This window comes from Oryza glaberrima, chromosome 8 (assembly GCF_000147395.1).
Source record: "Oryza glaberrima chromosome 8, OglaRS2, whole genome shotgun sequence".
Lineage (NCBI taxonomy): Eukaryota > Viridiplantae > Streptophyta > Magnoliopsida > Poales > Poaceae > Oryza > Oryza glaberrima.
In genome coordinates this window covers 3,836,763-3,976,159 of record NC_068333.1, presented here as the reverse complement: position 1 = coordinate 3,976,159, position 139,397 = coordinate 3,836,763, and the positions used below count along the sequence as shown (strand labels likewise).

Below are 139,397 nucleotides of genomic sequence, written 5' to 3'. Positions count from 1 at the left end.
TGACTTGGCGGCGGGGACGGCGACGGCGACGGCGACGGCGACTTAGAAAATTTTGGCAGCCTGGCGGCTAGGGTTTCGCGGGCGCCGGGACTTAGAAAATTTTGGCTCCCCGCGCTCCCTATATATAGGCGCAGATCATCGCATGCGGGCGGCTTAAGGGCCCGCATGGAAAAATGATCTTTCCATGCGGGCGACTTAAGCCGGCCGCATGCGAAAATTATCTTTCCATGCGGCCCGTAAAGCCAACCGCATGTGAAAAAGATCTTTCCATTCGGCTGGCTTAAGTCGCCCGCATGGAAAGATCTTTTTACCAAAAAAACTCATATTTTTTCTTTCCTCTAAATAAACTGTACATATATATATATATATATATATATTCCCAATATTTCGCCACAATTAAACACTCCAAATATTTTTGGCACTAAGAAAACTCATGAAAATTGCTCAAAACTCATAACCAAATGTTACATGCCAATGATTACAACATAAGGGGTACTTAAATTCATGCACGCCCATTTGGAACACAATGAGAACTAAAGGTTACAAAATAACTATGACTTAATAACCCTGGCAACACCATCTGCTCGAATGTACGACATATTCGCTTCATCGATTGTTCTCTCAACCTTCTTAATTCGCATCGGAAGATCAGTAAACAATGGTACATCGTCGAACTGGTTATAATCATTGGGGTCTTCGATGTTGTCAATACCGACGATCTGTTGCTTTCCGGATATGACAATAGTTTTTCTTTCATCTGAAGGGTCCTTCACATAAAACACTTGAGCCACACGCTTTGCTAAAACCCATGGATCATCCTTGTGGCCTGTTTTACTGTGATCGACTATCGTTAGCCCGTAGTCATCAACGGAAACCCCTGTTGTGTCTTTAACCCATTCACAACGGAGCACAGGGATCTGGATGTTTAGGCCATAGTCCAGTTCCCATATTTCCTGAATGGTCCCATAATACGACCTCTTTTCTCCACTCGTGTCAATCGCTTCGACACGGATCCCACTGTTTTGTGCGGTGCTTTCCATGTCCTTCGTAGTCGTACTCAAGGTAAATCCATTGATGTCGTAACCTTGCCATGAATTGACAATACTTGAAGGCCCATATGCCAGTCTTTGTAAAGTAAGTTCCTCCACAGAATCACCAACTGGCAGGTTTAGATCTTTGAACCACAGAGGAAAGCGACGCTTGTGCTCTCTTGATACCCAATCATTGGACCGCCCTGGGAAGCAGGCTTTGATTTCTTCTAGGTGTCGCTCAATGAATGGCTCAACGATAGCGAGCTGTTGAAGAACGCTGTTGTGTGCCGCGGACACCTTTTTGTAATCATTATCAAAGAACTGCTTCCTACCAACAGTACCCCTTCCAGACAATCTACCTTCATGTCGATGAACAGGAATCCCAATTGCATTAGCATCCTTTATGTAGTCCATACCACACTCGACTGCCTCTTCAGTTGTGTATCCCTCTATCATTGTTCCTTCCGGGTGAGCGCGATTGCGTACATAGCCTTTGATGATCGACATGTAACGCTCATAGGCCCACATCTGATGTAAGTATAAGAGACCAAGTTCAATAATCTGAGGGACGATGTGAACGATCAAATGCTCCATCATATCTAAAAATGATGGTGGGAAATACATCTCAAGCTGGCATACAGTCTCGACGGCAAATGTCTGAAGCGGACCTAATTCCAGAGGATCAAATACCTTCTGCAAAATTCGATTGAAAAAGTAGCACAACTTTGTTATAACCACCTTTGTATGGACTGGTTTGACTGCCCTTATAGCAATTGGTAGGAATACCGTTAGCAACCTACGACAGTCATGCGCATTGTATCCCGAAATGGTCAAATCCTTCATTGATACTAGCTTCCTGATGTTCGATGCGAAACCAGTAGGCACTCTAACCCCTTGTAAACATTTACAGAAGGCTTTTTTCTCTTCAAGTGTCAATGAGTAACAAGCAGGAGGAATCTCGGTCTTCCCATTTGGCAGCACTACTGGGTGAAGGTCATGCCGTATGGACAAATCTACAAGGTCGTTACGTGACTTCAATCCATCCTTCGTTTTACTCGGGATGTCCAGCAATGTGCCAATGGTGCTATCAAACACGTTCTTCTCGAGGTGCATAACATCAATTGTATGTCGAATCTCTAGGTCATTCCAGTAATCTAAGTATTTGAAGAAAATTGAGTGCTTCTTGAAAGGCGACGCAGTACCGTTGTCACCATCAGCTTTCTTCCTCTTTACTGTCTTCTTCTTTCCCTTTCCATATACAACCTTAATCTTCTTTGTTATCTCATACACGTATGTACCACCTCTTGCTGCTGGGGCAGTGTCATTCTCCACTGTATTATCGAACAATCTAGCCATCTTACAGTACCTATGTCTTTGTGGTAGGAACCGTCGATGCCGCATGTACACTGCATTCAAAGACGACGTCAGGTATTTGTACGAAGTTTTCTCCAGACATATCAGACATCCAGTCTTCCCTTTAATCTGCCCAGATAATGAAAAGTTTGCAGGTAGGTCATTGATGGTAACAAATATGATCGCACGTAGATTGAAGTGCTCCCGCTTAAACTCATCCCATAGTCGTAACCCCTCTTTCCAAAGCTCCTCCATGTCCTCCATCAAAGGCTCAAGGAAAACATCTATGTCGATTCCAGGTTGGTTTGGACCTTGTATGAGGATAGTAAGAAGAATGTACTTTCGTTTCTGACATATCCATGTTGAAAGATTATACATTGTGAGAAGGACTGGCCATGTGCTGTGCGAGCTGCTTAAGTCACCAAACGGGTTCATTCCATTAGTGCTCAACGCAAACCTTACATTCCTAGGATCCTTAGCAAATTCTGGGTGTTTTGCATCAAATGTCTTCCACTGGCGAGCGTCGGCGGGATGTCGAATCATACCATCTATCTTCCGGCTCTCTTGATGCCATCTCATCAACTCAGCATCAGTCGGGTTTGAGTACAGACGCTTCAGGCGGTCCTTAATTGGTAGGTACCACATCACCATTGAGGGAATCTTTCCGCGCTTACCCTTATCAGAATCTGGATCGGTACACTCTGAATCTACGGGCCCATTCCCCGTTTTATACCGACGTGTGCCACACGTTGGGCAACATTCCAAGTCCGCATATTCTTTACGGTATAATATGCAGTGATTCTTACAAGCATGAATCTTTTCTACACCAAGAGATAAAGGACATATGAGTTTCTTCGCTTGATACGTGTTTGATGGTACAAAGTTAGGCTTAGGAAGCAACACACGCAACAAACTCATCAGATCATTAAAACTTGTGTCCGACCATCCATGTTTAGCCTTCAATCTCAGAAGTTCAAGCACTGAACACAAGACTGTGAAATCCTTATCACATCCCTTCGTTTCATCGTAAAGAAGATCCTTCGATGCCTTCTCTAATGCCTGCCAATTCTCCAATCCTCGTGACCTGCCCGCTAGCACCTCTGGTTCAACATGGCGTAGCATATCCTCTAAATCAAAACCACCATCGAAATCATCACTATCGGTGGAAACATCGACATCCATTTTTTCACGCGATATGTCTTCGATTATAAAATTCTCTGCCCCATTCATCTCGAAACTTAACTCTTCATCGTCATCTTCTAGATTGGCGAATTCCCCGTGATAGGTCCAAACCTTGTAGTTGGCGGTGAATCCGTACTCCATTATGTGACCCAATATTTCACCAGGATCTACCAACAATTTCTAATTCTTGCAATGACGGCACAGACAAAAGATCTTTGTCATATTCTCCCGCAAAGCATGCGCCTTAGCCTGATCAATAAATTTAGATGCTTCCTTAATAAATATCGGCTGCGTTCTCCGCATCTTATACATCCATGACGACCGATCCATCTAATTATATAAAGGCAAAAAAGTTACAGATAAAAAAATAGACCGCGGGTATTTCATACAAAAGTTTAAATGCATTTGCCTCCCAAAAAAATTATAACAATACATGTAACTAGTATGTACAAGTGATTACATGCAAAATTTGCCCATCAAAACATATATTTTGAAGCTAGATTTTGCAAAAACTAGTTAGAACAAACCTTGTCAAAATATTAAAAAAACTCCACTTTCCACCAACAAAATATAACAAAAATGGAGCCAAATGAAGGAGGAGAGAGAGTTCTTCACCTTTCGTATAGAGTTCAAGCACAAATTTCGAGTTGAAAACCTCCCCACCTAATTGGTGCTTGCTTTAGGAGAGAGAGAGCTTCGTTTTCAAATGGTCAAGCTCGGGCCTGGAGGAGCATATATGGCCGATCATCGCATGCGGTCCCTTAAGCCAACCGCATGCGAAGATCCATTATCGCATGCGGTCCCTTGAGCCAGCCGCATGCGAAGATCCATTATCGCATGTGGCTGTTCTAAGCAGCCGCATGCGATAATGGGTCTATTTTCGCATGCGGCCGTCTTAATGCGATAATGGATCTTCGCATACGGCTAATCGACTAGCCTCCGGGGGGGGGCGATTTTTGCAGGGGCCGCCACAAGCGGCCACATGGAACCTACCGACCCCTCATACAGAAAAACGATTTTTGTAGTAGTGATCGGTCCATTGTTATTGCGACATATCGGACCGAGAGAAAACCAGATCTCTCGGGTATAGAAATGCTTGAACACCAAAGAAGACGTACATGTGATGTGATCCACCATGTTCTACTACTGCTACCATTAGCGTATCATTCGTTACTGCCTTGGCTGTTTAGGGCAGCTATCTAGCTGTTTCACATAGGCTTTTATCACGTAATTAACGGATTCAATCAGTATAAAAGCCCACAAATTCAATCGTTAACACCAAAATACAGAAGGTACATTGGTTGCTATTGTCGTTAATTAGCGAGCATTCTGGATTTCTGGATAGGTATGATACCAACAGATTATAGTAATTAAGCTACATGTAATCTTATTTTCCTTTAATCCTTAGTCCTCGTGTAGATGTAGTCAGTATAAAATGTCACAATTGTACCGTACAGGTTAGAATGATCTATTGATTATTGTCGTATTTATGATTCATCTATCGTAGATTTGTTAAAAATGGTGAACGAAAAATTCGCTTACTTAATTTTAATGGTATAATTGAGTGGTACTCTCTGTGCACTTAAAAAAAATGAGAAATTATTTTAATCAATAAAGGTTAAGATGGATTTCAATCTCCATGTGACATGATCGATCATGATTTCAAAAACTCATATACAAATAATCGATTTTGTAAATAGTTTTTGTGCTAGTTTTGGCCAGAAGGCAGGCTCATGTACCATCCGCTCTACTGGTGACTTGGGGGCTGTTTAGTTGGTGCTCTGAGCAAGGTGTCTGAGAAAAATATAAGCCTGTCTGGTAGGAAAACTTGTAGTGATACTGATACTTGCCTGGCCAGACATCTTTAGAAATGTGTTGTAAAAAATACAAGCCTGCGTGATAGAAAAACTTGTAGTGATACTTGACTGGCCCAGGGTCGGCCCTGACTTTTTGGTGGTCCAGTGCGGAAAAAAAAATGAAAGCCCCCGTTCACCATAAAAATACAAGATAATATTTAAAAACTCATTGTCATTAACGAATTTCATACTAATAAGTTTAAAATACCAAAAAGAAATATCTCTAGATCATTTAAAACAATATCTTTTAACAGTTCTAGATGCAAAATCAGTAATGATAATGTCAATAACAATCTCATCTAGCAACATCTTCTCAATGCACAAAGTAACCTATCAGGCTTGGTACTATAGTATACATATTTTGGAGGCCCCTAATTTTCCGCACTGCCCCAGGGCCGGCCCTGGACTGGCCAGACATCATTAGAAATGTGTTGTTTGGTTGGTGACTTTGGCCTAAGAAATTGAATCATGTGAAAGCATACAGAGAAAGGATAAAAATATTCAGAACTCAACATATACTACTATTTAGTACAAGCAACCGGTACCACATGTTGACACATGGCATGAATATTCTAATTTCAGCCAACTTTTCCTCTTAACCTAGGCCGTGTTTAGTTACTTTTAAAAAAATTAATGTGACACACTTTTGAAGTATTAAACATAGACTAATAACAAAACAAATTATATATTCCACCTGTAAACTGCGAGACGAATCTATTAAGCCTAATTAATCCGTCATTAGCAAATATTTGCTGTAGCACCATATTATCAAATCATGACGCAATTAGGCTCAAAAGATTTGTTTCGCAATTTACATGCAAACTGTGCAATTGGTTTTTTTCCTTCACATTTAATGCTCTATGTATATGTCCAAATATTTGATGTGACGGAATTTTTGGAAGTTTGAAGGAAACTAAATACAGCCCTAGTTGCCTGACTCAGGCCACCATATTCCTATGCTTGCGCCTGAGCTCACTCGCCTGTGTCAGGCTACTTCTCAGGATGCCAACCAAACAAACGCATTGAGGTGGTGTTTGGATCCAGGGACTTAACTTTAGTCCCTCTATTTAGACACTAATTTAGAGTATTAAATATAGACTACTTACAAAACTAATTACATAAATGAAAGCTAATTCGCGTGACAAATTTTTTAAGCCTAATTAATCCATAATTAGAGAATGTTTACTGTAGCATCACATAGGCTAATCATGTATTAATTAAGCTCAATAGATTCGTATTGTGAATTAGTCCAAGATTATGGATGGGTTTTATTAATAGTCTACGTTTAATATTTATAATTAATTTTCAAACATCCGATGTGATAGGGACTTAAAACTTTTAAGTCCCTATCACATCTAAACAAGGTCTGAGACAGTCCCGCAGGCTTCAGGCCAAACAAGTTTTCTTCAGGGGCAGCAACCAAACAATCTCTTGGCCTCCTCAAGTTTGCCTCACGCAACATTGCACCACACAGCTTCACACGAGTTCACTAGCGACTTAGCAGTAGCCAAATGCAGGGATCCATATTCCCACTTCTCCAACAGTATGTTTACTATGAGATTAGTGCTATTTATTCAAATTGGATTCGTGGCTTTTACGCAGCCACATCAAGGTATAAATAAAAATTAAGTTGAGGCTTCTCGATATCAATTTTGAGAGAGAATAGTTTTGAGAAAAAAATAGGGTTTAACCTAGATTTTGATCTTAGTCAAAAGCTAAGAGGGTGTTATTGTTACATTTTGTAAACATAATTACAAGCAATAAAGTTGATCTATTTCAAAATTCCTCGATTTGTGTTTTTATCTTTATTAGCAATCAAACTGGCCATATCAAGGTGGTCCGACTGACGACTTCATAGTAGTCACCGGTGGCATTTCGGCAGTTGGACCAGCAGTATCAAGCGACGCCGATAGTGAAGTGGTTAGGCTGATGGCATACCGTCGATTAGACCAATGGTATCTAGGCAGTCAGACCTAAACATATACTCCCTCCGTCTAAAAAAAAGGATAAATCCTGGGTTTCCGTGTCCAACATTTGACTGTCCGTCTTATATGAAATTTTTTTTATAATTAGTATTTCCATTGTTGTTAGATGATAAAACATGATTAATACTTTATACGTGATTTATCTTTTTATTTTTTTTTCATAATTTTTTCAAATAAAACGGACGGTCAAACGTTGGACACGGAAACCTAGGATTTGTCTTTTTTGAACGGAGGGAGTACTACACTGGTCATTCTGAACTTGGTTCGCACGTATCAAATAAGGGCCGTGTTTAGATGCAAACTTTTTCTTCAAACTTTCAACTTTTCCATCACATCAAAACTTTCCTACGCACATAAACTTCCAACTTTTCCATCACATCGTTCCAATTTCAACCAAACTTCCAATTTTAGCATGAACTAAACACACCCAAGGCCGAGTTTAGGTCCAAACTTTTTCGTCAAACTTTCAACTTTTCCATCACATCAAAACTTTCCTACACACACAAACTTCCAATTTTTTCGTCACATCGTTCCAATTTCAACCAAACTTCCAATTTTAGCGTGAACTAAACACACCCTAAGTTGGTGCACTGAGTGCACTAAGGGTGTGTTTGGTTGCCTGTATCAACCTTGGCTCGCATCCGTGGATACAACTTTCTCTTATTTGGTTGCCTGCATAACCTTTTCAGCCTGGCCCAACACATGCAAAAAAGACCCCTCAGCCAGGCTAAGTAGAAACGCTCGATTTGAGCTTCGCAACTCAGCCAGGCCAGGTGCCCAGGCGCGTGCAACGCGCTGCACCCGCGCATGCATCGCCTGCATCCGCACGTGCAAGCTGGTCGATGGGGTCACCACCTCTGCCCGATTCCACTCCTCATTCTACTCCTTCATCGCCTTGCTCTCCTTCCACAGTCGTTGCCGCCACACTCCCCTGCTGCCGTCGCCCCATACGGCCATCGTCGCTGCCACCCGCACGGTCGTCGTCCTCGTCACCCGTACAGCCATCGTCGCCTTCGAGGGTAGTTGAGAGGTGGGGGCGAAGGAGCAGCGAGATGGCGGACGATGAGCAGCAAGGCCACAGCCTCACAGCCACTGGATCTGGCGGCGAGGAGCTCGATTCCACCAGGAGGGCGCAGCACCGAGCTCGTTGTTGTCACATCCGGTCATGGCATGTTCTTGTTGTCTTGGAAGAAGGAGAGCTCGAGGAGTCAGATCTGGAAGCCTGAGGGACGCAGCCGCCGCCATCGTCGATGCTGGGAGCCTCCTTCCTTGCATCCTTTCCTTGCCGTCAACGAATCGCGGGGAGCTTCGGTGGCGGTGGAGAATCATGCGGAGCTTCCATGACGGCGGTGAAGGAGCATGGAGCGAGCGGCGGATTGAATAGCGAAGAGGACGACACCCCTTCCTTTTTTTTTCTTCTTTTTCCTTTTCTGTTATTTTCCTACCGAGAGATCCGCTGGACGTCTTTTTTTTTCCTTTTTTCTTTTCTATTATTTTTCCTACCGAGAGATCTGTTGGACATTAATATAACTTTTTACTGTATTTACTGTTTACCACTGTGCAAATTTGTTCCTTTTTATCATTAATATTATATCGATATATATTTTTTCACCGGTTTTTGATCAGTTGAATCTGAACTTCTATTTCATATGAAATTATAGAGGTATCCTCACCCTATTAAATAGAGAGGTAACCCACCTCAAATCCATATAACCAACCAAACAAAATCTCATCCTAGCCAGGCTAAACCAATGCAAGTAACTCGGAGTTATTTCCCAAGGACTTGCTATGGTAAGGGGGAGAAGGGGAAGAAGCACACTTGAAGAGCGCAGTACAACGAAGAGTTGTATGCTGCGTTCGGGAAGGATGAATCACTCCCGAAAAGGAGTCTATTGATTCTCTCCCAATTGGTTAGATCGTAGGGGCTATGATTTACTTCACGGGCGAGGTCTCTGGTTCAAGTCCAGGATGGCCCAGCTGCGCCAGCGAAAAGAATAGAAGCTCTCATGGTACAATCCTCTTCCTGCTGAGCCCCCTTTCTCCTCGGTGGTTCCAATTTGTCCTAAATTTTTCAGTCTGTTATTGGAAATCCTTTCTCTTTTCAATAGAAAGAGAAGGTATTTAAGCAGTGTGTGTTTTGAGATACAATCAATCGAAGAGAATAAAACTGGGTCCAATAAAAAACCGGAATGAATTTCTTCAAAGGGATTGGAAAGGGATAAGTACAAAGGGATTCGACGAAAAAAAAAGGGTTTAGTAATCTCCTCCTACGAACAATAATTAGTAAAATAATGTGGATGAATAAGATTTTTCTCGATTTTAGATCGGATTTGGCGGCATGGCCAAGCGGTAAGGCAGGGGACTGCAAATCCTTTATCCCTAAATCAAATCTGGGTGCCGCCTGATCAATAAAATACTTAGGCTTATAGTACTGATCCAACTTCGAGTTCCCTATACAAAGGAGCTCCATTCCTCCCAGGATTTTCCAGAAAGTACCGCTCCTTCTTGAGTTGAACTACCCCCTCGGCACTGGGAGCTCTTGATAATCCCTTTTTGGAAAGGAACGTGTCCACCGTACTGGCTATTTTCGTTTCGTGTATAACGTATCTATCGGCACGGCGTCGGCCTTCATAAGAGCAACAGGAGCTATAAAAAAGGAACTTATGGACTTGAATCAGAGATTGGGTTGACATCCGAAACAGAGAGGAAAAGAGGAAGCAAACATAGCTAGCTCACGAAAGAAAGCTTGCAACTACGTGTTATATATTTTATTTTCAACTGCGCTAATAAGGGCACATCCGCTTTCTCTGTATGTAGATTAAAAAAATACATACCATATTTTTTTCCCTTGCTTTTCTATTTGAATGCTTACCTCAATGCAAGATCAGGGAAGAGGTTTGATTGCTAATAAAATGAGTGGAAGAAGGCCGTCATGGAAGAGTTTGGGGACCAAAGCCACACCTTCTTTCTCCCATAGGAACAGAGGTCAGGAGCTGTCGGCAGGGCGCTACTTTTAATCTGACTGATGGCTCAAGATAAGTTGGAGACATACTTGAGATAGCCCCAACTACCTTCTTGTTCCCGAGTTCCTCTTTCCTCTAGTTCCCAATAGATTGATTTAGTCTTAATAGTATTAGTGTTGGAAGAGGGCAGTCCCAAATGAAAAAAGCCATTTCTCGATCCCAAGAATCAAGCTTTCATCCTTTTCCGCTATCATCAAGACAAACCTTAAAAACATTCCACCTCGACTATTTCATCCACAGAAGCGTATCTGACAACTATGTCATCATCGTTTTTTTCTTCCGAAAGCTAGAAAGGGCCTACCTTTGGCACGTGTAACTATTCCCCTCCTTGTCTAGGATTTTTGTCTTCAGGAAGGCCCTAATGAGATCTACCAGTGCTTCGTTTTCATTCCCCCAGTTCCCCATAGCACCGAAAAAGCCCATGAGAGAAGTATTAGGATTAAGACTAAAAAGAATACCATTCATACCGAACTATCCTGAATAAGGTGGATTGGCTAAGGAGTAGGAAGTTTCCAGAGAATAGGTCCTTGACACATCAACCACGCCCCTTCCTTTTCTCCGATCATAAATAACCTGATCTCTTTCTTTGTCTTTCATCCCCCCGTCCCCTTCTTTCTAATTCATGAGTGGCTTAAGGCATTGGTTTGCTAAATCGACATACAAGAAGATTGTATCATGGGTTCGAATCCCATTTCCTCCGGCACGGAAGTAGAACGGGCGGGCGAAATTACGTGAGAGAAAGAACCTCAGATTGATGGAGTCCGCCGTCGGACAGAATAGCACTACTTAGTGACTAGGAGCGGAGATTGGCTTTTTGACTCAAGTTAGAGCTTTTCTTTCCTAGCTTTTTCACTCGAGTTGTTTAATTGTTCGCTTGGCTTTAGCTCATTTTTTTTGTCCATTTCTTCTTTTTACAGATCCCCTCAAAGTAGGAAGAAGAATGGCAATGAAAAATAATAGCAATAGTCGTCTCGTAGGTGCAGGTGCTGGTGAAAGAATAGCTTATGGGGCTGGAGTCAAAGGAGCTTTCATAGACATAACTGCATGGGTATCTGCTTGACTAGGCCAAGCTCAGCCCGTATGAGAGAGATGGGCCAGGTTAAGGGGATACGAGCAACCAAACACACCCTAAATAACAAATAAGCAGCTAACAAAGATACAAAATTACTACTCGAACATAACATCATTGAACCGAGCCAAACGGGCTCACGAGCCAGCTCGGGCTAGACTTGTTGCAGAAACAAGCTGGGAAGGAAACCTGATCTCGACTTGTTTGGCTTTCGAGCTGAACCGACCACGAGCCTCAACCATTTTATTCACCCCTAATCGTGTGATACCGTACTGTCTCCACTCGTTTAAAAAAAGTAACTTTTATCTCAAGATATTTTAAAAAATTGACCATGAATCAATAATTTCTTAGATGTGATATCCAATCCAAAAACAATGACTCGAAAAGTATTATCATAAAGCTGTTAAACTTTATAAATTTATTCTAATAATAAATCAATAGTAGGAAATTTAAAAAATTGACTTGTTGATATATGCATGTCAAACATAAAATATCTACTACTGAAAGACTAACGATTGTTTTATCACCTCTGATATCTTCTTCGAGATGGTTCAGCCACACATCGGCTCGGTTAATATCTGGATTATTTAGAATCACAGAATATTCGCGTCCGTGGCTTGTTATTGCACACCAACAAACAGGATCCCCCTGCGTAGCGCCGTATGTTTACCTTGTTTTTGGTGCCGCCAATAAACAGTGTCACCTTTTGGGCGTGGCTAATGGGAAGCGTTCGATCCCCATCCCTTATTTGGAAGAGCTTGTGCCAGCTACAGCTTTTTCCAAAAGCTGTTTCTGCTAGAAGCTGCCCTAAACAGTTCACAGCTTCTGAGAATCTGTAGTTACAGATTCTGAAAAATGAACTAAGAAGCCAAAAGCCGGAGAAGCTAGGTTTCAGAGCTTTTCCAGATTCTCAGAAGCTGGCTACCAAACAGCTGCTTCTCAGAATCTAAAGCTCCCCAAACAGGGCCTTACACTTCTCTCCCCCCTTCTCCCCTTCTTCTCTTCCTAATGCACCATGAATTTTAAAAAAATAAAAAAACAAAGTTGGAAAAATTTCTGTATAGAAATACTATATATAAAAAATATTTGAATTCAAATTCAAATTTGAAACGGGTATGTAAACTTTTGACTTATAAACTTTGGGTCTATAAACTAATATTTGAATTTAAATTCAAATTTGAATCGGGTATGTAAACTTTTGACTTATAAACTTTGGGACTATAAAATTTAGGTGTATAAACTTTAGATGTATAGAAATACTATATATAAAAAATGTTTGAATTTAAATTCAAATTTGAATCGGATATAATTCAAATTCAAATTTGAATCGGGTATGTAAACTTTTGACTCATAAACTTTGGGTGTATAAACTTTAGATGTATAGAAGTACTATATATAAAAATATTTGAATTCAAATTTAAATTTGAATCGGACATAATTCAAATTCAAATTTGAATCGGGTATATAAACTTTTGACTTATATACTTTGGATCTATAAACTTTAGGTGTATAAACTTTAGATGCATAGAAATACTATATATAAAAATATTTGAATTTAAATTTAAATTTGAATCGGATATATAAACTTTTGATTTATAAACTTTGGGTCTCTAAACTTTAGATGTGTAAACTTGAAGTGTACAAACTTTAGGTGTATAAATTTACTAAAATAGGAAAGTAATGTAGTGAAAAAAAGAAATCACGTGAAGGAGTGGGGGGTGACCCGATCGCTTGCGGCAATCGATCGCCCATTAGGAGTTTTGCATGGGAAGCGTGAAGCGGCCAGTTGAACTGCGATACTACCTCCATTTCAAATATATTTGGTACATGCTAATACCTCCTCTCTTTATTTTGTCAGGATGCATGCACACACATTTTTGTTATTCCAGCGCGCGGTACCGAGCGAGTCTCGTGTTATTTCGTGTTAATCCCCCAATTTTTTCCAGCACGGCGGTACCGCAAAACAGCGGCGGTACCTCCTCCCCTCTTTATTCCACGGTTCCAGCGCGCGGTACCGAGCGAGTCTCGTGTTATTCTGTGTTAATCCCTTAATTTTTTCCAACTCATCTTCTTCATTTTCCACGCGCATGTTTTTCAAACTGCTAAACGGTGTTTTTTTTGCAAAAAGTTTCTATATTAAAGTTGCTCAAAAAAAATCATATTAATCCATTTTTTTAAAAAAATAATTAATAATTAATTTATCACGTGCTAATGTAATGCTCTGTCTTCCGTGCGGGATATGTATTGGAAAGGTATTGGAAAGGACGGAGTGGCAGTCCCGCGCATCCGCCATGCGGGAGAGAGGGGCTGGTCCCGCGCGTCCAATATGCGGGAGCGATCCGGTTCATGTGTTATTCCCCTAATTTTTCCAACTCATCTCCTTCCTTTTTCGTGCGCACGCTTTTCAAACTACTAAACGGTGCATTTTTTGCAAAAAAAAAATTTATACGAAAGTTGCTTAAAATAATTATATTGATCTATTTTTTTAAAAAAATAATTAATAATTAATTAATCACGTGCCAATCTACTGCTCCGTTTTCCGTGCGGGACATGTATTCACAATTCAGTAGGAGACGCGTGTGGGAGCCGCGGTCCCGCACATCCAATATATGCGGGAGCGCTCGACATGCAAACCCCCGCGGTGCCGCCTGCCTGTCCTGCGGGACCGGCGCGATACCGCATCCCCAGCCTGCGGGACCGGTCGCTCCCGCGCATCTAATTTGCGGATTGGGTATATTTTTACAAATTAATCTCGGACATGTATATAAATGCAAAATATGAAAAATAAAAATATATTTTCAAATTTTTTTTCGAATACAAAGCACACTGCTTGATAGTAAGAATAGGAAAGAAACAAATTAATCGATTCGATGTGAATAGATTTGAGGAGATGATCGATCTTGACATATATCTATAAAAAAAAAACACATGCACACACGCATTTACCAATCGAAAGTTAATGGATCCCAATAAAAAAGCACCACAACACGCAGACCGAAGAAATCAAGAAAGTGGAAATCAAAGAAATGTAAGAAGCATCAACATCCATCGGACCAAGTTGGAGTTGTTCAGAGTATTGGGGACTTTCAGCAACACCTTGCTCCCGGGCCACTGCTCTTGTCGGAGGGGAAAAACAGAGAGCGAGTCGGGGGAAGAGGAGAGGAAGGCACTCCGTGGTCGTTGGTGGCTGGGACCGCGTGATGCGGCTTCAAGGCGTCGCTCACTTTGGTCGCCTCGGCTTGGATGGCGGACGAGATCTGAGAGGGGAGGAGGTGGAGACCGTGTAATCCTGTGCCTCTGGTTTTATTTGGTTTATATACATGGACCTGCAAACTGGGCCTGCTGAATGGGCTTCGTACCTCTCTATGGGTTGTGGCATTAGAAAAGGATGTGCTCATATACCTAACTACATGGGAAAAAGTACATCGAAGGTCCCTCAACTTGTCATCGAGTTACAAAATCGTCCCACAACCGCAAAATCAGATATAAAACATCCTCAATTTACAAAAACCGTTCACTTTAGGTCCTTCGATAGTTTTGGTCCCGATTTTGTCCTACGTGGCGGCTGAGTCAGCGTGGGACTCACGTGGGCCCTCCTGTCAGCGTGGCCACGTTGGTCTCCTCTCTCTTTCCCCTGTTCTCTCCCTTCCTCCTCCTCTCTCTCTCTCACTCTTCTCTTCTCTCCTGGCAAGCCGGCTGGCGGCTGGGGTGGAGACCACCGGGGCGAGGCGGGAAAGGAAGAGGTGGCGGGCGATGAGGCGGCGACTGCGGCGACAAGGTGAAGGCTGCGATGCGGGAGAAGGCGAGGGCGGCGGCGGCGAAGCAATGATAATGGTGGTGATGCTTGTGCTCGGAGGAGCCCATGGGCGGGGCGTGGTGGTCGGAGTCATGGTCGTCGCTATCGCCGTCGCAGAGCGAGGCGAAGGCCACCCTCGCCTTCTCCCGCATCGCCGCCTCCTCCTCCTCTCCCGCCCCGCCGCCGCAACCGTCGTCTCGTCGCCCATATGGATTTCGCCGTTAACTACTCTTGAAGTCTCGGGCCCTCCTCTCATCTTCCTCACGAGTCACTGGACGAGGTCGCCGGCGGCTACCCCCACCGTTGCCGTCGGCCACCGGCTCGTCGCCCCTGCTTCCTTCGCTCGCTGCCCACCTCATCACGGGCTTCCTCCCCCTTGCCGAATCCTAGGGATTTCTCCGCGTCGAATCCACACACCACCTGGACGACGCCGCCGCGATGCAGGGGTACGGGCTGCAGCTTCGCACGAAGCCGGCGTCATCCTCGTCACGGGCGCCGCCGCCGGCCCGCCCCGGCGAAGAGAAGAGAAGAGTGAGGGAGAGAGAGAGAAGAGGAAGGGAGAGAATGGAAAAGAGAGAGGAGGCCAGCGTGGCCACGCTGACAGGTGGGGCCCACGTGGGTCCCACATTGACTCGGCCGCTACGTAGGACAAAACCAGGATTAAAACCACCGAAGGACCTAAAGTGAACGGTTTTTGTAAATTGAGGGATGTTCTATATCTAGTTTTGCGGTTGGGTGACGATTTTGTAACTCGATGACAAGTTGAGGGACCTTCGGTGTACTTTTCCAACTACATGGCCCCCCATGGGGATTCGGGTGAGAACATTCCCACCCCCGTTTCACTTTAGCCGAGAAGAGCCTCATGGAGAATGGTATGACCTCATCTACAACCACTAATAGAGTTTTTCCCCGGATGGTATCGTGGTTCAGGTCCCCATTTTCATCCCTAAATTAAACTATGTTGCACATTTTAAGCTTTGCGCTACAATGGATTTTTTTTAAAAAATTTTGTCGCATGTAGTATTATTTAGATATTTCAACAGGTATTTTTTTTTATGTTATATTGGTTCATTTGTAAATGTTACATGTCATATATTTTTAATGTTATAGTAAGCATTTTCACAATGTTTCAATAGTTACAACGATGTGTTTAAATAGTTTAGAAGAAACGGTAGTTTAAAGTTTGCTTACCACTTAGATATAGGAGGAATATAACAATGCATGTACTTTGTCATAATGTCAGTGCATGCATATGGTAGAAGAGAGAAAAATAGTACTAGCCAATACTTTGATTGCATGTGCTTTTGCTTGGTATTGGAGAGAAACATAACAAAGTCAGGCGTCCGATTTTCTGTCATCCATCCTACGTTCGAAGTATATATAGTGGTCTCCCAAAATATAATTATTATCATTCTAATTAATATAATGCATACAATCAATAGAATTAATAAAATTAAAAATCTTAAAGGTGAAGGATTTAAATAATAATAATTTAGTGATGAGGAGATACTAGTTAATTACATGCGTACGTATATATTTTATACTCTCTTCGTCCCTAAATATTTGACGCCGTTGACTTTCTTAAACATGTTTAACCGTTCGTACGTCTTAATAAAAAATTTAAGTAATTATTAATTCTTTTCCTATCATTGTTAAATAGTTATATACACACACATATAGTTTTACATATTTCACAATAGTTTTTGAATAAGACGAATGGTCAAACATGTTTAAAAAATCAACGGCGTTAAATATTTAGGTACATACTCCCTCCGTCCCAAAATATAAGAACTTTTGAACTTCGACATGGTCTTTGAGATGCTAATTTGACCAATGATATCTATATAAAAAAAGATGTTTTAAATAAAAAGAGTTGCATATTGTGATAATTTGTTTAATGATAAATTTAGCAACATCAATTTTACATGATTGATCTTTTTTTTTGCTATTAATAGTTAAAGTTACAAATATTTGACTTGACACTATGCTAAAAATGCTTATATTTTAGAACAGAAAGAGTAATATCTAGAAAAGATAGTTGTTGTGGCATGTATTATTATGGAATCAAAAAAAGTATTATTTGGACGTACTCCCTCCGTCCAAAAAATATGAATCTATGAGACACATTCTAGTACAACGAATCTAGACAGAGATATATCTAGATTTATAGTACTAGAATGTATCACATCTAGTATTAGGGGTGTGTTTAGTTCACGTTAAAATTAAAAATTCGATTAAAATTGAAACAATGCGACAAAAAATTTAGAAGTTTGAAGACGAGCGAGTACGTGCGTGGGAAAGAGGTTCGGGTCGCCCGTGCGTGGGCACCATCGTGCACGACTGCAGGTGGTAGCGCAATTAATGCGTTGATGCCAATGGATTTGGAGTAGTTGGCCTGGTCACATGCGTGGGACACGTGGCAGCAGCACGTGCAAGCAACGGAGTCACATACGTACAGTACGTCGGGAGGGAAGGAGCATGTTTGACAGGTTATCGACGCGACGATAAAGTACGTACTCCACTAGTTGGGCCGTAAAAGGAAGCGAACCCGCAAGTTGATAACCATCGGGCGTCAGCATCGTACGAGCAGTTTCCACGAACCTTCCGAGGCTCCATTTTTCCATTTCCAATTGTCAAAATGTCCAGCACAGTAAGATCTTATTTCATTTCGAAATGTGCCACGGGCTATGACAGCCTGTCAATCTTTTTCCATTTTTGGCCCAATTCGGCTGCACTTATTTTAACTGTAGTGCAGCCAATTCGAACAGTAATATGTGTCTGTGGCTGCAGCAGTAAGGGCTGCATTGTTGGGCAGCCGAACAGAGCCTTTGAACCTGTTTGGGGGAGTTTAAAATTCTGAGAAATTAGCTGGTGAGAATCTGGAGAAGTTGAGAAATCCAGCTTCTGGCTTCTAGTTCATTTTCTAGATTCTACAACTACAAATTCTCAGAATCTAGATAAAAAACTGAACTGTTTGGGAGAGCTTCAGGCAGGCCCTTTGTCTTTCATCAAGATAGGAAACGGAATGGAAGAGCTCCCGCTCCCAGACGCAGCCTATAAATAAATCCTTAGGATTCCGTACATATCGAACCCAAAGTAAACCACCGCCTTCTTTCATTCCCAATCTTTGCCAATCTAAATAAATCAACAAGCTCTCTCCAACAATAGCCTTAGGATGATAGTGGAAAGAAAACTGAACCGTCAGATCATTTGGATTGTACACCAATCAACTATCAGGATAGTTCCAGATGAAAGGTCATATAACTACAAGTGCTAGTCAATACAGCTTAAAGCAAGATCAATAATATAGTTAACTGCTGGCCAAATTCATCATCACCTTATTTTACAGCTAATACTAGAGTCAACTAGTGGAATTGAGTGTAACTAGGAAGTGAAAGAGATTGGATGAACTCAATCAAAGCCACATAGAAATTTTCTATAGGCTGCTAGGATATCGATAGTATGATCACATTATCCAAACCATAGAATCACTGTTGGGTTTGAGACTTAAACCCACAGTGATATGACTTAAACAGGCAGTAGTATTGAGAACTAACACTACAGTTCACAATGGTTTGGTTGGGAAATCATTCTGAACCAAAAGTGATAGATTGGTTCTAACGAGTGTTTTTTTAGTAGTGCCACAATTTTGGTCGTCATACGTCGTGTCTAAAATGTAATTTTTGACGGCCAATTTACATTAAATTAAATTTATAAGACTCAATAAAGACGAAGGTCATTGAACAATTGTTGAGAAAAATCTACACACGAGTATGTCCAACTCAAATGTTTACAGTGTATGTTCGTAGTTGAAGTTAGATTTTTTCCTTAAAGGGAAAGTGTGTTTTCAAATTTTAGACCTCACTCCTTTCGTTTCAAAAATATAGAGTGTATTTTGTTTTTCTAGGACAAGCTTTTGACCAATGATTACTCTATTATGACACAAAGTTAAATGGATATATTCATATTCAAAATTACTATTATAATTATATCTTTTGTCATATAAATAATATTTTAAGCTATTTGTTAGCCAAAGTCTCGTCCTGAAACAAATTACGCCTTATTTTTTGAAAACACGAGTATATCCTTAAATATTTCTCTATCCAATATAAAAGGTCAATCTTTTAAAATTCCGATCATCAATAATTTCTCAAATAATTACTTTGAAATAAAAAACATACGCAAATTTTCCTCATCATAATATCCAATAAACTTACTCAAATTTATAAACTTATTTCAATTCAAAAAATGATCATTAATTTTTTTAAAAAAATAACTAAATCTTATCGTAAACGTCAAATATATTTTTGAGAGTAGGGCGATAATACCATAAAATTAACAACAGAAGAGATATGATACTACTACTTTAATCCTAAGAGCAGGTACAATAGCAGGCTATAAGCCAGCTACAAACATATTTTAAATAGATAAATGAGGAGAGAGAAGGGCAGCGAACTACAGATTTACAGCCAGCTGTAGCACGGACTCCAAGACATAGTGTGTGTTTGATAGGTGGAACCAGATATTAGTAGTGTAGTTTGTAACTATTGTATGAATGAGCTATTAGATTGGCTATAAATAAATTAGAGCTAGTAGTTGACTTATACTATTAAACTTGCTCTAATACGTACTTTGACGCCTGATGCATAACGCCAGCCATATGAGAGGGAGACAACAGTTGAGACAACAGTTGGTCAGTTGCTGTCTCGCTCGTGGTCGTTGGTTTTATCGCTCCAGAAACCACAACTCCATCAGAAGAAAAAAAAAAGATTAATCCAGTCTGCACTGCAAACTCTAACGCGTAAACCGTGAAGTACTATATATAGCCAACTGGTCTTCTCGCAATCCGCACACCCCTTCTTGCCCCTCGTCTTCTCCCCCTTCCTGCCTGTCTAGTTCGATCTTGAAATAATCCCCCCCCCCCCCCCCCCCCCCCCCAAAAAAAAAAAAAAGGTGCCAATTCGATCGTTTTCAAGCACATCGCTCTTTGCCAGCAGGGAGGTCACGATGATGATGAGAGGGGTGGGTATTGTCGCGACTGCAGTCGCAGCGGCAACCACCGTCTTCACCCCCACCGGCGAGCCGGATCAGGGGAGGACTTGCGCCGTGCTGCTTCTTTGCGCCGCGTTCCACCTAGGCATGGCGCTCATCATCCGCGGCGTCCGACGACGAGGGTGACATCGCCGTCGACGTCCACCCCGGCGACCGGTGCGCTCTAGTCACCACCCGTCCCGGCGCCATCCGTGACTAGGCCTAAGCGGGAGCCTGGCTCCTCTGCATTCACGGTCCAGAATCCATGGGGGAAAAAGAACAACTCTCTTCCCTAAATTTCTCTACTCCCTCTCTTTTTTTCCTTGGATTCGTACGGTGAAAGCAGGGGAAGCAGGCATCTCACTTAGGCAGACCATGTTCTTCCAGTGTTTGGGATCAAGCCACCAAGTGGAGTTCTTTTGGATCATCTGTCTAACTGCTGTTGTTGTCTCAATTTGATCATTAATGGTAGTGAGACGGATGATCTTGAAATAATTCCACTCGCTGGATTAATCCGAAAACACTAGCAGAGCATGGTCTGCCCAAGTGTGAGCCGATGGTCTATTTCTTCCGCTAGATTTGGGGTTCCTTTTTCAACAATTATTTTTGTGTTTTTTTTTTTTGTCCTTGTGTGCTTTGGTGAGAGCCTGATAGTCATTTTTTTCCTCGTATTTTTGGGGTTTCTTTTTGTCCTCGTGTGCTTGTATGCTTGGTTTGGTGAGTTCGGTGTCTATTTGTTTTTTATTTTCTTTCTTTATGGAGAGAATGAGAATAAATGTAACTTTCCCCTCTAACGAAAAGGAAATAAATACTCCTTCTTTCCCTAAATGTTTGATACCGTTGACTTTTTTAAACATGTTTGACCGTTCTTTTTATTAAAAAAATTTTGTGATATGTGTAAAACTATATGTATACATAAAAGTATATTTAACAATAAATTAAATGATAGAAAAAGAATTAACAATTACTTAAATTTTTTGAATAAGACGAACGGTCAAACATTTTTAAAAAAGTCAACGGCGTCAAACATTTTAGGATGGCGGTAGTATTATTATTTATTACATAGTCAATGACAACACAATTCCATTTGTCGGCTGCCATCTGAGATAATCATCATCCTACTGCCTCTTTTCTCGACTCAAAGTCAAATTCAGCGCTGAATCATTTTTGCAGTTAGTAGTAGGTAGTATCAAACTGAACTCGTCCAAAATGTAAACGTAGACTTCAGCATGGTCTATGATTTGAGGTGGAATTGCATTTCTCTCAATGATGCGTAGATTTCATCATGGCAAATATGTTCCAACCGATATCAGGGAGGACCATACATAGATATCAGCCCCAAGGGCGGCACAAAGTTATGCAGCAAAACCCCTCCGAGAAAATTAAAGAACCATAATAGTGACTCAATGGCACTCTCCCATTCACATCTGCGTCACAGCCTAAATCCTGATACAATAAATAACGTTGTACGATACATATGAACACCCAGAAGTGGGATTCCATGACAAATGGGTGAACAACTAGTGCTATACACATTTGGAGAAGAATTGCAGAAAAATTGAGACATACTATCAGCTGCAAGATGTCTAATACAGTAAGCCAGATGAGCAGTAAACTCTTTCCAACAGTGTCCTAGATTCCTAGGTTAGAAGTACCATGAGTATGTACTTTGTGAAAATCTTCAGCAGCAAGATGTCTTGTACAGCATGCAGCCTGCAAAATTGTTGACAGGAACGTCTAATGTTAGAACATTACAGAGATAAAAAGAGAGCAATTCGCAAAATTGTTGACAGGAACGTCTAATGTTAGAACATTACAGAGATAAAAAGAGAGCAATACGCAAAATTGTTGACAGGAACGTCTAATGTTAGAACATTACAGAGATAAAAAGAGAGCATTTCGATGAGCTGAGCAGTATTTGAGTATAGCAGAATGATTTTATTCGATCCAACCTAGAAGCAAAGTTGTGATCCAAGCATGTCTACATACAACATAAGCTAACAGTATGCCAACTGATTACTGGTCAAATCCATCAGTTTACAACATATCTATCCACCACTACATTGGTTTGAACTTTGAAGTACCTACCTACTACGAGATGATGCTGTCACAAACTATTTATAGTACCTACCATTCTAATTTTGCATTCCTAAAAGATGTTTGTCAAATTCTTTCTCGAGAAGTAAGAAGCAAAAGTAAAGTACAAACCATGAAGCAAACACATGCTTATTTAAACAAACTCACATGAGCAGCTAAGGAAAATAAACAGAACTCAGGACTGCAGAATTTACCATTCTATCTAATCCAATCCTGGGTACACACAAGCGCCTCAATTGTCTTGATGTTCAAAGTGCTCCATTGCCTATGAATTACTGGCCCCTCACTGCTGAAGGCGGCCTTGCAATGAAGAGCAGATGATGGCATTGCCAAGACATCCTGTGCCATAACTGAAAGAGTTGGATACTTTGTAGAATGAATCATCCACCAGTTCAGAATATCAAAATCATCTTTCCTTGGAACAAGGCCATCCTCGAGATAATTGTCAAGCTCTGACAACCGTTGACTCCTTGATTGTGCACTAAGATGCTGATCCCAATCCTCCAATGAATCACTGTCAAATCCATCCATTTCAACATCACGAGCTTCATTGTTTGACGTGTGAACACCTTTATCCACAGGGCCGCAATATTCATGAAACAGCTCCCTGATTATTTCACGTACAGCAGCTACATACTTTGCTGCTTCAGCACCGAAAGCTCGTTTAAGACGGAACTCAATAAAAGTAATTTTGAATCTGGGATCAAGAACTATAGGTATTGACAGCCATAGGTATGAATTTTCCCAATATTCATGGAATGCTTCCTGCATCTCCCTCACCATGCTAGCAACTTCAGTGTGATCAGTAGATGCTTCTTCTTGCAAAGTTGTTCTAACTTTCCATAATTCATTGAAGTACACATTTGCTGTTGGGCAAACAGGACCAGAGATTACTTCAATAGCATGATAAAAAGCCCTCAGAATCTTGCAGATAGATTCAACGACCTTATAGTCTTCTGCTGGTAACAACTCTTCAGATGGAAATGCCTTCTTGCAATGCAGAACAACTTCAAGCCTGAAGTAAATTTTGTGCCACCATTTTGCGTCTTCCTGGGGACACTTCAAACCCATGTTTGTAACAGCTTCAAAAAGTTGCTGTTGAGTTAACGATGAGTACGCATGTGCCAGCATAAATCTTTCTAGTATATTATCAACAAGGTGAAGCATTGATTGCCCTTTTGAAACAATGTTGTTAAGCACGTCATCCACACAGGCAATATTGTATAGCTCACCTCTAATAGGAAGACTATTTTTTTGTATGAGCATGTCCTTAAGCTTTGTGGTGCCTTCATGGTTTCTAATTTCACTGACAGATATCAAGCTAAAAAGATTATTATCAAGATTCCAATCACTTATAGCTTCTGCTATGACATTATATGGCCCACTTTCAGAGTCTAATACACAAGCCTCCTTATGAAGTATCATTCTTTCCAAATCAGTAGGCAACGACCAAAACACACCAAACTTGATTATTTTCCTTTGAAGCCTCCATTCTGCATCAATAAAGTGCGCTGTCAAACAGATGTACTTCACAGTAGGCTCAGCTCCATGAGGAGCCCAAATGCTTGCTGATAAGGAAATCCGTCGGGATGAAAGTGCAGCAATTTTCTCCTTAAGGTCAGCCTTTTCTTTCTGATATAAAAGAGTTGAATACTCTTCCACATCTATGCTTGATGCCATGTTAAACAAAGGGTTGAGGCTTTTTGCAAATCTTTTCATTTCTTCATGTTCCACGATTGACAAGGGATAGCCATGCAAAACTACCATTCTAATTAGCTCTTGATAAGATGTTTCCTGATCAAATTTACTGGTGCTTACATCTGGAGCAGCATGAGTAGATGAGGCATTTTGTTCCTTGGTCATGTTGTCTCGTGCTGGCAAAGCTAGAATGTGCTGGCTCTGGGGAGTTTTGTCAACTGAGCTATTAACCTTGAGAAGTTTGCTAGCATACTCTGCAATCTGAACTTTACCGTTTGTCAAGGCAGGTGAAAGCTCATCCTGAACCCCAGATTTAAAACTTGGTGCACTGGAGGGAGAAAACGGGCCCTTATGATTTATTCCAGTTTCTCCTCGTGCCGGACAAGTCTGAGTATGCCGGTTCAAATGGCTTCTACCTTTATCTGCACTAAGTCGCTTGTGGCAATGGAGACATTCAGCACCCTGGATTCTCCCCTCAACATATACAGGCGTAAACTCCTCCCACACCTTTGATCTGAACCTGCTGTTGTCACTGTGACTTGCCAATTTTATATCATCAAGTGAATCTGGATGAATTTGATCCACCGGATTAATATCATTCATCACTATTATGTATAAAGCATGGATAGTTTAGTCAGAATACACATAAAAATGAAAGACATGCAACTTGCCCAGAAAAAAAAAACAAAAGGATGCTTCCACCATAATTACAGCCGCAGACAGATAAAATAATATACAGCAGAGAAGTTCAAAAATTCCCATGGCATTGACAGAAGAAGAAAAATACTAGAAATTTCCACAGGGGGACCATCTAATCCTCAAATAAACCAAGTAACTTGCAGCCTTTTATCTCATTAGAGCGAATTTTCAACCACCTTGTTAGCAGCCATTCTACTCTTACTAAACTAAATGGGCAATCGTATCACTCATCTTGCCAGAAAAAGAGTTATTCTATGAGCAATGCAGATCAGCGGGGTGACGGAGATGAAAAAATTTAAGGTTTTGAGATAAATTAGTAAATTATTTGTAACTTATAGCTTACTCTGATGCTCTTGCTATTGTGAAGGTATAGTTTAGATTTAAAATTTTCAACACACTATTTTTTGCAAACAATGCCCCTGGTCAGGGTTGCTGGTATACCACCAGTTACCAGCAGTTTCCAGTAAGGACCTGAACCCTGACTAACATATCTATATAATTCCTTATGTGATCTTAATCGTGGAAAATCATCAGGTAAAGCCTAGCCCATTCTGTCAGCTCCTCTGATAGGGGATCAAAATATTAATAAAATGTTGTCATTGTTTTAAGAAATAAAAAAATCTATACCACCTAAGTGGGAATGCCCTATAAATCCTATCACTGATTTAACCAACAAGCTAATATACAGCACCTAAAAGGCAATGCCCTCAACTATTGTCATTGTTAAAATGTCCCTAATCATTATCATCATGGCCTTAAGTAGGTTAAACTTTGAATGCTTTATTATACAAGGGTACCATAATAAGTTGATGATCATCCAAACTTTTTCTCAACGGCTATAAAACAGTACAAAATTTACACACTGCTAAATCAACTAATACACCGATGCAGATGCCAATTAAACTGAACATGATCCCTATGGGAAACAAAGCAAGCATACCATATGGGAAGCCAGTATCATGTAACTGAGCCAGATCCAAGTCCTCTTTCGCTCGGCAAATTTTCTGATGCCGCCACAAATGACTCGTTCCATTGGAATGTCCATCAGAACCTTTGCAACTCATCAGAATATGGCAGTAGCGGCATTCCGCGCTTTGAACCACTCCGTTTACATAGATAGGCTTGTACTCATCCCACACCTTGGACCTTTTCTTAGTTCTTGCTCTGAAGGCAACATGAGCATCATCTGATGCCACCCCTGACGGCAACTCGTCACTGTCATGCTCATCCATGGGATCCATAACTGCCTACAAAGATACACCACAATCATATTATTTTTGCAGCATGTGGTTAAACAAAAGACAGAAAAAGTACAACAAAGCTAAGATAAGATCATACGTAAATGGTAAAGAAGCATGCATCAAGCTTAACACAGCAGGCAACCTCAGCTACAGTCTACAGAGAGAAGTCCCAACAAGAGATGATACGAGTACGATTTTGTACAAATTAGCAGTGCCTAAATTAGCAGTGCCTGCGAGCTTCAACTGAACGTCTGAACCCAAATTCTTTTTGGAAACAACCTGCTCTTAGTACTGCACCACTCATCAACGAATTCCCGATGAAACTGGATGGTCTAATTGGAGGGGAAGAGATGAATCCAAATCCTGACAGATCTACAGTCTACGCCACACACACACACACCGCTCACGAAGCGCTACTGCCGCCGAAGAGGAGGAGGATGGAGGAGCTACGAGAGAAGAACGAATACCTCCAATTCGAGCCGAACCGAGACGGAGGCCGGTGGAGCGAGGCCGGCCGCGTCGTCGGGCGCGCCTCCCTCCTTCCACCTACCTACTCGCCGGCCGCGCGTGGTCCTTCCGGCGAGTAAAGGAAGGCCGGTCCAACGCCGCCGCGCACACGGAGCTCTTCGCCCGGCGGGCGGGGGGCGCTTGCGAGGCGGCGAGGCGGCGGGGAGATGACCGGCGGCGCGTCCGCCGGAAGCAGAGGAGAGAGAGAGGGATGGAGACTGGAGAGAAGCGGAGGCGGGTTGAGATACCCTCCAGTGCTTAGCTTCACTGCAATTTGATCGGTCGTAATCACTGCCGTTGGATGGAAAATGAGCGGTGTAGATCGTCCAAGAACACTTGGCCGAGCTGCTGTAGCATAATTAGTACTTCCTCCATTTTACAATGTAAGACTCGTAAATGTTAATGAATTTAGATACATATAAAAAATATATATATTAATAAATGGATAAATCTAGGTAAGTCCAAAAAATCTAACAACATGAAACGGAGGGAGTAGAACGCTATTAGCCAAAGTCTCAACGGTTCATGATCTTGACCAATTCTGATCATCTAGAGCTGTGGGTCAATGTGCATCTCGTTCAAAATTTGTCAAAATTCATTCGAAATTATGTGTTGAAATTAGTTCAAAATCGGTGAAAAATCAACATCTCACTAGGCAATTGGGATTGTAAACCCGGGTCTCAACCATTCAAATTCCAATTCTTTTTTCTCTAGGAAATTAAATTACATTCTTTCTTCTTTTTTTTGCGAGGAATTCAACAATTTGGAGGGAGAGTTATACAAAAAGGCTAATTACAGTGTAGTGAGGGTGAAACAAACTAGGACAGATATTGAGAAGTATCCATTGTCATGGACAATAGAATGAGGAGCTAACCGCATTATGTTTTGTTCATGATAATATGTTATACTATAGCATAAACTGAAGCTCCAAAAACCTGCTTGAGCATTCGACTTCAGTCAAGTTGCATACATAGCTCATTTCAGCACAGCAGATCAGCAGCAGTTCTAAAACGTATGGAGTAACTGAACCCAGAGTACCAGATATCATTGATTGGAGACAATAAAACCAGTCCCGAGTCCCGAACGATGTAAGATGAAATTTAAGAATGGAAGGAACAATTTTGTTGAAATCAACTAGAACGTGTAAACTGAAATTATCGAGAGTAACCATGAAAACATTATGAAGAGAAGTCATAGGAAGGGCTGGCTTTTGATTGCAGTGAACTGTTACTTTTCGACATGACAATGCCAAACTGTTTTCTTTTCTTCACAGGGCTAGAGTAAACTGTATCACCTTCGGAATGTTCTGATACCCTTACAACTATACCAAAAGAGAGTGACAATATTAACACAGGCTGCACAGTGAATGCAATTAGACAGAAATATGTGTGGACAATTGCAGTATCAAATATCGATGTCTCGATGTATCTGAGAACGAGACTGTAAAAGAACTATATCAGGGTGCAAGTAACTTCTATCCACAACTGTTCAAGTTCCTTCCACTAAGCCCAAGAATTTGCTAGTCTAGTTGATGTTGGACACCTGGTACAGTAAACATAGATAATCAGCCAAGTAAAAGAAGCAAAGCACCGCAAGGCAGTCTGATGATGCATATACGTACTGTAATAACAAGATGAAGCAATTGGTGCATTGAGCAATACTAGAAAAAGAAACTTTGTTGATACTACATGTGCTGCAAATAGAGGAACCGGGGAAATATATTGTCTACGCTTTGCTAGCAATCAGTCCTTCTCGGTCAATAAATCTACGCCCACCAAAAGAAACTTCTATAATGCTTTTTCATTAATGTGGGGTTAATGTTATAACACATGAATTGTAGATACCTCCGTCCCTCCAGGCAATTTAATATTGAAGTACCAGTAAGCACAATTAAAATCTTCGATAGTTCAAGACTCAGGATAAGGTTTCAAGATCAGGACAACAAGTAGCTTAATACAGTTTTTCTACTCTTTACAATGTCAGGTAAGTTCTCAGTCAACCACCATCAGCAGTATGACAAAAACAGTCTTCTGGTTTATGTTTTTCATGAAAAACTACTAGTTTTTGAATTAAGACCACAGGCTTAAGGATAACTGTGTAAAGCATTTGGAAGATAAACGAAATGTAGCATCCACAACATTTTTAATGTGTACATGGATGAGTGATCATCACCTCAGGTTGAACAAATGCTTATTCACAAATGAGAAACAAAATTGCCCATGCTACACAGTGCAGTTAGAAGCCATTCTCAAACAAGAGTGGTCCCCTACCAAATAACACCAAAGCTGTTTTGCAGAAGTGATAATGTAGGCGTGTAGCATGCATCAGGCATACATGGTGATGCCATGTTCCATGCATTGTAATTCCTATCACCAAAACTACAAGGTTTGGGAACTCACGGTGTCCTACTTTCATCAAGCAGATAAACACAACAACGAAATGGTGACACTATCCTTAAAGGGATGATTACACACTAGGTATGATATATAGACAAAATCATTGGTGCCATGTGTACACCAGTACTCAACAGTCGTGCAGAAACATCAGTGCACAAAAGATACAGAGTATCATAATCAATCCATGATTTCCATGTCCAGATATGCTTACCTAGTCACATAGGTCACAGCCAGAACTGCAAACTAAGCTGCTTTAGCTGGGATGTTGTAGCGGCTGCGCAATCCATCAATAGTTCTGTCCGCCGACTTCGCCATCTCAGGGATAGTCACCTTGCACACTGACCATCACCGGAAAGTTAGAGCACAACACATGAACACAATGATTTAGTGACTTGAGCAGCATGTGGATCTGAACTAAAATCAAGCGAACATAGCAATGTATCTTCTCCACGCCGTACCACGAGATGTAGAAGCCTGCACCTCCGCCACAAACTTCTTGTACGAGGCCTGGGGTTCACAGGAAGCATCAGAAATTCAGAATGTTAACCGAAGTGTGGTCAAATTGGATGCAAACCGTAGAGAACATAGTGATCTAGGGTACCTTCACTCCCTCAGCATGCTCGGAGATCTTGTCGGCCATCTTCCTGTGCTCCTTCTCCGCCTCATCCGCCAGCTGCAGGCAGCTCTGAGTCTGCATCTGTACAGAGATCATACGCGAAATCACGACATCACTCGGTGCGATCGGCGATCGGCGATCATCGGAAGGGAGCGGAGAAGGGTCACCTTGAAGCGCTTGGAGATGCGGGAGTGGGAGGCCTCGAGGTCCCGGGCGGAGTCGCCGTGGAGCGTGTCGAGCCGGCGCTTGAGGGAGTCGAGGTGGGACGCGGCGAGGATCCTCAGGTCCGCGACGGTGGAGACGGAGACGGAGGCGGAGGCGGGGGAGGCGTAGGGGGAGATGGGGGAGGAGGCCGGGGCGGCGAGCGGTGACCTCGGCTTGGGCTTCACCACCGGCGAGGAGGGCGAGAGGAAGCTGAGGTCGTCGGCCGCGTCGCCGGACGCCGGCGAAGAGCCGCCGGAGAGGAGGGAGGCGGGGCTGGGCTTCGTCTTGGGCTTGGGCTTGGGCTTGGCCCTAGCCGTGGCCCTCGGCTTGGGCTTGGACGCCGCGGCGGTTGCTCTCGCCTTCCTCATCGCTGACCGCCGCCGCCGACTGCGCGCGCCCTCTGCGAAAGGAGAAGAAAGGGATAGGGAGAAGAGAAGAGGAGAGGAGGGTGGTTTTGGGATTTTTTTTTTTTCCCCTTTTTGAATTTTGAATGAGAGACGTCTTTCTATACAAGGGACGTACAATATGACTTTCCGCTTTCTCGCTTAGGATACGGGAAGTTTAACTGCACGAGTTCATTGGTTTGTAGGGCTTGGAGATCGTGGGGTCCACATGCCAGCTACTTCTGCTCTTTGAATTTCCAAAATTTTGATCATTTTCAGTTCAAAGGCCTTGTTTAGATCTAAAAAGTTTTGACAAAAATGTCACATCAAATGTTTAAACACATGAATGGGGCATTAAATGTGGGGAAAAAAACAATTGCACAGTTTGCATGTAAATTGCGAGACGAATCTTTTGAGCCTAATTACGCCATGATTTAACAATGTGATAGTACAGCAAACATTTACTAATGATGGATTTAGACTTAATAAATTTTACAGGTGAAATATGTAATTTATTTCTACGTTTAATACTTTAAATGTGTGTTTGTATACTTCAAAAACTTTAGGCCCAATGAACTAAACTAAACACTCTTGAAGATCCAACTGAAAGCTTTCTCGATCAAGCGTTTCAAGGCAATGTCAGGCTGTCAGCGAGAGAAGAGAGGAAGAGAGAATACCAGAAAATGGAAGGGGTGGGCGCATCACTGACAGGTGGGACCCACATGTCGTACGAACAGCAATACCCACAAGCCAGCGTATGCCCACTCACATGCAATAAGTAGTGACAGAATACTCTTCGAATATTAAGTTATATGTTACACAGAACAACATTATATGGCACATATATATACACCACCAGATGGATCTCTTGATAAAACAGGGAGCAATGGCAGAATTCTCCTACAAGCTGGGGTCAAATATTCAACACAGGCTAGCGACTAAGCCTACTACATTTCGTCTAGCAAATCAGAGCATGACAAAACTGGAGCTGCTGCGAGCCATGGAAGGACACAAATCCGCAGTACCTCGCACCAAAATACTCAGCAGCGGTACACAGCTGTTGGAGTTGCATCTAGGCAAAGATCACAGGCTACTATACAATGTCATTGTATCGCAGAGATCACGGGTGCTTCCAATCAAATCCTAAATAGATACTTCAGATCATCCACGGTGAGCCGAGTCGCGTGGCCACCCGATTTGTCTTCGCCAAAAGCAGAGCTAACCATGGCTCTCTTTTCCTCCTGTAAAGAAGCGGAAACATCATTGGACGAGCATACCCCCAAATTATCAGGGATGTTGGTTGTGTCAAGATAATTCATATCTACATGAGATTATGCCATCAAAATTGTTGTCTTAACCCCCATGATCGATAAAAAAAAGTATTAAATCAACCTCGGTAAAGTTGTTTAGTTATCGGTACACAACTAACACCCCCTAAAATAACAATAACAAGAATATTACAACTTGCACTATCAGCTGCCCTGTTCATTTTCCAACCATCACATTAAAGTTTTGAAAAGCTGAGCTTGAATTTCAAGCACCTACGACATATTCAAGTACAAGCATCGAATGAACGCTGACATGATTTGAGAATATCAATGCTACTAGTATAACTCATCCCTCAAAAAAAAAAAAAAAGAGGCGTATGTTATAGTTATCTAAGTAGGAAAAAGACAAGTTTATGAAAGCACAGTGCAAATGAAAGACAAGCTATTACCTGCAGAGCTAAAATGCGATCTTCCACCGTATCTTTAATGGTTAAACGGGAGACAGTAACAGGACGAGTCTGACCAATTCTGTGTGCTCTATCAATTGCCTGGTCCTCAGCATAAGGATTCCACCAAAGATCAAGGAGAATTACATGGCAAGCAGCAACCATATTGAGACCAAGATTACCTGCTTTCAGTGACATGATCATAACCCTGACCTGAGGATACAAAAGGATTCCTTTCAGAATAACTGCTGAATGAATGGCTGAAAGTAATAAGAGAAACAAGGTAGTAAAAAAGAGTGGAAACAGAAAATAGGGACCTCTGGGTCTGTGTTAAAATCTTTCACTGCTTTATCTCTTGAATTGAGGGACATTGTTCCATCTAGTCTCCTGTACTGTATGAGATTGCTATTCAATGAAAGCTCCAGCAAATCCAGCATGCCAGTCCACTGGGAGAACACAATGGCTTTCACTGGGGCCACTCGGCTAGGATTTGATTCGACGGTATCACTGTCGGTAAGGGCATAGGTGTTAATGATCGAATTCAGTATATCGATTGCCGCCTGTATCTTTGAGGATATGTAACTAGTTTGACTAATAGAAGATGACTCGTCATCTAATGATGAACTCCCTGATGCATGAGAACTGGATACACCAGACATGCAAATCCTTAACGCTCCTGACGAAAATACTGAATCGGTACTTAATGTGTTTCCACAATTAGGGGAGGGACACATATTCTCATCAGTAGTTATCCGCTCGTATATACATTGATAGCAGAAGACATGGCCACACATCGTCACGACGGCATCCTCAGGTACATCCTGCCGTAAAAGAAGTCCAAAGATTGCAAAAGAAGATTGAATTACACCAGTAATTAGATTGTCCAAAGATATAGAAACAAGAAGGGCAAGGATATTTGCAAAAACATATAGTCTGACAGCTTGGCATTGCGGCATTGTAGCTCTGGATGCAATAACCCCAAGGTGTTTTCTCGTTAAATATGAACAATTGGGCTGATTCAGGTTATCAGATATTCTATCATTGTTATCATTTAATTAGCATCCACTGCCCCTCCACAATGCATATTATGATTTTATTCCAAGGACATGAAATAACAGAGGATATAGGTAGGACAAATTTATGTTTCAGTCTGACTACACAATTTTTCATATGTTGCATGGAGGTTGTGCGCCCACACATACACACACAGCCCCAGACAATAACAACAATAATACTGGTGATTACGTGTATTATCATTTCAACATAATGGAGAGAGAATAGGTCAGATTCAACATAATGGAGAGAGATTAGATTGCTTACACTGCATACAGAACAAAACTCTCCAACTTCCAGCTTTGCAAGCAAATTTATTATCATTTCTTTAGGAAGTTGCTTTGCCATTTCTATAGAACCATCGCCTTTATACTCTGACTGATGCCCCTTCACAAGAAGAGGATGATCACAGGCCTGCCTAAGGCGCAACAGCATTAGAAGAATGTTGGCATAGTTCTGTTTGAGTGTACCAGCAGCAGCGTATGCCTGAAATGGATCACAATATATCAGCATTCAGAAACTACACTTGCGAAATCTCCAGTAATCAGAAGGGAACACAAATTAACATCCACTTTATAACATTTGATATGAGACAATGGTTCAATGGAAGCATGAGGAAACTTTGTTGGATCATAACAACAATATTCTACACATACTTGCTCCAGCCTCCAGGACAAAAGGAAATTCAGTAATGTTGAAGATTTAACATCACTTCTCCTGGTCACATCAATGTCATTTTGGACATCTACGTGGTGTTCAAAAATGCAAATTTGACCACTAACTTTTATAATATTTGTAAACCTCAATAAAATTATGATATTATGAGAAGTGCCTTCACATGACAAATCTCCATGGGTGTCTATCATGTATACAATCCAAATATAAATTTTCAAAGTTTTGAAAGTTTAGTCGATGCATGACCAAAATGGCATTTCATGACTAGAATTCGGAATACCAGATGCAACACAAATCTACACTATACGGAGGCCGTCCACAGAAAAGTTTGACTTTAAAATTTAACCAACCTTGAACTGTTGCCGCGAGCGTTCTTCCAGAGTCAAATAGAAAGCTCGCTCCTCTTTTGTAAAATCTACTTTATCCAGATTAATTGTCTTTGGAGGTAGCTTTATGATTGGCTCTCCATCAATCAGAGTTTCTACATAAAACAAGGTAACATGTGATCAGCGACAGATAATTTAATCAAAGGAAAAACTAGAGTAACATACTAGCATTAATATGCTATTAAAAATCTTGCAACAATAATGTAACCATATCAAATTTCTTTGAAAAAGAGAAAGGAGGTATAGCATACTGAGTAGAAACAAGTAGCTGAGGAATGAGGACTTGTAGTAAAATGGCAACTGGCAAGCAATTGTAATGCAGTGTCCTTTATATTGACGAAAAAAAAGGAAATACCATAACTTTCCACTCTGCTCATCAATTAAGGTAAATTGATCGAACCTGTCTACCTAATGTTTGTATGGCATATATCAATTTAATACAAAGCCACCACAATAGCAAATACAGACCCTAGTACATGTTTAACCACATGCAGAGTGTTAAGCGTGTTTCTGTAATCTGTAGCAACAAAGAATGCTATGTGTTGTGGTTGAAATTGCTTCCTTACAATGAAATATCCTAAGCTGGTATATAGGCAAAAAAGGAACAGCAGAAAACATATGGAATAAAAAAAGTTTTTATCACCTTTTGTGCGGCGCAGGAGAACTATCCTCAACACAGTCTGAAGTTTCTTATACCCATGAACTGCATTTCTAGCAATCGGGTGCTTTATCATTGTACAAAATGAATTATAAGTAGAATATGGATCGTATTTCAAGAAACGGAAATAGCTGTAGAGCTCATCAATTGCATTTTGTATAGGTGTTCCTGATAAGCACCATCTTCTTTTTGCACGTAATCCACAACAGGCTTTAGCCACTTGAGTTCGAAAGTTCTTTATTGTCTGAGCTTCATCAAGGACAACCCTAAACCATCGCACTCTTGCAACTGGGCCACTGGCAAGGTAAATGTCTGAATCCTTAAGTTTCTTTTTCTTTTTCTTCGACTTGCTCTGTGCTTTGGGTGGTTGTTTTCTCTTATTACCAGCAGAAGATTCTTCACCATTCTTCTGATCAGTGTCATCATCGGCATTCTGTTTAGGCACTTCATTGGCCACAATTGTGTATGTAGTGATAACAACATCATATTTTGCCAACTCGTTTGGATCTTTGGTCCTTGAGCCACCATGATAGACCAAAACAGACAATTTAGCACTTTCACCAACCTTGTCAGTCAATTCGTTCGCCCATTGCTTAAGAACACTAGCTGGGCATACCACTAGAGTACCTGCAGCAGGCCTTGTCATGGATTGCATAGTAGATGATGTGCTTGCCTTACTCTTCTTCTTACGTTCAACATTTCTTTCAACCATCTTATCTGGAGCAGTATTCATTAGGCTAGCACATGTTTCAACGTCACCAGTACCAGCTGCTGTTGATGACGAACCAGCTCCTAGATCCTTCCTGGGTTCATCATTCTTAGTCTGCTCCCCCTTATTATCCGCAACAGGCGCTGCCTCATCGTCATCATCAAGGTTTAGCGCTTCAGCTTTTAAACGATCTGAATCAACAGACATAAACTTAGACTGCTGGATCCTCTGTTTCTGTATAAGGGCAATTGTAGACACTGTTTTGCCAAGACCCTGTTAAAAGAAAACTGCTCGACTTTAAGGATGGTAACACAATAAGAAATTGATCTTTGTCAAGAAGTTGTGAAATCAGAAGTAACCTGATCATCTGCAAGAATTCCACCTGCACAATGAGAGCTATTCTCCTTCGAAACCATCCAAGCCAATGCCATTTTCTTTCAAAAAGAAAAGGTATGTAATGAACATGGAATACACTATCAATCATAAAGTAAGCCAATAAATAATTAATATTATGTGAGAAATATTTACCTGGTGCCTAAGCAGAGGTACTGACAGAACACCCTCAGGCAGATCATCTTCCCTTTTATCCTGACTAATATTCTGTATAACATAGTATAAAAAGAAATATCACAAAGCAGACTCAAAATAAAGACCAACATATACCTCGATCACTAAAGTACATAACTTCTACCTGGAAAATGTATCCTAGACTGGATAAAAACTTGTCATGGACAAGATAAACATACAAATGAGAAATTTATATGCCTCATTCAAAAAACAAAAATACAACTTTCATGATTGCAATATAATTCAACAAAAAAAAATCAAAACAAAATATGAAACAGGTTTGAAGTAAAATTAGAAGTATGTATAATCATCTTCAAAGAACTTCTATCTTTCTACTTGAAGAATGGAGAATAAATAGTATGATTTTTTCAAGGACAAAACAGGTCAAAAAAATTGAGGGCAGCTATAGTATGTTCAAAGGTCAGAAAACCAAATAATTTGAGGAGCAAACTGAGGAACCCAGGAGATTGATAATGAGCAAATCTAAACAAATTTGCAAATTTAAACAACTTAACACCAAACTAGCTATCTGTGGTTCTCTTCACGTCACAAGAGTATCCTTTTGATTATTGATGAACTAGGAAAAAAACATTATGGTGCCAACTGTTTATATTATCTATCAAATCAACTCTCCAATTTGATTCAGAAAACATAGAAGAAAAACAACTCAATCATACAAAATTGCCTCAATAACTAGGAACAAAGGAACACATGCCTGTAGTGCTTCCTGGTACACCGCTCTCTCGTCAGAATCTATAATCCTATTTTCCAGGTTCAGACGACCTTGCATATCAATGCCATTAGCAAATTCGCTGTGATTAGCAGAACTATTGCGACCAAAAGATGGAGGAAGAACCCTATGTGAACTGGAGCTTCCATATACATAGACATCCTCTGGCAAACACAAGAAGGGGAAACATTAGTTTTTCAGAGAAAACCTGGACAGATTTCAAGCAACTGTAAGAATGAATTACAATCATTTGAGACTAGGTATACAAACCATTGTCACTGTCTGTGATGACCTTCTTGTTGTCAGTACCAAAAGAACTTCGGCTCGGAAACCTTGACGATGAAGGCTCCCCAATTCCATTGGCAACATTTTTTCCCATCCTATTTTCAGCCAATCTTTGTGAATTTCCATTGGTAAAAGATGGTGGGAATTTGCGTGTCTCACTTGCAACCACTGGATGCATAGCATTTGTTGTGCGGCCATTTGAAAAGGATGAGGGAAGAATCCTCTTGCCATTATCATTTTCATCCGATGCAAAACCATTGTGCTTCTTGACTACAATATCAGTTCTGTTGGAAGCAGGAGTTGCCCTTGCAGAATCATTTGGTGACCCCCTATAAGAACTTGAATGCGGATAAGATCTGTCACCTGAACCTAACGCATGACGAGCGTTATCAACATGTCTACCATTTGTAAAAGAAGGTGGCAGAGTTCTATATTGACCATTTATATTTTCAGTAGGCCTAGAAGAAGATGAAGCTAGCTCCTGGTCCAAACCACCAACTGAATCATCTGAGTCGAAGTCAAAATCTATATCACTGTCTGAACTCAAGTCAATATAGTTATCGTTGTTCATATTGCCAGCAAGCATGCGCACAGCATCTGTATAGTCAGAACTCCAATTGTGCTTAGCAGTACAAACTGTGCATAAACATGATCAGATCACAATGTGCCAACTACTAGTTTGACCCCAAATATTTCCAAAGCAAACCCACTTCCTGGTTTATGCAGATGATTGGGAAGCCAAACACACAAAGCAAACCACAGAGGTCACAACAGTAGACGGAGTTATTCGCTATGCTGACTTAACCTGCAAGGTGGATCAAATAATGGTGTAGATGAGTAAATATTGAACTGTGAGAAAACACTAAAGAAAAAAAAAACAGCAACGCTAAACATTTTTTAGGAATTTATTTGCCCTTCTCAAAGTCGTTATCAAGCATTATCCATGAGGGGAAACAAATACTAGCATAGGTACCAAGTCATTTCTTCCCTAAAAATTAGTCACATTAATTAGGAATGGAAGTTAGTAACCGCACAGTTCATACGACAGCAGTATTCACATGGTACACTCCCGACCAGTTCAAATCTAGGAAGCAATCACACATGGATAAACTAAAGCCTAATCTGATCCAGACAGAGAGCTACACCCTACGAACTGGATTGAATTAATCAGGTCATTTCAAAAAAAAAAACAGAAATGCGCAACGGGACCAAATCTCGCCGCGGGACACCCCTAATCGACGGGATCAACCAATCTCCCATCCCAACCACACCCCCCAAACCTCGCTAACCTCCCAGCTATCCCCCATAACCCGATCCAACACCGCCAAAAATTACACGCGAGGAAAAAAAAAAAACTCCCACACCTTCCCCCACACGGCACGCCCAAACAAACATCGGGGCCTCAAACCTCAAACCCCCCCGACCAACCAACCAACCAACCAACCAACCCCCTCGAAAGGAGCCGCTACGTGGGGGGGGAGGAGCCATCATACGAGGATACCTCGATGAAGCCGTCGAATCCGCGGAGATCGATCCCGGCGGCGGGAGGACACGGGCGGCGGCGAGGGAATCGGCGGGTCCGGAGGGATCCTCCCGGATTGGGAGGCGGCGCCGGAGGCTGCGGCTGCGGCGGCGGCGGCGGCGGCGGTGGGGGAGGTCGCCGCCACGGAGTTTCCTGGGAGGGGGAGGGGGAGGCGAGACAGGTGGAGGAGGCGCCCCGAGAAGCGAGCGAGAGAGAGAGAGAGAGCGCACGAGGAGGAGGACGCGGAGCGGGGGGTGGCTCGGAGGGGGGCTGTGTCGGATGTTGTAAATGCGATGCGCCTGCGGTTTGTTTTTCTACTGAACCTACTGCTGTGGGAGTAGAGTAGGTGGGTCACCTTGTCAGTGTCACAGTGGCAAAAGAAGGTGTTCATTTTCTTTTCTTTTATTTAAGATGCAAAAGGTGTTCATGGCTGCCGCTCTTTAGGTTTTGCTATTATACCATCTTTAAAATGAGTTTTGAAAAAAATATCAATCTCAAGCCCGCGCCGGATTTTGTCATTTTCTCATTTTCACTAATTTCCGAAATCTTTTTGTCTCTTTTTTTTTTGGTGATCATACGAAATGTTTTTCGCTCTTCTTCGACGAGATGAGTGCTGCCAGCGTAACCGCCTCGCCTCACCTCGTTCCATCTTCCACCAAACACCCTCCTCGCCAAGCCCTCCTCTCCGCCGCACCGGAGCCCTCCCATCCTCGTCGCTGCCGGCCACCATAGCCAGTCCAGTCCGCCTGTGCGATGCCGTCGACCTAGCCTGGTGTCGGACGGCATCCGCTACACGGCAAACGGTGATGATGGTCGCATCCGCTGGTAGGGGATGATCTTTGAGGGCGCTTGTCCAAGTGCTCGGGCCACGGGGGGAGCAAGAGGGGGTTTGGGTTCCTGATCGCATACGGACCTATGCTAGACATGGAGTTGTAGATGGCCATAAGGCCAAGGCCCAACGGCCCAACCCAAGCACGGCACGGCCCGATAGTTCGGCCATGCCTGAGCCGAGCCCTTGGCACAATGGGCCGGCCCGACACGACACGATCAAAGAAAATAGTAGAGGGATCCAAATAGACTTAATCAACAGCAAGGCCCAAAGAGAAGAGGAATACAAAATAGACTTATTTCTAGCCATATAAGACATAGCCCAAAGAGTTGAGGAACGAAAAATAGATTTATTCTATGGAGAAGCACGATGGGCTGTTGTGCCTTTGGGCTGTCCCGGCACGGCCGCACGGTCCGAGTCTTATTAGGTCGTGCCTGTGTAGTCCATGGGCTGGCACGGCACGGCCCGACGTGTAGGTCGGGCCAAGCCAGCCCGACTGACCTCAGCCTAGGCATGGTCGTGCCAGGCTGGGCGGCCCATTTGGCCATCTATACATGGAGTGCGTGCGCCGACAGCACGCTCTCCCCGTCCTGCAGCACGGCTACGTCCCCCACGAGCTGTCCAGTGAGCCGCTGCCGCTGGGCATCTACATGTCGAAGGCACCATCGCCCCGCACGGTCAGATTCAAAGTTGTCCTCCTGATGCAAGGGCCCGCCGTCGCCACCGACACCTAGTGGGAGGTTTCGCATCTCGAGGAGGCCGCCACTGGTCGGGAGGATGGCCAGCTCAACCCGACCACCCTGGCGCCATGTACATCGGTTCATCAGTGACTCTATGCGTGACATTCCACATACTTCATCAAATTAGGCAATTTTTGCTGCAGGATATCCAAATTTTGTGTAATTTATTTATAGACTAAAAACGTGTCACGACTTAAAATATATCTAAAAAAATGATAAAATATGCTAGAAAACACTTTCAACTCAATCGTAAAGATAAATCCTTAATAAAGACAAGAATGCCCCTAGGACAACATGCTTCAAACGTGGTGTTAGAGTATAAATTAAAAATTATGCAACTTTAAATTTATCATCACCCCAAGTACATCATTCATATACATCATATTTCATCTCCTCTCCAATCTCAGCTCAAAAACTTTTAACTGTAGAGGCATTCTCGTTTTTCTAAAGAATTTCTTTCTCCAATTGAACCGAAAGTATCCTCTAGCAAATTACCGATTTTTTAGTATCATTTTTCTTTTTAGTATCATTTTTCCTTGATAGTTTTTTCGATGTTTACTAGCAAATTACACATTTTTAAAATGTCCTGTAGCAAATTTTGCCATCTGGTCTAGCAAGATAATTGTGCATTTATAAAAGTTCTCTTTATCTACCTATCTGGCCAAATATCTAAAACTTAACATTACATATCAGACATTTGTGAAACTTATGCAATTCCAGTTTGGCTAGGGAGAGTGGTGAATGACGCAATAACAGCATGCATGTGTATCAAGCAAGTAATTTGGACCCAGAAATTGCACTAAGAAATCGCCGAATCAACCAGCTAATTAAAATAAATTGCGCCGGCACCCACCCAGCTTCTTCTTCCCCTCCCCTTGCCCATGAGTGAAGCAGCACATTATCTAAATAAAATGAGTGAAGCAGCAACGATTACGAACATAGAGAGGAACTTAAACCTACCGTTTGTCCTGGCCGACGACATCAGCAGCGACGACGGCCTGCTCCGGGCGGCGGCGCAGGTAGCTGAGATACCTTGTCCCATCCATGGAGACAAACTTTAACCGAGAGAGAAAAAAAAACAACCGATTTTGTACGGATTTCTGGAGGCTCGTGATCAGCTTAAGGCCATATTTTAGTTCATGAAAAGAAAATTTTTTAGTGTCACATTGGATATTTGACCGGATGTCGGAAGGGGTTTTCGGACGTGAATGAAAAAACTAATTTTATAACTCGCCTATAAACCGCGAGACGAATCTTTTGAGCCTAATTAAGCCGTCATTAGCATATGTAGAGCACTTATGACTAATTAGGTTCAAAAGATTTGTCTCGCGATTTTTCATGCAAACTGTCCAATTAGTCCTTGTTTTTATCTATATCTAATACTTCATGCATGTGTCCAAAGATCAGGGCCAGCCTTGAGGAGGGGCGAGCGGTGCGGCCGCTCTGGCCCCTGACTCAGAGGGGCCCCATCCCCACCCTGCAGGCCTGCGCCGAGCGTGGCCCAAAATGTTACAGGCAAAGCATCAACATCGAACATATCACAAACCAGAAACCGACGCGTCCGCGTCGCTAGTCAGCGAGATTGCGCCGCCGCCCACGTCTCCTCTAAGAGCAGGTACAATAGTAGGCTATAAGCCAGCTATAAACATATTTTATTATTTTATAAAGAGATAAAGGAAGAGAGAGAAGAGTAGCAAGCTACAGATCTGTAGCCAGCTGCAGCACGACAGGTGGGATTAGGTATTAATATTATAGTAAGCAACTATTGTATGAATTACATATCGTGCATCGGACACAAGAGTAAAGTTTTAAGAAATTCCATTAGCATTTGATTTGACCATGTTATCACATAAACAAACTAGTAGTATGTGTGATTGATAGGTATAGGAGACATGCCAATTTTGGTTCTGGATTCAGCCCTGCTGGACTGCATCAGCTCCTGCTCCCAAGCTGGGATTATGGACAGTTGTTTATAAGAATAGATTAACCATTATGAATAGGGTTTAGAAAAAGAAGTATTGTGTAGAAACATCACAAGCCTCTCAGATTTGTGGGGTGCTAGTGGTACTATTCACCCTTGGAAGCAAAGGCCTAATTAATCAGCTGCCTTGACGCCCTTCACCATAGTCGATACTGGGTCAGCATTTACACGACATTACTCCTCATGGCTCCAAAAAGAGACATTACTCATGGCTCCAAAAGAGTTGCAGCAGGCAGTTCATTCAAGGACCAGCTTCCAGCAGTCAGCAGAGTGTACATATGGGTGCATTATTGATTTATTGTCCACCCAAAAGGAGAAAAGAGGCTCAAGGAATCCCATTCTGACATTCATGTATTAAGCCACCAACACACACAAAAAAAATGTCATGAACTGAACATGATAGTTAAAACAGAAAGCAGCTGCTACCCATTTGCCTGCACATCTATCCTAACTGCACAAGCTCAAGGTGAAGCATATGTTTTCTCCTCTCATGCGAAACTTTCACCCAGCATTCATTATCACAGACCACTTCTGTATCACTCCTGCAAAAAACTACTTCCTGAAACTTTTATTAGGTCAAACAGCTCGAAACTGAGCAACAGAAATGCAACGTCCACTTCCTACAATCTGTAACATATCACTGGAATTTAAGATTGCTACTGTTTTGCATTTACACATGAATATCCACATTGCACATTGGGAGGTGACAATTCTACGCGACGGGGCAAAGGCGCTACATTAAATCAATGATGGATCTATCAGTTAATAATGGAACACATCTCTACAAGGTAAGGGGAGGAGGGGGCTGTACAAATGGGGAAGGTGAGAGACACTGTTGTTACCCTGCCATCTAAAAGCTAAATCCCCATGATTAGGTAGGAAAGGTGTGAGTAGGAAGAAAAAAGAATGGTGTCTGACTAAAATCTCCAAAGGAAAAAAACCAATACCCTCTGCCTACAATTCCTTGGCTAGCCTAGGAAGACGTTGGATCTTGTCTTGAGCCAATGCACCATCTCCTTGTCAAGGGGGGAATTATTCAATACGGCATCCATCATTGGAGTACCAAAGAATCTTGGGTCACTCTTGAAAACCCATATCCGGTCCTTGGGCCATGGCCTTTGTGCCTGGTTCTCCTGTAATAAAACCACGCAGTTTCATTGAGAAAGATGGGAGTCAGGGAAAGAAACTGTAATATATTGCATATATGAAGAGAAATACTCAATCCAACAGAAGATGATTTAATATTGTCTAGAACAAATATTCTCTTTTGTTTTCCACACTGAACGAGTTCCAAGAACAAAATTTGGAATATTTTAGCCACAATGACATATAAAAGGTAAGCACTTACCATGCGCGCTAACATGAATCTCACAGTTCTGCTGCCATAGACTCGCTCTTGTGTTGGTTTTACTGACTTCACATAGAAGGAGGATACATCTGGCAATGACATACAACCCTTTCTAGCTCTTGTCAATCTAGATTCAGGCTCCACATTCTGGCTATACCAATAAATGAGTTGACCTAAGCAATAATTTTCTGGGTATGTCTTACAGTACTCCTGGAAGCCTGGTCCCAGTTTATCTGCATATTTGGGACCTAAATCAAGAGGACTGATAAGAACCGGTGGAGATTTTACCGTCTTGTAATCCTGCATGTGGTGATCCTTGAGTCAGTCCTTTGGTACAGAGAAAAATCACAAACATTTGTTGCAAAATTAAGAGGAAGTTTTCACTTACTCGGACTCTGAAAAAACACTTTGTGTAAGCATACATGTGAATCAAATCAGCAGCAGCATCATGCCGACACTTGTATGTGCATGAAAGAGTTCTCAGCTCATCACGCAACCTGAAGAAAAGGGCGGTCAGATTCCAGATACAGGTGACTGGAGGGAAGAGTCAGATTAATGGTCAAACAAAACAAGAATATATTCTAAACTCACCATAAAAGAGAACTTCGGATTTCTCCCTCAATGTCCTCGGAACCAGATGGATCATGAGCACGAATTTTGGCTTTGAGGTCAGTAAGTACATCTTCCTCAACATGAGGTTCCATTGACTCAAGAAGTTCATCAACTAACGAGCCTTCCCCTTTCCAGATGGCAGAAACTAGACTTCTCCCAGTTAGCCTCACCAGTGGAGGAGGAGCATTCTTGGGATCCCCAAATATGCATCTCATGACATATCTTACCTGAACATAACAATGATCCATAAAAATGCATCAGAAGAGACTTCTTTTGGGTTGTTAGTGCATAGTGCATGTTTTTTGTTCACTTATACTAAATAACTTCAAGCTAGGGGGCATAAAATGCGCACCTTGTCAAGTGTATGAGTCAAATTCTGTAATCTTGAATTCAGAACTCCCTCGGCCTGAGTAGTGATGACAGAATTAGATCGATTTTATGTAAATTACGTTGCAACTTGTAGCCGTTCGAAGACCCACCTGAACCTCGGCATCATTCTTCTCGGAATCCATGTTTATATCTGTGAAAAACTGGCGCTTCTCGTCCACATTGTGTTTAAAGATCTCATGAGGAAGTTTCTGTCTCTCAAAGAATATAAACCGCACCTTTGTTTACAGGAAAAATAGCCATGAGGGATCACGATACTGATTACTGTATCAAGAAAAAAGAAGCTTTAAGAAAATGGCAACTACAATTACCAGGTGAGCAGTGTAAGCAACAAGCCATCCAGGCAAACCAGCAAGCAAACAGGTACCAAGACCAGCTCTCCCCAAGTCAATTAAGTCTTGTTGAGAAACAGAGTTTGCTTCACAAGCCTGTAACAGAAGACTATGTCGATCGAGCACACCATGGAATTCCATCAAGACCTGTTCCAAATGATATTAGTAGATGAGAGGAAATAATGCAGTATAAAATTCAGTGTATGACAATTTGATAAACTGCAAGAGTCAGTTCCTAAATTACTGTAAACAAGAATGAAGTTTACCTTTTCAAAAGCTCCTTCCCCAGAAAAATTTAAATAGCTGCCCCTGCATATTTGACTTCCACAGAGACAAACTGACGCTTCGTGCTCTTCTTTACTCTGGCATAATTAGAATGTATTCATAAGATAAAGCAATTTACGTTAGAACTTATACAGAAACTAGAAATGGCAATCACCTCAGTAACAGAGTTGTAATCAAAAGTGATTTCCTCGCCTTCTGCAATTGGTCGAACAGTGTAAATTCCAATCTGATAATGACCATCCACAGCCGTTACTCTGGAAATATATTTTAATAATCGTGAGTTATTATTACAGGTATAACATGTAATCTTATGAGTGCATTTTACTAATTTATAAATTTGACTAGCATGGAAAGTGGGCTTTGTGGAAACCAATATGGGGCCAGTTCTCCTTCAATCTTAAGAGTCCTTCAATATTAGGTACAGGTGTACAGAAAATGCTTAAACTATAAATGTGCAGTTCAGTTTTTATAAATTGTTAGCCATCCATTGATTGCTGCCCCCTTCCCTGTTTGTTCTCAATTTCTGAATTTCACTACTGGAACAACAAAAACAGGCCATCAGGGACTTTGTTCAGAAAAAAATATAACAGCGCATGGTGAACCAAATAGAATGAAGTAGACATGCAGGAAGAGTGAAATCGCATTCCCCCACTACAGTTCAAAGCATAGGATGGATCTACCACAGAATACAACAACAATGAAGTCACAAAGGCCTTTCAAAATATGAAAAAGACAATAGAAGGTAGTTGCGTAAATGATAGGGCCAAGCATATATTACGTGCAAACTGCAACACCACATATATAAATTTAGTTAACAGAGTAAACCCCTTCCACAAATACAGTCCAAAAGTACAGGTCAACACTAAAAAGGTACTCCCTCTGTTTCAAAACAAAGGGCATATTTTGTTTCGTTAGGACGACTTTGACCAACAATCGCTCTATTAGAATATCATTTGTGATACAAAAGTATAATCATAAGTACTTCTGGATATGAATCTAATAAATTTATGTGTCGTAAAAATTATATCATAATAGAGTAATCGTTGGCCAAACTCTTGTCCTAACGAAACAAAATGCACACTATATTTTGAAACAGAGGAAGTACTATAGGAGGAGTGATAAGGCAGTACACATACACCACACAAGGTACTAATCTGAAGATTAAGAAGCTTACTTTGCTTCACAGTTAGGGTTGCAGGAGTGACAAATTCTGCTCGCATAGTTAGCCTTATGCATTGCATCAACGAAAACCAAGTCATACCCATCACGGTCTCCCTTTTTATCATAACAAAGGTAAAACGATCAGTTATATGTACCTTGACCTGGAATAACATAAGTCACATGCAAGGTCACATTAAAAAATTTGAGATTGCACTAATACCTTTGGCCGTTCTAGCATAATGTTGTAAAACTCAGGAGCTTGATCGTCGCTATTGTTTTGTATATGCTTAATGCCATCTTGTTTTTCATACCATCTCCAAGAAGGGTATACCTGCAGATATTGCAATTTCACAAATATTATACCATTGTTATATCCCTTTGCATGTCATCTAGGAAGATTTGTTGATCGTAAAAATCACATACCTCCCCAAAGAACTCGATGACAAAGTCGTCTACACCAAATCCACCCGTTTTGTTACAAACAACTCCAAGACCCTGAAAGAAAATGCAGAGAAAAAGTTAAAAAGACTGAAGTTAGTTAAGATGGTATGCAGGGATTAGTTATCACGAAATGCATGCCTTCCTATAGGCGACATAGTTATATTCTGGGTGGTTCCTCATGGCCTTCAGCATTCCAAGGCACATCTTTGAAGTCCGTCTGTCACCACTCTCCTCTGCAGACTTTTGGATTTCTTCAATTACAGGTTTAAGGGGGTAAACCATGGGAGTATTTCCAGAACCAGTGAACTGCCTCACTTGCTTATTCAAGGTGTTCAGAAGCAACTGCAGTGAAAAAAAAAATAGTACAAGTGCAAAGAATTAGGCCTGCATGTAAACTAAAAACGAAATTAAAATGGCTATTCACCAGGACAAACCTCTTCAACAAAGGTATGTTTGTCAGAGGATGGCCAATCAAGTTCAGTAGGCATCATTTCAAGTAGGAGATTATGTGTATATGGATCTATTCCATACACTTCTTGCTCAAGAACTTCATCCCCAGGTACTTTTCTAGGTTGATAATCCTTAACCTCTGGTAGTTCCAAATTTTCAGTGCCGTTCTTCTGCGAGAGCAGTTTCTCTGAATAGTCATCAGGTAAAGCGACCCGCATCTTTCTCAGTACTTCCTCCTCATCTGCTACAATTAGGTACTTCTCAATAACCTCATACTTCCTAGTCACTGGGGGAACAAGGCTTGCTTTTGTCATGCGAGCACCCCATCCACGATCATCCGTCAAAGACTCGCTTGATTCAAATAACTTCATACCATTTCCCTTTAAATCCCATGCTCCCGAATTTACATCAAGATCACTCTCTGTATCAGAAACAGTAGTTTCACTCTCAGTCTCATCACCTTCAGAGTAGCCATCATCATCATCAGATGTTTCACTACCAGAATCGATATCCCTTTTCTTTAATTTAGAAAGACTTCTTTTGATTTCACGGTCAAATGCACGAGATGACGGATCAGCTCCAGCAGTAGTCCAGTTTGCTCCCCTTCTTTCTGACGTAGTTTTACTCTGTTTCTTTTTGAGTTTCAGATCTGAAGAATACTGACTCGTGTCAGAACTGTCCTTCTGAACTGCTGTCCCATCTCTATCAGAAATCAACCTTGGGTTCTCAAGTTTCTTTGCTAGCTGGATGAAGGCCACGACAATCTGTTTCATATCTCCCAAGTCACTTCGACCTTTATATCTGTAATGGCATATCAAATGTCAGATAGTACATTATCACATAAAATTCAACTACTTTGCAAGCCTTCATTTCATTTAGACCCACTTTACCTTAATGCATCTCGGCACATAGAACGGATGTCATTCTTGATATAACTAAAGCCATGGCGAGCATAGTATCCATTTTTCAACCTAACTTCAATTTTCGCAACCTGGAATAGAAAATAAAGTACCGTGAACTATTATTAGGGTCAACCAAAACATCAAGGTTCAGAAAATTGTATTAAAGGATTTCGATAGTACCTTTGGAACAAAAAAATCAAATCTACTGCTCTTCATGATTTCTTTTAGTTTGTTGATGACAAACTCTTCCATCTTCCGGTAGCTATTCTCGGCCTTCCGCTGCATCAAACGCCTCATCTGTGCATCCCTTGACAAAACCGCAGACGACTTTCTAATATCAAGCCACTTTGATCGTTTATAGAACCCTTGTCCAAAGGAAAGGGTGGAACTCTCTCTATTTGAAATATCAGCAAAATAGCCATCAAGCTCATCAGAACCACCCATCTGACTGGTCAAGATCCTTCCAGCTTTGGATGTGCTGTTGCTCCCATCATCTATCTGCTTCAAGCTTCTAATTTTCTGGTATGATGCATCTGGATTCAAAGAGCTCTTAATCCATTTTACATGCTGAAATTTGTTTTTAAGATCCCTTAGCTGACTGCAACCTTGAATGTGCACATATGATATGTGCGGAAAACGCTTAAGTACTTCCGCAAGGGCAAGAGAACTAAGATTTGAACACCCTGTTAAAACAAGTGTTCTAATATTTTGCATATCATAACCAGCCTGAAAGGAAGATACATGATTTTGAGCCCAAAGTTAGAAGATGACAAAGGAAACATCTTGAAGTTAGAAAGATGAGCGAACATACCATGATGTCGTGGAAAACATTATCAGTGCACTGAGGGCCCAAAGAAGACAAATCAATGAATCTACAAACACTCCTGTAATACTTGGCTGCAGTGTTCCACCAGCTACAGGTAGCTGCAGAAGAAATAAGTGACTTCACGTCTGCCCTCAGAAAATGGAAAATTCTTGCTAACACATGTTCATTTAATAAACCCCAGCTTTCACTTTCCGTTCTGGAATTCAGAGGGCTTTCTTTAACATGAGCAGCCCCCTCAAATAAGTCTTCAAAACAACAATCATCCTTCTGACTGGCAAGAATGTCCTCAGACATATCAGTATATTCATCACTTTGATCAGGCAGCAACCTTGCCCTTTTTGTGGACCCGCCATCCTCTACATGAATCAAAAGGGAAAAGGAGAATTGATGAGAAGGTCCACAAATCAAAATGCAGGCCAGAAGAAATAAATGACCAGGATAACAATTGCATTACTAGAATAAAAGAAATATAGCAAAGAGTGTGTATCGTGCAACTGGAATGACTTGAAAGCAACAGACGAAGAAAAGATAAACTTGCTTCTTGACATGCGTCATGATAGCTGAGAAGAAAATTTTTACAGCATAAGGTAGGGGAATAAGTTGTATTTGGACAAGACCTGATACAGTACCTTGCACAAAATTCTTTGAAGCTGAACTGTGAGAAAAAAATGTTTCTAGTTCTTTTCTGGGCTGCTTTGTTGCAATCCATGGTTCCAAGACCTCATTTATAGCCAAAGTAAGTTCCCTGCTCTTGAAATACTTCATGACTAGTTCATGCAGTTTACCACGAGTATAACCCACAAACTGTGGATGCATCTCGTGGAAGTTGGACTGGTTTGAGTGTGTGAGAGCAGAGGTAGAACTTCCAGCCTCCCCATTCCGAGCAGAGCAACCAGATTTTAAATCCTTAAGCACTGGAAGCCATGTGTTATCAATCTTCCGGAAAACACTGCTCCCTTCAAGGATAGTGCCCTTCTTAGCTAATTCTTGCAATTCAGAATAAGAAAATGGGCCACGCTCATGACCAGTTCCATCCAGGTAGTACCAGTCACCTACTTTGACTGACAATTCTTCAACAGTACATACATGGTCCTTTGGAATGTTTGGAACAGACTTGGACTTGTGCAAACTTTGTGAATCGTGTTCATGATGTTTCTTAGAATGAGACGAACCTTCATGGGTAGAACTCCTATCAGTCCCAATTGAATGGGAGCGCGAAGATCTAGAAGGTGGCCGATCAGCTACTTTGGGCTTTATACGGTGTTCAGAAGAGGATTGGTCCTTAACAACACGGGCATTTATCTTAACGACAGGAAGCGTTGTCCCCTTCACTCCCTTAGGAGGTTGTTTAGTCTGACCTGACCTCCCAGGCATAACACCACTTTTACTGGCATCATCTACAGTGTCATCATTTTCTTCTGTTGATGAGAATGCCCACAACGGCAGATCAAGCTTTTTAGCACGTAAAGGGTAGTAGAGGTCATCCTTGCAGACCCAACGAGGATCCTCATGATTCCCTTTTGGCATTTGACAAAGAGGATAGCCTTCATTGAGAACAAGCTTCTTCCTGTAAGGCTTATCTTGGCTGAAATCATCATTTCGCTTCCAGTCACCACCTTTGCATGACCATCTCCCAGAATACCATTCACTAGACTCAATATGAGGCTGATAGGTATCCCTCTCAGCAGGAACAACGCCATAAATGTGTGCAGTCCTGCTATCTGGAAATTCAGTGCTTCTTTTGGTTCCATCATCTCTTTCCAATTTAACTTGGAACCTTGAAAGATCTAGCATAAGAATTTTAAAACATGTTAATGGTAACAGAATGAAGGGTAACAAAAAGAAACTTAATTATGGTATCATGACATCATATTCACGAAAGAACACATTAAACTTTATCTGAAGGAAATATTATGCTCAATTAACTGATTAAGCTTTAGAAATTAAAAAAAAAAGAATACAGTTACTCTGCCTAAGAGATGAATGGCATCTACATAATTGAAGGAAACCATACACTAGTATTGAGAATTCAAACGTGTATGAGAGCAAATCCTAAAACCAAGTGAAGAGAAAACTGATTCAATACCTTCGCTTTCCCAGTTGACTGGCTCAAAATGTGCATTTAGAAGCTCTGCAATTTACAAATGACAGAAGGCGACAACATTAGTACAACCATGAGGAAGTGGAAGTAATTGCGGGAAAAAAGGCTTCTGAAGAACAACCAAATAACAAAAATATAATTATTTGTAAAGCTTCTGGAATTTCTACACTTCTAACACTCATCAAAGGTTTATATTTAAAAAAAATGAAGTCAAAGATGCAGGTTAACTTCACACCAACAATCCAGAGTTCCAGAAAATATGAATCCGAGAGATGAAGAGAGAGCACGAAGTGATGTCATAACTCATAAGAATAATTAATTTCCAAAAGGAGACATGTATATATAAATAAATCTGAAGGGCATTTGTGGAAATCGTTACTTTTTTTTCATGACAGTCAAACTAAAAACAGAAATACATGGGGGTGCATATGCAAAACAAAGATGCAACAAAAAAATCCAAGAAAACACAAGGTCCGCGCTACTAGATTTTGCAACGGAAAAAACTGTATCCAAAAGAAGATCTATACACCTTATAAAACCCGGGCCCAACCACGTGGACAGCATGAAACACCTCACCATTAGGTTTAAACAGCAAAATCACGGATGAAGCATCACCCGCCCCTCTACAAACCTACAAAGAAATCGAGGGGTGTACCAATACCACCAAGAATTATGCAACCCCAAAAAGGATATAACCAAGCAAACTGAAGAAAAACCCAAATTGAGCTAGCCCATTGGCACCAAAAGAGAACGGGAAAAAAAAAACATTTTGAATCTCAGGTTCAAACGACAAGGGAGCATTTTTACCTCCAAGAATCTCAAGCTCCTGACCATCCACCATGATAGATCCATCCATCAATGCATCAACCCTGTCATCAATGTAGAAATCTTCCTGCTCTTCTGCACAAGCTTCCTTCATTTGTTCATGGTCAGTACCAGATGCCTCCTCTCGAGCTTCATCAAGTAAATTACCTGGGGCTTCTGGCGGGCTAACCAGCTGTGTTGAGACATCTGAATATACTGAGGGGAATTCGGATGGAACCAGTGGTGAAGCTGCATTCTCAACAGTCACCCACCGATTGCTGTCAGCATGCTTTATTAGATGATCAGAAAGAAGATATCCATCTTCCACCAGCTTCTTCAAGTCAGCAAGCTTAGAAGGTCCTTGCTCAATACCGTAATGGTCAAGATAAAACCACTTCCCCACATCGCTTGCGGGTGGTTCAGTGGGCTCAGGTGCTGAGCTAGTAGTGTGAGGTGGAGTGTCACAGATGTCCATGTCTTCTTCCATTGAGACATCTTCTGCAGGAGCTCCATTCAGTTCAGGTTCTGGTGGTGGAGGCAGGGGAGGAGGCATGTTAGGCGGTAAAGGCGGGGGTGGCGGCGGAGGAGGTGGTGGCGGCGGGGGTAGAGGGGGTGGTGGTGGCAACTCAGTGTACTGAATGGTCTCAGTTGCCTTTTCCTTGGATATCTTCTCATTACTTCCATTGCTACTGCTCTTAGACTTAGTTGATTGCTTTGTTGATTTACTTTTGTGTTGTGCCTTTTCCAGGCTGTTGTTTTCAAGCTTAGCACCTCTGCTCTTCTTGCCTGCTTCATGGCTTTCAGTAGTCCGACCTCGTTCAGATGGCGATTTATCACGACGAGGTGGGCTTCGGTCTCTGAAGTCCTCGTGCTGAGATCTCCGAGGAGAACTATCAACGCGGCTCGGTGTGTTATCCCTGTGATGGTGCATCTCACCACGGCTCGGTGTGTTATCCCTGTAATGGGATGGGCGCATTCTGTGGCGTGGAGAAATGTATGGGCTGCGGTCTCTGTTGTCATAGTGGCGACCGCGGTCCCGTGGGGAGGGCTCCAAGCGGCTTGGGCTCCTGTCATGGCGGAGGCGATCATGAGGATGGCGCCCCAAGATCCCTGGGCTCCTCTCATGTCGATCCCGTGTCATTGGCGAGATGTCACGATTCCTTCCTGACAAATGCCTGCCAGAACTCTTTGCCTCTCCCTTCCTGCGACTCTTAGAACCTGTTTGATCACATGTATCAGCTTGGTGCTTGTGGTTGCTGTTCTCAGGCTCTGTTGCCCTGCTCTTCCTTGCACTGCCAGTGCTGCTGCTCTCTGGCCTAATCTCACCTGGCTCCTCATCTGAATCCCACGAGGAGCCCTTCTTGCTGCCGTCATCGCGTACCTGAGCCGACGAGCCGAGCTTCTTGTTATGATCCCGGTCCCGCTTCTTATCTGGTGGAGCAACTTCCCCTGGTTCCACCTCATCCTTATTCGACTTCCTCCCACTCTTATCAGACTTGTCCTTCCTCTGTCTCTCGGGGGCAATCTCCCCCTTCTCGAGCTCCCCGTTCCTCCTCGCCTTCTTGGAGGGCATCACAATCTCCCCCGGCTCCACCTCTGCAGCAGAGGAGGCAGCCAGCACCTTCCGCCACTTCTTGGGAGGCATGCTCCTCTCCAAGTCCCGGCTGCTGCTGTTGTCAGCCTCCCCATTGAGCAGCTCCCCTTCCTCCAGCTCGGCCTGATGCTTCCGGTGGCTGTGGCTGTGGCTGTGGTGGTTGTTGCTGGTGGTGTGGTGTCCCCTCTCCCCCTTGTCCGGCATGGCTTCTCCTCCCCCTGGTCTCCTCACGAGGCCCCCGGCGCGGAAGCCCTCCACTGCACGCTGCGGCGGGACGGCGCACGCGACACCTCCATCTCCCATGGAAGACCTAGGAGCTTGTCGGGGCGGCCGTCGTCCCGGTCCCGTCGCGCGAAACCCTAGCTCCCGGGGGCTCCTCCAGGGCTCTCCACGCTCATCTCCGTCTCCACCGCCGCAAAACCCTAATTCCAAGCACAGAGGAGAGCAGGTCAAAAAAAACAAAAAATCCAAACCAAACCAAACGCAATGAACCACGAACCCAATCGGGATCGAGCCCCGCCGCGGATCGTGGGGGGTGGAGCGCGCGCGCACCTGCGGGGGAATTGGCGCGGGGGCCCCTCAGATCGCGAGATCCGGCGTCGCGCGAGCTCCCCACGGGCGTCGCCTCCTCCTCCTCCTGCGGCGGCGGCGGTGGCGTCGCCTCTTCCTCCTCGTCGTCGGCGGGGCGGCGCGGCGGAGGCGGAGGCGGAGGCGAGCTCGCTATCGCCTCGGGAGGAGGTGGAGGCGGAGGCGTGTGTCCCCTCCTCCTGTGTATTTTGCCTTTCTCTCTTTCTCTCTCTCTCTCCCTTAGTTTTTGGGGGTGTAATGGCCTGGTTTGCTCGTAAAGCCTTCCTCCGCCCTCGCCTCTTATGGGGAGAGAGACGGAGACGGGGGACAGAGTCTATCTCTTTTGGAGGAGAGGAGTTTGGGAGTTGTGTTGGTGAATGGAGTACTACTTGTGAATTGTGATGTGGTTTTTATTTTGGGGGGTTGCATTTTACCGGCTAACGAATTTCCCCTTTTGGGGGCCCTTGTGTTTCTGAGTATTTGCAAACGAGCCCTTGGTATCGTTCTTGTGGATTGCTGACTTGCCCTGTGGCCTGGTCTACGGTTCGTTTTTCTCAGCATTTTGTGACGGTAGAGGAGAGGCGCTACTGAAGTATGTAACTGATCTCCGATGAAGGTTCAAGCTTTAAATCCCACAAATCAACTGTACCAAAATGATTGGAACGGTAAAAAGAAAAAGTTACCAAATTATTCGGCACACATTTGATTTTCTCTTTTTTGCCGGGGGGGGGGGGGGGAGAGAGCTTTATTGACTACATAACAGGATCAAGAATAGTGATACCAAATTATTTGGCACACATTTGATAATTTGCTAGCAATTAGTCAATCATATCAGATAATTTGATAATAATTCAAACAACAACATTATGAGAATTTTGTCAATGGTTAAATCTTGTCGTTTGAAAAAAAAAGGATAAAGCTAACAATGGCGTTAAACAAAGCACGTCTTTGGTTTATATAGCATTTTTCTTCACCACATGTAGGTATCTCTAACATGGAGGAGGTGATGATATCAATTCAATGTGATGTAATTCTTGGAGTAAAGCATGTCATGTAGTATGTTTTATGTTGTATTATCGGTTTTCCCGACTGTATCGTCTTGGCTATTTATATTGGTTTTGCTAGTACGACGATAGCAATGGATCTACACTTTGATATGACAAATGAGTAGATGCCCGATCCATGTTAGGTTCCGTTCGTTCAACTAAAAGCAGATAATGGATTACGGAGTATCAAGCGGATTATTCATGCCATGCTTTGAAAATTTTGTTTTCTCTAAATAAACTTTTCATCAACATTGCTTTGATTACTTTTTCAAGCTATTGGTTAGCTTTATATTATATAAATTTAACTAAACCCCACGATTATCCATCATCTGCCATTTTATTTGTTTCATAATGGCCCTACGTTTTGGGTTCCCTTACTAGATTGGGTGTTACCTCCTTCATATTGAACCAAAATGTGAGTGCATATTCTGTTTATCATCCTTAACATTATTCTTCATCAAGCGTGAGGTCAGTATGCTGGAGAACAAGCGGACGTTTTGAGATGGGTGATGGAATAAGAAGGTTTAGGTCTCCTTTCGATTGAAGGATTTTTACGGGAAGTGCACGTTTTGAGATGGGTGATGGAATGAGAAGGTTTAGGTCTCCTTTCGATTGAAGGATTTTTATGGGAGTTTCGGAAGATCCAAACTCTTAGAAATAAAACCATGTGAGGCCCTTTGCACACAAAGGAATATGATGCAAATAAATCCTATGAAATGACCTTCTATGCCCCCCAATTCCATAGAAAAGTGAACATACGCTAAAACTTTTTTTCCCTTTGAAAGTCCAATGCACTATCTAGTTTTTCCCTCTATCGCGTCACGTGCAAGTTTCTTTGAAACTAGATGAAACACTGCGCATTGTTGCAGGAATTTTGTATGATATTAGTAGAAATAACATGTAAGATAGCTATATTTTATATAACTTTTATATCTAATTTACTATTAAAAAGCTATAAACAATTGAGATAGTGTGGCTTATATCAGTTTTAATTATATATGAATTGATCGTTCAAAAACAAAAGTAAGGCTATATGGATCAATGAGAGAATGAAAACAAAGAAGGTAATATATATTAATCATCCAAAGACAAAACTAAGGTGATATGGCTTTATAAGAGAAACATAATTTAGACCATAGATCAATCATCTAAGGGCAAGAAATAATTAAGGTGATATGGCTTAATGATAGAAGAGAGGAATAACATTAACTACATTTAGTGAGGATGAACTTTACGCTAGTGTTTAATCACTGCGAACTATCCAAAGGCAGCACGCCTAGTGTTCCTATGTTTTAGAATCATATAGGATTCTATGGGGTGTGACATCATATTCCCGTGTTTACCTATTAATGCGTTTCAAATGAGCTATTATTATACTTATGAAATTTTGATCTCTTCCATTACTCTTGAATAGTCATAAGATGTATACCATACTATACAATGTAGGGCTTCACACCCTCACATAAAAATGAAAAATAATAAAATAGAGGAGCTGTAAAAATACTGACTGCAAATGCCACTATATTAACGGTTTTGCTGGAAATGCATTGAAAAGATATCCCATCAAAACAAGTGCATTGAAAATATTACAAGGTGTTAAAAGAAGTGGTTGGACTATTGTTTTAGTCATCTTACATTGTTTCGGAAAAGCCTAAGTTTTTTAAGCGAAGAACATGAAGAAATGACTAATCATGTGTATACATTTGAAAACTTTTGGAACAAACATATTATAAGCGAAAGATATTGAAATGGTACAATTCCATTATGGACAAGGGATACACAAAATCATTATGTCATCAATTGCTTTGTACAAATGGTTATGCTGGCAACATTCATTTTAAATGCCTGTATCACTAGAGTATCTTCTCCATCACTATATGAAAATTATCATAATTCAATATTTGGTAGATGAATAATATTTGTTTACTATACTCTTCCAAAAGGGAACAATTATGGTGGCACGTGAATCAACCAACTTTGTTCTATACTCTATTTTATATTTTGTTTATCAACTACTCAATGCACTTTCATATTACAAAATCATTCTTGTGCATATTACATCATTTCATCTCAAGTTATTATGCAAAGATATATGCGGAAATGAGTTGTTCTAGACACCTCATAATTAATTTGCTCCAAACAATAGTAGCATAGGTATAATTCATTTTTTTAATAATATAATGAAATATACTAGCCTTTGCATGCGTATAATTCATACTTAACCATAGCAGAGCATGGGTATTTAGCTAGTAGTACTACGCAGTATTTAGTAAAGGAAGAAACAAGTTTGTTAGAGAGAGAGAATTTTTCAAATCATTGGATCTATAAACTGAGCATCAAGATTGGGAAAGAAATCTTAAAGACTGTCAACTGAAGAAAATCTCGCCATGCATGCCATCACAACTGCAGGTTAAACATTGCACAATTCAAACTTACATGGAGTCCTCTAATCTAATCATGTGATGTGACGCTGAGATCTGGTTACATTTCAACCTTATTTGAAACACGAGAGAACACTACACACAGCCACAGTCATCTTCCAAAACTTCCCCCCAATCCACCGAACCCGAGCTTAACAAGAACACCGCCACGCCACGCCACGCCACCACTCGACCACACCTGACCCCGTTTAGCCCAAGCCAAACCTCTTCGAGACACAGACGCAGACGCAGAGCCGACCGAGCGGCGGCCGAGCCGAGCCGAATCGAATCGAATCGAATCGAAACCCCTCCTCCTCCTTCCAATCCAGGCGGCGGCGGCGGCGATCGCCGGCGGCATGAACAAGCGGCCCCGCGACGAGCCCTCCTCCTCCTTCGCCTCCGCCCCCAAGCGCCAGTACGGCGCAGGTAACTCACTCCTCCTCTCCACCAACCCTCTCGTCAAATCAACCCCTCAATCCAGCCAAAACCGATGCTGCGGGTGGTAGCTAACTAGGGTTTTGGCGTTTTTTTTCTTGGGGGGTAGGCGGCGGAGGGTATGGGGGGCATGGGTACTCGGAGGAGCGGAGCAGCGCGCGGCGGGTGGCGGACCACTACAGCGCGAGGTCGAACCAGACGCTCGAGGAGCGGGAGAACAGCCCCATCATCCACCTCAAGAAGCTCAACAACTGGGTATTTCCTTCCTATCCGTCCACCCCTAAATTCCTTTGACGAATTCAGATGTCTATTGATGTTTGGTACAACTTGCTAAGTGGCCGTCCGGAGCTTAACCCTTCCAATCTCGATGTGGGCAGATTAAGAGTGTTCTGATCCAGCTCTACGCACACCCCGGAGACTGCGTTCTTGATCTGGCTTGTGGAAAGGTGATCAGCATGCGGAGAATTGGTTGGAAACATAATGACTTTTTTAGTAAAAGTAGTGTTAACCTGTTTCAACTGTTTTGATTCTCAGGGAGGCGACTTGATAAAGTGGGACAAAGCCAAGGTTGGATATTATGTAGGAGTTGATATCGCCGAAGGCTCGGTTAGTTTTCTATCAAGGGACATCTGTACTATATGCATTCAACTTATTGTCATAACATGATATGGTGTTCAATGAATTATTTGTCTGCTTATGATTCTTGGCAATGCATACCCTGTATTTGCTTTTCTGCCTAGGTAGGATGGCACCATTTGGTGATTTGGTGTAGTTGTATATGTAACACATACTGTATTTTTCTCGTAGACACTTAAGACTGTCTGAAGCTTGGAAGTGTGTGTGCATATATTCAATCTATATTCCACTTCATCTTTGTTTGTATCATTTCAGTCCTAAGAATCTTGAATACTCTCTTTTGCTTTTTAGTGAATTATTTCTGTTCTTCCAGGTCTCAAGTAGGCAATAATAGATTGAATGCTCTTATTGATGTATTTGCATTACTTTGGAGTTTGGACCACGAAAAAAATGACATTACAATTTCAGATAAAAGATTGCATGACTCGCTATAATGGTGATACGGATCAACAACGAAGGAAGAAGTTCAGTTTTCCTGCACGGCTTATTTGTGCTGATTGTTACGAGGTAAAACAGAAATTAAATGCTGCAACACACCTGATTTGCTATAACCAGATGTGATATTATATTGTTATTATACTTTGTAAGCACAAACATGCTGAGAATGTTATTAGCACAGTGCCTTGGATTTTTTCCCCCAAAGTACAAGCACACTTTGTGGAGTTGTGTCAAATCATATGCAAGCTGTATGCATTTTCATAGTCTTGTTAACATATTCATACATTTTGCTAATGGCAGTTGTTTTGCCCTATGTTTTTGCTCCACGAAGAACATGCTTCACCCTTCACTTCTAAATTCTCTTCCATTGTTATAATAATGTGACTAGTTTTTTTTATGTATTCCTTAGGCTCGTTTGGATGAGCATTTATATGAGGATGCTCCGTTTGACATATGTAGCTGCCAGGTGAGTGACCTACCTTTATATTTCCTAGCTATGTGCTCTTATTTGGGTCCATTGTTTTTGTTGTTGTGTGTGTGACTGATTATTTGGTAATTTCTAGTGGAATTTTATATTTCTTTGAATTTTCTCTAAATACACATGTTTTCAGTACATTCACTATTGACAGTTAGCAATAGAATTTTTTTTTCATGAGATGTTGAAACTGAAAGGATCGTTGATTCATTAAATGTTCAGACAGAGCAAATAAAATGTAACAACGGTGGCTTTATTCTGTATTAACTGATAAAGCCTAAAAATATCTAAATATTAAATGAGAGTGATTATAGTGAGCTATGTAGTTATCTCCTTTGAATTGCTTCGGCACTTTCCAAAATTTGAAGTTCTCTTTGTATTTTCCAGTTTGCGTTACATTACTCATGGTCAACTGAAGCACGTGCAAGACAAGCCCTAGCTAATGTATCTGCTTTACTTCGTCCTGGAGGAGTTTTCATTGGGACAATGCCTGATGCTAATGTCATCATCAAAAGGCTTAGAGAAAGTAGGTCACTGTTTTCACTGGCGGGCCTATATTTTGATTAATTTTGGTCTAACTGTACTTGCGATAAAGCTACATGCCTTTTTTCTCAAACTTTCCTATCCTCAGCTGATGGCATGGAATTTGGGAACAGTGTTTACTGGATTAGTTTTGGCGAAGAGTATGCTGAAAAGGTAATTGTGTTCATATGTTCATAATAACCACTTTCTGTTGGGTCTTGATACTAACTAGCCTGTTTTCTATTTTTGGTTTTCACAATGATGTAGAAATTTCCCGCATCCAGACCTTTCGGTATCAAATACAAGTTTCACTTAGAGGTAAGGGATTACTCATAATTTGTAATCATGTTGCTTTAGTGTGTGTTTCTATAGGGTGATTTATCTTAGCACTTGTTTCTTAGTTGCTTTAATTGAGTACTGATAAACTAATTGAGTAATTTTACTCAACCAGTAACTAAGTAAAATTAGAGAATTTGTGATGCAAACAAAATTTGATATGTTTGCATTCTGGTGGTTTTGTATGCTTTGCTTTTTCTGATGCTTGTTCTAAAGTATTGAAAATACTCAATTGATGTGCATCCATTTACACTATTTTGATTTTTTTTTAACAAACTATAGGTTCTTCTAGGTCACACAGCACATAATGTCGATATTGGCAATGATTACTGTTTATTTACCCTAGACATTTTCTTTGGAGTTTAGAAGCAAATGCCTCTGGTCATTTTACTAACATATATGTGCTACAACTTGTTTGGGCGTCCTGGTCCTTCATTTTTTATGGTCTTCGTTGTCCCGCATTTTGGCTTCATACTTGTGTTGTATTGGAATGCTAGAATTTTTGTTTCCCTCCAGACTGGACTTCCATCTTTGTGTTCTTTCTTGTTGGCTGCATTGGCTGTTGGGAAACTTATGATGTATAAGACGTCTATGGCAACATGCAGGATGCTGTTGATTGCCCGGAATGGGTTGTTCCATTCCATCTCTTCAAATTGCTGGCAGAGGAGGTATTCTCTTCCTTAAACTATTGCGAGTAACACTCTGCTGTTTTCCCTTATTTTGCAGTAAGTTGATTGTAAAATCTATGGAAGTTCATTTTATTTCTCATGTGTACTACTGCGTGTACACCTTTTTATATTTTGTATGCGCATATAAAGTTGCAATCAGATGCATGTAGTTCTGACACGTTTTGAATGTATTGCAGTATGACCTGGAGTTGGTTCTGACGAAAAACTTCCATGAATTTGTACACGAGTACTTGCAAAAGCCAGAGTTTGCTGAGCTCATGCGGAGGCTGGGTGCCCTAGGTGATGGAAGGCAGGACCAAAGTAATTTTCACTCGGAACCAAGTAAATTTCCTACCTCCAACATAATCCACTCTCGCCACCACTAACATCAGAAACTTTGCAGGTACACTGTCACAGGATGAATGGGAGGTAGCCTATCTCTACCTCGCATTTGTTTTGCGCAAGGTACAGTACAAAATTTCACTTCTCATTCTGTTAACTAGATGGAACCACATCTTCTGCTGCTAAAAATGTTGTTTTTACAGAGAGGCCAACCCCCCTCCCAGCGGAGGGCCAACAATGCAAACAGAGGAAAGATGTTTCTCACTGAGAACGACATCGATTTCCTTGGGGTATAAAGCAAACAGAACTGTACTCTAGAGCTTACTAACAACTTACCGATTCAATGCTTCATACAGCATAAAAAGAAGAAAGTTGTACCTTTAGTAGCTCACCAGTTATTCCTCGAAGCTGTACCTGTTGTATACTAAATGTATAAACCCTATAAGGACTCTTGATGCAATTTTGCAGAAATGAATGAAATGAATAATAGGTCCCGTAATAATTCTTATATAAGCTTTGACACGTTTTATTTTATATTGCACATTTCCACCAGAACATCCTCGTTCGGTAATACCAGACAGATACGTCTACATATGAAACATAGAACAAATGGACAAGTCGTATCAGAAAGGGTAGATATATAAACAAGAGCAATGCTACACGTACTAAATTTTTCTTACTAAACTTTTACTAACAATCATCTCAACCGTTTGATTTAAGTAGATGGAAGTTACAAAAAATCTAGATGCACTCATAGCATGACACATCAGTGTTAGTAAGAATTTAATAAGAAAAAGTTAGTACGTGTAGCCTTTTCCTATAAACAATGTACACGGGACGGGACTCATCGCGACTAGAGATCATCTTTTAAATGGGCTGGGCCTTTACCTTTTTGTCAACCTGGGCTGCTTCGAGTCCTTTAGTTGAAAGGACATAGGTTAGTACCACCTCGCCAGTTTGGAAGAAGCTGGAGCTGCTTATAAGTTGGAGCGCGGGGCTTTGTGGCACGACCTTACTTGAACAGGATCTGTTCTATAGGCTCGTACCGTTGCATCCTTTACCAATAAGGAGGCAAGCACTCAAGTCTGGTTGATGCGACATTGGCCTCTGGGCCAGAGCGTGATTAACGGGCCAGGATGAATCCGATGGGGTCTCATCCGACGGCTGTAGAGGATCGTTCCTGCCTGGTTCACTCCAGTGCAGGGTGGCCCACAGGTTGTCTGACAGACATCCCCAATTTTTTCTTTTCTCATCTTTTTTTTTTCTCTTTTCTCACACTATGACAAACAACCTGATTCGTGGCAAATTAAACGCTCAAGAAAATTTGGACGGCGAAGGCCGAGTTCAGTTGACCTTTTAAACTTGGTTGCCTGGTTAACTTTGCGGACGAGTTTATAATCGGTTCAAGCAAGGTTCATTTACATTTATGATGACATAACCACCTATATGAGGGTCTTTTTTTTAAAATTCAGACCCAGCAAGTTCTTTTTTTTTTTAAAAATAATGTCTTTCGCAAGTTCTCCCTCCCAACATTTTCTTAACACACCAATTCTCATTTTTGGAATGTCCATTTTATCAGTAGCCTAAATACACAACGAAACGACTATGCTTCGGCAAATATAGACGATATTCAGCCATTTACATAAGGTACTGTACAATATTAGATATTAGATAAAACGATGTCTTTATTGTACTGTCCTGTGTCCTCAAATATATTCAAGGACGCAGTAGACACAGCTATATAGTATTACATTGTAGTAGTACTTAATAATACGATGCCAGTTATTTTCGACGAATTTAAAGCACAATCATTCCCAAGGGAGGTCGAACCAAAATCTCACGCCTTCTTAAACATAATTAACAGGATGACTGCTATGGCCAGAGCCATGAATGATCCACCAAGAATCTCGGCTTCATTGGGTTTGCGGAACATATCTTGGAAAAAGTTGGTAATATTGTTCACAATGTCGATCACCGTCTTCCTTGCATTATCCATGAAGTCTGCAAAAGGGGAGCTCTCAGGCTTCTCCCCGGAGGATGAATTCTCTGAGGAGGCGTCTGCAAGCTTCTCCGGTGAAACTACCGAGGCAGTGCCCTCAGGGAAAGTATAAACCAGACCTGTGTCATAGGAAGATGTAATTATTGTATCATCTCAAGAAAGGAAATAAGGGTAATACAGTTTGGTTGAAAGACAAATAGGAGATATAAAATGGCGAATGGTTAGTAATCGAGGTGGTACATACTTTGCTGGTGCGTCTTGTAAAATTCCATGACCTTCTCATTTTTCAACACTGCGTCCCAGACATTTTTATCAGAGGCAAGAGATGCAACAACACCCTGGAGACCAATAAAAACAAGATTAGTGAAACATGAGCCATCAGAATGAATCAAGCTGAATTAAAAGTTGCATCCATGGTGAGCAATCAACCAACACAAAAATTATGCAATGATGAAGTGCCATGCTCATATGTGAAGTCTGAACTATGAACCCTCAACATGGAGTGTATACTATGTAATCACTGAAACATGCAAAAATACTAAATATAAAAAGGGCACATGATAACAGTAAATACACAAACCAAAAACTGATTGATGACTTCCAAGTTTCTAAACACACATCCTCAGCAACAATAGTGCATAAAGTTTTCCTGATGTATATATTCGTTCATAAAAAATATATGAACACAAATAATATGAGATACCCTAACTCAGAAATAGATATGATCATAATAACAGCTGACGGAGATTGATTAAAACAACAATAAAGTAATATAATACAAACCTGTGCCTCTGGGCTTGATTTCAACAAGGTAAAAGCTTGCATCACATGTCCTGGCATAGCAGGAATTATTGCATCAGCTCCCAGCTTGCTAAGATCTTTATCCTGTTCTTTCACAACTTCTATGGGAGCCTCAGAAAAATAAACCCTACAGCAATCATTTCATAACAACCAAATAAATATGTACTAATCTCAAATTAAATTTAAAGATAAAGAAAACTGTGCATATGCAGATTACAGTACTCAGTGCAGCATTCGAAATTTAATGAAATGCACGAAATATTTTCTCTTGCCAACAAAGCATGAATAGGCGTAGGTATATTCCATGATTAGTTGCTGAATTAACACATGAACGAAGGCTAGTTATAAACCTAAAACTGGATTCATCTTTCAATTTAAGCTGATAGGGTTGGTACAAAAAAAAAGCTGATAGGGGTAGTAATGTGTAGAGTGCTTAGCAACAACGGCAAACAATAATTTTGTCATATTTATCTAGACTTTAGAACACAAAAGATCATTTCAATTTCGTGTTCTAAAATATAGTGCATGATCTATCATTTTTAATGTATTTCTCAGTTTTGAATGAGGAGTCCCCTGAACTGGCCCATGGTTGTTCACACACAGCACGATTTTAATTCCACAGTTCGACGCTCTAACAAAATATGTGACCCATTCCTTAATCCTAAAAATCTAAAATAGATTCTGCAAACCATCCAATCACTAACATCCCCAAATCTAAGACAGTATGAACTCCGAAATCCGAACCCTAACCCTTCCAAATCCAAATCATAAGGGACAGGTCACCAAGTGCTAATTGATAATCGAGACAATCCCTAAAAGCATCTAAGGAAAAAAAATCCCCAATTTATCCCCTCTCAACAGTAAAAAGGGGAAAAAAAATATGGCCTCGCCGAATCCTGCTCAATTCGACGAATTGGCAATCAAGGCTCCTAAAATTTCGCGATCTTTCACCTGTCTATGGCGTCCCTGAGCTCGGTGGTGGCCTCCTCGGCCTCCTCCCGCGACGGCGGCGAGAACACCAGCCTCGGCTTCCCGGCCGCCGTCACCTCGGGCTCCGCCGCCGCCACGTCCCTCCAGTCCGCGAACTCCCAGTCGTCCACCTCCCACGACGACGCCCACTTCGCCCCCGACGCCGCCACCGCGGGGACCTCGCCACCGCCGCCGCCGCCCGCCGCGGACACCAGCGTCGGCGCCGTCGTGGACTCCGCGGAGGCGGCCGTGGCGAACGCCGGCGCCACGTGGCGGAACCTGCCCCCGGCCGCCGCCGCCGCCGCGGCCGCGCCCCCGGCGATCCCGACCTTCGCGGCCGCGGTGCGCATGACGCCTCCTCCCATGACGATGGCGATGAGCTCTCTCTCTCTCCTTCGTTTGGATTTGCCTCCTCCTATAGGTGTGGAAGAAATTTTGCAGATTACTCCATAAAATTATGTGAAATATAAATTTTTTGATCTCGAGAGATACTTCCTCTATCTTAAAAAAAATCAATTCCTAGAATCTCAAGGTGAAATTAGTAAAGAGTGAAAATGACTAAAATACTTTTAATTATTAAAAAAATATAATAAGAGTGGTAGGTGGGTAAAACATATTAAAGTTTTGCGTGTTGAGGGTATGTAAGATGGTAGAAGTTTTTTTTTTTTACAAAATTTAAACTTTAGGAGATGAGTTTTTTTTGGACGGATGTAGTATGTAAGGAGGGGTGTTTTGGTGGTGATATTTTTGTTCAGGGTGTTTTGTGATAATTGTGTAGTGGGGGAAAGATCTTGCGTGTGGTGAGGAAGGGAGGTGACGAGACGAGACGAGACGAGACGGGGTAGGGGAGGGAGATGAGATAAGAAGAGTGGAGTTTGACTTAACGGCGAAGTTATCCGGAAGGGGACGGGTGTGTGTGTGTGGTGGATGACATGTGGGGCCCATGTGGTTTATTATTTAAGGTGGTTTTCGTTGGGGATTTTATTTTTCCTTCGAGAATGTGTGGCGGAATGCTGAAACTAAGGTCTAAAAAAAAATAATGCTGAAACTAAATTTTTTCGTCAGTTTCCATTAGCCCGCTTTTTAAAGTACTAAACATTTTATCTTAAAAAATTCTATATAAAATTGCTTTAGAATATCAAATTTCCTTATTTCTTAAATTTATACTGATTGCTAAAACTCAATTAATTATATGCTAATAGATAATAGATTTCTCGTTTTACACGTCAGCATTTAATCTTAATCAAAGCAGAAACGAACGGCAAGCCAGAGCAAGGGAATACTGGAATAGAGATAGAGGCGTCCTTAGGCCCATGTGGCTGTGCGACTAAACATGACCCCTAATTTTTAAGGGCCCCTATTAAGTATACCATGTATATAATAATATTAAAGACTTTAATTTTATTAATTTGCAGTTTAAATAGTAGTAAAACTAAGGTCCAAAACAATGCAGAAGGTGAACTATCCATCTCCGCGTCGCTTCGTCTCCACTCGTCAGTCCCCTCCAGACCTCCAGCCTCCGCTTCTGCTTAGTGCTTCACACGGACACCACCGAGCTGGCCTTGAGTCCGACGGCGACGGCGGCGACGACGACGACGCTACGCTCACTGCAGACTGCTGCAGCCTGCATCACTGCATGCAGTACGCACTCCCTCAGGCCTCAGGCTCATCTAATTTAAGGTATTTTTCCAATTTTCCTCATTTAATTATGTTGATTTCTTGATGATTAAAATTTTAAATTCATCTATTAATTTTGTTGTTTCCGTTGTAAGTCATGTCGTCGGCGAAGCAGTCTAGAAAATACGATTCCGGCTATCAAAAGCGTAAAAAGAAACAAAGAATAGAGGAACTAATTCAATCTCAGAAAGAAGCAATATAAAAAATTACTATTGTTTAATTTTACTATAAAAAATTTTACTAGGTCATTAGGGCCCCATTTTAATATTTCGTACGGGGACCTAATTTTACCGGGACGCCCCTGAATAGGGATATACAAACGGCAACTATTTTTAAATTATTAAACGATGCATTTTAAATATTTTATGTAATAGTTTCTTTTAAAATATTAAATAAATCATTTTTAAAGTTTGTACTAATAATTAATACTGTGAAAGGCTTACTTTTTTACATGTCGTCAAAAGGCTATAATAGACCTAAATAAAAATTGAAATTGTTAGGTCGTTTTCGATAATTATTTTTAATTCTGAGATCATTTTTAATACTCCAGTGGAGTAATAATAGTTTTGTTGAGTGCTGACTTCTGCTGCATACGCGTAGTACGCTTGTCATGCTCGTAACAAGAACTGAAAAATTGTGAATATTTTCTGCGATTTTGGTGCTTCCTTTTTTATATACTATAAAATAAATCGCATATGACCTATTGCGGAAGAATTAAGAAATATCACTTACGTTTGCCACCCTTCGCATATGCTCTCGCCCTTTTCTTGGATACTTGTGAACCGCACACTATTCATATTTAAAACTTTGACTATATATCCGTTCTTCATTAAAAAATAAATATTTAGAAATTGACGTATTATGAAGTGTGTTGTATTTTAAACATAAGCATTAAGTTTTCATCATTAATAGTATAACCATGTAGTAAATATTAATGACTAAAGTCGAAGAGTGCCAATGAAGTAGTATTGATGAAAGGTCGAAAGGAGGGAAAATGGAGTACTTGTGTTGGAAAATATGGGCAATCATTTTGTGATGAAATGTGACCACTGGTTTAAATCCAAGATTTGGTACGAGGGTTTATATTTATGATTAATTTTTTAATAGTGGGTTATGTATCCGTTAATGGTTTCTTGGATGTGTTTATAAAGGTATGATGTGCGTTTGTAGCGGTGTGTGCACGCGTGTATTTGAGTACGAAGTAATGATATGTATTTATACCATATTTCTATAATAATAATAATAATAATAATAATAATAATAATAATAATAATAATAATAATAAGTATTTACTCAGTACAAAGTAATGAAGTGCAAATGAAGAACTCGAATGTCTAGGATAACCTATGTTCATAGGACACTTGGAAAATGATGAGTTATATTTTGGATCGAGTGTGTAACAACAAATTAACCGTGACAATTCCAATGGTATGGGACATTGATATATCATTGTAAAATAATTTATTCTAGTATCCTACTTTATATGAGAAACTCGGACGCCGTTCGCACACGCGAACTAAATATTGGTATGAAATATAATGAATAAATCTTGGTATTACTCGTACTTGAATAGAACGACAGCATCGCGTTTCTGTCTTAGAGCTGAGACGGTCAAAATTTGTAGAATTCAAACTCGAGAGGACATTCTTGGAGTGAAAGCCAACGTGGGCCTGTACAACTTGCAACATCTTTAAACAGGGCCGGCCCATTGCACTATCAGCAGAGCGCAAGCGGCGGAGCTAAAGATTAGTACCACCTCGCCACTTCACACGAATCTTGAGCTACTTATAAGCTGCAGCCGGGTGACCCAGGGCACGACCTTACTTGAACAGGATCTGTTCTATAGGCTCGTACCGTTGCATCCTTTACCAAAAAGGAGGCAAGCACTTAAGTCTGGTTGATGCAACATAACCTCTGGGCCAGAGCGTGATTAACGGCCAGGATGCACTCCGATGCGGGTCATCCGACGGCTGTAGAGGATCGTTCCTGCCTGGTTCACTCCAGTGCAGGATGGCCCTAGAGGTTGTCTGACAGACAGCCCCCAATTTTTTTTTATTTTTTTTCGAGTAAATTCTTTTTTTTTTCTCTTCTTCACTATGACAAACAGCCTGATTCGTGGCAAATTAAACACGCTTACCGCTTGGTTAACTTCGAACCAATTTATTATATTCTCCACACAGGATTCATTTATAGGACATAATCACCTATATGAGGGTCTTCTTTTTCTTTTTTTTAATAAAAAAAACTGATTGACTATTTTACGTATGAGTACATGCAGTTCACCTGAAAAAAGTCTGAAACAATTTGCTGGAGGGGGAAACTTCTATGTTTTGGCCCAATCGGCACAATACATATGGCCGCACTGTAGTGTTTTGGTCCAAATATTTTGGGCTGGTCTGTATTTCTTGATTGCTCCGTTATCTAGTGCAAAGGTGTATGTATTCGAGGGGAATAAGTTCACTTATATCTCTCATCCTGACATCGTGTTACATCCTCAAATCACAATACTAGAAATATTCAACCCTCGTCTTACAATATAGATAACTGTTTTGGCTTACGTAGTATCCTAGTAAAAAAACATAAAAATATCATGTTGGGGGGGGGGGGGGGGGGGGGCTCACATAGTCACATGTAAGTGGCTTCCACCCCTTCCCTCTCTTCCTCGTGAGCTTGCAGACGGGGAGAAGAGCGCAGCGGTGGCAATGGTTGGCGGTGAGGAGTTGCCGGTGGTCCACGGTGGACGAGGAGGGAGGCGAGGGTGTCGGCGTGCGGCGCAACGAGCTGTGCTGCCTCCGGTCCATGCATGAGGCGCCCCGTCGTTGCACCAAGAGCCCCGAGCGGGGGAGGCAGACAGGAGCACTTGTGATGGTGCAGGAGGAGAAGGGAGGAACGGTGCGCGTCCTTGCCGTTATCGTCGTTGTTGCCACCCACAACCATGTGGCGTTGAGGTAGAGGTGAAGGGGAAGGAGGAGGCTGGGGTGTCGGAGTTGTATTTTGCAGGGGAGTTGGACAATCAAAAGTGGTTGTTAGTTTGATTAAATTCTTGGGCTTAAAAATACTAAAAGCAGGCGGTACATGATTAAATAGAAAAGTCCAGGGGTATTCCGGCTAGCTCCACAAGGTGGTGGGCTAGCCGGCTTGGCCGGGTTCGAAGCTTGCCCCTTCTATTTATTTGATATTAGGTCATTCCCTAATATTTACGTTTTTTTACAGGATTAAATTGGTTCAGTTTGACCCTGCTGACCAAAACGAGGAAACTGAAAGATCTTCATTGTTCCACGGTAACCTCTCCGTTAAAAAAAAAATCCTCTTCATAGCTGATAGTTCAATTTTTTTTCCTAACAGAGGGTTTACTACTCCCTACGTTTCAGATTATATTTCATTCTAGCAAACTTCACACCAAACAAAGAGAGATGGCAAATTATATTATTACCCTTGTTAACTTCGATTAACAATTGAAATGACTGTATTGATAAATATGATATATAGAGAAGAAATGTTACCACTATAAATATTTGAAATTTGAAATATTAAGTAAAATATTTTGAAATGTGAGAATAAAATGGAGGGGCTTGTCCTTATAGTAATATGAAATGGAGGATCCATCCTCTCTCCCCTTATGATATGAGTTATGGAGCTCGTGTGCCTAGCATCTCCGTCCTCACACCACCTTATCATCCTTGAATAAGCGAAAATTGAAGAGCTAAGCGCCAAATAGGCAGGAACTGATTTTGGTCCCCCAAGAAGAAAATATCTGCGAGTAGACTTTGGTACTAAAAGTCATAAGTCATGGATCTCACAAAAAGATTTTCCAAGGTTGACTTTGTACTGCCGAGAGTACTTCGAAGAAACGACACATATCCATGGGACTATAGAATCCAAACCAAACATTCTTCCATCATCTAAACAGGTCGATCTAGCTAGCTAACTGCATGCTGGCGATCGATGGCGATCATGATCAAATTCATGATGAACACGGCAAAAACCAAAAGGTGATAGATCGATGGATCGAAAGCTAGATCCTCATGTTGACCAATTGAGTCCACACAATGAGATAATCAGAGGGCTAGAGCCAGTCATGCCTGCCTCAAAAACTAATAAAAGCCTTAATCATCATCATAGCTCGCGTCGTGTCAACGCTGGACACATCAAAGCATGTCAAAGACGTCGTCCTTTCTCTCTCCTTTCCTCCTCTCTTGACAGAAACATCCACTTTGGTTTGCTCTCCTAGCTCTCGCCAACCACACACGTTTTTTATTAGTCAATCCCAGTTGACTCTTTCAAGTGGTGCACGCGTGTGATTTTGTTTTGTTTTAAGTATCTTGTTAATTTGGACGCAACTACAGATCGAACGTTTATTCTGAATAAATTTCTCAGATAGTTCAAATATGGCAGTATATGGCCAAAACATTCTCAATCGAGGCAATCAACGTTTGTAACAAGGATATTCCCTCTTAAATAATGTACACAGCTTGTCTGTACTAGTAATATGTTAGTAAATCTTTGGTGAAGAAGCCTCGACAAACATCATTTTGTACATGACTAGTAGAAAGAGAAAAAATATTGACCCATTATTAATGTAGCAAATTTTCTTTGGTGAATATTAATGTAGCAAATTTTCTTTGGTGAATGAATTAAACCACTTCGAGTATACTACATTTGGAGTCATTGTCTCTGCCTTTTTCAAGAGAGATTTGTCTTGCGCATTTTGACTATTTTATGGTCTCATGGATCATAGCTAGAAGTGGTATTGTGTATAAGTTCGAGAGTATTGGATAGTTAAGGGTGTGTATATATATATATATACATTGACAACAAATGAATTGGTCCTTAGCATGAGGAATTAATGCTGTCACGAAGCGATAACACATAGAGAGATAAAAATAACTCACTCTTCGTGGCACAAGATACCGGGAGAGTTTCACGGGAACTTGAGGATGGCTAGGAAAGAGAAAAAAATTCTTATTTTTCGTGAACACGAAAAATTATTGCATGTTATTATATTAGAAGAAACAATTTAGGTTTTGACAATGGGAAGCCATCGCAGTGGGGGTACAAGCTTGCAACAAAAAGAGCTGAAAGCAGGAACTTAAAAGGATTAGGCTCTGTTTGATTTATGGGACTAATCCGTTAGTCCTTAAGAATCCAAATAGGGGTGACTAAAAGAGACTAAAAGTACATATTGGGACTAAAATCCATTAGTCTCTCTCGGAGGTATTTATAGGGCCTATTTGGGGGAGCTTCTAGCTGCTGCAGCTTCAACCAGAATCAGAAGCTCTTCCAAACAGTCCATTTTTTGTCCAGATTCTGAATAGTTGTAGTTGTAGAATCCAGGAAATGAACTAGAAACCAAAAGCTGGGAAACCTAGCTTTTCCAGATTCTGAGAAGCTGGCTACCAACTAGCTGCTTCTCAGAATCTTAAGCTCTCCCAAACAAGCCCATAGGGACTAAAATGGCAGCCTCTCTCTTCTCTCTCCCTCGGTCCACGTGCCTTTAGTCCCTTTTAGTCCCTAGATCCAAACAGTAGGGGACTAAAGTTTATAGTCCAGGGACTAAATGATTCAAATAGGGCCTTTAGAGCAGGTATAATAGCAAGCTATAAGCCAGCTATAACCACATATCGAAAAGAAAAAAGAAGAGAGAGAAGAAAGTGGGCTACAGATTTGTAGCCAGTTGCAATACGGACTTCAATACGTTATGTGTATATGAGATGTGAGACTAGATATTAATGGTGTAGTCTATTTTTATAGTTAACTATTGTATGAATGGACTATTAGATTAGCTATAAATGATTTGGAGTAAGTAGTTGGCTATACTATTAAACTTGCTCTTAGTCTACTTCTTTCATTTCAAAATGTATGACGTCATTGATTTTTCGTATAACATTTAACTATTTTTTATTAAAAAAGTAATATAAATATTATTTATTTTATTAAGACTTATTTTATCATCAAATAAACTATAATCTAACTTATATTTTACATATTTATATTAATTTTTTAAATAAAACGAATAGTTTGTGGAAAAAATCAACGACGTGCATTTTAAAAAGGAGCGAGGCTTAGTCAAACATTCGTGTCGAGATTCATCTAATTATTGAATCGATGGTAGATTCTTGATGACATGACAAATCTTAGGGTTTGAACCGGTTTCAACTGTTAAACTATACTGTATATAGTTTCTTCTATCGGTTGTGATGCAGTGCTTTGCAATCGAGCAAGATGAATGTGTGTGTGTGTGCGCTGTGTAGATTACGTGTGAATATATCAAGTGCAGCTAGCAAACAGGCACGCGTGCGTGCGTCAGTGCGCGGGTGGATCGCTATCTGGAGGGGGCACGCGTGCGACGCTGTGTGGGGCCCACTGCAGCGATACATTCCCCAAACCTGGCCTGCCTGCCTACCTACTTTACCTGATCTAAGCCTGACGTCACCGTCTTCTTCCGTATTCTCCCGTACTGTACGTCTAGGGCGGATCTAGGAAAATTAACATGAGGAAAAGAACAACTATATAAAATTATAGCCCCCTCTTCTAATAGATGTATGACAAAATTTTAGTGAGGCTTTCATGGGGTCTGACATGGTTACAATACAGGTAGTAGCGTCTCGAGACCCCAGAGACCCATGGTGGATCCGCCACTGTGTAGGTTGGTATTTTGGCAGATATACTCCTTTCGTATGTAGTGTCTAAAGTAAATCAACTTTTAGATATAAATATGAATATAAGCTACTATGTTAAAATTCGTGTATAAATTTGTTGGCGAATTGGTTTTAGAGCATATGAAGTTTATGTTTTTGGCTTTATCGCTGAAAGTTACCGGTCCATTTAAATAGCATCCAAAGGTTTCTTCTGCCCCTATTTCTTGTACATCTATTGCTTTTTAACCCATTGCTGTGTCAAAGAGAACAGTCGAACCCATAACTCTAACGTCTAGATCGAGTAGCCCAACCTCTCTCACTGCTGGTGGTACTGTAGCGACCTCGCCCATTCCGCTAATAATGTCTGCCCTCAACTTCTCCTCCATGCCAACCCCATCGTTTGGCTCGCCAGCAGCCATCGCTCGTACATCAGCTAGTTTTCATCGATGGCAATGAAGCTTGGCCGACATCAGGCTTGGGCTAATCTAATTTACACCTGCTTAAATTGCATCAAGCTTTTGACTAATCAAGTCTTGGTTGTGCTAGTGTCTTCAGATTTATAGCTGATATGAATGGATAAATTTAGTGCTTGGATCCTGTATTGCCGTCTATATATTCGCTGCCAATCACGGAGGTCACCAGATGCCACTTTAGTTGCTGCAGTTGGAGATACTCTAGCTTGTTGCCAGTGAGACGGAGCTTCAACCCGCCGATGTACTGGAGCACGAGCCTTCATAGTTCACAGACATGAGCAACATGATGAGGCACATGGATGGGCTTCCAAGCATCGTAGGTTGAGACCACTGGCGGAGCGGTCACGACAGATGTCACAGAACAATTCTTCTAGCCAGTAGCAGGGACAATGCATCCATGAAGCCGCCAACGAGAGGTTGGCCTGCTTGATCTAAAGAGGTGTTTGATCTCTTTGATGGCAAAAGAGAGAAAAGTAACGGAAGTATTAAAAGTAGGAAGGAAGAAAACTTTAGATGCTATTTAAGTTAATGGTAACTTTGAGTGCTATAAACCTAGAAACGAAAACTAATTTTGCCAAATTTATTTTAGGACGGAAGAGTAGTAGTGCATCGTATCATAGTTCTATCATAAACTAAATTGAGCGTATCTAAATCGTGTTGAAATGCTCCACATAAGATGTACTAGTGAAAATATACTCCCTTCATTTTTATTTACATGACATTGGACGTTAGATCTATTCTGAACTAACCAACATTAAATAAAAAAAAATAGAGGTAGTATATATTTGTAACTGTCTTGCAAATTGGTTATATGGGAACATTATTTTGTTGATATATACTCTATCCGCTCTAAAATGTATGATGCTATAACTTTTCATATAATGTTTGATCAATCGTTCTATTAAAAAAATTATTATCAACATGTAAAAGTATAAGTTAATATTATAGTTTCTTTGATGATAAAACAAGTTATAACAAAATAAATAATATTTATATAATTTTTTAGTAAGACGAATGATCCAATGTTTTGTGAAAAGTCAACGCCTTTATACATTTTGGATGGAGGAAGCATATATCGGTGGTATGTATGAGAGTCTAAGATTGAAAATGGCAAATCAATAGTGCTTGGCTAATAAATTCTCAACATGTCTTTTTCACTGTTCTGGTGTGTGTATATCTAGTAGGCATGTCGACATAATTAAATGTATCGAGAGTTTCGGGTTATATACTGTTGAATAGTCCTACATTGGTTGTGGAAGGGCAAAAGACCTAAGATATAAGTGGGGGAGCCCCTCACCTCAAAGGCTAGCTTTTGGGGTGGGAAAGACCCTTTACGAACCTACAATTGGTATCAGAGCCTGGCTAGGTTAACATCTCTGGCCCGATGGACATAGTGTGTGAATGCCTGATGGACCGTGGGTGCCTGCGGGGCCCGTATACATGATGAACCGTGGGCCTGTTCTGTGGGGTCTATACACGGTGAAGGGGCGGTGAAGGGCTGAGGGACACCAATGTATGAAGGGGGAAATTGTTGAATAGTCCCACATTGGTTGTGGAAGGGCAAAAGACCTAAGATATAAGTGGAGGAGCCCCTCACCTCAAAGGCTAGCTTTTGGGGTGGGAAAGGCCCTTTACGATCCTACATATGCAGCTCAAATATAGTTCCTACTTTGGGTGAAAAAACAAACATGTCTTTATAACTAAAATGTACGGTATACAAAATACAACTGAATTGATCGACGGTTTGTAATGCAATTTGAAATAAGTCTAGAGAAACCCAAAGACCTATATAATACTGTGAAAATACTTTATGAGGCGAATCTAAATACATCACTTCTTCCATCCGGCATACTATTTTAAAAGATACCGGTACCCATTTTTAATTTAAAAGTTGAGACATTTTGAAAGCAACATATATAATACTATGAAAATACTTTATGTACGGTTTAATGAACAATGGAGTATCATTGAATATATAATCAAAATTTGGACGGAGTTTATATTATGTGGTGTTTTACAGCACTATCTACCGGTAGTAAAACCAATGTAGACCTTTTATTTTTCTAATTCAATGAATCATATCTATTTATACTGCCAAATTAATTACTGATAGTATAATAATTAATTTGTTTCTACTAATAGTAGAACTCATAAATCAATGGTTTAGATCACTTCTATTGATGATTATTCTATATATTTGGTTTCAAGTGAATTAATTTGGCAAGCATTAATCATTTATACTTGGTGCCAATAGTTTGGCATGGATCAATTTGTTCCAATTGAGATTTTGAACATCTAAAAGGGTCAGAAGAAAAATGCAAAATATAATAACAAATTAATATGATGCCGATTAGTATGGAACTAGAAACCTATTAATTGATTATGTTTACATCACTTAGACTAGATTAGAGAGGACCACAACACATACATAAACTACTAGCGTTAGGCGTAACACTACTACTTTCACCAACATGATCGATTAATCTTATCCCATGTCAAACATGAATTGTTATTTATCAAGCATTTTAGAGCTTATAGCTAGATCATTTGTTGCCGAGGCCATGTGTGGTTTTCATATAAATCGATTAGAGAGAGGCCACTCAAGATTGCCGAGCGATCTCTCTAGAGAGTGTGTGTCACAAATACGAGATCATCCATCGATCACTCCACAAATACAGGCCGGTATTTAACCTGATTGGGATTATTCTTGGACAATTAACTACTTCCTTCGTTTCAGATTATAGAATTTTCCAGCATTATCCACATTCATATATATGTTAATAAATATAGTCAAATATATATATCTAGATACATTAACATCTTTATTAATATGTGCAATGCTAGAAAATCTTATATCCTGAAACGGAGAGGTAGTATTTTCTTAAGTAATCGTACGTACGTACTATACGGTTTCAGAGGATGTACGACCAAATTGTACCAGCAGTATCAAATTTCTCTCTCTGAAAAATTGTCATAGTCTCAGCTGTTTAGTAACTGCTAATCATGAAAGGGAGGAAATGGCATGTGATAATGCGTCACCGTCATACCGTGGACGACCCGATTAACCTTTCCTCTTTCTCCTGCCGGTCAGAAAACCTAAATTCTCTTCTTCTTCTTCTTCGTCTAATTCTACTCGATCCATGCATCATCCTCTTCAACCGTACTTTGATTTCAGTGGCTTATATGAAACCACGTATGATCATCATCGCCTCCCCACTCACCTCTCTAAATAATTGTTAATTGATCGAGTCCTATTAATTACTACTCCCTCCGATTTTAAACATAAGTCGATTTAAATTTCTTAACTCTTTCTTAAAAGTAAGCTGTTTGGAACTTGTTTGTACTTTAACTTTCATAATTCTTTTCCATGTTCACCCTTCTATAACTTCACACAAACAATGGTTCACCTTTTCTAATTCAGTACTCCCTCCGTCTCATTTTGAGTGCAGTTTTGGGTTTCTGTATTCAACACTTAACCGTCCGTCCTATTTGAAAATTTGAAAAAAAAAATAGGTCACACATAAATTATTATTCACGTTTTATCATCTAACAACAATAAAAATACTAATCATAAAAAAAAATAAGATGGACGGTCAAACGTTACATACGAAAACTCACAACTGCAGTTACAATGGGACGGATGGAGTACAAATGAAGGACAACAAAGTCATTTGAACTGCGTCCACGAGTCTAAATCAACATATATTCATTTGTAATTAGGGAGAATATAATCGTCCAAATATTTTCCTATAGCTACTTGCCCACCACACCAGATAGGCGAGCACTAGGATAGATACTCAATTGCTCACCACTAGCTACCTGCATAGCTAGCCCAACCTCCTCTAGCTCTTCCATTGCTAGCTATTAGCTCGAAATTCTAGCGAGAGAAAAAAAAACCCAAATCAACAAGAACAATCCAATATATATACATATATAGAAAGATATATATACATATCGTATTAGCCACTTGATTGCTAATTAGCGAAGCTAAGCTCGTATATATGGCAGATCACCAGGAGATGATCCACGCCGCGGCGGCGCCGGCCATGTACGGCGGCGGCGGCGCGGCAGCGGGTGGTGCTACGACGACGACGGGGAGCCACGGCGGCGGCGGCGGCGACTGGTGGAGCGCCGCGGTGTCGTCGTGCTCGGCGCCGGCGCCGGAGACGATGCAAGGGTTCGGCGGCTGGTCGGCCGCGGTGGTGGCCGTCGACGGCGGTGGCAACACGTCGAGGTCAGCTGCTGGTAACACTGCTTCGTCGGAGTCGCCTGGATCGCTCGCCACCGGAAGCTCCATCACTTTCCAGGAGCCCGCCGGCGGCGGCGTCGCCGACCCGGCCGCCATCGCCGTGCACGCGCAGACGGTGGCCGGCGGCGGCGGCGGCGGCTGGAATCAGCAGCCTTTCTTGTGAGCTCTAGCTATATGACTCATGATCATATGTGTATGCATGATGAATTGATAATACACATATAATCAACCAAAGCATATATATAGATTGCATATATACTCTACATGCTTAATTAGTTGCTCATGATCTTAGTGAGATTGATTTATTTATTCATGCATGTTAAGTTGGTGAATAATTATCAGTGGAATGATTTAATTATATGCATATATGTGTGATTTCTGATCAGGGATGGGAGTGGTTTCCATGGCTACATGAGCTCATCAAGAAATGATCACCATACCAATCATCATCATCATCAGATCAACACGCCGAGTTTGATGAGCAACTCATCATCAAATAACGGCGTGATGCTGCAAGAGCACCAACATGACCAGAATTACCAGTTCCTCTCCAACCTCGGCTTCGAGCTGCTCTCGTCGCCGACCTCGCCGTACGGCGGCGGTGGCGGCTTCCGCTCCTCGCTGCTCAGAAGCCTCACGGAGCCGGCGGCGGCGGCGAAGCCTAATGACTCGCCGGGGTTTCAGCAGTATCATCATCATCAGCCGGCGATGAACCTGCAGCCGCCGGCCGCCGCCGCCGGGAGAGAGCCACTGCAGTTCACCAACAGCACGGCGGCGCCGTTTTGGAACCCTTCCTCCGGGTTCACCGTCGCGGCGGAGGGTACAGCACTAGGTGGTGCCGGAGCATCGCCGGCGCAGCCTACGCCGGCGAGCCTTGCAGCTAAGGTTAATTGGCACACACTTATACGTATATGGACATAGTTGATAGTTAATTGTGCGCCTATACTAACTAAAAGTAATTAACACAATATCACAATTAGCCACACCTCTTATATAGTATGAGTTGTTATTGGACATAAGTGAATTGTGCATATTTACTCATCAGCTTAATATTTTGGGTTAAACTAATTAGTAGTATAATCTTATGCTTAGCTGCGGGATATGTGAATATGAATATATGTTATATATTATAGAAATTATAGATGTATATATTTAAATAATGTAAAAATAATGTGGAGATAATGATTTGACATTGTTTAAATATTAAGTTTGGTGCATGCATGCAACTGATCAATAGTTCACATTTGTTTATTTTTTTTGTGTTAATATGTGTAGAGGGCATTAGAAGGAGTAGGAGACTCCAGCTCAATCATCACGAAGAAGGCGAAGGCTGATTCCACGCCACTAAAGAAATCCAGAACCGGGACGCCATCGCCATTGCCGACGACCTTCAAGGCATGTGTCTACATATATATAATATTTAATTTGTCCCAAATGGTGATTGATTTCCTTCCAATAAAGTTCCATGTATGTATGAGTGAGCTGTTACAAATCATGAGAGAATCATATGAGAGAAGTAAACCGTTAGAGATCATAAAGTTCCACCTTAATCAGTTCAGTCAAACTGTTAATTAGATGTATTAATGTACATATTGAATTTCACATAAATTATATATGTTTCAGGTGAGGAAAGAGAAGCTAGGGGACAGGGTCACAGCACTCCAACAACTAGTCTCCCCTTTTGGAAAGGTGAGTGCACCATATATATAGTTCTTGAAATTAAGAATCTTATTAAGATCGATCAAACATGCAACTCTGATCGATCCCTTTACAACAACAACAACAACAAAAAATGATGGATCAACCTCGGCGTGCGTGCGTGCAGACGGACACGGCATCGGTGCTCCACGAGACAATCGAGTACATCAAGTTCCTGCACGATCAAGTTGGTGTAAGTGCGCCATCTAGCGGCAATATTTTGTTCTACCCTTCCCCTTTTAATCATATACATGTAGAAATTAACAACATTGGTCCATGTTCTGATCCAAGTATCCAGTGCAACACCTAGCTAGCTACTGCCTTAATTATTGCACTAATTAATATTTCTTTAAACATTTCTTCTTGCATAAATGCTGTCTGCTTATATATATATATATGTATGTATAATTTCCTCAAACATATTCTTCAAACATGTAGTGCACGCATACATTCTGCTTTGCACTATAATATATTCAAACATTGTTCATATATATATAGTGTACTCATGTATGTGTTATGTGTATTCATATATGCAGGCACTTAGTGCTCCTTACCTAAAGAACAGGCAACAAGTGCCCCACTTGAAGGTACTATATATATACAAGCTAAACCATGCAGTGCTAGCTCACATATACTACACACAATATAATGCTTTTCTCTTCTTCTTTTCACACACATATTGCTATATCTCGTCATTGTTTGATCATCAAGTACGTATTGCATATATTATCGATGCATGAGGGTATATACCCGCATAAAAACATGCAAGCTTGTTAGTGTAGTTCATTCCAACTTTTGCTAGTACAAATTTTGGAAGAAAAAAATAACTAGATTTGAATAAGCAGGCAAAGAAACCCTGCTTGCTTGCCCGGTCAACTTACATCGATCCCTAGCATATATATACATTATTCATGTTAATTTAATTACTTTACATGCTCCCTTTAATCAATCTCATCTTTTGAATTATGCTTATGCTTATCAGTTAAAACTTGAATTTTCAAACTTAAATTTGGAGTTAATTAATTTTGCTATTTTTCTCATTGTAGTCTATTTTCCAGTGTTTGTTTTTAAATCGTTAAGAACACATATGTAAAATTTTTATTCATAAATTATTTTTTATTTTTTATTTGTAAATATGCCGTTTTCATTTCTTCCTCCAATATGCCAAACTATGGAGCTGAATATTTCAGAACTCCGGTGACAATATTTACTGTACATGCTTTTAATTTTTCTTCTTCAGTTCACGCATATATATTCCTATATATCGTACGTCGTCGTTTGATCATCAAGCTTGAACGTATATAGTGCACATATGCTCACTATATACATGCTAATTAATTCGTTGATTAATATTATCTCAGAACTCCACCGGCGTCGACAACGATGGCGGCGGCGGCGGCGAGGGGACGGCGGCGAGCAAGAGAGACCTCACCGGAAGAGGGCTGTGCCTGGTCCCGATATCGAGCACCTTCGCCGTCGCCAGCGAGACGCCGGTCGATTTCTGGACGCCGTTCGGTGCAGCCTTCCGGTAGCTCGATCGATCGCTAATTAACTACTACTACTACTACCACCAAGCTACTTCCTCTGTTTCACAATATAAGTTATTCTAACATTTTTCATATTTATATTGATATTAATGAATCTAAATAGATATATATGTCTAGATTCATTAGCATCAATATGAATGTGAAAAATTCTAGAATGACTTACATTGTGAAATGGAGGGAGTGTCTAGCTAGCTGAGATCAGCCAGAGCTCAGCTTAATTAACTACTAATAATTAACTAGAAATGCTTCACACAAAAAGCTAGCTATATATCTAGCTAGATTGCTAATTAAGTTATATGCTCACACCCATATATATGATGGCAATATATAGCTAGCAACAGCTCCTACTGTTGCATATATATAGCAGATACACACATTGCATACCCTAATTAATTATTAACCGATCGCAACTAATAGTACTGAACTAATCAAAATAGTACTACTAGCTAGTACTAGTAAGAATGAATGCGTATAATATATGCTGTAACTGAATTAGGTATATATATATACTCTCAGAAAAAAAAAGAGAAAAGAATTAGGTATATATATAGATGAATCGCTGGAATGGGTGCGTGAAGATTGGATTCATTCTTGAGGTTCATCGATAAGAGAATAAGGGGATCAGATAATATACTGACTGCAGCATGCAGAGTCTTTATGTATAACTTATCAGGCATAATTAACCATAAATGTATGTTGTAATATATATAATTGGTGGGGTATATATATAGACATGTTGAGTACATAACTACATATGTAATAAGTCAGGAGTAGTAACTGATATGATTAACTTGTCAAAGTGTTGACATTTTCATCTCATCATCATTTTTTGTTTAAGAAATCGGTTTCTCTAAAGAGAACATATATATCAAGCTTATATAGCAGTTCCAAATATCAAAAAAGCACCACATACTAGCAGGGGTTCAATATTTCGTATCCCAATTTCCGAAATTTCAGGTCTATCAGTTCTTCGATATTATGTCGGCTAAAATATTGCAAATTTCTTTCAAACTCAATCAGAGTATATATGTTCAAATTTCAACTTATTTCAGCCCAAGATCTCCCCCCCCCCCCCCCCAAATTTTTTTTCCCGTAATTTCGTTCCCCCAACCTGCCAAAAGAAATGTGCAAACCGATATATAGAACACACTGCAAAGTAGCAATTTTCTTCGTAATGTCTTTATATATGTTAACGCGCATATGTGTAATACGCAGGTGTGCTCGATAAGTTAGAATTGGGGCCTATATCATATACTTTCTCAAATTGAGGTGCTCATTTTTATGAGTTGACAATTTAGCTACAGCTTGATATCCATTTCCATATATCCGTTATGATCAGTTGATAGTTCAACTCACAGGCACACCAACCAATGATGGTTGGCCTTAGGGGTGGAAAAAAAATCTTGGGTTTGGCTCGTGAGCTTAGCTCGGGTTTGGCTCGAGCTCGCTTAGCTCGGCTCGGCTCGATTGCCAAACGAGCCAAGCCCAAGCTTTCTTTTCAGCTCATTACTGAAATGAGCCGAGCCCAAGCTAGCTCGCGAGCCGCTTGTTTGGCTTGTGAGCCTAGGCTATTACATACTTATATGGATTAATTTATTTTCTAGTGGAGTTATTATTAGTTAATATGCAATTTATCATCTAGATTTTGATGAATTGAATATGTAAAGTTATTTTAATTTTGCATGTCAATGATTTGTTCTTGCTTTTCTTAATGATTACAAACTATATATGAAGAGGTGCTTCAACGGGAAGGCTCGCAAGCCAGCTCGATCTGGCTCGAGACAGGAAACGAGCCGAGCCAAGCTCATGTTTTAGCTCGTTTCCCTAATCGAGCCGAGCCAAGCCAAGCCTATCTTGTTGCGAGCCGTTGCAAGCCGAGCCGAGCCAGGAAAATGGAGCACCCTGTACTACCGGATGAAGGAAGAAATCTTTTGTGATACTATGGCTTATTCTTTTATGATTAAGATGCAAATTTTACCTCGGTTTTCGTTAGTGCGTTTTTCAAAATACTAAACGGTGTGTTTTTTTAAAAAAAACTTTCTATATAGAATTACTTTTAAAATATCAAATAAATACATTTTTCAAGTTAGTAATAATTAAAACTTAATTAATCATGTGCTAATTACCTTTTTGTTTTGCATGTCCTAACTTCATGTTAATCTTAATCTATGTGCTAAGGTTCGAGCGCTTCAACTATATTTTCTCATGAAGCAATGAGTTAAGCTATATATGTAACTAGCACAAAAGGTACACATATCTCTTCAGTAAAAAAAAGTCCTCAAGTTCCAACTTCTCAAAACACGAGTTGTTTGATTTGGACGGTGGTGAACAATAATTATCTGGCATAAATTTAATAAACTAATTGCTATAAATTTAATGTATATAAATTGATTCTAATTAATCCCCTACTGAAGCGAGCATAGACTCTTGCGTCGCCCTCCCCCGGGGCTGCTCGGGAGGCGATGAGCTCCGGCCGCCCCCTCTCCCCCACCTTCCTCCTCCGCCTCGCTGCCGCTTGAGCGGCCACCGGCAAAGCTGCGCGGCCGCAAGGACGGCGGCGGCAGGGCTCTTTACTTCCCGCTGGCGGGGCGGCCAGAGGAGCCACCCAGGGCAACAGCGGTGAAGGCCGCCAGACCTGCGTCTGGCTGCGGGATAGCGACGGCGGGCTGGATCCGGCCGCGCCGGAGGCGGATCCGGCCCCTTCGGAGGCGGATCTGGCCCCCTAGCGGCCAGATCGGGCGGGGCAACCTCAAGGCAGTGGCGGCGACGGCGTCGGCAACAATAGGGCTCGCTCGCGGCGGCAAGGGCGGCGACAGCGGGTGGCCGGCGTCGGCGTGGCCGGTTGGCAGTAGTGGCGGTTGAGGCGCGTCGGGCCGGAGGCAGAAGCGGCAGGAGGCGTGGCCGACCGGCGAGAGCAGAGGCTGGAGGTGCGGCCGGCAGCGGCGGCGACCGATGGTCCTGGCATCTCGCGAGGTGCCGCCGTCGCCGCGGCAGCCTCCGCAGCAGCTGAGGGCAGCCAGAGATGGCCAAGAGCAGAGGTAGACCCTCGTCGTCGTCTGGCCGTGGTGGATGGCAGCAGACTTGAGGAGGACGGTGGGTTGTCTCCTTTGACGTTGGCCAGGCAACCCCCTCTCTCTGTGGACGTCCTCCCCTCCTCTGTGGGGAGCTCCATTGGAGGATGGAGGTAGTGGCTTGACGGCAAGGGATGGCTTGGGCCACCAAAGCGGCGTGGCTGACCTCCTGGCTCTCCTTGTCCGGATTCGGCAACGAGGCTGGTGGGTGGCAGAGCGGAGGAGACCTAAGACAACGCATAGGGAAATGGTGGCGGGGTAGAGAACGCTGGCGGCGGGCAGAGCCGTATCCCTTGATGTCGATCGAGTGCACTCTCTGCTCGTGGAGCATCTCCCCTTCTTTGTGGGACGTTCCATAGGTAGGTGGGGGTAACGGTATGTCAACAGGGGAAGGCTTGGGCTGCCGAAGAAACATCGTCCATTTCCGGGCTTCCTTTGCCGGATTCGGAAAGGAGGTTGATGGACGGCGGGGTGGAGGTAGCCCAGCAGCCCAGCTCAGCGTTGCGAGGGAGTGGCAGCGGGTAGAGGGCGCTGGCGGCGGGGTGAAGTGGAAGTCTTGCGGCGGCAGGACTGGAAGTCGGTCGGCGGTGGGGCGTTGGACCGGTGCGGTGAAGGCCACAAGCTACCGATGTTTGGCTGGAGGTAACAGAGTTGGCGGGCGACGGACCATAGCGACGGGGCGAAGAGGGTCTCAGGCGAAAGCCTAGCCTAGTTCTTCATTGGGCTGGCAGCTGCTACGCCTTTGGGCATAGTAACCCTCTTGGGGGCGTTGTCAAGGAACCCTCCTCCCTCGACGAGGATCTCTAGGTGAAAACCATGTCCAATTTCTGGACGGACGACGATGGCGTCTTTTAGTGTCGCAACCTTCGTGAATGCGTTATTTTTGGAGTATCCTTTTCGTGGTGTTGTTGTATACCCGATGGCTACCAGTCTTGCATAGCGGTGGCCGGTTTGCCATTCGGCTCTCTTCTCTGTAGCTAGTGTCTGTGTGGTTGGCGTGTGGTGTCGGGACATATGCTTTGGTGCATACCCTTCCTCGATAGCTCGCTGTCGATGAAAAACTTTCTTGTTAACTTTTTTCCTCCATTTGATGACCTCCTTCGGTCATCCCGACAAAAAAAAAAATATCCCCTACTAGAAGGGACGTCCACGAGTGTCCATGCATCTCTCAAATAAAATGCAGATGAACGAAAAAAATCCAACTAGCTTCTTTTTAACAGCAAAGTACGAAATTTCAAGTCTAAACTTGATACACATAGCCAAAAAAAAAGGGAATGAATTGGTTGCAAATCATATGCAGGTAGGATATAAGCTGGTTTAATTAATTTCCAATGAGAAATGACATCGTTGCAACATGCAAATGGTTCGGGGACTTGGAATATCCACACGCCGCATATATGGAAAAACGAATTGCACGCAGTACTGAAATTTACACACAGACACACGCATGCTAAATATTTTTTTCATCAAATTCCTACAAGAATTAATTTGTTATACACTGTAACTATAATAAGGGGTAGAACAATATTTATAACGGGGAAAAAGTACACCGAAAGTCCCTCAACTTGCCATCGAGTTACAAAATGGTCCCCGAACCACAAAAGTCGTCCCCGAACCACAAAACCAGATATATGATATCCCTCAACTTGCAAAACCATTTACTTTAAGTCCTTCGGTAGTTTTGTGTCTGGTTTTCTTTGACATGGCAGCTGAGTCAGCGTGGGACCCACTTGTCATAGTGACCCCATCATCACTCTTTCTCTTTCCCGTCTCCTCTCCCTTCTTCCTCTCTCTCATTTTTCTCCTCCGTTTGGGCAAGCCGGCCGGCTACGAGCAACGCGGCGGCGGCGGCGACGACATGGGAGCAGGAGGGCCGCCTCCGACGCCATTGCCACCTCCGCGATCATGGATGACAACGTTCGAACGGCAGCGGCGAGCAGCGCGGGGCGACGGTCTCGTCGCTGGCGCCCGAGGCGCCGTCCTCGCAGAGCACGAAAGAAGACAAGCCGACAGGGAGCGCGACGGGGAGAGCGAGGAGGTCCGTCGTCATACATGGCCGCAGATCTGGTGCCTATGCCATTGGCAACGGCGGTGACGGCTGTGTGGGGGCGGCCCTCCTGTTCCCACATCGTCACCGCGTCGCCCGTCGCCGGCCGGCTTGCCGAGACGGAGAAGAAAAATGAGAGAAAGGAGGAAGGGAGAGGAGAGGGGAAAGAGAAAGAGTGATGAGTTGATCACTATGACAAGTGGGTCCCACGCTGACTCAGCTGCCACGTCAGAGAAACCAGGCACAAAACCACCGAAAGACCTAAAGTGAATGGTTTTACAAGTTGAGGGATGTTTCTATATATGGTTTTATGGTTCGGGGACGATTTTGTAACTCGATGACAAGTTGAGGGACTTCGGTGTACTTTTTCATTTATAGCGAGCATTGCATATCGAATGGGCAACGATTTTGCTATATCTCACTCGAAAGATTTTTTTTTTCTTATCTCTCACTCGATTTTCTTACTCAAATTTATAGTGTATTTTCCTATAAGTTACAGTGTAGTTTATAAAACTTACATTATAACTTTTGTAAGTTACAGTCTAATTTTTGAATCTCCGTATGTAAGTTTTAAAATTTATATTGGATTTGGTCTTTTTCTTGAAGATATGGTAATTTAGTGTCCATTATGGTGTTTCTTAGTTGCTTTTTGTCTTTTACTGTGTCTATTGGATTTTAATCCAAAGATTAAAAATCTGGGTGATATGATCATAAAAATCTTTCGAAAGATGCATAGATACTCCCAATGGGCAATTGCATCACACATGATAGGTCCCCACCAATATCAGAGCCCAATGGGCTAGAGGCCCATCATTCTTTGCCCTATTCATGGGCTGCCCAGAGTTGTTCTCCTTTGTTTGGACTGACAAAAGTAGCAAAAAAAATGTCGTAATGTGATACACCTCAGCATTGGTTACCTTAGCTTTTGGATCATCTAGCTCTAACTAATCCTAACAGAAGATGTGATTGGCATGGAGAGGTTGAGTAGAGCCTGTCACAGCACGACATTACCATCCATGGCAACTTGTATCCAACAAACTATTAGGCAATCTTGCTGGCAACCATCCATGAAACAAACAGTTTCATGGACAAAAAATATATATACTTCAACACCATTCGCATGCGCATCACTCATTCTTGTCAAAGTGCTGATGATTTCATCACTGAAACCGTTAACTTCAGATTGCAATTTCCTGACAGAGAAAGGTTTCGCCTAAGCTTTCTTGATATGAGCACTTGGGGTACAGATACAATACAATGAGTCAATGAACATATCAGAGCCAATCAGGCCAAGATGCCATTCAGACAGATACAGAGCTACTCTTTGCTCACCACAAATATTTGCTCTCTCTCACTATTTTTGAGCTACCACTTGGTTCAATAGATATGAAAATGAAATACCTTATCAAAGCTACTATACATATATAGTTTAGATAATTTCTAGCGCGCTTCCACCGATGCAATGCTCATGTCATTCACAAAGCTTTCGCCTGCTCCATCAGCTCCATAACTCCTGTGTGCAAAGTACATAGGCTCTTTGGGCTCTGGGAGCTCAATGTCTTTGTTATCCAAGCTCGAAACCACCCACGACATGAGCGGCCGAGCATTCGGGTTGTTTTGTATCGACAAGAGCGCTATATGGATGCATCTTAGAGCTTCATTGAGTGAAGAACTCTCCGAGATCGAGGCGTCAACAAAAGTACTCATGTTCCCGTTCTTCCATAAGCTCCATGCCTAAATCAGTTGATCATCCCATATTAAGGGTGAATCGTTAATTAAGTTTTGAATACTTCAAACCACTTACATAGGCTATGAGGTTGGAATGGCCCGTGGTTGGGTCTATGATTCCGCTGATCTTCAAGCCACTCACAATCTCCAGGAGTAGCACACCGAAGCTATAGACGTCTGATTTGACGGATATTATGCCTTCCAGTGCATATTCAGGCGCCATGTAGCCACTACATTGACAATTCACCACACGGGGCACACACAACTTAAATCTCGAAGTAGAAAGAAAAAATATATATATATCTGAAGTGTGGAGGTACTCACTATGTTCCAACCACTCTGTTGGTATTCGATTGTTGTTCGTTCCCACCAAAGATCCTGGCTGTACCAAAATCAGATATCTTGGGGTGCATATCAGCATCCAACAATACATTGCTTGCTTTAAGATCTCTATGAATTATTGTCAGTCTTGAGTCCTGGTGGAGATAAAGAATGCCTCGAGCAACACCTTTTATTATCTTGAACCTTGTTGTCCAGTCAAGCGCTGAATTTCTTGAAGCATCTGTCAATGATAGAATCACATGTGCATTATCAATACACCCACATTCATTCCACTAAAAATTGGGCATTTGCAATAGGTGGCCAGAACATACTGAAAAGGAAGGCATCCAAGCTTTTGTTAGGTAGGTATTCATAAACTAATAGTTTTTCATCTCCATGAATGCAGCAACCAAGAAGTTTAACTAAGTTTCTGTGTTGCAACTTGGCAATCAGAAGTACTTCGTTTTTGAATTCCACTACACCTTGTGCAGAACCTTTACTGAGCCTTTTGACAGCAATTTCCTTATCACCATCCATTGTTCCCTGAAAAATTGAATAAATCTCAAACCAAACGAGTTATAAATTCCATTAAATTTCTAGTGCTGAGATTAATCTGTGCCGGCCTCATTACCTTGTAAACAGTGCCAAATCCTCCATGACCAAGTATGTTGGAATCAGAGAAATTATTTGTCGCAGAAGCAATTTCTCTGAAGCTAAAAATTGGAAAATCTACTTTTCTATCAGAGAGCTCACGGGAGGTGCTAATATCTCCCAGCATCAGTCCACCGTAGATCTCATCGCCCCTTTGTTTACCTGAAAGGAATGTAGGTGCCACTAATTTGTTTGGAGTTAGGGACAAATCAAAATGACAACACTTATTCGTATGTACCTCGAACGCCGCAGATCCAAATAAGCATGCATATCAGTATCAGCAAACTTGCCACAGCTGGTAGTACAAATTCTAGGATATCGGTTGTTTTCCTGTTACCTGTATATGATTCATAGAGAACCATCCATCTCACACACAACACATATAAGGTACAGTAATTAATGTTCATACTACCTCTCTGATTTTTTTCGTCTAATTGTTTAAAAAAGACGGCCATATTGATTCCTCTTTCCCCACTATCAAAAGACCCCTCTCACTAGGGCTCGGAAGAATTGAAAAATGTCTGTATGAAGGTAAGCAGTTAGCAGATGAAGAGAAGCAAGAACTCATACCGTTTAATCTGTTAGCTCGAATATAGAGGTTCTCCCCTCCTTGGGTAACCTTCTCCATGTCGATGAGCTCCCCCGTCCATAATAGGCACCTCGTGTCATCAATAATCCCGCTGCTAATGTTGGAGTAAGCATATGCCACACAGGAGCAGTTGCTCCTGCATTCCACCATGCACTCGTCAAAGCTTCTTTTGTGAATGTAGATGAAGTTGTCAGGGACCTTCATGCTCGGATAAGTCAAGAAACTGTTCCCATGGTGACATCTTAGGGCCTTCCTGCGGCGGCACCCCTGCAAAAAGCTTCTGTTGTTGGTCCGCCTTTCCTTCTCCCTTGGCTCAAACCCATCAAGGCACTTGCATGCTGGGACAGCATCTGTGTTGTCGCAGTAACTGTTGGGACCGCAATAGCCGTAGATATTGCAGTCATGCACAGGCTCCGAGTACAGGGTTGTCCATGCTGAGATGTTGCTCTGCCAACCTAACATATTTACCTTGCCTAGGTAGGTTATTTTCATCCTGATCAGCACACTGAAGGGGCCAGTTGGCATGCCAAAGGACATGTACACCTCATTGCTGTCATGGTTTATCGCCATGTAAATCGTGGAATTGAGGTTGTTCATGTATTTACCAATGAGGAGGTAGTTGTTCCACACAGGGCTTCGCCGGTGCGGCACCGAGCCATGCCAGATGAAGCGCTGAAGCAGGTTGTTGGGATCTGCACCGTAGGAGAAGGGACCAGGGGATGGGTCTCGTATGTCTTTCCAAGAAATGAGGCGCTGCAGTGGGTGTGTATTGTGGCTGAGCCTGAGGTTCATGCCAGGCAGGAGAGTGTCGGTCGGGTGGTCGAAGCTCTGCCATATGATGGCATTGTCAGCCAATGACCGGAGAATGAGGTTTCCGGTGTTGTCTAGCATGGCTTCTGTTGAGATGTTTTTGGTGTTTCGGGGGGAGCTGATGCTGATTCTGCTTTTGGCCATCGTCGTCCAAAGGACATGGCCATTGCCATCAGACAAGGTGAGGTTGGAGCTCCTGGTCAAGGTGAACACTGCAGATGAAGGAACAGTGATTGGCGCGGCACGGTTCGCTACCCACACAACGGTGAACTTGGGGATGTTATTGTACCATATGCCAACATAATAGTGTTTCTTGGGGTTGGATGGGGAGAAAAAACCCAGGGCAAATGTTCCATCATCAGAGATAATGGTGCTACCAGGAGAGAGCGGCTTACCAGGGACAAGGCGGTTGTCGGATGCACAGAGATGAATTGAACTGAATATCCAATAAAGAAGAAAAATCATGGTAGAGGCATGAAGGGAACACATTGGCATTCTTGGTGCCCTGCTTGTAATGAAATGGGTTATGCAACCATGGATGCTAATGGGATATAGAAGCAATCAAAAGGTCAAGTTGCCTTAAAAGCCAGAACCAAGGAACAAAAGGGAAGTTAAGCTGTTCTAAAATTGGTACTGGCTCCTATTGTCAACTGTTTTCTGGAAATGATACTAATCATGATGTGATATTCTGAATGCTATACTCATCCCCTCAATTTTAAGTTAAATGCAAAAAGAAAAATCATTTCAAGCAAAAAATTCACACCAGAAAGAAGACAAGTTATTCCTTGTAGCCTTGTAGGTCACTTAAAGTTTTTTAATACCACGGAATTAGGGAAATATCTGGGGGGAAAGGTCTTAACGTATTTTCTCTGAAAGTTAAAAAGATTCAGGTTTCGTAGTCAATAATTTCCAGGTTTCAGGTGGTAAGGTTCATTTAATCGTCATTCCTAGTCAATAATTTCCAGGTTTCCTTCTCTACTACATATTCACATGATGGAACTAAAGGTATATGAAGAGATAAAAACTTGTGTGTGTTAAGTAGAATCCAATTCAGATAAACTAACAAGTTTCTACTAGGCAACTTGTAGGAAATGAGAACAAGACAGGTTTCATTTAATAGCATATTAAATTTATAATATTTAATAGGCTAAACATCTGGTTTATTTTACAGCAAAGCAACTTACCCATGCGAAAGCCATCCAGGTTCAGATCCATCTTCGGTGCTAAGCTGGGAACAATTGACATATTTATATTTTAGCAAGTTCAGAAAAAGGTTAGAAAACTAGAATATGAACAATTGATATTATCCCCGCAAAAAAAAAAAAGAACAATTGATATTATACTGCTGATGTAAGTTCTCTATTGGTCGAGAATTTGGGTTGTCCTGAACACACAAAAGCCCCAGATGGATACACCGTGAAATTTCATCAAGTGAGCAACTCCCTGAGATTGACGAGTCGACTAAATCCTTTGTGTTCTGATCTTTCCATGAACTCCATGCCTGAATAAATAAAAAAAAGGATATAATTCTTAAGGGTGTGTTTGGCAAATGGGATATGGGAGGTGGGATTAGAAAATGGAAATGGATGAATGGCTAGGATTAAATGAGGTGTGAAGAATGGATGGTTAGGATGCAATATTTCCCTTTAGAGGGTGAGATATTATTTCCCAATCCCATTTGCCAAACAAAGCCTAATTGCACAAAAGTTAAAATAAATTTTGAGACTTTGAGCATTTTGCAGAACTTACGAAAGCTATGAGATTGAGAAAGTCTGTGATTCGGTGTGGATGGCTGATCTTTAAGCCAGAAACAATTTTCAAAAGTAACACACCGAAGCTAATATCGGACTTCACCGAACAAGTGCCTTCCAATGCATATTCAGGTGACATGTAACCACTGTTTGATGAATCATTTCCCAGAAAGAAACACAATTGATTTAGTTTTCAGTGAAGATTATTAAACTTAAGTACAATTTACGTATGAAATTACTCACTATGTTCCAACTAATCTGTTAGTATTTGCTTGTTGTTGGGCCCACTACCAAAAATCATTGCCATGCCAAAATCTGATACCTTGGGGCTCAAGTCAGCATCCAGCAATTTGTTGCTAGCTTTGAGATCCCTGTGAACTACTGTTAATCTTGAATCTTGGTGGAGATAAAGAAGTCCTTTGGCTACTCCCTTTATTATCTTAAACCTTGTTGGCCAATCAAGCATTGATTTTCTTGCATCTGCGTTTGAGAATTTTCTTGCATCATCTACCAAGGATAGAAATCAATAAAAAAAACATAATCAGCCATGCATGTTACTTAACTAATTATTTATTGAAAAGAATTTTATGCATTCCAAAAGGAGATGATTACGTAAGTTTAAAGAAATTAAGCAGTAAGTAGGTAACAAAGTGGGTGGTTTGCTTTAATAAAAGTTCTTTAGAATCTCTATAACTTTTTTACAGGAGTTTATTTTAGAGAAGACCTTATCGTCTGATCTATCTTTGCCATCATAATCACCAGAACATACTGAAACGGAAGGCATCTAAGCTTTTGTTGGGCAAGTATTCATAAATCAATATTTTTTCTTCTCCGCGAGTACAGCAACCAAGAAGCTTAACTAGGTTTCTGTGTTGCAACTTGGCAATTAGAATCACTTCATTCTGAACTCCTCTAATCCTTGGCCAGAACTCTTGCTTAGCCTTTTCACTGCAATCTCAGTACCACCTTCCAATGTTCCCTGCCAAGTTGCATATCATTTAAATAAATAAAATGGGCATAAGTTAATAGAGCAAGTATATCCTACAAACTTTCTACCAATATAAGAATTATCATTACCTTGTAAAAATTGCCAAAACCTCCTCACCCGAGAATATTGGAATCAGCAAAATATTGGGTTGCAACAGTAATTTCTCTAAAGCTTATAACAGGAAATTCTACCTTTGTTTCCCCCAAGTCCTTCTGAAACACTCAAAGCTCTTTGCATTTGTCTTTTTGAAATCTCCCAGTTTTCTTGTTTGCCTGATAAGAATAGTTTGCAATGCCTTAAAAAAAACTTGTGAATTCACAAGGACAACATGAGTACATGACTGTTAAAAAGTGAAGTGGCTAATGCAACTGCAGTTAGACAACATGGAGAGAAAAAAAAAAGGATAAGCGGATCAGAATATAACTAAAAACTCCGCTTCACCTTTGCAGTTGCAGATCCATACAAGCCATAGACATAAGAGCATCAGCAAGCTTGACACAACAGGCAGTACTATTTCCATTATCCTCCATTTGCTCTTTCCGAAATTAATTCCTGGTGAGAATCAGGATTTCAAAATATTTTTTTAAAAGGATTTCAAAATATCTACTATGAGAAAATTTAAACATCAAGAATTTTTATTTATTAACATAATAAACATTTACCATGAAAAATATATTATTCCAATTTCCATCCTCTGGCAATTGCTTGTGGGGGTTCGAATTAAAGTCAAGAGGACACAAATGTTAATTAATAAGTAATATCCACATAGTTTCTTTTGTATGTCTTCATGAGAACAGACCTTGGTTTCAGAATAAACAACTTGATCATGCCTTTTTTTCTCTCTTCCTGCAGGCCATTTAGTGATATGCCCGAAGTGACCAACATCAAGGTAGAGGAGAACATCCAATACAAATTTCAGACACCAACTACATTTTATCCTACCTACAACTGGACTGGCAAGCCGGAGATATAAATTCTCACCATTTTCACCAAGCTTTGCTGTGTCAATAAGCTCTCCCATCCATAGCAAGCACTGGGGTGGAAGTAAACTTGTTGAATTGGTGTAAGCATAAGCTGTGCACGAACAGTTCCTACTGCATAACACTGTGCACTCCTCAAAGCTTATACCACTGATGTACACGAACTTATCTGGCAATTTCATGCCAGGCAACAGCAAGAAATGCTCATGATCACCACATCGCAGCTCCTCCTTTCTCGACAGCCTTGCGAGGAGTTACCGGAGACAGGTTCAGATCCATCAAGGCACTTGCATGTATGGACGCCTGTCAAGTCGCAATGACCATATGGGCCACATGAGCCATAGCGACCGCAACCTTGAACAGATAAGATGTACTGTACTGCCCACAGTGAGCGACCAGAGTCCCAGCTCAGAAACTGCACTTTGCCGGAGCTGTCCAGTACAAAGCGCACACTTGTTGAACTGTATGATGTAGAGATCATCAGGTATGAGTAATTCTTATCCCTGATAGGAACCAAATACAACAAAAAGCTTTTTGAGTAAAGGTCCATTCCACGTTGAGCCTGATCCACGCCAACAGGGATTAAATCCATGCCGCACAAAGAGCTGAGGGTATGGCTTCAAGCCACTACCAAGGGAGAAGTCACCATTGGAAGGGTCATCGGGGCTCTTCCAAGAAATGAAAGGGCTCAACGGCAATCTGATCATCACGGAGCAACCAGATTTTCATGCCAGGTAGGAAAGTGTCAGTTGGGCGATCAAAGTTCTCCCACATGATGGTTCCATCGAATGACCGGATGACCAGGTTCCCCGTGTTAAGCAACACCGCCGCGGATGATCTAGTACCTCCACCAGCAATGTTCTTGCTGCTGTTCATCTTCCATAGAGTGCCACCTAATGAATCAGACACAACTATCTCGCCCTGGTCGGTCAGTGACAGCATCGCGGACGATTGATTCATGATGGGGCTGTTTCGATTGGCAACCCAGACGACGGTGCGGTTGGGGATGTTTATTGTACCAAATGCCAACATACAACCTTGTGCTTTTGAATTTTTTTTTTCTCCCTTCAATTAAAATTCCGGCAGGTCTTCTGTCGTCGTTCTCCTAAGAAAAAACAACCTTGTGCTTGAGTTGCTGCTGCCTAAGGGGAAGAAACCTTGCCAGGAACTCATATGAGCCTCCCCAGCAGGAGGAAATCAAGCCCAATCACTCCCCCTCAATTCTCTGATCCTGAAACAAAAAAAAAAAAGTCTCAATCTCTACTGCTCACTATGCAGCACGAATGAGGCATACATACAAGAATCAAGAACGGACGCATCGGCTAGTCAGAGAAAAAGGAAAAAAATCGTTAAAATTTGGTTAGGTGATGTGTAGGGAGGACCAATTAGAGATAAGCAGAGAAGGAGAAAACATTGATGTTCACACTCCACAGCCGGACGAATCTTTTTGTACAAAAAAAAATAAGGGTAAAGTTTTCCCAAAAGGAATCATTGCTGCACACACAGAAGTGAGAGGGGGGGGGGGACCTTGGAGGTCGGAGTGGTCGGGAATGCTGGTGCGGTGGTGGCCGGCGACCTGAGGGTTGAGGCGGCGAAACCACGCGAGGTCGGCCGCACAGCGGCGGCGGCGGCGGCGGCGGTGGTGGTTGCATTGTTCGAAATGGAGAAGGACGAAACGGAACCGCCGTAAGGCACGGCCATGGTAGTGCTCATCCGGTGGCGCGCGCCCGGGGTGGGGTGGGGTGGAGGGCGGCGCCGCCGCCGGAGCAGCAGCACGGTGACGAAGACGACGAGGCGTTTCGGCCGGCTTGGGTACGGACAGATGTTGGGCCGACCAAATTGTTGTTGGGCTGAGCTGCCTACTATGCCAAATTAGCAGGGCTCGCGACTGCTATTTGGCGCGCGCGCAAAAAGTCTACTACAGGTCCCTCCAATTGTTGGTCTAGTTTCATTCGTGTCCCCAACCACAAAAAAAAAAAAGTATAAAGGGTACTCCAACTTCTAAAACCAAGGTAAATCTAGTTCCACGAGAGTATAGATAGTCAATTTTGGTTGATAAGGTGTCTACGTGAAAAGTTAACTCGGTTTTTATTCGAACGGTGACTGTGGCACTCCAATCTAAAAATATATATATGGTGGGTCCCACATATCAGTGAGACATGTCATCTTCCGTCTATATCTTCTCATACGGGAGGACGAATGGACAAAGTCAAGGAGCTCACTGATCGACACGGGCACTTGTGTAGGACCTCGCCGGCCCATACGCTAACATGTCCAAGTATCACGTGCGGAGGCACTAATGTGGCCGTTGACCTCAACGAGAGAGGTTGTTGCGGAAGAAATAGCAATCTAATGGTAGTCGAGCTGCTGCAAAGGGCAGCGGCGTGTGACGATGGATCACGGCGACCGAAGCATGGCAGCTCACTCCTCCTTCGATTTAACCTTCACCACTCTAATTCAGTCATCGTCGCTACCTCGCTCCTCCTTCGTGAGCTTCATCGCTGCTGCAGCTCGCCTCATGCCTAGGGAGGGCGGCGAGGCGATGGAAAAGCAGTGGTGCGCTTGAGGGGAGTGTCACTGTCAACACAGCTCCGTGCATAACCTCTTAGACTATGGTAGTGGAGACAGAGGAGATCTACAAGTTCGTGCCCCATCAGTCCCGTTCTCTAAGACTGCCACAGATCCGCTGTATAACAACCTATCCTCCAAAATTAAACCGCACTGCCTAACCCATCTGATGAGTGGCCCCACTTACACATAGCACAAACTAATATGGTTGAAGCGACAAACTCTTATAAACTCGTTATACCCTGCTAAACTAGCAACACGGTACTAAACATGTGCATACAGCTCTTAAGTTGATTCTACCCTTGCTAAACGCGGTACTAAAGTTATGCTACTCGTCATTGTATCAACAACAAATCAAGAAAAACTCTTGATTCAGTAATTCAGAAACCAATTGTTTCTTGTCTTTCAATGGAGGGATCATTTTATAGCGCAAAACGCATGCAGGCAGCTGTTGCAGCTACTCTCATCCACTCAGAAAATGTCACTCTGATTTACCACAGCATGAGCAGACGGTTACCGGGAATGCAGATTGCACGATGAAATGCTCCATATATATCCTGATGCTCAGCATTGGGTTGTTGCTAATTAATCTGATCCTGCTTTTTGGACCAAACTTGCATAATCTCATCTGCAGGAGATGCCGTTTTGGGGTTGGGATGGACAGAGATCCCATCTCATGTCAGAGGATAAGTTCTTCAGGATAAGTTGGCTGGTGTGCGTGTGTGTCTGCAGGACAGATCACCATTCACCAACCAAAAGGGCCAGTGGCTAGCAGTAGCAGAAGCAAGCAACAGATCGATGCCTTTCTGACGGAATCGAGATCTGCTGACTTGGTACTAGTACTACTGAATTCATCAGGAATTGATTTTTTTTTTCCTTTCTTTTGGTGTAGAAACAATCTTGCTGTGTTTGCAGCCTTGCAGGGGTCACAACAAATGCATTGGATTAAGTGATTATGGAGGAGATTTAGTTAACCTTCTGCGCAGGAGAAAGACTTATAATAAACTATGTAAAACCCAGTACATTATCGTGGGAGTTCCGTATGATAATAGTAGAAATAACGTGTAATATAGCTAGCTAGACAACGTAAGTAATAGAATTTGTATTTTTTTTAATCGATCATTGGAAAAGAGTATAAACCACTTGAGTTGATATGGTTTGTGATAATTTAAATAGTAAATAGATTGATAATCCAAAAGTAAGGTGATGTGGCTTTACGAGAGAAGAAAATAAGGGGAATAATTTGGACTATGATTAATCATCTAAAGGATAGAAACAATTGAGGTTTAATGAGAGAAGATAGAAAACATTAGCTAGGATGAAGTATATAAGGATATTGTAGAAAATGATGGAGAGATATACGTTAAAATATTATGTAAATTATGTGCAATGATGATTTCACATGTTGTATTTTATAACTTTAAAATATAACTAAATATAAATGATATAGCATGTTTGTATGAGGATTAAGATGTAATAAAAGCTAATGAATGATAACGTAACATCTTTGCATGTTAATCTTTAGAATGTAATAGGTTGTAACTCTATAGATAATGGCTTCGTTCGGCAACACTGTATGCCGCATATGATAGTTGGGTTTCAACTGGTTGTGGCAACCATGGCTTCCGAAGAGGCCCAATATAGATCTAAGGGTCTATTTGGGAGAGCTTCTAGTAGCTACAGCTTATCCTGTAATCAGAAACCCCCCCTCCCAAACAGTTTAATTTTTCGTCCAGATTCTGAAAAGCTGTAATTATGTATAATTTAGAAAATAAACTAGAGACCAAAAACTAAAAAAGACTAGCTTTCCTAGATTCTCAGAAGCTAGCTATAAACCAGCTGTTTTTTAGAAATCTTAAGCTCCCCTAAGTACCTGAGGATGCGATCGAGCAAGATGATACATCCAACTCTTTGCAGCACCCATCTCCACACTAAGGCTACATTCATTTGTGCCGATGGAACCTCCCCTCCGGTAGAAAAAACGGAGTAGCTCATTAGCGCAGTGAGTAATTAACTATTAGCTAAAATTAACTTGATAAATGGCTTAGAAACTTTTCTATAGAACTTTATTTTTGCAAAAAAAAAAACACCGTTTAGTAGTTTAAAAAGCATGCGTGCGAAAAATGAGAGATAAAAGTTTAAAACATTAGATATAATTTATCGAAAGAAAAATACTCCTTTCTCTTTTTTTCATTTTAATATGTCATTGGTTAATTCATGAAAGAAAATGGAGGAGTACATTAGACTTTGTGAAGTGAATGTAATTTAACTAGCTAGTTTCTTTGTGGCGAAACAAATCCGCTCGGGTTCAAATTCTAGACTCGCATTACGGCTATTTAATCTTTCAACGGTAGGTAATGTACCCATTAACAACGAGATGCTTATGGTGATTTCGTCAATCTTAATATATATCGGCTTTATTTGTTGAAAATGTTCATAAGGATAAGGTATACGAGTGTACATTCGTAGAAATGATCGTATTCGTATTGTGAGCGTATGCATAACTGTGTTTATATCGTGCTTCTAGAAATAAAGTATAGTACTCCGATCCCTTCGTCCTTAAAAAGTGGGGATTTGACACCATCTAAAATGATAAATATGAATAATCTTTTCTTTAGATTCCTTGCTTTAGACGGTGTAAAATCATCAACTTATGTTGTCTTTTTTTTTAATGAAGGAGGGAGTATACTTTAGAAGTACTGTCATGGGAGCTAGCTTGTGCGGTGCAACTCCATAATTTTATTTTAGGTGGTGAATCTTTTTCGGGCCTGTTCTTGCGGGCGGGCCCACCTCGCAGCTGCGCAAAGCAATCCGGCCACGCCGTCTTCACGTGGCCTCCCCTGCCGGGCCCACCTCGTCGCGACCCCCCACAGCCACAAAAATTCATCTTCCCTTTCTTCTTCTTCTTCTCTTTCCTTTATCTATCTATCAATCCCTATCTGATCTACTAGTATTGACACTTGTGTGCACATACAGTGTCAGACAGCTCTACTCTGCTTCACTCGGTGTGTGTGTGGCCAATGCTTCTCTCATTGGGTCACTGTCATTTCACCCTCCATGTGCTAATTAATTACTCTTCTATATGTTCTTTTAACTTGTCGTTTGGGATATCGACAGTTTTTAGTATGCATATTTTAGCATTGTATTTCCATGTCAAGTGTGTTTGGCGAAGATTATTAAAAAAACAAATGTTTAAAATATGTTTTACGATAGATCATCTATCAATGTCATTTTTACCGATCGGATTATATTTTTACCATTGTTTTCGGAAATTTGTGAGTTACTATAATTTTAAGGTTTGACTGAGTGCATCCGAAAGCAGCATTAATCGAGAATTACTATCATAAAAACTTATTACTATGGATGAAAAATCTTCTCCAAGCCATATCTTGGATAGATATGCATGCATGCATGGAATAGAACCATCTTCATAGCTGCTGTGCGTCACTGTGCTGATCTTGACATATAGATGTAGATTGGCCGTTGATTTAATTAGATTAGATAGTGTTTAATATAATAATTGGAACGTGTCGATCGATCGAGTGGGTAGTGGTGGTAGCTAGCTGCTTACTGCAGCCGAGCAGTCCACATCAACCGTTGCCTGTCAATGTTGCTAGCTACTGGTACTACTAGAGGGTTGGTTGTTGGCCATACATGCGGTTTTTATTTCTCTCCATGGGCTGATCGATCGATTCAGAGGAGGAGAGGAGGACAAAACGGAATCAATTTCATGGCCGTAATTGTCCACACGTACAGATTCATTTGTGCTCCATTGGCACGTGTGTGAAACACGTTTGCGATTCAACTTCAGTTTTTAGTATATTATTGTGAGACCAAGAATTAAAATCAGAGAAACAGAAAGAGAGCGTATGAGCTATTATATATACTATATATTGATGCGCACAACGAAATAAATATATTCATAAGGTGATGTTAAGTAACGAGTTAGATATTTACAACAAACCTTAGATATTTAATTATTTAATTACTTCCTCCATTTCATAATGTAAGTCATTCTAGCATTACTACATTCATATAGATGTTAATTTTTTATTCATTAATATTTATATGAATGTGACAATGCTAGAATGACTTACATTATAAAATGGAGGGAGTAACAAAGGAGCCACCGAAAAATAGATTTAGAAAAAGATAAACCTTTAGATCAAGCAAGAAAACTTAAACCAAAAATAGATAAAAAAAAGCAGCATTAAGCTTTAACCAAAGACATGATCCAGTCAGTTAACCAAGTCGGTGGGGTCGTTCGGCTGGATTAGTAGTATTATTTGGCGGGGGAACAGGTGAGAAACGGCGGGAGAAAGAAACAACCAACGGAGGTGGGGCCCACCAGGCAGTGACCCCACGCGGCCGAAGCGGTGGGCCCGGCTCCCTCGGGGAACATGCGGCCGCGGTTGGGCTCCGTCACGTGGGCCGTGGGCCCCACGCGATCCGCTCCATCCACAGCCACCCGTCCCCCGCCTCGCCTCCTCGGCCACTAGTTGCACCGGACGCCATCCCAGCCGTCCGATCTTGATCGCACGGCCAGGAGGAGCTCCTCCCCGCGGCGCCAACGTGTGGCCACCGGCGAAACCAACCAACGGTGGGAAAGGGGAGCTCTCGAGCAGACCAAATCATGGTGCTCCCTTTTGCTCCGTTTTTCTTTTTCCTTTTGATAAAAAGGAAATAAAGAAAGAATGTCGCTGTTCTATCAATGTTTGTCTCAATCAGGGTTGCCGCCACAGATCATTTCTTGAAAAACCAGCAGCTTCCCTGTTTGGATGCTTCGTGCTATTAAATAGCCCTCCAAAATCTTGCTATTTAGGAGTATTAAACGTAAATTACTGACAAAATCCATTCCATAACCCCTAGGCTATTTTGTGAGACGAATCTAACGAGGTATATTAATCTATGATCATAGATTAATATACCTCGTTAGATTCGTCTCGCAAAATAGCTTAGGGTTTATGGAATTGATTTTGTCAGTAATCTACGTTTAATACTCCTAAATAGCAAGATTCTGGAGGGCTATTTAATAGCCCGAAGGATCCAAACAAGACCAATGTGTGGAAATGAAAATTAGATAGAGCAGAACTCTCAATTTATAGAAGGCGATCCAAGTAAAAACTCAGAGACATGGATGAATTTCTCTCTAATATGTTTTTTGGAGTAATTAATACTCATGTTATGTAAGTAATGTGTTTGAGTGTTGGGTTTGTATCGAAATTAAAATGCTATAAAAGGGTTGTTTGATAATCATGGGAGACACACATATTTGTTCAAAATCAAGCAAAGTGGATCAAGTGGTTGAGAACTTGAGACTAGTGGCTGGCATGGGTGTACTATGTTAGGATGAATGTATTGATGTTGTCTTGCCTCCTTTCACTTTTCCTCCTCACTCTTGATGAGAGTACATACATGTGTATATGTGATTAGTTGTGCAGTGCTCAAAAGTTGCTTCCTTTTTTCTTATCATGCCAAAGCTAGCTCTAAAAAAAGGATTCAAGAATAATTTAGCTTTGTAGTTCAAATGATGCATGTGTTGTTTTCAACAGTTTGGATTGTCCGCTTGAAAATCGACACAATGGACTAATGCTGAGTTCAATTCTACAACTCAGCTAAACTATTTTTTCCATTTACTGTAAGCGTGTTTCCCAAACTGCTAAATATTACTTTTTCAAAAAAAAATATAAGTCTTTTCAAATCAAATAAATGTTTTTTAAATTTTTAATATTTAATACTCAATTAACAATTCTTTAATAGCTTTTTCCGTTTTACATGCCACTGAAAATATTTGACAAGGAACACACCCTAAGAGGGTGAAGGGAAAAGGGGTGAAGATATTCTCCATGGATGGTAAGGGAAACTTCACTTGAGACTGATGTGAACCAGCTATCTGATCTTCCTGATAAGGTCAAATGGTCCATGGCTTTGAGAATGACATGTTCAAAGATAAGTAATTTGACCATGAGTCGGCTTTTCGGAGAAGCCGGGGAAAGAATAGTTACTAGCTTTAGTTGGAACAAATGAGTGGCTTCAAGCTAGCTCCGTTCAAAAACCATGTGTAGATCAAAATTTGATAGTGTTATCGCTTTAAGGTTCATAAACATCATCCATCCATTGTACAAGAGTAATATAATCCTGTGGCTGAAATTTATAAACCTATGCATGGAAAAATGATGTGCCTCCTTTGGCCATTTGTTCGTCCTCATCTTCTTTCACTTCTCATATCCTCTTTTCAGGATCTATACACCGTGATCTTCTAGCGTCCTTAGAACTTTTCGCCCTCGCTAGCAGACCATTCACATTTTGGTCTTCTTGTCTCTATGCAATTGCCTCAACAGTGCCACCCCAGTCATGCTGGGTACTATCATCTCTTTGGACTCGAGAAACTATTCTAATCCCTCGAGGGGATGTTCCCTCGTTTGCTCAAAAACCATCTAAACGGTTATGAAAAATTCTGGAAAAATTTAACAACATTCATACAACACATATATACAATTTCACAAAATCTTAAGTCCAAACTCAACTCACACATCGAGATATAAAAAAGACAAATTCAGCGCATGAATAGTAGCGTATTGTTTATATCTAAATTTGTCTTTTTTGTTTCTCGATGTGTAGATCGAATTTGAACATGAATTTTGGTGGACTAGTAGGTACCATTATACTCTACATTGTCAATTTTCTTTAGAATTTTTCACAATTATTAGCATCGAATTTGGAAGAAAAAGGTATCCGAGGGGATACTGTTAGTGATATGCCCTAGAGGCAATCATAAAGATGATTGTATCACATACTATGTTTACATATTTATCCGACTTTGTTCCTTGAAATAGATAAACTCATTATTGGTTAATAAATATGTGATTCTTTCATGAGACTCTTTATGTTATGTGTCGCTATTTCTAAAGGATCCCTGATCAAATATCATATTGGAACAAATATGTTTATATGATCAGCACATGTATTAATTGATGATCATGTCTCATGGATCATGGTATAGAGATACCAAATTAATAATGTGGACACATGTTGGTGAATATGTTGTTGGATAGACCCAACATGAGACATTGCAAGAGCCATATGTGTTGTGTCATCAGTGATCTCATTTAGTGTTAGTGTTGAATCCTTAGACCTGAGATTATCATGGTTCCCAACATGTGTAGTAGCTTACTTAGGGACTGCTAAACGCTACTCCGTAATTGGGTAGTTATAAAAGTAGTTTTCGGGTATGATATGAAACATGTAGTGGGATATGAATAATCAAGATGGGATTTGCCCCTCCTATGGAGAGATATCTCTGGGCCCCTCGATGTTGTAGATTATGGAAGTGCATGGCCATGCCAAAGGTGATTGAGGAGTCAATCGCAAGTTATATAATCTATCAACAGGTTCGAGTGAATGATTGAGCTATAAGAGGATGGCACATATCTAGCCTTGAGCTTAATCGATATCGTGAGGCAAAGGGGTTCATACAAGTATACGCTAGAGGTTCAGCCGATATGATCTTTATGTATGCCCGGTGGGTCAATACGTTCTGCTAGGGGCCGCTGTTGACGCGTGGACCGAAAAGGAGTTTTCGGGTTACAACCAAGTATATATGAACCTATAGGGTCGCACGCTTAATGGGCCGGAATAAGGGGATTGGATAGAGATCCAATATGAGCTTAATTCAGATAGGGATCCGAATAGAAGTCCTACGGGCCTTGGAGGCCCGAGTGATGGATCCTATATATTCGTGAGGGGTGTGACCGGCGGAGGTATTGCATCACGTGAGAAACCCTAGCCGTCAATTCCCTCCCCGAGCAAAACCCTAGCCGCGCGCGGGTGCTAACACATCTGTGCGTGGCGTTCCGTCCCTGTACGTGTGGATACCGGTAGAGGCGCCGCTGGTTTGCGGTGCTGATCGGCGTGGGAGTACGGCGAGGAGTACGCACAAGGAGGAGAAGGTCGAGCCGGTGCGATCGACTACTTCCACTACATCGACGCGCGCTACTTCGCGAGAGTTCCTTCGACTTCTCAGCGTCTTCTTCCACTGCGCAGCGCGTCGAGTGGTAACGATCTATGATCTAATACTTGCATGGTTCCTGGTTTACGCGATAGAAATTTTTGATTTATGCTATTGTAGCCTACGCGACCAACAGATATCCCCTCGAGGGATTAGAATCCACTCCCCTTTGGACTCCCTCTAGGCTGAGTTCTTATCTCCGTTTTCCCAACTCACCTCCCTTGTTTTCCACACGCATGCTTTTCAAAATGCTAATCGGTGTGTTTTTTTAAAAAAATTCTATATGAAAGTTACTTTTAAAAAAAATCATATTAATCCATTTTTCAAATTTATTTTAGCTAATACTTGATTAATTATGAGATAAACGCTGCTTTGTTTTGTGTGCTAGTGAGGTTCCCAACCCTCACTCCCGAACACAGCCTAAGTGTTATGTTTTAAATTTAGAACTTTATTTTGAGAGTTTTTTTTGGTGGGGTGGCCGGTGGGGAAGGGGTTGCTATATATTTTGTCACCCAACTTTATCTTTGTATAGAGAAGGTATAAATATCAAAGTTTATCTTTGTTTTACAAACATGTGAAATTTAACACCTGAATACTTGGTACAATCGATAGAATTTATTAACGCACTACTCCGTACAATATACAACACTATTATTAATGCAGTCCAATCGATATAATTTAAATAAGATTAGGTATATACCGTTAGTTTTTTGTCTTTTTCAGTGTGTTGGGAGACGTATTGATAGTGTGTGAGAGACTGGGTGTGGTGTTTCATACGTAGTAGTGTGTACGGGTTTGTCCGCCATATAATCAAAAATAAAGTAGTGCAATCAGATATACTACTTCCTCCGTATTTTAATATATGACGCCGTTAACTTTTTAAAAAACGTTTGACCTTTCGTCTTATTCAAAAATTTATGTAATTATAATTTATTTTATTGTAACTTGATTTATCATCAAATATTCTTTAAGCATGACATAAGTATTTTTATATTTGCATAAAAATTTTGAATAAGACGAGTAGTCAAACGTTGGTTAAAAAGTCAACGGCGTTATACATTAAAATAATATGAAGGGATTACTAAAATAAAAAAGGAATGCCCGAAATTTTTATTTGCTAGGAGAATGCGGATGTACGGATCGGAATAAAATAGATTCCTAACCCAAGTGCTGTACTCCACACAGCTTGCAGAAAATCCAGATCAGGGTGGATCAAATCGTAGGAGAAGATTAGTACTCCCTACGAGAAGATTAGTACTCCCTCCGTAAAAAAAAAAAAGACAAACCCTGGTTTCCGTGCCCAACGTTTGATCGTCCGTCTTATTTAAAAAAATTATAAAAAAAAATTAAAAAGACAAGTCATGTATAAAATATTAATCATGTTTTATCATCTAACAACAATGAAAATACGAATTATAAAAAAATTCATATAAGACGAATAGCCAAAGTTGGACACGGAAAACCAAGGTTTATGTTTTTTTTGGACGGAGGGAGTAGGGTATAAATAATAGTACTACTAAACAGATTTGACACGGAATCTGATGGATCAGTCATCGAATCAGGTAAACTAAGATCCAACCGCGTAACAATGTCGCAAGTGTATAATGGGTCAGTAGTAAGGCCAAAATTGGTCCAAATTAAGGAATTGAAAGCAGTCTCAAAACACAAAAATGAGGCCACATATATAATTATGCTGTTGCAGGGTTAGTTTTATCGCATGAATTTCTCTAAATTTGTTGTTGAAACTGGATATGGTATTCTATTTTTAATACTTCCATCCCACCATTCACAGTTTCATCATAATTTTATTTTTATGAGTCACCCGTATTTGAAAACAAATTGTAATCGTACACCCTAGAAAATTGAATTAATTTTAAAAATTCAAATAAGCTTGTGCTTAAAAGCGAAAGCTATATCGAGCATTCATTTGAGCTAATTTTGAAATTTACAGTCTGATATCAGGGTATGAAAAGAAGAAAAACGGTTTGATGAAATAACTCATGGAAATAATCCTAAATCAAATTTGAAAAATTCAAATTTAGCCATGCCAAGTAGAGATACTCGCGATCCCCACTCTCTCTAAAAAAAAACGGAAAGTAGATACTCACGATGTAACCAAGGTTTTTTGCAGTCATGTTTGCAGTCAGTGAATTTCGTTGGATATTTATAGAAATTAATTCCAGGGGTTAGTGGTCGTGAGGACCAACCTTTTAGCCGAAATTAGAATGAAAAATTATGTGCCCTGGATGTGACTCTGCAGAAAAAATAGAGAAAATGAGAAGGAATTTAGGACAGAGAAAAGAACTTCGAAGTGAATGCAATAAATCAGAGGACATCCTCCATCCTAAAATTTTTTTACTAATAGCTATGAACATGGAGTACCAGGAGTTTTTTTTTAACGACTCGCACTAGACAATGCTAAGTTCATATTGATATAGCAGAAAAAAATTACAATATTACGATCTTGGGAGGTCATAACTAGGAAAATAAAGAAAAAATAACCACCACCCACACACTAACAACGCCAACACACTGACCCAAGAGAAGGCTAGCACTAGACCAGTCACCACTAAACGTGATCGGTTGCAACTAGATCAACAAAGGAACTACAACTGAGATCGCCCAAAACTCAACCCTTACAGCTGACACCAAACTTCACTCTAAACACATCTTTGGAATTGAGAGGGAGAGGATGAGGCACTTAGACGTGGCCAATTTGCATAAGTTAGAACACCGGCACAACAGAATAAGAGTTAGAGCGAGCTTGCACTAAATGTTTGGGAGGTTTCGTACCGAGAGTTTAATTTGTGCCTCCTTTAATTTCCTCAATACGAAAAGGATGTAGATGCAGGAGAATACTCCACTACGCAGCCACTATCGTGGGCAGCTAACTAAACGAGATTAAATCACGATTAGTACTTGTAGCAGGCCTAATAAAAGAATTAGCAACTTGGTTAGCGAGAGAGAAAGCAGATTAATCAAGGCAGGCCAGGGTGATGTAGTGGTGGTAGGCAGCTTGTAGGCGGAGAGATATGGGAGATGCGAGAGTCGAAAAATATCTGGAGGAAGGGGAGGGGGGCGTGGGGAACGAGGAATACGAGGTGGTCGTCACGTGGGCCACCCCCACCACCTCAGCGTCCGCCGCACCTTGTGGTTGTGGCCTTCCTCGCTCGTCGCCTCTCTCCCCTCTTGCTAGCCTCATGTCCACGGCTTCCACCAGTCTTCTTCCTTTTCCTTTTTTCTTCTTTTTAATTTCTTTCTTCCCACCAAAAAAATCTACGACTGCTAGCAGCCTACTCCTTTCATTCCAATAAATACAAATACGTAGTACAACTTAACACGTAATAAAATATCTTAGAACTATTATTTTAGTCATAACAGTTCAAATTTATAGTAGTAAGATATATCACATATATACTTATTATGCTTATATTGAAATGAAAGAGTAATACATTCGTCATAAAATATATCAATGAAATTAGTACTCATCAGTAAACTAGATGCACACAATACTTAAAGATTTGTTTTTTTTTCTTTTTTATTTATTGTGAAAACAGGAACGTGTTCTATTCGTACTACCCTGGAGTATTTTATTTCATAATTTTAGCTAACCTTTTTTAAAAAAATATTTGATTTTCATGAGAAAAATATCAAGGAGTGCCATTTCGCACCGACAATTCATTGGATTTTCCAATGTCCTGTTTTTTTCCTTGGTTTTATCTTTTGAAAAAGAAATTAAGGTATTGTTTTGTACATCATAAAATAAAACCTACAAAGGTACATGTTGACTGTCTACGCCTCATACTAATATTAGGAGGCAACTGCAAACAATAGTGGGTCAACTGATATTCCGTTCAACATATGGATAACTCTTTGTTTATTCCAAAAGTATAAGATCACTTAAATATAAAAGATAATTGAGTAACATAGATTACATTATGTTAATTTGCACTATTTCACACTAAATGTTTAGGTTTTAATACATTTATGTATGAATATATATATGTGTCCAAATTTATATAAATATTAGTGAATTTGGAGAAATCAAGAGGTCAAAACATTATATAAATGTGGAACTGAGGGAGTACAATACTACCTACTCGATAGGAGAGCTCATGAACATAATACAAGAATTTGGTTAACTGTAATTTTCAGACCCAAGGTTAAATGCCCTACGCTGCCACCGTTGGCGGATCCCTTGAAATTCTATCTGATTAGAACAGCTGAAATACTGTAACTTATAACAAATACTCCTACTACCCATAATCAACTTTTGTTTGGAGTTTATGGGTTGTTTAGTTGTCAGCCACAGTTAAATACAACTAAGGTTACGCAAGTTGTAGTATATAAAAGTGTGATGAATAAATTGCTAGCAGCAAAAGTTAGTAAAAAATTAAATCAATAATATATGGGACATGTTATTGAAAAAGTATGATAAACCACACAACCAAACATAAAAAGAGTTCCTTTGAAACACATGATTGATAAAACGGAGCAATAAAAAAAGGATTATGCAAGAATCAACGTGCAAAACATATGATTATGAAACACAAAAAATAAAGAAATGATCGCTTAATTGGATCGAAAAAAAGATGTAGAAATTGTATAGGACAGATGAACTCATAAAACTACTTTTCATGAGATTGGACCTCGTATTAAAAATCCTAAAAAATTTGTATGAATCGAGACATTCCTCAGAAATTTCATAGAATTCAATTAGTTTTCAATTCTTCGTTTCAAATTATCCAATAGCAAAAAAACATCCTATACAAAATTTCAATATTTTTGTTCAAATCCACATAAGAGAAGCATGACCGTAAACCAAACAATCACTTATAAACCTTTAATAGATCCTCCACCGTTTATGGGAAAGCAAGTTAGATTTTGCAGTGAAACGGACTGTGTTTAGTTCAGGTCAACATTGAAAGTTTGGTTAAAATTAGAATGATGTGATGAAAAAAATTGGAAGTTTACATGTATAGAAAAGTTGAAAGTTTAATGAAATATTTGGAAACTAAACACGGCGTGAACAAGGGGCCAAAAATTGACCGAGGAACAACAGCAAGCAAAGCATATGGGAAAGGGAAGGGAAAGACAGAGAGAGAAAAATAAAAGAAAGCAGGGGGAAGGGAGGGAATGTCCACCTGGAGCCTCCACCGCCAGTAGTGCCCGTCCCCAGCGCATCCGCAGACGATCCTCCCTTCCAGGCTCAAAACCACCCTCCCTCCCCCTTCTTCTTCTTCACCCCCCCCACACCACCCCCACCCTAGAGAGAGAAACAAACAGACCAACAATCAAACATACTAGTACAAGTCGAGGTAGAGAGAGAAAGCTCGAGACAAGCTAAACTAGCTAGAGAGAGATCATGTCGGTGGCGGCGGAGGGGAAGGAGAAGGGGGTTGGTGGTGGGGGTGGTGGTGCGGGTGCGGGGGCGTGCGAGCTGTGCGGGGCGGCGGCGAGGGTGTACTGCGGGGCGGACGAGGCGACGCTGTGCTGGGGGTGCGACGCGCAGGTGCACGGGGCCAACTTCCTGGTGGCGCGGCACGCGCGGGCGCTGCTGTGCCGCGGGTGCGCGAGGCCCACGCCGTGGCGCGCCGCGGGGCCCAGGCTGGGCCCCACCGCGTCGCTCTGCGAGCGCTGCGTCCGCCGCGGCGGTGGTGGCCGTGGTGGTGGAGGAGGTGGAGGCGCTGCTGGTGGTGGAGGCCGTGGTGGTGGGGGAGACGAGGAGATGGGCGGCGAGGGCGATGAGGAGGAGGAGGACGAGGACGAGGACGAGGACGAGGAGGTGGTCGTCGAGGAGGAGGAGGACGAGGATGATGAAGACGAGGAGGGGGAGGGGGAGGGGGAGGGGGAGGGGGAGAACCAGGTGGTGCCGTGGGCGGAGGAGGCGGAGGCCACGCCGCCGCCCGTCGCGAGCTCCACGTCGAGCAGCAGCCGGGAGGCCGCCGCCAACGGCGCGAACGCCGCCGACCGCGTCAAGGTGCCCTCACTTCTCCTTCTCCCTCTTCCTTTGGTTTGGCTTCTTCTGATCTTGCAAACCTGGATCACTCTCGCCAATTTGGGCTACACAATCACGGCACGGCACTATTCGGATCGATCGATCGGTTGATCATTTCTTCCGATTTCGGAGGCAAAGATCACGCGTTCTTGCATAAGGTTTTGATGCTTCGTGTCTGATGCAAATGCCGATCGATGTGTCTCTTGCAGGAGGACCAGCCGTGCTCGACGTCGCAGCCGAGCTTGTGCCGGTACGCGTCCTCGGCTCACCATGGCGGTGGTGGCCGGAGCGACGAGGCCACCTCCTCCCGGAACGGCGGTGGCGTCGGCGGCCGATTCCTTGCCTCCCGGCATAGGAAGAGATCGCCCTCGGATTTCCGCCGGTCGGGGTCGGCGCAGTCGGTGAGCGGCGTGCAGGGGAGGAATTGCTCCAATGCGGTCGTTGGTCGAAATGAGTGAGTTCACAATCCTACTATTCCCAAGAATTCCTAAGCTTAGCAACCATAATTTCATAAAAGCAAGAGAAAAAAAAATTCAACTTATCGAACAATGGCGCGATGATGTAGTGTTCTTGCAAGCATGATGTGAAAATATCAAGATTTTTTTTATGGACCAGTGCAAGCATGATGTGAAAATATCAAGTAGTGAGCAAGAAAGGGAAAAAAAAGGGTGAGTAAATTTTTGATGTAAAAGTTGTAGTGAGAGGTTGATAACAACCTCTAGGTTTACTGTCATGAAGTTGCTACTGCTGAAAAAGATGGCTACATGCCTACATCATAAGGAGATAGCTTTGCTTGCCTTGCTTGCTGAACGCCATCATATGATGCTTGGAGTGCTCTGCAATCCCACTACTGTTGTAGTTGATTGATAGCAAACTAGCTTTTAGATTCCAAGAGCATTGCAAATCTACTTTTCCTTCATCCAGTTTGAGTATATTGCCATGTACATGGCAGGTGAGCCAGTGCGGTGTTGAAGTGGGGCATCGGATCGTGTCGAACATTGTAGTCCTGTTTTTAGTGCTTATCTTTCCAACCTTTTAACTTGAAAGGGTCTATGCATGTATCTGTATTAAGATTGGCACTAGGTCGAAAGATTTCCATGTTCTCCTTTTTGCGGCAAAAATTGGGCAACCTTGATCAGTTAGTGAGTGCTGTTTTATTTTAACAAGGTAGTAACTGATGTTATCCTTTTTGTTATGCAGCTTTTCCTGAGGCAACTGAAACAATGATGTAGATGCTGATGCTAACGTACATTAGAAGGTCACTTTTGGTGTATCCAGGCATTTGGGGGGAGATGTGGATCACTGCAAAGATCAAACCTCCACCGAGCACACACATCTTTTCCGTCGACAACTTGCAGAGTCGACTTATCACGCGGCCATCCCAGAACTCGGTAGTATTCATAATCGCGACGGCTTGCTGGAGATTGTATATGTGCCCCCACTACTTTCATGTGTTTAAATCCCTTTTTGTCCTTTTGGATGAGGCGTTCTGGCTAACTTAAGAAATGATATAGGTTTGCATTTGCAGTGCCATTCTTCCATGGTTTCACTGTCTGAATGCTTCCATTGTGCCCTATGTTCAGTCTCAAACTTGTTCAGAAATCACAATCTTGGCTGAAATGTGTTGAAATCTGTACATTCGATGGCTGTCGAATTTCTGTAGTTCTCATGGTTACTGGAGCCAGAAAGAGAATACAAGTTACCCACAATTTGCACAAAATGCCACATGTATATTCTACTGAACTTATCTCTAATTCCAGGTAGGCTTTGTGGGATTAGGATGGGATTCTTGTTAGGATATTTATGTGGTCGATTTCAGTGTGTTCTTAAATGGAAAAATCCTGCTTGGTGGAAGAAATGGATAAGTAACCTCTTTTGAAAAACTTTGCCCAAGGTTGAAACTCTTATGAGGTCAGTGAAAGCAACACACAAGTGCTAATAACATTGAGGCTAAGTCTCCTTTTCCTTTTCCTTGTTCAGGGCATCAAATTCTTCATCCTGATCTTCCCCCATCACCCATGTCATTATCACACATCCCTCACCACAGAAAAAAAGGACAATAAAAATTATATAAAGAAAGATGCATTGCATGCTTGCTTTGTGGTGTGAAAGTAGTAGAGATCCATTGGCGTTTGGTAAGGGGGACATCATGCATGCCACATGCTTGATGAAACTGATCTGGAGATTAGAATTTGCTTGGAAATGATCCACTTGGAGAATAAGATAAGTGGGTTTGGGTCAATAGGAGCTCAGGACCGTGCAAGAAGGAAAAGGGGATAATAGGTCCTATCATTTGACCCTCTTCTCATTTTAAAAGACCTCTCATTTCACATGGCTAACCTCTCGTCTCATTTTAAAAGCATGTATAATTAATTTGATACACAGTTATGTATTTTGAGAAATTTTCCACGAACTACACCCTTCCTGTTTATTGGTGTACGTTTACACGCCATACTATTTCCACAGATTTTTCAAGTCATGTCATTCTTAAATTACACGCTTTTATTATTACTAGTAGCATATCCATGTGTTAGAACCAGTCATGTCCATATAATTAGGGATATACTATAAGGGTGATTGATGAATATTAGTTCCAGTGGTTATGCAAGCGAAGACGCACTGAGCACGGTGGGAGAAGGGGATGGAAAGATGATGACTTTGCTTTTACAGTAATAGTGAAATTTGATATAGACTTATTTGTTTTTTAAAAAAATTACATGAATTATAATACCTCTCTATTATTGGAGATCTAAAAACAAAATTAAACCAGACCAACCGATTCGTAGAAAGGGAACAGTACGCGACTAAACTGATCCGTACAAAGGGAATAGCGTGCGCCTCTAGATTGATCCTCAAAAAGAGACGGCCCAATCACAGGTTGCTCGATCATGTGGTTCTAAGGGGTTGTACTCTGCCTAAGGACAGTCCTTGCAAAAAATTGGTCCCTCTCCATTGCTGCCAACCATAGGAGGGAGGATGCATTGAATTGAATTGAAGGGAAAGAAGAAGGGTGGGAGGGCCATCCATGGCCATGGAATGGAGAGGAGGGGAACATTTGCCACAACCTTTGCTGCTGCAGGGCAGAAATCCTAGGGAATGTGGACCATGCAAAATATATGAACCATATCAGTTGCCGATCTGAAAAGATCTTTGCACAAGGGAACAGGGAAATGTAGGCCACTTGATATCCACCGCACGGCAGGGTTTATTCTCTCCTCCTCTGCTGAATGAAGGCATGCCATGAGCTCTTGACAGAGTGAGTTTGTTCTTTGACGTCTACTCCCACCGGCATAAAAATACATCGTGCTGGGCATCAATAGGAATTTAAAATTGTAATATTGACGCGGTTGATTTTATAAGAAATATGTTTTGACTATACGCTTTAATAATAATAATAATAATAATAATAATAATAATAATAATAATAATAATAATAATTTATTTTATTGTGATTTGTTTTTTTAACAAAGTTTACTTTAAGTATGATTTTATTGTTTATATTTTCACAAAAAATTAAATAAGATGAATGATAAATGTATGTCAAAATTTAGAGGCATCATGTATTAGGGCATTCTCAACCCAATGACTAGGATGGTGTCCATAGCATTAAATAAGCTATCACCTAAAATGAAAAATGATGTGGCAAGTGAATAAATGAGGAAAGAGAAGGAAATCATGTCTTGCATGAGACATAGTTTCTACACAACATCCAAGACATCATCTGAGATAAGTAACATTAAATTTAAGTATGGAATATTGGTGTTTGCATTGGAAGAGTAGTGTCTAGTACTAGTTTCTTGATAATGTGGAGTTTATGAAAACCATGTTTAGTGTCTTGGGTTGGGAATGTCCTTATAAAATAGAGGGAATGCTACTTCCTTGGAGGCGAATCTGTACGGAATTTTCATACATCAACCCCCTATAAATATATTGATGTCATGGTTTTAGAATTATTAACTTCGAGACATGTCAAAACGACATCAGTATATTTTTGAGAACAGGAGTAGAAGACCACAAGAGACCTGCTACAAATCTGCAGCTCATTTTGCAACTTAAGTGCGCATGTAGATATCTCATGTAAATAGCCATGATTTTTTAAGAAAAATATCGATAACATAGATTATAATGTTATAAGCCACTCCACTAACATGCACTACTAAGTTCAATCTGCGCACTGAAAAACAAATTTGGGCATGATTGGTATGGTACAATTCAAGTATTCATAACCAGATTTGGGCTTAACATTTTGCAATATGGTACATGCCTATTGTATAAATGTTGTTTGCATTTGAATTGTAAAAATATAGCTCCAATTATTGTTGCTTGATTCCCTTGGTTTAGGGGTTTAGGCCCTTTTAGGGAGTAAACAAAGGAGCTGGTGAGGGAAAATAGAGATAAGAAATCCAAAGAATAAAATTCAAATAATTGGTCTGTTTTGATCATAGGTAGACTTTGTCTTGGTGAACTTGGCAATCTTATTGGGCTCACCGGTGGTTGCCCTGGCCCAAGAGGATCTAAATCGGCCTAGTCGAAGGAGGCACTCCATGAACCTATTTAAATTGGGGACATTTAAGTATTTACCACTTTTAAGATGTGTTAATTAAGGAACTATTTTAGGCACATAAGTAGTAACTTTGTATACTTGGGTGTTTGTAATTATGAAAACTATACTTTAAATCCCAGTAGGTGGATCTATACACTATAAATTTACCATGGTACCTTAAAAAAGGGTTTTCCTTATTTGAAAGTGTATTATTAAATAAACAAAAGAATAATACGATATGTATCTAAGTACTAGTTACATTAACGACATGTCATATTCATAACAAACATACGGTGGCATGCTTTGGCTGCATAACTGTTACACATAACTTAGTTTTGAAATGTACTAATTTCGAGACAAGTAGAAATACAAGTTGCGGAGATGTGGTTTGCAAAAGTAATAGATGTAATATATATAGTCTTCTCTATAGCTACTAGAAATTACATCGATAGCAGCATAATCAATTATTTTTCAATTACAAACTTAGCTAACCATCAAAGATAGATGATTCTCAACGAAAGGCAGGTAGAATTAGCTAAAACAGAGAGGTTATGGATTTTTAAAAAGTTACTTATGTGCCTATATGCATTCTGTTGGTTTTTTATATATCTGTATTTTATCTTGTCACCTAAGTATCCCTAAGAAAATAGAAAGGTTATGTTTGTTTCCGTTGGTTCTCAGGTAAGATTTGTTCGTCTAATCCCTAAGATAGAGGGATTGAATAGTATTGAGGAGGAATAATTTCACATCACAATATGTGTGGATTAAATCCCCTTCAAATCCCCCTCGATTTCCCTATAGGAGGGATTAAACAAACAAGACAATATGATTTTGAAATGCAGTGGTAAACTGGTAATTAACAACTCATACCGACGATGGCAAAAGCACATCACAAATTTTGACAATTTGACCCTTTGCAAAAACTATTTTTACAAATGAACCGCTGTCTAAACTTATTTTAAATCTGACCCTTTTGCTCAATGCCAAATCATGTGGTGCTGAACTTAGACACCTCAGTGCCACGTCAGCTGGCGCTGAATGCCGTGCTACAGCGAATGGGAGACTAAGTCAGCGTGCCAACGTACATTCAGCGCCATGCTATTTGGCGCTGAGGTGTTTAAGTTTAGCGCCACACGATTTGGCGTTGAGCAAAAGGGTCAGATTTGAAATAAGTTTTGGCAGCGGTTCATTTGTAAAAATAGTTTTTACAAAGGGTCAAATTGTCAAAATTTGTGAAAGCACATAGTATCAAAGTCAAAACTATAAACCTGTTTAGATTGGTGTCATTTTAAACCATACCATCTCTTTTGATAAAATTGATAGATATGTGGATGCATTTAGTTTGTTACTAAAATACTGGTAATGACTAAAGATTTTTAACAACAACATATTTAGCCTATCCTACCAAAATTTGATAATATTATTAACGTACCGAAATTGTGAAAATGTTCATTTTGATAGTTACATGAATAGACCCTACGTGAAACTTCTAGAATAAAATATGAACCACACTATGAAGCTGTCAAAGTTTCAGCCTGATTAGACAAAGTTTGACCTTCCAAAATGATCAACCTACTGTACAAGAGACAAGACCATACGTGCAATGCGTCCATGTATCTAAATTACCCTATTTGCTGTGGACTACTCCCTCCGTCCCATAATATAAGGGATTTTGAATTTTAATTTATAGAGTTTGACCACTCGTCTTATTCAAAAAATTTCATAATATAAGTGATTTTGAGTTTTTACTTATAGAGTTTGACCACTCGTCTTATTCAAAAAATTTATGAAAATATAAAAAACAAAAAGTTGTGCTTAAAATACTTTAGATAATAAAGTAAGTCAAAAAAAATAAATAATAATTCTAAAAATTTTTGAATAAGACGAGCGATCAAACAGTGTAAGTAAAAACTCAAAATCCCTTATATTATGGTACGGAGAGAGTACTATAGTTACCTGCCCTAGAACACACTGTCTAGACCATCAATGTACCAGATACATCCCCAATCTTAGAGACAAAGTAGCTAGATTTGTACAATTAATTAAGTGAACTACTACTTTGCACTACTCCAGCAGAATAATTAGCAAAATTCTATCTTCCAATCAACTTCGCTTCAGATGCGAAAAGGCGACAGCCTTTAAGCCTCATTCAACTATTCAAGCCACTTGACATTCTCATAACAGCACATACCCATCTGATGTGACATTATAGCAATAAATAAATTTATAATTTTATCATCAATACTGTTTCAGATAGCAATATCCGTACCAAATTGCTATATGATTCTAAGTCCAGCCCAGACTTGGGTTGACCCAACATGTGCCGTCCATCCACGGATTTAGCCACTAATCCGCGCAATCCAACGGCCCATATTTCGTCTCATATCTGGCCAGCAATTGCAGCAAATAATTTCATCCTCCCTCTGTTTTATATTATATAAGTAGCTTAATTTTTCTCCTAAGTATATTTTTAAGTTTAATTAGATTTATAAAAAAGTATAGCGATATTTTCGACAGAAAACAAATCTATTATTCAAATATATTAATTGTTGGTTTTAATGGTATTAATTCTTGAAATTTGACTTAAAAAATCAAAACGAACTATTCTAATTAAATGGGTTTAGTTAATTAGTACTTCCTTCATCTCATTTTGATTATCCTATAAGAATTTTGAGTTATTCTCAAATTGATCATATCTAAGCAGTGTGTCTATTCGCTTACCAGGAGCAATTGCTATGGTTGCATGTCTATTCGGTTATTTGTACTTGATCAAACTTCTTTTAAGTTTGACTTTAAAAGAATCAAAACGATTAACACTAATTACAAGGGTTTAATTGAGTACTATTAGATTAACACTAATTACATGGGTTGCCTCTAATTATTAATCACTCGCGCCTCATCCTGCGGAGAAGAGCGAACACTTCTCCTTCTCTCTCTTCTTCTTCCCTCATCCCCGCGCGGCCTCCCGCCTCCGCCTCCGCTCGCGAGCCACCCATTTCCCGGCGACAGCGGCCTCCCTCCGCCGCCGCCGGCGATCTGACACTGGCGCCCGCGCCACCGGCCGAGAAAGGTAGTTCCTTTTCCAGTCCTGGGCAACGATCCAAAGGCGGTTTCTTTTTTTATCTTCTATTGTGGATGATAAGTTCGAAATTTTCCCTTTCATCCATGGCCTCCTGCGATTTATGATGTGTTGCGAGACAAATCGACACGGGTGTTTGTGGGTTTGGTGTGTTGGATTCGACTGTTTCTTGGCCTGAATTATCTCAGGAGAAGGAATTGAATTTGTGGTGGTGGCATTTGTTGTGGTGTTCTTTTTAGGGGAATTGAAGTGTCATAATCGATTTGCAGGAGCAGGATGGAAGGGGAGATGGATACTGTGGTGGGTTCATCATCCAAGCCATGCGGGCCGCTGACGGATTACCGCATTCCGGATTACATCCTGAGGCCGGATGCGCAGCGGGTGCTTCTTGATCATGCGCCCCCGTGCCCCGTGCTGGTGTTCATCAATTCTGGATCTGGTGGTCAGCTCGGGAGCAGCCTGATCAAAACCTACCGTGAACTTCTCGGTGAAGCGCAGGTATATCGTCTGCGTGTTTGGAAATGTGATTTCCTTTCTTGCCTTGTGGCGTCAGGAAAGGAATGTGGCTTTTGTTATATCAGTTGTTGATGGCTGCTGTGTTCTTTTCAGGTTTTCGATGTCTCCGAAGAGGCTCCGGATAAAGTGTTGCACCGTTTGAATGTCAACCTTGAGAAGCTCAAGATGGAGGGAGACATTCTTGCTGTTCAAATTTGGAGAACTCTCAGAATAATTGTGAGTGATGATGCTTTGAGGTTATATTATGCAGATTTGCAGAGTAGGAAGTCTCTTTGGCTTTCCATTTCCATTTTTGTTGACTTAAAAGAGGTTTCAATTAGGTTGCAGGTGGCGATGGTACGGCAAGCTGGCTGCTTGGGGTAGTCAGTGATCTCAAGCTTTCACACCCTCCTCCAATTGCTACTGTGCCTCTGGGAACCGGAAACAACCTTCCATTTTCATTTGGATGGGTAAGTGGTCAGAAATTAATGTGTACTTAACAAATCATCTTCTTGTGTCAATTAGTTTTTGAAGGGAGATGGCAAAAGTGATGTACTTAAACTAGAGTCCATTATGTATAAGTTGTTCTGTGTTAAATGATCTTTTAAATGATTCTTGCCTGAACTTTAACCTGTTCCTGATCATGGTCTTGTATACTTTTGCTGAATTAAACATCGCAGGGAAAGAAGAATCCTTGTACCGACCAAGAGTCAGTAAAATCATTCCTTGGGCTAGTGAGGCATGCAAAAGAGATGAAAATTGATAGGTAATGCCATAAAGATATCACTTTACTTTAAGCTTTGACTTTTGCCTTGATCCTGCTCATAAGGGTTAAGCGGCTGATTAACTTATTTAATATTTGCCATAAACCCCCAAACTTGCAATCAATCAATACTGAACTCTTTTAATGAACCTTAAGTAGTTGAATAATTACCTCTTCAAATCTGTTTGTCCTTCCTCCCAGTCTAAAACATGATTTCCCTTTTATACCTCATTCAAACACAACAGAAGACTACAATGTAATGTGCACATGAATGTTTCAGCTGGCATATCATGTTGAGGATGCGAGCTACAAAGGAAGGTCCATGTGATCCAATTGCCCCCTTAGAGTTGCCTCATTCATTACATGCATTTCATCGTGTGTCAAGTAGTGATTCCCTCAATATGGTAAGACAATCTGTCTAGTTTTTCTAAGTTACTATGTTTCTTGTTGACGAAAATTGTTATATGTCAAGATCCAAGTGGCATTGAATTTAATTCATTTCCTCAATTGGTCCTTTTTTTTCCCCTTCAGGAAGGTTACCACACATTCCGTGGAGGATTTTGGAATTACTTTAGTATGGGTAAGGCTTTGTCTGTTCATGGCCACTTCCAGTTATGGACCCTAAACAGTCTGATGGTTTGGTTTCTAGTTTACCGTGGTACTTGATGTTGCATGCTAGTTTGTGCTATGAAGATGCAGGCACCTGCTGGTTCCATGTACGGCAAGTACTGTGGGACTCATGATCATTACTGTCGTAGTTTATTATATTTGGAAAAAAGATCCCAAGTTTCTTCAAGAACCTAGAGCATATATTGATTCAATGACTCAGAAATTCAAAATTTCATACGTGATGATCTTTGCAGGTATGGATGCAGAAATTTCTTACGGATTTCATTCTGAAAGGAAGAAAAATCCAGAGAAATTCAAAAACCAGCTGACAAATCAGGTATATTATATTCTTATTATTGTGCATTGTGATGATTTCTTTTGTACTGTTTCGCTGTGCTGCAGATTCTGAATTACTCGGAAGTTTAAAATTGTTCCAACTGAACTGCCTCTTTATTTGGCACGCAGAGACTTGAGACGTACAATTGACCTTATTTAGATTCTCTATGTGCTCAACACCCATTTCTTATGTCTTCCTGTGGGATCTTACTATACAGAACTTTTATGAGCTATGAGAAGTGAGGAAGTGTCGAATGGGACCAATACCCATTGCATGTTACTGGAATTCTTAACTGTAGTTGTTACAAAATATTGCACTTACATCTCTAGTTCTGTCAAATTGATTCCTAAATATGTAATCCTTGATAGCTAATATACCTGTAAATATGTGAAATTTACTTCTATATTGATTTAGATAAATGTCCCTCTAGTCAATTTCAATCTGGCTGAATGACTTAACTTTGCCAGGTGTTAATCCATTTAATCTATACAGGGTACATATGCTAAGGTTGGACTTAAACAAGGATGGTTTTGTGCTTCTTTAAGTCATCCATCTTCAAGGTAGCTTGTTGATTTATCATTAACATATTTCATGGTATACCTGTTGTGCTAGTTGTATACTTGTATTGTGTTATCTTTGCAGTCAAGGTGTCTCTAATTTAATATTATACCACCTAACTCCTATAAATATCTGTGAGTAATGTGGAGAGAGAAGTTATAGGGAGTATACCCACTCCAGCATTTTTGGGGGTGTTCAATGTACATTGCATTTACAAACTACACCAATCAATTCATTTGTGCCCTTTTTTGTTCCTTCATATTAGCACCATCCTTGCAGTTTATAGATTCAGTCCACAAAATTTATTGTCAAAGCTTAAACCTGTACTTGGCAATGTTAAAGTTGAAATTTGGTGTAATCAATTTGTGTGCGTTCAAGTTGTTTCCTTCTTTTCGTTTTGGTTGTAAGGTTGAGTGCTTCATTTCCAGGAATATTGCTCAACTTGCAAGTGTGAAAATCATGAAAAGAGCCGGTAGCCACTGGCAAGAACTTAACATTCACCACAGGTAAACATTGTTCATTCCTTTTGTTGTACTACGAATTATTTTTTCCCTCGTGTACTGTTATTGAGCCTACTAGTATGATATGATACAAGAAAGCTTCTCATTTGCACTTGGAATATTTTGCTTATACTGTTTCTTTTTTGGGATACGCAAAAGGCTTGCGTATCTTTTCTATTAAGACTGGAAGCAGTATACATTACTTTGAAAGCTGTAAAAAGAACTGAATCGAAAAGAAAAGAAAACAGAAGAGAAGAAAAACTCGGATATACTGTTTCAGTTTTGCTTCCTTGCAAGTTACAATATGTTCCTTGGATTTCTTGCTTGCACATGTTGGCAACATTTCTGATTTATGTTCTGCTTGTTGATGGAGGATGCTACCATAATCTATGAGCAAAGTTGTGACCTGTGTACTACTGCCTCTTGCAGCATTCGATCAATCGTCTGTCTCAACCTGCCTAGTTTCTCTGGAGGTCTGAATCCTTGGGGCACACCTGGCACAAGGAAAGTAGAAGAGGTGAGTTTACATGCACTACGCTTGTCATTCAACACGTGAATTTCGCATTGTAGCTATTCACAGATTATTTACTGGAAATCTTCAGAGGAACTAATAATCAAACCTCTGTCTTGAAAAAACAAAATCTACAGAGGGAGCTGACGGCACCTTTTGTCGATGATAGACTTATTGAGGTTGTTGGATTCCGTGATGCCTGGCACGGACTTGTCTTGCTGGCCCCAAATGGACATGGTACCCGCCTTGCGCAGGTATGAAGTATATGTAAAAGTGCTTCCATTTTGTCCATTTGACATCCCAGAACTGAAAACCACTTCTTCCCCATTGTGCCGTAGTCATAATTTTCTACGTCAAGAACTAGAACTAGTATAGTCCTCTCCATTCAAGCTTATGTGGACATCCTTCAAAATCAGGCCCAAAGGATCCGTTTCGAGTTCCACAAAGGCGCAGCAGAGCACACCTTCATGAGGATCGATGGGGAGCCATGGAAGCAGCCCCTCCCAAAAGATGACGACACCGTTGTTGTGGAGATCTCCCACCTTGGTCAGGTCACCATGCTTGCCAACGAGCCCTGCAAGTCGAAGAGCGTCCATGACAACCAATCCTCCCACGCGCAACACAGCGGCCATGGCAACGACGACGACGACAAGGACAGCATGGAGGACGAAGATGAGTGGGAGGATGGCAGGAGGAAGTTTGGTGCCGCAGATACGTTCAAGATCCCTGACGAGGTTGACATTGCTCACCTCAGCTGAACTCAGAATTGGTATCTTTTCTAGGTTGCATTCTTGATGTTCATAATCTTCTTCAGTAAAGTGTTTTTTGTCTTCGATTCCTTCAACATTATAAGAGTGGAATTTAGTAATTCGTTCACTGCAAAATTTGGAATGTATAGACCATAGGTTTTGAACATCTATAGTAGAACCCAAGTTGGTAACATTTCTGATTTCTTGTTTATTGTTCAGCAGAAATTTGTGTTATTTTGGGAAGAAAATAAAGTTATTAAACTGTTGATATTTATTTTTCTAGATTGTATATTTGTGTACCATTTGAAATGTGTTCAAATTCAAATGTGGTGAGAAGATAATGGCTCATGCTTATGTTTATCCCCCCCCCCCCCCCCCCCCGGTTCCAATGTATAAGGCCTATATTTTTTTATACGATATTCAGGAACATACTTTGACAATCCATTTATTTCATGTTATGTTTTTAACAAATATGAAGTTACTATCACATGAAAGTACATTGAAATGTGAATTTAGTGATATAACACGCATAATACTTAGCATATATATGGTTTGTATTATTATTAGTAAAAAAAATTACTGAGTTTATTTTTCCATAAAAAGATGACACCCTATAATTTGGAATGGAGGGAGTAAGTTATAAGCCAAAATTTAAATTTTAGAACTCAATTTTGAATTTTATTTTTTGTTTTTTCATTGTATTTTATTTTACATTATCTACTTTTAATTGCTAATAACATATATAAAGAAGCTTTACTCAGAAATGATTTTTTTACTTGATATTAAGCGATTCGAATATTAATCATACGAGTAAGAGAAATAAGAATTTTTTTGGGAAATATTATTATTTTAATGAAAAATTGCAAAAATGGTGGTCATCGAAGATTTTTCACTAAAATAGGGGCCTGTTGAACTGCGGTAGTTTTTATTGTTCTTTGCTAGTTGTAGTTTTTATTTGTTTCTTAAAATATTTGGATTAATGAGGTATTGTTTATATACAAATTCTTTATTATTTTCATTGCCATTTTTGGTTTCATGGCTTTGCCGCAACTTCATGCTCCTTTATTCTCCTATCCCTACTTGCGTTTTAGCTTCAATTACTCTTCCGCCATCATATGTCGGGTTGACCATGTCGATCTACAAAGTGAATCCACACATCCTTGGGTTCTCCTGAGGAATAAATCAAATTATAGAATGGGATATGTATTGCATTATGGAAACGCGAGCAAAAATGAAAATAAATAATTAAGCAATGACATACAACTAAGTTGTTGTCTATGTTGGGACAGACGGAATATCACCTTCCAAATGTCTCTTGTGAAAAGGATGTAGCAATTTGGCAACAATCTCTATAACCGCATTTTGGATGCTCAAACCATTCAGGTAGACCTAATGGATTGGATCTCCAGTGTAAGTTTGACTACGCCTGGCGCTCATACTCCATCAATGCTTGAATAATTGTGTGGTCATCTCAGGTTGTGTTATCCTTGCACCAATGGAAGTTACTCTCGCCGTATCGATCCACTTTACGAAGCCACATTTCGAAAGCCCATTGTGGGCCCAGTCGAATTCCCGTGGTTAAATTGGTTCTGTCAACCTCCCGCCGTTCGAGAGCGCCCGCCTGTTGCTACGCGGCCGTTCGATAGGGTCCTGTCGAACTACCGCACTTCGATAGGCCCCTATTTTGAAAAAAAGTAAATTGCACCCACGGTGCATCAACTTGGCAGGTGGGTGCAATTTGGTGCAAGAACTAGAGAAACGAGCGTTCTAGTGCATCAACTTCGCAGGTATGTGCAGTTTAGCTAAAAAACTTTATAAGTGATTGCATAAATGCAACAACTTGCAAGATATGTACGATTTTGATACAATAAGTTAAGAAGTTATGCGACAACTTAATTATTTGGAGCACTTTTTTATGCATATTCAATTTTTAAGTTCTTATTTTGATAATATACTAGCGTGGATTTGTATATAAGCATATTTATATTTTTATTCTAATAACTAATAACTAAAAGTCAATTAAACTAGATGTAGAAATTATTATATTTCGGTTGAGATTTAGGAATGTGAAGAAAACAAAAATTCTTAAAGGTAATTGGTTATAAATTGGATATGCAGTATAATTCTTAAAGATAAAATTCAATATTACAAGGTAATATCCGTATGATTGCTATGTAATGGTATATTAATATCGTGAGAAAAACTCACCTAGCATATGCTTAGCTTAGTTGATGCACCAAAATACTAAATTGTCAAGTTCTTGTACTAAAGTGCACCCACTTGTGAAGTGTTGCATTCGTACGTTTAATTCTCAAGTTCTTGCACTATATCGTACTCACCTACCAAGTTGTTGTATTGTGAGTGCAATTTACTCTTTGAAAAATCTCCAACGGCCACCATTTTTGCGATTTTCCATAAAGATAGTAATATTTCAAAAAAAATTCAGCCAAACAATGAGGGTGACAATTTCCAGAAAATCTGGGCCATTCATTTGGGCCACGTCAGCTAGCGGCGTGGGGAGAAAACCGCGGGCAGGTTTGAGCTTTGGCCCGCCGTTTCGCCGGCGTAACCAGCGGCGCCGCCCACCGCACCGCGCCGCCTACAAGTACGGCAACCGCGGCCGCTTCCTCTCCCTTCACTTCACCGAGAAATGCGAAGAGCTTAGCGGCGGCGGCGGCGATGAGCGTGAGGTTGGCGGGTCGCGTGGGCGGCGCTCGGGTGGCTCCATCGCCGGCGCCGGCGCCGGCAGGGAAAACGCGAGACGGAGGCGCCGCCACGACGTGGAACGCGAAGGACAGGGCGGCGGCTGCGGCGGGGGGCTCGCTGTCGTCGAGGCAGGCGATGAGGGCGGCGAATGCGGCGGAGGAGGAGGAGGATGATCGGAGGAGGAGGAGGAAGAGGGAGGAGGAGTCGCTGCGGGCGTTCATGTTCATCTCCTTCTGGGGCCCAAACTCCTGAGAGGCCACATCCATTTCCATGTCCATTTTCTTGGGCTTTGCTTGTGATTTTTGTTTTCTTGATTTCTTCCTTCCTTCCTCGATCTCCATGGATCAAAGATGTGAATATTTTTGCCAACGGAAAAAGCATGTGATGTGAAGGTTTTTAGTTTTTTCATCTCCAGTTCTTGCCTGAAAATATGATGTGTTTCATTGACAAATTTTGCGAAACTCAGAACCTGAGTTTAATGTGCTTGAACTGTGGCGCGCTTTTAACTTTTCAAACGACAAAAGAAGTTTCAAGGATCTTTTATTCGAAATCATAGATCGACTAATGGCTGTATCCAATGTTTCAAGGATCTACCTTTCTTCAGAAACTGCAGCACAAGTGCATATGCACAAGCAGAAGCAGAACTGAACATTCTTCAGGGCTCTCCAGACTCCACTAGCTTGGCCAGCATGCATACATACATTTCACCAAAAATTCTAGTAGGATTTACATACATTTCACCAAAAGCTGTGGTAGGATTTACAGGAACAGAAGTCCAAAAAATGCGGATTGTGGCTTGCCAGAACAACTATGCTGCTTTGAAACTGAGTTTGCTCAGCTTAAAGCCTTGAAGTGCAGCATGTTATAACCTGACAATAAAATATATGTAGTATTGATCAGTAAAATGTAAGATCAGGGAATAGCAGTCAACACATCACATTTGCGAGTTGCGACTAAAGATTGCCTTGTTTTAAATACTAAATCTCGGATTATTTTTGCAGCCAATCTTTCAAGAATCTACCTTCTGCTTGAACTGGAGAAGTGCATATGCAGAACTGTCTGAACATTCTTCAGATCTCTGCACTAATCTGGCCAACAGCCCAACATATATACATGTAATTAAACAAAATTCCCAGGATCTACATAAACACAGTCTAAAACTAATCCTGTTCTTCCTGGCCACAACCAAGCTCTGTAGTTTTTAATCGCAGAGGCAAGAAAAGGAAAATTGATCTTCAGAAACTGCATATGCAGAAATAACTGAAACTAAGCATTCTTCAGGTTTTGCACTAGCTTGGTCCCCAGCAGACGAGATGCATCACCTTCTCGTCCTTCTCCGCCCTCCTCCTCAACCTCCTCGCCTTCTCCTCCGCCACCGACTTCGCCGCCGGCGCCACCTCGGCCGGCGATCCACCGCCGGAGGAGGGAGGTGGCGGCCGCCCGGCGTGCGGCGGCCGGCGGCGCGTCGTGGCCGGCTGCTCCGCCCGCACGGCGGCCTGCACCGCCCTGGCGCACAGCCTGCTCACGTAGGCCAGGCTCATCTCGCTCTGTATCTGGGAGATTGATTGCTGATCAGATATTCAGAGATTTATGCTGCTTGCTCACCTCGCCAAATCTATCTTCTCCTGCTTCCACTGCATCTGAAAGACTGAAACTTTTTTAGTTTCTGATCTGAAAGGCTGAATCTTCTTTTTTTCCTGTGTTTTTTGAGCTGAAACACTGAAACTTTTTTGGTTTTTGATCTGAAAGGCTGAATATTTTTTGTTTTTTGAGTGTTTGATCTGAAAGGCTGAATCTTTTTTTTTTCCTGTGTTTTTTGAGCTGAAAGATTAGAGGGGAGGAGTAGAAGATCGAGCAGCAAAATGATCAGAGGACTTACTGAATTTTTATTGTGAGATGGATTCACCACTCCAATGTGTAATGTTTTTGGATGGTGATACAAAAAAAAATCTCTGAATTGAAGGTCATGGTGATTTATGCAGTCGATCGCATCCTGCAACTTGCTGGACAAGAATATGTATAAATGGAAGAAATGCTTATTGCTCAAGAAATCATTAAACGAGATAATCAGTGCTATGTTTCCTATTAAATAAAGTGACTAGCTATATTTATGGCGTCATATTTTTCATAAAATATAGTCGGCATGTGTTTACATTGTAAGTCACTAAATTACATATGTAATTTTAGTGGATTTACAATATAAGCCCCAAAATTACATATGTAAGTTTTAAAATTACATATGTAAATCCTAAAATTACATATGTAAATAGTGTGTTAGTGAGGTGTAACTACTATGTAAATTTATATAAATATATAATTTACAACAACAACAAAGTTTAAAAAGCATATCAGTATGCATCTACGCCGTGTCAGAACCAATCACAGCAAAGCGTGTGTGCTGATGCCCCGTGAGCACGAATCTTCATGCCAATCCTAAGGTTGAAAATTCGACTGCGTTTGTGGAAAAAATCTGTCGCCATAATTATGACCGATCCGTTAAATAAATACATTTTACTACTTTGAAAGACTGAAACGAGACGGAGCAGCCGATAAAATTCTTTTGGATAATGAGGTGGTATAAGCAAGAGGCTTCAATTTGGATACTTACTTTGTAGTAAGTGGCAAAATATTTTTTTTTTGAATATGCAAAAGTATTGCTATCTTTATATTAAGAGTAAGTGGCAAAATATTGTAGTAGAAACTTAAATGTTACTCTCTTCGTTTCATAATGTAAGTCATTCTAGCATTTCTCACATTTATATTGATATTAATGAATCTAGACATATATATATATATATATAGATTCATTAACATCAATATAAATATAGAAAAATACTAGAATGACTTACATTGTGAAACGGAGGAAGTATTTATTACTATCTCCTAACAAAACAAATTTTTCTTTCAAATGCCGTTCCACCATTCTCATTTCGACCCAAGCAGAGATCACAGTTTAAATATGCCAAAAAAAAAACAGCAGTAGTTTTGGAGATTTAACGCTTCTCTCATCTCAGCAAGGATATATACTAAATTAAAATTCACGACATGAGAGGAATATTTTTTTTTTGTTTCCTTTCAATTTGCGACTCAATTTATCATCATCATCATCATCATCATCATCGTGGAACATTTACAGACACGAATCACTTAATCAGCATCTTGATGCTTGCAAAGCCAGCTTCAGATTCCCAAGTAATCAAAAGTTCAAAACTACCTACGAAATCAAGCAGCAAAAGAAGCAGGATAGTATCAATCTAAATGACAATCTTAGCTAGGGCCCCAGCAGCAGCTGAGGTACATCACCCTCCTCATCCCCTCCTCCTCCGGCCTCTCCGCCGCCATCGCCGCCGCCGGCGAGGAGGCGCCGGCGCCGCCATGCACCTGCAGCATCAGGGTGTCCATGGCGGCGCCGTGCAGCGACCGGAGCGCGTAGTTCCAGCGGCAGAGGCCCGACTGGTCCTTGAGCCCCTCCACCGCGCCCACGCTCATCGCCGCCGTCCACCACGCCTTCGCCGCCACCGCCGCCGCCGCGCTCGCCATTGCTAATTTGCAATGCCTCTCTGAATCAACCTCTCGAACTTGATCTATAGCTGTTGATGCTTCGACGATTCGATGAAGCAGTAGTAGCTGAGGAGATGATCGAGATGGAATTGGATTGAGAAGTGCAAGAAGAGTGGAGTTTATATAGAGTTTTCGTGGGCGAAACAGGAGGCGGGGAGGCGATGGTTTTTGCCGTTTTTCTGAAGAAACTGGAGGCTGGAGATATCTGCTTATGTCACTCATCTCATCTGCCAAATTTGGCGCTATGCTTCTGTTTTTTTGTTTGTTTTTCAGGTGCACAAATCATAAACAGGGCATACCAATTTTAAATTTCAGTATTTGATTGATTGTATAATTATTTTCTGAGTTTTTTTTCTCCCCTTACGTTTTTTTCTATAGAGAACGGCATTTTTCGCCCCTTTTGTCACTGAAACACTTCACCGGATTATTTACTCCACGTCTTTAAAAATATATTTTCTCAAAAAAAAAGTTTCTTATACCGTATTGCTTAAATCTATTGTTATAAGTCATTTTGCTAATGCTGAAAATGTAAGCCTTACACTATATTTTGTTTTCTTCGAGTTAGACAACATCTGGACAATAAATCGTAGAAATCTTTTGTATCCTTTTCCATTTTTACCAGTTAACTCCGTATTGTACTGTCACCCTAGAGTCTGGACTGCTAAAAGGACTCACGGATCAGACATAAATCGCCTGTTATGCTAATGAAATGATTGGTCCACGAGACAGAGCCACCGACCGACACTTGGTTAACTGCAGCCGTCCAAAATTAGTTTTACTAATCTATGTTGTTGGACTTAAACCACATGCTGTCAAACACTAAAGATTCCATGGCCGGCGCCGCGTGGGTGCCATCCTGCCCTGCTTTCATCCTGCACAACGGTCACAGGTTCAGAGTAGGAATGTGCAATGCTTTCTAGATTTGGGTATAAGAGATTTATCAAATCTTATAAGTATATTATAGGTAAGGAGGCAGTAATACTTCTTCAGTTTTATAATAAAGATATTGGGCACTATTCACTTTTGATCAACACGCGGTCCTCCTTGTCTGACCCCTTCCCTTCCATCTTCAGCGACTTTCCGGTCGTCAGTGAGGTGGGAAGGGATCCAACTCTCATCCACTAGTAGGGTTAGTTTTAGATTTTATCGGGTTCATCTTGTTTTCAGGTTAATCCTTTAGTTTCCCTTTTCATGATCAGCTCGAGGTCGTCGTCAAGCAATCGATGAACCTCTTCCTTCGGACCTCTTTGGGCGATGTTGGTGGTGGTCTTCGCTACTATTGTTATTCTCCAACAAGACCTAAAGGTGAGCTTAAATAAGAGGCTTGTTAGCTCAAACAAGGCATATGGGAATGAGTCAGTTCAACTCCTGCGTCAGCCACCTGTTCCTTCTCCGGCGACCCTCCTGCTCTAGCAACGGTCTTCTTCCTCGACTACGACGATGGTTTAAAAGGGCAACTGAAGTGTATCTCTACTTGTCTAGGTTGCTTTAACCTCCATCCTTCGGAGGTCCCATTTGTGCCGCTTGCCATGGTTTTTCTGCTCCTATCGTTGTTGTCTGAGTTCTGGCTGTTGCAGTTGCAAGAGATGCAAAGTCAAGGACCTGATTGCTTTTTCTTCTCGTTGTTGAGTCCTTTGCATTTTTCAGAACTTATGTGTAATTTGCTCATTCTCAAGGGACCTCTCTGTAAAACTGGATGTATTCCCACTTTGCTTATATACTATATGCTGATTTGCTGAGGTAGTATCTCAGTTTATGTTTTAAAATCAGTTTATGTTTTTTTTAAAAAAATACTATTCACTTTTAAATTTTTGAGTACTTCAAATACTGGAAATGATACCATGTTCTTAAAGTGGGTATGCCCAAAATATAAATATAAAACTTTTCTTCACTTTGATCTAACAATATAAGGGCAGTTAATGGTCAAATTTCACATGGAGAAGTTAAAATTGTCAGTTATTAAGAATCTGAGTGAGTAATGAACTATAAGAAATCGCCTGATATGATGCATGCATCCTGGAAACTTGTTGCATGTTGGCTTTCTTAATTAGTTCCCAGCCACATGGTTGGAATAACCATGACCCTTTTTTGAATCATTTTTTAATCAATGATTCAGACTCCTGGATTGGATTAATTGAGTGGATAAGGAGCAAAGTTGTGGGAGACTGGCAGGCCTGTATGTAGCTATGATAAAACCAGTGGCTGCAGGCCATGGTTTCCAGGATACCAGGGGCAATTTGTTGGTTGCATGATTAATGCGCGTCCGTTTCTAACACAAACGGTTTAATTACCTTCAATTGCTGTTCTTTACAGATTGTTTGGCTTTGTTTGCATCCAGAGAAGTCATTGTGGTGGTTACAAATATGCTTCAACATTTTCCACATTGTCTTTGCCAAATTTGTGTATTTGCTGTCTGCTTGACTGCAAAAACTGACTAGAAGAATGCAGGCCATCCACAATCAGGTTAATGAAAACTGTCTCTGTAATTAAACATGACTAGAAACATATTTCAGAACTATTTTTTCTATAAAAGATCAGCTTCTAATTCCGAGTAAAGATGTTCATCGATGTTACAAAATGTTTTTAAGAGTGGCAAAGAGAAAAATGCCAAAAAGATTTCAACCAATGCACAACAAGTTTGATTCTACATTTGAGTTTTCAAGCACGCTGTGCTACGCCGAGAGGCCGTGCTTCCTTCCTTCCAAGCATTTTACAGTATACTACTTCGTTTAACAAGGCACACAAGCTACCTTGGCTTCTTTGAAGAACAGCTGGGCTCACATATCTGCGACAGACCAAAGGTAGGCCTCTTGCTCCGTTGCTTGCTTCTCGTTCTTCAGCTTAAACATATCCTTCTCAAATCCTGTGAAATCACGGGAATGCTTTGTAAGTGATAGAGACCAGACTACAAGATGCAAAACAAACTTCTAATGGACACAATCTGATGCCTGAACCACTAATATTGGCCAGAAAGTTGCACAAGTTGTCCAAATTCATGTATAGTACCAATCTACCAGAGAACATAGTGAAACTGCGAGGACATGATGGACCAAGAAAAGAGAACGTGAACATGTTTCAAGTTTCTATTCCCTTGCGCAGCCTTCCCCCCTATTATAAAACCAGGTCCACCCAATCGTTTGCAGACACAACCCTCTGGTTTTGAATATTAGGGTAGAGAAAAATATATCTTGCTTGAAATTGGATAATGGACATTCTGCTGGGTCTATTCAATAAGATAAAAAAAGAGACCGTAACAAACAGCTTCACTGTTAATCCGCATTATTTCAACAGTTTTTTATCAGGTTGTCACTGCAGTTGTTGACTTATCCATTGTGTGATACTCCCTCCATTCCAAATTGATCTACATATAGTTTTTTTTGAGGTTATTCCTAATTGATCATCATATTTGTGTTCATTCATTAAGTCTATTCGTTATTTGTGCATTGGAGTAAATGGACATTGATGCATGCATCTATGCACATAAGTATTTATAACCCACATGCAATATCTTGATTTGCTATTGGCTAGGAAATAGTGGGGATGGTACATGCATCGAGTTTGTTGCTAGAGTAAATATAGTATGAGTGAGTTATTAGTTTTTCTTGGTCTTGGTGTACCTATGAAATATGTAGATCAATTTGGAATGGAGGGAGTAAACCGTAAGCTAATCTTTTTGTCATTCCAAGCAACATGATGTTAAATAACAAGAAAAGAAAATTGGGAATGAATTTGGAAAGCACATACCATTGCTGCGATCCACTCCGTCCCAATGACGACCAGGCTTTATGCCGTAGCGGTTTGGAGGAGGATCTACACCACGCTTCAGCCAGCTATGACTAGGTATATTTTGGGGAACAATGAAGCCAGATTCTTTCATCTTTTCATCATCTCCCAAGTCCTCCAGAAGGAGGTCTGTATCATTCCTCTGCAACATATGTACACATAAATCAGCAATTAGCCAGGTGAAGGTGTTCAAGGGTTCAACTGAACCACTCAAAATCAAAAGTGGCAGCTACCTTGACAAGATGAGCCATAGGATCACCCCACCGGATTCTGTTTTTTAGCATGGTGTCGAGCTCAGGATCATCCCTACATGCAAAACAAGTTCAAATTATAAATATTTGCAATGAATGTTTCCACACCTTCACAGTTGACAAAGAAATAAACATATTTAATAAACACACACACACACACACACACACACACACACACACACACACACACACACACACACACAGATACAGTGAGGAGAGGGAGGGAGATTTTCAACTCAACATCACTAGTTTGTTCAAGGCAATTAAGCAAGAACAACGCTATCGAGTAGGCAAAATCTGAATATTAAGGCAACAAAACTTGTATTAAATACCTTGTCCGTGCAAATGGCTTACTCTTTTCAGATTCAAGCTCCTGTAATCTAGCCTCAGCTTCTCGCTTCTGCACCAACCCTTTACCCCATTCTATATGTATTTCCTGCAACCATGTAGAACATCAGTCATTAGCTACAAATGGCAGCACCCAAGACAGAGATCATATGTTGAAAAGAGTCCAAAGGAGTCATGAAGAAGGAATAATTCAATCATCATTTGATGCAATCTGTTCCATGCTACTTCTGCAAAAAGTGATCTGATTCTGATAAAAATAATCATATATTTCTCCCAAGTCCAACAATTATCTTTCATGGATTTGTCTGGACAAGCTTGCAGTATGAATCAAATGCCCATAGAGAACACCCCCCCCCCCACCCACCCCCCCCCCAAAAAAAAAAAAAAAAACTTCCCATTTTCTATGGTAATCTTTTAACCCTACTGATAACAAAATTGTAAAGACAAATTTAAATAGAGCATTCTTTTGGATAGAAGACAGTGACAACCAGTGAGAAAGTTTAATGGCAGTAATAAGGCATTCTTTGCTGTAATGTTTATTAGTACTTGGTGGTAGCTGTTGATATTTCTTAGCTCCTGTATCTTTAGGGACCCCACACGTTGTAAATCTTCTATTCTGACAGCTCCATGGTAAAACTTGTGCATAGAACATAGCGACAAAAGGAACAAATGTTGTTTCTTATCCAAAAAAAAAATGCATATGAGGTGCTCGAAAATGTAGGAAACAACAGGTCCCTTAGAGAATAATTTCTATAGTTTTGCAACAAAATTCTCCCAATCAAAGCAATGTCTGGGTAAATAATTTGCACAAAACATGTCCGCTAATCTATATCTGTTGATTCTGTTCAACCCGAAGCATATTTGAACTTCCATGAGCCATAGAACATTTAAACAGAAAACAATTGAATTCTCATAATTCAAAAGCATTTATTTACCTTTGGTTTCGTGTCTTCCTTTGCCTTCCTCATATCTTCTTCACTTATTCGTTTTCCTGGAAAGCATCAGAAAGTGCTGTTAGCACAAAAAGTAGCATGGGTATATAAGTAAATAACTGAAAAAACAGCAGAAATAAGCTGTGTGTAGTGCATACCTTGTTTATCTCGGAATACTGCTTTTGCCCCTTTCCCAATCACTGAGGGATCCTGTGCAGCAAACCTATCCAGATGAAACATAAACATTATTACAAATCTGACCAAAAGGAGTAAGCATCTTTGCTGCAAGATGTGAAGTACTACTCACTTGAGCCTCTCATCCTCCTTAATCTTCCTGATGTCCTCTTTAACTTCCTCTGCTGTCATCAACCCAGCTTTCCTCACCTCCTTCGGAGCCACTTCCTTCCTACCCTTCCTTGGAGGTGAAATGTCCCCATCACCCAAAGCCTGCCTTTTCAGTGGTGGCAATTTGTCCTTGGGTTCATGAGAGTCGTGCCGCGTCCGTCTGCGTGGGGGAGAGAGGTCTTCGGGCTCTTCTGAATCATGTCTCGTGCGCCTCCGTGGTGGCGAGAGGTCTTTGGGTTCCTCAGAATCATGCCTCATGCGCCTCCGTGGTGGTGAGAGGTCTTTGGGTTCCTCAGAATCATGCCTCACGCGCCTCCATGGTGGCGAGAGGTCTTTGGGTTCTTCAGAATCATGCCGCCCCTTCCGGCGTGGTGGAGAGAGGTCCTGTGGCTCCTCTGAGTCATGCCTGGTACGCCTTCGTGGTGGTGAAATGTCCTGGGATTCCTTGGAGTCATGGCGAGAGAGCCTGCGTGGAGGAGAGGGGTCTCGTTGCTGCCTAGACTTCCGCGGTGGTGACAAATCACCATGCCCCCCAGCTACCTCACTACCCTTTGGTGACGGCGTGTCTTGCCGCCTTCGCCTCTGCCTCGGCGGCGACAGATCCTTACCCGCAGCATCTCTCGGGTCCAGCGAGGGCGTATCCTGCCGCTGCCTCCGCCGCGGAGGAGACAGATCCTTCCTTCCAGCACCCCCGCGCTCCGGTGAGGGCGTGTCATTTCTGCGGCGGCGACCGGTTAAACCACCATCGGAGTCCTCGGGGGCGGCCACGGTGACCCACCCGCTTCCGTCCTCAGCGATAGCATTGTACGGCCGCGCCGCGCGAATCGCCTCCAGGCGGCGCATCCGCTTGACCTCGATGTCCTCGTCCACCAACGGCCTCTCATCCCCTGCAACCAACCAATCACAATTCCAATCAAATCCAGCACGCTGCACGCCAGATCGAAGAACAAGACCAAACCACGGGGGGAAATCAAAGCTAGGGTTTGAAGGCTATCGCGTACCGGACGACGCGGGCTCCTCCTCGATCTGGACGGGCTTGTGCCACGTGGGGTCCTCGTCGACGATAAGCACACCTCCGCCCACGGCGGCCGCGGGCTTGGGCTTCTTCTTCTTCTTCTTCTTGGCCTTGCCCTGCGCGTCGTCGGATTGGTACCTCTTGAGGTACTCCTTCATGGACATGGCCGCGCCGGACGTCGAAGCGTCCTGCTGCTTCGTCGCCATGGCCGGCTTCTCGCCGCCTCCGCCGCCGCCGCCGCCGGTGAGGGAAACCTACTGGAAGCTACGAGGTGAACAAGGGTTAGAGGCGGAATCGGTCGCGCACCAAATTCAAAATTGCTCGCAAAAACCGTAGCGCACAAACCGAGAAACGATTCGATCTAGATCCCAAATCCAGACGAATCCCAAGGCTAAAAGGGCAAGCCGAACGATCGAGCACGAGGTAGCTTACCTGCTTGTTGCGTGTGCCTACTCCGGCGGCCGCCTTCTCTCCTGCGACTGGAAGCTTGGAGGGGGGGGGGGGGATGGATGCGGCACGGGGGGCGTTGCCGGTGGTGGAGTAGCCGAGCCGAGCGGGAGAGCCCGTATGGATGGCGGCGGTGGCGGTGATGGAGGAGGAGATGGAGGTGGACGCCGGCGGGTGGAGGCGGCGGGGGGGAGGATGGCGGTGGTGGGGGAGTGGAATTGCTGGACTGGGCCGGTTGGCTGGACGAGATGATGGTTGATGGCCCATGCGGCCCGTCTCGTTTTCGCATTTTTATTACAGATTTGCTAATAACTGTGTCGTCATATTTTTCATTGAAAATTTGTAGTATGTGTTTACTTAAGTCACTAAATTAGTTGTATTTATTATGATATAAATTTCTAAATTACATATATAGTTTTAAAGTATTTATAATATAAGTTCCTAAATTACAGATATAATTACACTAGTTATATATATATATATATATATATATATATATATATATATATATATATATATATATTTATAATTATACTAAATTTATACTATAATTACCATTTGACATATTTTTATCAAAAATCAGATAGACCATTTATATATGTGAGTACGTTACAGTTGTATAACGGGATCTAAGAGATTATTTTGGGGCGGTTTTTGAAGGATTGGGATTCGGTGACATACCCCCGTGACATTCTCGGTGACGTTGAGTCACTGACATGTGGGACCCACATGTGCCTGCACCGACATGTCACCCATGTCGGTGGCTCAACGTCACCGAGAATGTCACGGGGGAATGTCACCGAATCCCAATCCGTTTTTGAAGGAGGGAACCATATCCTCTGACATTTACACAGTAATGTTACGGTGTGACATTCCTTCAATCCACACCGTCCATTATAAATCAACGGCCGTAGATTATTTGACATGCAATCAACCAAACTAATTAGTAGATTGTGTAGTGTCCCTAGATCAGATATTGCATTTTCAAGAGGCAAACATCGTTGACCGATGGAAGAATCGACATATGATGATAATTATGTTTCACTTGTTAGATGCAGCAATTAGCACATTATCCTGGAGGAAGTGAATCCCTGTGCATCAATTTTGTGCTGCCATCCTCCGTCAAAACAGGGCAATTCTGAATCTTCAAAGATGAAGAGACTGCTTTAGTGCTAACAAAAAAAAAATCCTTCCCACCTATTAAGTACATATACCTACATGATCTGCTAGTTAGTTTAATTAGTTAGATGCCAATTAGTCTGTGGCCGTTGATTTAGAATGGATGGTGTGGATCGAAGGAATGTCATGCGGTGACATTGCTGTATAATGTCAGAGGATACAGTTCCTTGAAGAAGTGGGAGCGGTTTTTTAGAAGGAGAGCAACTATGTTTGTTTTTAAAGTAGTTAATAAGATATTTTTACCCTTTTTTCATGGTTAAACTCCTACGAAGTTTGACCAAATCTATGGAGAAATTAAGCAACACTTATAACATCAAATTAGTTTCATTAAACTTAACATTTAATATATTTTCATAGTATATTTGTTTGGTATTAAAAACGCTGCTATGTTTTCTTATAAAGTTGCTTAACTTAAATAAATTTGACTATGGAAAAACATCAAAGCATATTGTAATATAAAACTGAGGGCGAGGAAATAAATATTTAATGGCTTGTCTGATTCTTGGTAGAGATGGAACTGGGTTTGTGGACTGTTATATTCTTCTTTTTTTTAAAAAAAAAAGAAGAATGTGGGCTAGGTGAGTGGGAATTATCAAAATTTTGAAAAAGATCCTCCCAAATAAAATTAATAAGTCCTTGAAAAAACAGAACATAAAGAAAAAAAATAGGGAGTGTTTGTTTCACTACTTCTCAAATCTTTGGTATTAGTAGGATAGCTAATGAAATGAACTGCTTAAGTATTGTGTTTTACCTTTTTTGCAAGGGAGGAATTTATCATTTTTTTACAATTGGACTAACTTGTTAAAAAATCATGTAAAATTCATGAATTCGGATGGAACACCTAAGTATTTTTCAAAATAAATCTACTCTACATAATATAGGGCATGTTTGACACTGCTCCAGCTCTCAGCCAAACAGTTTCAGCTTCACCTAAAATGAGAGCGGAGTTGGGTGGAGTGCTCTCACAAAATGAATTAGAGATGTGTAGCTAGGTTTAGGGCCTGTTTGGCACAGCTCCAACTCCAACTCCACCTCTCTTGGAGCTGGAGCCCAGCCAAACAGTTTTAGCTCCACCTAATATAAGAGTGGAGCTGGGTGGAGCGCTATCACAAAATGAATTAAAGAGGTGGAGCTAGATTTAGACAGCTTCATATAACTCCACTCAGATTCAACCCCTGAAGCTAAATTTAGGAGTTGAAGCTCTACCAAACAGACCCAACTCCTAAAGTTAAATTTAGGAGTTGCAGCTCTATCAAACGGGTTATTCAGGAGTTGCGCCTGGAGTGGAGTTGTGAAGCAGTCTAAACCCAGCTCCACATCTCTAGTTTCATTTTGTGATAGCGCTCTGCCTAGCTCCACTCCCATTTTATGTAGAGTTGAAACTATTTGGCTGGGCTCCAGCTCAACTCCAAGAGATGTGGAGCTTGAACTAGAGTTGTGCCAAGCATGCCTTTAGCCTTGATTAGAACATATTGACACTTTTAGCTTTTAAAAAGTTTGTCCAAAATAATATGTATTTCAATGGAAGTTACCATAATATATACCACAAGGAATGCTCACTGAAATTTATTTTTCAAAAAAATAAAACAAAAAACTTCAAACCAAGTAGCTAGTGTCTGTTTATCCCAACTCATGTTACCTACTACTCAAATCCTAGGACCAACAAATATTTGCGCAGGTGCAACTCTGTTTTTTAAAAGAGGCCACGGCAGCGGCGCCGGTGGCGGCAAACGTGGAGAGAAAGGAAGTGATGGACGCCTAACAATACCACGAACAAGAGAAGGAGATGCAGAAGGATATGGGAGCGATGGTGGTGGCTGGTTGTCATCGGAGGTACGAGGAGGCCCGGCACAATGCCCTCTAGCTACAGTCGAGGATCTCACCAACAAGAACTACATGTGAGTTCTGAGGGATGGCTGGGGCAGAAGAAGAAGGCAAAGTTTGTTGTTTTTTTTTTCTCTTGGAGTTCAGCGATAATTGC

The 139,397-nt window shown here is 41.2% G+C and overlaps 14 protein-coding genes and 2 non-coding genes across 23 annotated transcripts; 6 read left to right on the top strand and 10 right to left on the bottom strand.

Moving 5' to 3' along the window:
- Positions 1-551: 551 nt before the first annotated feature.
- Positions 552-3,707, bottom strand: LOC127782047 (uncharacterized). The gene has a single exon (XM_052309118.1). The coding sequence runs from the start codon at positions 3,705-3,707 to the stop codon at positions 552-554; it is 3,156 nt and encodes a 1,051-aa protein (XP_052165078.1).
- A 17,219-nt stretch (positions 3,708-20,926) lies between these two features.
- LOC127782309 (zinc finger BED domain-containing protein RICESLEEPER 2-like) lies at positions 20,927-26,806 on the bottom strand. 3 transcript variants are annotated; one of them, XM_052309460.1, is made up of 4 exons: positions 26,529-26,806; positions 25,761-26,067; positions 22,618-24,726; positions 20,927-22,039 (listed from the first exon to the last, which is right to left on the bottom strand). In XM_052309460.1, the coding sequence occupies exons 2-3, from the start codon at positions 26,059-26,061 to the stop codon at positions 22,622-22,624; spliced, it is 2,406 nt and encodes an 801-aa protein (XP_052165420.1). In that variant the 5' UTR covers positions 26,062-26,067; positions 26,529-26,806; the 3' UTR covers positions 20,927-22,039; positions 22,618-22,621. The 3 variants fall into 3 exon arrangements, with proteins under 3 accessions (XP_052165420.1, XP_052165422.1, XP_052165421.1); XM_052309462.1 differs by having other exon boundaries at positions 22,618-24,687; XM_052309461.1 differs by having other exon boundaries at positions 25,761-26,063.
- An 837-nt stretch (positions 26,807-27,643) lies between these two features.
- On the bottom strand, positions 27,644-30,259 carry LOC127781581 (uncharacterized). Its single transcript, XM_052308555.1, has 5 exons — positions 29,748-30,259; positions 29,566-29,661; positions 29,423-29,471; positions 29,176-29,302; positions 27,644-28,110 (listed from the first exon to the last, which is right to left on the bottom strand). Exons 1-4 carry the CDS (start codon positions 30,150-30,152, stop codon positions 29,208-29,210), a joined length of 645 nt encoding a protein of 214 aa, XP_052164515.1. The 5' UTR covers positions 30,153-30,259; the 3' UTR covers positions 27,644-28,110; positions 29,176-29,207.
- Positions 30,260-30,970: 711 nt separating this feature from the next.
- On the bottom strand, positions 30,971-38,741 carry LOC127781911 (helicase-like transcription factor CHR28). The gene is made up of 11 exons (XM_052308980.1): positions 38,446-38,741; positions 36,930-37,749; positions 36,645-36,823; positions 35,891-35,962; positions 35,722-35,796; positions 34,639-35,635; positions 33,960-34,090; positions 33,202-33,420; positions 32,199-32,702; positions 31,885-32,094; positions 30,971-31,408 (listed from the first exon to the last, which is right to left on the bottom strand). The coding sequence occupies exons 2-11, from the start codon at positions 37,528-37,530 to the stop codon at positions 31,304-31,306; spliced, it is 3,093 nt and encodes a 1,030-aa protein (XP_052164940.1). The 5' UTR covers positions 37,531-37,749; positions 38,446-38,741; the 3' UTR covers positions 30,971-31,303.
- Positions 38,742-42,633: 3,892 nt separating this feature from the next.
- Positions 42,634-54,169, bottom strand: LOC127782567 (histone-lysine N-methyltransferase ATXR3). The gene is made up of 21 exons (XM_052309828.1): positions 53,812-54,169; positions 51,669-53,681; positions 50,847-50,891; positions 49,390-50,547; positions 48,746-49,116; positions 48,115-48,660; positions 47,923-48,023; positions 47,017-47,833; positions 46,721-46,924; positions 46,565-46,636; positions 46,362-46,472; positions 46,155-46,255; positions 45,135-45,234; positions 44,962-45,057; positions 44,675-44,842; positions 44,456-44,581; positions 44,329-44,382; positions 43,956-44,203; positions 43,753-43,861; positions 43,365-43,664; positions 42,634-43,149 (listed from the first exon to the last, which is right to left on the bottom strand). Exons 2-21 carry the CDS (start codon positions 53,560-53,562, stop codon positions 42,985-42,987), a joined length of 6,786 nt encoding a protein of 2,261 aa, XP_052165788.1. The 5' UTR covers positions 53,563-53,681; positions 53,812-54,169; the 3' UTR covers positions 42,634-42,984.
- A 3,420-nt stretch (positions 54,170-57,589) lies between these two features.
- On the top strand, positions 57,590-61,830 carry LOC127781145 (mRNA cap guanine-N7 methyltransferase 1). The gene is made up of 13 exons (XM_052308055.1): positions 57,590-57,718; positions 57,837-57,982; positions 58,105-58,173; positions 58,262-58,333; positions 58,772-58,870; positions 59,211-59,267; positions 59,664-59,802; positions 59,908-59,972; positions 60,066-60,116; positions 60,740-60,802; positions 61,000-61,123; positions 61,206-61,267; positions 61,348-61,830. The coding sequence occupies exons 1-13, from the start codon at positions 57,649-57,651 to the stop codon at positions 61,438-61,440; spliced, it is 1,110 nt and encodes a 369-aa protein (XP_052164015.1). The 5' UTR covers positions 57,590-57,648; the 3' UTR covers positions 61,441-61,830.
- A 320-nt stretch (positions 61,831-62,150) lies between these two features.
- On the top strand, positions 62,151-62,374 carry LOC127783451 (small nucleolar RNA U3). Its single transcript, XR_008019351.1, has one exon. It is a non-coding gene; the product is annotated as a small nucleolar RNA U3 (small nucleolar RNA).
- Positions 62,375-62,811: 437 nt separating this feature from the next.
- Positions 62,812-65,301, bottom strand: LOC127782946 (uncharacterized). The gene is made up of 4 exons (XM_052310238.1): positions 64,896-65,301; positions 63,927-64,071; positions 63,388-63,481; positions 62,812-63,262 (listed from the first exon to the last, which is right to left on the bottom strand). The coding sequence occupies exons 1-4, from the start codon at positions 65,276-65,278 to the stop codon at positions 62,982-62,984; spliced, it is 903 nt and encodes a 300-aa protein (XP_052166198.1). The 5' UTR covers positions 65,279-65,301; the 3' UTR covers positions 62,812-62,981.
- A 3,103-nt stretch (positions 65,302-68,404) lies between these two features.
- LOC127783450 (small nucleolar RNA U3) lies at positions 68,405-68,627 on the top strand. Its single transcript, XR_008019350.1, has one exon. It is a non-coding gene; the product is annotated as a small nucleolar RNA U3 (small nucleolar RNA).
- Positions 68,628-77,465: 8,838 nt separating this feature from the next.
- On the top strand, positions 77,466-81,994 carry LOC127781634 (transcription factor bHLH112-like). Its single transcript, XM_052308620.1, has 7 exons — positions 77,466-78,109; positions 78,337-78,835; positions 79,226-79,345; positions 79,574-79,639; positions 79,776-79,841; positions 80,185-80,235; positions 81,010-81,994. The coding sequence occupies exons 1-7, from the start codon at positions 77,703-77,705 to the stop codon at positions 81,178-81,180; spliced, it is 1,380 nt and encodes a 459-aa protein (XP_052164580.1). The 5' UTR covers positions 77,466-77,702; the 3' UTR covers positions 81,181-81,994.
- Positions 81,995-87,433: 5,439 nt separating this feature from the next.
- On the bottom strand, positions 87,434-92,613 carry LOC127782376 (G-type lectin S-receptor-like serine/threonine-protein kinase B120). 4 transcript variants are annotated; one of them, XM_052309553.1, is made up of 11 exons: positions 92,486-92,613; positions 91,756-91,913; positions 91,597-91,640; positions 90,808-90,917; positions 89,584-90,608; positions 89,252-89,350; positions 88,994-89,175; positions 88,695-88,905; positions 88,366-88,603; positions 88,118-88,271; positions 87,436-88,047 (listed from the first exon to the last, which is right to left on the bottom strand). In XM_052309553.1, exons 3-11 carry the CDS (start codon positions 91,609-91,611, stop codon positions 87,754-87,756), a joined length of 2,328 nt encoding a protein of 775 aa, XP_052165513.1. In that variant the 5' UTR covers positions 91,612-91,640; positions 91,756-91,913; positions 92,486-92,613; the 3' UTR covers positions 87,436-87,753. The 4 variants fall into 4 exon arrangements, with proteins under 4 accessions (XP_052165510.1, XP_052165513.1, XP_052165512.1 ...); XM_052309554.1 differs by having other exon boundaries at positions 87,437-88,047; positions 89,584-90,624; XM_052309550.1 differs by having other exon boundaries at positions 87,434-88,047; positions 89,584-90,917.
- Positions 92,614-92,893: 280 nt separating this feature from the next.
- LOC127782377 (G-type lectin S-receptor-like serine/threonine-protein kinase At1g61370) lies at positions 92,894-95,924 on the bottom strand. 2 transcript variants are annotated; one of them, XM_052309555.1, is made up of 6 exons: positions 95,659-95,924; positions 94,133-95,362; positions 93,593-93,703; positions 93,343-93,423; positions 93,241-93,260; positions 92,894-93,142 (listed from the first exon to the last, which is right to left on the bottom strand). In XM_052309555.1, the coding sequence occupies exons 2-6, from the start codon at positions 94,311-94,313 to the stop codon at positions 93,056-93,058; spliced, it is 480 nt and encodes a 159-aa protein (XP_052165515.1). In that variant the 5' UTR covers positions 94,314-95,362; positions 95,659-95,924; the 3' UTR covers positions 92,894-93,055. The 2 variants fall into 2 exon arrangements, 1 of the variants encoding a protein (XP_052165515.1); XR_008019170.1 differs by lacking the exons at positions 92,894-93,142; positions 93,241-93,260; positions 93,343-93,423 and having other exon boundaries at positions 93,592-93,703; positions 93,814-95,362.
- A 13,953-nt stretch (positions 95,925-109,877) lies between these two features.
- Positions 109,878-112,281, top strand: LOC127781272 (uncharacterized). The gene is made up of 3 exons (XM_052308206.1): positions 109,878-110,687; positions 110,915-111,159; positions 111,906-112,281. The coding sequence occupies exons 1-3, from the start codon at positions 110,073-110,075 to the stop codon at positions 111,913-111,915; spliced, it is 870 nt and encodes a 289-aa protein (XP_052164166.1). The 5' UTR covers positions 109,878-110,072; the 3' UTR covers positions 111,916-112,281.
- Positions 112,282-118,148: 5,867 nt separating this feature from the next.
- Positions 118,149-123,151, top strand: LOC127783319 (diacylglycerol kinase 1-like). The gene is made up of 13 exons (XM_052310573.1): positions 118,149-118,318; positions 118,597-118,825; positions 118,937-119,059; positions 119,164-119,292; positions 119,503-119,588; positions 119,866-119,989; positions 120,117-120,165; positions 120,449-120,531; positions 121,024-121,091; positions 121,518-121,595; positions 122,019-122,106; positions 122,238-122,354; positions 122,517-123,151. Exons 2-13 carry the CDS (start codon positions 118,604-118,606, stop codon positions 122,856-122,858), a joined length of 1,509 nt encoding a protein of 502 aa, XP_052166533.1. The 5' UTR covers positions 118,149-118,318; positions 118,597-118,603; the 3' UTR covers positions 122,859-123,151.
- Positions 123,152-128,629: 5,478 nt separating this feature from the next.
- Positions 128,630-129,191, bottom strand: LOC127783226 (uncharacterized). The gene has a single exon (XM_052310458.1). The coding sequence runs from the start codon at positions 129,093-129,095 to the stop codon at positions 128,823-128,825; it is 273 nt and encodes a 90-aa protein (XP_052166418.1). The 5' UTR covers positions 129,096-129,191; the 3' UTR covers positions 128,630-128,822.
- A 2,432-nt stretch (positions 129,192-131,623) lies between these two features.
- On the bottom strand, positions 131,624-136,436 carry LOC127782887 (uncharacterized). Of its 2 annotated transcripts, none has more exons than XM_052310163.1 (9): positions 136,223-136,436; positions 135,777-136,054; positions 134,738-135,662; positions 134,589-134,653; positions 134,434-134,489; positions 133,483-133,586; positions 133,133-133,205; positions 132,861-133,041; positions 131,624-131,979 (listed from the first exon to the last, which is right to left on the bottom strand). In XM_052310163.1, exons 2-9 carry the CDS (start codon positions 135,994-135,996, stop codon positions 131,894-131,896), a joined length of 1,710 nt encoding a protein of 569 aa, XP_052166123.1. In that variant the 5' UTR covers positions 135,997-136,054; positions 136,223-136,436; the 3' UTR covers positions 131,624-131,893. The 2 variants fall into 2 exon arrangements, with proteins under 2 accessions (XP_052166123.1, XP_052166124.1); XM_052310164.1 differs by having other exon boundaries at positions 135,777-136,047.
- Between the last annotated feature and the right edge of the window lie 2,961 nt (positions 136,437-139,397).

Bases quoted from the DNA above. Each gene is read 5' to 3' on its own strand.
- LOC127781634 (XM_052308620.1), top strand. From the start codon at position 77,703: ATGGCAGATCACCAGGAGATGATCCACGCCGCGGCGGCGCCGGCCATG. The intron at 79,640-79,775 runs GTGAGTGCACCA...GCGTGCGTGCAG, and splicing joins TAGTCTCCCCTTTTGGAAAG to ACGGACACGGCATCGGTGCT. The intron at 79,842-80,184 runs GTAAGTGCGCCA...TCATATATGCAG, and splicing joins TCCTGCACGATCAAGTTGGT to GCACTTAGTGCTCCTTACCT.
- LOC127781145 (XM_052308055.1), top strand. From the start codon at position 57,649: ATGAACAAGCGGCCCCGCGACGAGCCCTCCTCCTCCTTCGCCTCCGCC. The intron at 57,719-57,836 runs GTAACTCACTCC...CTTGGGGGGTAG, and splicing joins CAAGCGCCAGTACGGCGCAG to GCGGCGGAGGGTATGGGGGG. The intron at 57,983-58,104 runs GTATTTCCTTCC...CGATGTGGGCAG, and splicing joins TCAAGAAGCTCAACAACTGG to ATTAAGAGTGTTCTGATCCA.
- LOC127782376 (XM_052309550.1), bottom strand. From the start codon at position 90,907: ATGCCAATGTGTTCCCTTCATGCCTCTACCATGATTTTTCTTCTTTAT. The intron at 89,176-89,251 runs GTACATACGAAT...CATTCCTTTCAG, and splicing joins TTGGATCTGCGGCGTTCGAG to GTAAACAAAGGGGCGATGAG. The intron at 88,272-88,365 runs GTGAGTACCTCC...TTGTCAATGTAG, and splicing joins AACAGAGTGGTTGGAACATA to TGGCTACATGGCGCCTGAAT.
- LOC127781581 (XM_052308555.1), bottom strand. From the start codon at position 30,152: ATGAGGAAGGCGAGAGCAACCGCCGCGGCGTCCAAGCCCAAGCCGAGG. The intron at 29,662-29,747 runs GTGACCCTTCTC...ATCTCTGTACAG, and splicing joins GCATCTCCAAGCGCTTCAAG to ATGCAGACTCAGAGCTGCCT. The intron at 29,472-29,565 runs GTACCCTAGATC...TGTGAACCCCAG, and splicing joins AGCATGCTGAGGGAGTGAAG to GCCTCGTACAAGAAGTTTGT.
- LOC127782887 (XM_052310163.1), bottom strand. From the start codon at position 135,996: ATGGCGACGAAGCAGCAGGACGCTTCGACGTCCGGCGCGGCCATGTCC. The intron at 134,490-134,588 runs GTATGCACTACA...GATGCTTTCCAG, and splicing joins AGTATTCCGAGATAAACAAG to GAAAACGAATAAGTGAAGAA. The intron at 133,042-133,132 runs GTAGCTGCCACT...CATATGTTGCAG, and splicing joins CTATGGCTCATCTTGTCAAG to AGGAATGATACAGACCTCCT.
- LOC127781272 (XM_052308206.1), top strand. From the start codon at position 110,073: ATGTCGGTGGCGGCGGAGGGGAAGGAGAAGGGGGTTGGTGGTGGGGGT. The intron at 110,688-110,914 runs GTGCCCTCACTT...TGTCTCTTGCAG, and splicing joins ACGCCGCCGACCGCGTCAAG to GAGGACCAGCCGTGCTCGAC.
- LOC127782047 (XM_052309118.1), bottom strand. From the start codon at position 3,707: ATGGAGTACGGATTCACCGCCAACTACAAGGTTTGGACCTATCACGGG.
- LOC127783226 (XM_052310458.1), bottom strand. From the start codon at position 129,095: ATGGCGAGCGCGGCGGCGGCGGTGGCGGCGAAGGCGTGGTGGACGGCG.
- LOC127783319 (XM_052310573.1), top strand. From the start codon at position 118,604: ATGGAAGGGGAGATGGATACTGTGGTGGGTTCATCATCCAAGCCATGC. The intron at 121,596-122,018 runs GTAAACATTGTT...TGCCTCTTGCAG, and splicing joins GAACTTAACATTCACCACAG to CATTCGATCAATCGTCTGTC. The intron at 122,107-122,237 runs GTGAGTTTACAT...CAAAATCTACAG, and splicing joins GCACAAGGAAAGTAGAAGAG to AGGGAGCTGACGGCACCTTT.
- LOC127782567 (XM_052309828.1), bottom strand. From the start codon at position 53,562: ATGGGAGATGGAGGTGTCGCGTGCGCCGTCCCGCCGCAGCGTGCAGTG. The intron at 50,548-50,846 runs GTATTGAATCAG...TTCTTATGCTAG, and splicing joins AGTCAACTGGGAAAGCGAAG to ATCTTTCAAGGTTCCAAGTT. The intron at 45,058-45,134 runs GTGATTGCCATT...TAATTATGCCAG, and splicing joins ATTACAACTCTGTTACTGAG to AGTAAAGAAGAGCACGAAGC.
- LOC127782377 (XM_052309555.1), bottom strand. From the start codon at position 94,313: ATGAAATTGCCAGATAAGTTCGTGTACATCAGTGGTATAAGCTTTGAG. The intron at 93,704-94,132 runs GTGAGAATTTAT...GATTCTCACCAG, and splicing joins AGCAAAGCTTGGTGAAAATG to GAATTAATTTCGGAAAGAGC. The intron at 93,143-93,240 runs GTAATGATAATT...GCAACTTGGCAG, and splicing joins GTTTTGGCAATTTTTACAAG to GGAACATTGGAAGGTGGTAC.
- LOC127781911 (XM_052308980.1), bottom strand. From the start codon at position 37,530: ATGCTTGCTGGCAATATGAACAACGATAACTATATTGACTTGAGTTCA. The intron at 35,797-35,890 runs GTAAATATTTCT...TCTTTTTGAAAG, and splicing joins TACCTCTGCTTAGGCACCAG to AAAATGGCATTGGCTTGGAT. The intron at 33,421-33,959 runs GTTGGTTAAATT...GATCCATTTCAG, and splicing joins GCTCGCGGCAACAGTTCAAG to GCATACGCTGCTGCTGGTAC.
- LOC127782309 (XM_052309460.1), bottom strand. From the start codon at position 26,061: ATGGATCCCATGGATGAGCATGACAGTGACGAGTTGCCGTCAGGGGTG. The intron at 24,727-25,760 runs GTATGCTTGCTT...TATACATAATAG, and splicing joins TGATACTGGCTTCCCATATG to TGATGAATGATATTAATCCG.
- LOC127782946 (XM_052310238.1), bottom strand. From the start codon at position 65,278: ATGGGAGGAGGCGTCATGCGCACCGCGGCCGCGAAGGTCGGGATCGCC. The intron at 64,072-64,895 runs GTGAAAGATCGC...TGATTGCTGTAG, and splicing joins CTCAGGGACGCCATAGACAG to GGTTTATTTTTCTGAGGCTC. The intron at 63,263-63,387 runs GTATGTACCACC...CCTATGACACAG, and splicing joins TTACAAGACGCACCAGCAAA to GTCTGGTTTATACTTTCCCT.